Below are 144179 nucleotides of genomic sequence, written 5' to 3' on the forward strand. Positions count from 1 at the left end.
TCCTCACCTTGCTTAAGCAAGCTGCTGCACTTTCCATCAAGCTCCCTGCTTGTGGCTTTGGAAACAAGTAGAGGATGGCCCAAAGCCTTGGGACCCTATTCCTGCAGTGGAGACTTGGAAGAAGCTCCTGGCTTTGGATTGGCTCAGCTTCAACCATTGTGGCTACTTGGGGAGAAAACCAGAGGAAGGAAGATCTTTCTCTGTATCACCTTCCCTCTGTATACCAGCCTTTCCAATAAAAAATAAATATTAAAAAAAGAAATATAGTTTTTATATCAGACCAACTTGATTCTTATATTTGTGATGTACAAACAATTAGTAAGTCAGTGACTGTTCAAACCTCAGCCTCTGCATTCTTGTATGCACTCACAATAGCTAAGACATGGAATAAACCAAGCATCCATTAATGAACAAATGGGTAAAGAAAATGATTTATACATGATCATACATGTTAAAATGCCATTCATTCAAAAAGCTAATGTAGCACAGGAATGGGGGAATCCTAGCATCATAACAACAGAGTGAGTCTGGCAGACAATATGTTAAGCAAACTTTACTTGATCTATATGTTCATAGAATATGAAAAAGTTGAGCTCACAGAAGTAAAGAAAGTAATGTGGTCACCAGGGGTTTTGCCTAGAGGTCAGGGAGGTGAATAGGCAGGAAGAAAGCGAAGAGTTGCAAGTTGTTGACCAAATAATATAAAGCTATAGACAAACAGAAGGAACATGTCTTGATATTTAGTGCACAGCATGATGACAAGAGTTAATGTATGTTTCAAAATCACTACAACAGTAAATTTCAAAATTCCCTTTAAAAATTTCCATTGACCCCCGCCCTCCCTCGCAATGACCATGGGGATCGCTCCGAAAACCCCTCACAGCAAACAAACAATCATACAAACTAAAAAAACCTAAAATAAATAGACAAACAACAGAAAGTAGAGCTTGAAATCTGACAGGAAAGAGCTGGCGTGGATTGGCTCATGCCTCGCTGGGTCGGACACAAAGATTAGTTACTCCTCCCCCCCCAAAAAATGTTCTGCACTTTAATTGTCGACAAATGTCTTGTTAGAGTTACAAGCCAGTCTAGATTATCCTAAAATCTGCCAAGATCAGCAAAATTATACTTCAACACAACAAATGGCTAAATACTAAAATGAAATAGACACGAGACAGCTGAAAGGTACCTTATAGCCATTTTAAGGCATATAGCAGCCGGTCCTGTATATAAACTAAAATTGAAATGTCAATGAGCTAATCATAGGTTGTGGTTAGGACTTGCTTTTTTTTTTTTTAACATACTGGTTACTCAAAACCATGTCAATTCCATAATGTTGCAAATTGCTGTTGATGTTACATTGGGACTCTTAATTGACTGGGATGATATTCTACCAGCTCTAACTTCGGACCAGAAATGGTCTCCCCAAGAAACTGTTCAACCCATCTGGACAATAAGTAGCTGGACTCTATGCTTGGTATACATTTGCAAGGAAAGAATCTTGATTGAATTTGAACTGTAATACTGCATCAAGGTGGAGGAATCCACCAGGGGGGAGGGGTGTGGGGAGGGGTCGGGGGATTCCCAGAGTCTATGAAACTGTCACATAATGCAAAATAATAAAAAAAAAATTTCCACTGACAGGATATATTTCACGTATTCCATGAACATAACCAAAATACATTATAAAAAAAGCAAGTCAGGTGATAGATTTGTAATCAGTGTGATTCCATCATACTGTGCTATGATATTAAAATATTGCATTGTACCCAAGAAATATATACAATTATGTCTCATCAGACACCATGCTAATAATAAACTTAAAAAATAATAGGGAACAGTTAGTTCTACTTCGCAAGTCATGACAGTATTTAGTGATTCTAAAGGCACAAAGTGTCAACAATATGTACCCTAATCTCTCATCCAACTTAATCTCCTTTTTCCTTCTCTCCCTCCCTCCCCACCCTTGTGTCTCTGCCTTTCAATAAAAGTAATGAATAAAAAAAACTACATATGAGTTCTAAGTAAAACTCCAAAGACAGAAAAATAAGGAAGAGCCATGCCATAATTAAATAACAAAACATAAAATTTATGGATGGGCAGAACTAATGACAGCTAGAGTGAATAACATCCAGACTATGTTGCTTTGTTACTGACACCACTGCCTCTGGGGTTGGCCTACACTAAGCTAAAAAAAAAAAAAAAAAAAAAAAAAAGAAAAAAAAAGACCTCTTTTTTGAGGAGCCTCCATGTTTACCAACCTCAAAGGCTTTTCTCACCGCCCTCCAGTTTGAAGACTATCCAGCATTACTGACAGAGAAATTGGTTAGTTAACTTTTAGTGGCATGTTTTATTAGAATTTTCATCTTTGGCTCAAGTTTAGGAATTGAGGCAAGGATTTGATCTCTTTTGTGACACGTATTTAGTTGTCACCCTTTTTGGAGGTGATGGAGGACAGCTGCCTGACAGAGAAGTGGAGGTAAAAGCACTGTTTTAAAACTTTTCACCCCAGTTTGTTTCTTCTTATATTTTGTGTCACATCATTAGAATATAAGGTCCATGAAAGTAGGAACCTTCCTTGTTCATATATCTGAAACAGCCTGATATAGAGAAGACACCCAACATATTAGAAGGAAAAGATAAATACATGACAAAATTAATACAGAATTAGTTATGAAATAAGCTTTTTAGCTATGTAATTTCTTGCAATTCAAAAATAATCTCTTGGGGTGGGCATTTAGCTCAATCATTAGTATGCTCATGGCCATGTCAGTGGCTATGAGTCCTAGCCCCTGACTCCAACTTCCTACTTACGCTGACATAAGGATGAGCAGTGAAGGTGTAAGAGATAGAATCCCAGCCACTCACACTGAGATCTCAACTAAGATTCAACACTTCGTTTGACCCCAGGCAAGTTGCTGCTATTGTGGGCCTCTGGCGAGGGAATCAGTGGATGAGAACATTTTCTCTCTCTCACACTGTCTCACTCTTTCTCTCTCACTCTGTCCTGGTTCTCATTCCCCATGTGTGTGCTTCACATATATAAATACATAAATGAAATCTGTAAAATAAACTACTATAGAAATAGTCATTTGGTCCATTCAGACTAAGCTGTAACAGACCAGAAGGTTTAAGTAAATACAGTTACTTCACCTATTTAGGAAGCGGGTAAGTCCAAGATTCAGGCACAGAAAGGTTATGTCTATCATCATATTGTGCCTTTGCATGTTACAGGGGAAAGGATTCTCTCTTGCATTTCATTTCTAAGAGTACCAAGTAGCTGTGAATTAGATCTCCTTCTCTTCCTCATTTCTTCTTCCTTTTGCTTTGTACAGAAAGAAAAAAAAAAATACTTGAAAGGCAAGGAGACAGAAGAAGAGATAACCCATCTTCGGTTCACTCCCCGAATGCGAGTAACAACTCAGAGTGGGCCACTCCAAAGATAGAAAGCAGGAACTCAATCTAAACCTCTGACTTGGGTGGCTGCCTTTAAATGAACATTAGTAGGCAGCTAAACATTACCAGACCGACTCATGACTGCAACCCAGACACTGATGTGATTTGTTTGCTTCACAAGCAGCATCTTAACAGTCACAATGCCTTCAACTTTATGCTGTGCAAAGGGTTTGTTTTCATATTGAAGCTTTCTGTTCTCTTGCTCTGCTGTTCGCTTCATTTGGCAACAATTTTGTGGTGCTTGTTCTTCCTTCGCATGCTTTTTAAATGTTGTACTGTCCATGTGTCTGCATTAGTATTAAATTCTCTCTAAAGATCATCTTATCCATTTCCTCCAATTCCACCACACATTGAAGATTCACTATTATTGCTGTTGCTTTTTCACTTTTAAATTTTCCCCTTTCTCATTCTCTAGACTGAAAATTTAATGAGTTACTGAAAATTTATCCTTGGGGATCCTGCAAAAAACACATAATTTATTGCTCTAAAAAGCATAGCTCAATATCTTCTCCTAAAGGTTTTTGTTTCTTTTAACGAAACAATGAAAATATTTCCTCTATGCTGTATCTATTAGGTTTCAAAATGTAAGGTTTTCATTCTTTTCAAATTCTACATATTTCTCATTTACTTTATTTCAGCATTGACACAGTATTTTTAAATAAGCAGGTGCAATGCAGTATATTGTGTATCTTGTCTCATTTTGTACTCTTATACTTCTTTATTCAAAAGGTGAACAGAGGAAAGGGAGAAAGAGAGATCTATATTTGTGTTTCACTTTCCTGGCTCCAGCAGCTGGGAACTCCATCCAGACCTCCTGTGTGTGTGGAGGGGCACCAAATCCTGGGCCATCATTCACTGTCGTCCAAGGCACATTAGCAGAAAAACGGATCAGAAGCCATGTAACTGGCACTCTGATACAGGGTGACACCTTCTCAAGTGGTACTTTAACTCTCTGGGTCATGATGTCAACCCCTCCAAATAGTCAAATTTTCTTATTATTAGAAGAATGTGCATATTATTTCTAAATTTTGAAACATGAGAGGCATTTTTAATAGTTTTCTTTAACTACTCTTAACTACCTAGTCAATTATTGGTTTTCTCCCAAGCTTCCTTCTCTTTCATAAACCATAGTTAAGTAAATACTAGGGAGAATTATGATGTGGCATGAAGTAATCAGAGAAGGTGATCTAATATGTGTGCAATGCTTTGTAGATTCTGATGCTCAAAAACGTAGAGATCTGCCCTTTATATCCTTTTCTTTCTCTTTCTTGCTTGCTTGCTTTCTTCTTCCTTTTTTCTTTCCTTTCTTCATTTTTTCTTTTTCTTTTCTTTTCCTCCCTTGTCTGTGGCAGGTGTCTTAAAAAGGGTCTACAGAATTCCTGCAACCATCAAGTTTCAGGAAAGACTATTGGGAATTCTCAAGCTCTCAGAATAAAATGGAGATATTTCCACATTTTAATACCTGTAAAGAAGAATGAATCTCTCACTATGGGAGAGCAGGGAGAATAACATGTGGCTGTTAGAAGCAGGGACTGAAGGAGGATTATGGACATTGGTATCAGATGCAGTAGGGTTGAGGTCACTATGTAAAGCAGATTGAGATAACCAGATGCCAGTGAAGACTCATGAGGTCCAAAGAATGGACACATATGTTCTGTGTTAGGGCAATTCATGAGCTGCCACATTTGCCTCTCTGCTTTCATAATAGGTGTACTAACTTAAAAATGTAGATCATTTCCCTTTTCCTGGACATAAGGGAAGGAGAAGCAACAGCTAGAGAAATCCTTCAGGAGTTGAATCAGTTCCCTAAAGGTAACTGAACTCTTACTGGGTCTGACTGAGTCAGGTTAAAATATCAAGTTTAAATTGTTCCGTTACAACTTCAGTTCACATCTTGGAGTAGAGCTGACTTCAAGAATGGGTAACTAAAACTACTTTCGGCTTATCTGACAGCCTGATGATGTAAAGTATATGCCCACACCACACCTCTGGGTGTGCCATCTACTTTAGAGAAGCATGTGAATATTCTGCTAATCATTTCAAGGCTTTGGGGCAACAGAACTGGTCCCTCCACCCACTTTTTCTAGTCTCTAGTTTTCTGTGGGTCATCAGACTCTCTGTCTCCTTTGCTAGAAAGTCTGAAATTACCCTAGGGCATGTCCTCTCCACATCTAATTTTTTATGAAGTGTTGTTGATTTTATCTCAGAAACACTTCCTTTACTGGACATTTCCCTATTTCCAAGGCCTCTGTAACCCTCATCATGCCTCAAACGATTGCAGCAACTATTCATTATTCTGCATTCCAAAGTTCTTTCTCTTTTCCAGTTTACTTCCAAAAAAATAAATTTAATTTTCTCTTCTGTTTACAACCCAAGCTAGGTTTGCACTGATCCCAGTGTAAAATTTCAATAACCCACAATGACATGCAAGGTCCATTACCCATGCTCTACCACTCGTCTCCTTCTTCATTACTCTCTGATCCTAGAAAGGGAACTTGTCATTTTTTCTTGCTTTCAGTATCCAGTTTCACAACCATAGGAATATATGTGTTCTGATTTTCTACATGGATAACATTCTGCTCTGTTAGATCCATTTGTTTAACAATTAGCCACAGTGAACTAATGTTTTATAGAATTACTCAAATAAATTTAGCAGAAAAATATTCATATGTAATTTGAAACTTAAAACAAAATGTATTAAAAGGTTTGTAGTAAAAACAGAAAACTAAACAGAATCCTTTCAATGCTGTCCACTTTTCTTCCTCCTTTTCAAAGAAGAGTTATTTATTTGAGAGGCAAAAAGAGAGAGATTGATCGTCCATCACCTAGTTCACTTCTCAAATGCTCACAATAGCCAAGGGTGATTGAAGCCAGAGACAGATAGCCAAAGCTCCATCTGGATTTCCCATATATAGATGCCTTTGACCCAAATATCTGGACCATCATCTGTTGCTTCACCAGTTGCATTGGCAGATAGTAGGAACAGAAACAGAATAGCCAGATCTCAAAATAGCACTCTGATATAGGATACCAGCATTACAATTAGTTCACTCCAATGTGCCAAAATACTGCTCCAAGAAAATACTTTTAACTCTCTTTTGTGATTATGGCTATTTACCTACATTTTATACAATTCTTTACAATGACGACCTGTTAAAGAATCATTTTTCTTATCTGATTTAACACAAATAAATACTAAACTGTAATTTTTGTCAGATAAAGATCTAATACACTATTACTAAAACTAGTGATGGGATATACTTGTATACTCTTCATATTTTACTTTTTGTGACTGACATTACTTTGAATATTTTGGTTTAATTTTAGATGTATCTCAAATTAATTTATAAACTAAGTCAACATTCAGTTCAACTTCAAAAAACAGCGCATTTTGTGGTAACTAGCACCGTGACTCAATAGGCAGATCCTCTACCTTGTAGTGCCTTCTGTGCTATGGCACCAGCCCTCAAAATATGACATATTTAAGAGTTATTTGTTTTTATTTGAAAGGCAGATTTACAGAGAGGAGACACAGAGAAGGTCTTCTGTCTGCTGTTTTACTCCCCAAGTGGCTGTAGCGCAGGGCTGAACTGATCAGACTTTCGGAGTCAGGAGGTTTTCGGGTCTCCTGTGTGGGTGCAAGGTCTAGAAAACTTGGGCCAACATGTGCTGCTTTCCCAGGCCATCTGAGAGAGCAGAATTGGAAGTGGAACAACTGGGACACAAATTGGTACGCATATGGGATGCTGGCGTTTGCAGGTGAAGGATTAGCCTATATATCACCAAGATGGTCCTATTCCTATACTGGCTGCTCCACTTCTGATCCAGCTCCCTGCATATGGCTTGGGAAAGCAGTGGAGGAGAACTCAAGTCCTCGAGTCCCAGTACCCACATGGGAGACCAAGCTCTTGGCTCCTGGCTCCTGGCTTTGGATGGGCTCATCTCCTGCCACTGAGCCTACCTAGGCAGTGAACCAGTGAATGGAAGATTGCTTTCCTCTCTTTCTCGCTCTGTAAATCTACCTTTCAAATACAAATAATATAAATGTTTCTACAAATAGCATATTTTGAACAATCTATCCTTCTTTCTCTTCCTTCTTCACTTTCTCCTTATCCTACTTTCTGACTCTTGCCGCACTGAGACCCTTACACTCCCATACCAGTCTGGACAGGTTATAACTGACTTTTAACACCTTTTTAGGAGTTGCATTACTACTCCTTAGAGAAAGAACACTTGTATCCTTAACTTCTTTTGCTTCCTCTTTGCTGTTTTAATACACATTTCACCGACATTTATCCAAAATCTTCCAAAAATGTGCAAGAAAATAATTACCATTTTTTTTTTGCTCCCTGAACATTGTTAAAGCATCTTTATTCTACTATCACACTGGATCCATAGTTGTTAAAATATAGAATATTGGGTTGAAACACATTTACCTCAGACTTTTGAAGAAAACATTTGCCATATTTTTTAGCATTCAATGCAGCTTTTGAGAAGTTTTCCTGGAAGGACCCAAGACCTGATCCTTGTTCTACTGTTCTCAAACTTCCTTATAATTTGCCTTAATTTTGGTCTTTTTGTTGGACATTTATTTGGCCCTTTACCACAGGCTAATGTTCTTCTGTTGTAGGTATTTCCAAAACTATTTCTTCATATTTTCCGCTCATCCATTTTGTTCTTGTTGCTATTCTCTTTCTTGGCACCCTATAGTTATTGTTGGTCTTCTGTACTGATCGTCCAATCAATAAACAGTGATTTATATCCGCTTTTTTCCAACTATCTTTGTTTCTGATTTAGTTTCTCTGTAATATTTTATGCTTTCTCTTCTAAATTTTGTGGATTTATATCATTATAAATTAAATATTCTTACTTCTTAAATGTATTATACACATGTATATGGACCCCTTATCCCTGTATAATCTTACTCTTTTCACATCTTGTTGCTGCTCTACAGAGATATTTTCTCAACTTTGAGGACATGAATTATAAGCTTTTAGTCTTGGTTCTTCTTTCTCTGCTTTTGTTTTATTTTGATTTATTGTTTGAATCTATCTTTCCCATTGGAGTCTTTTCTCAAATGTTTGTTAATTCTGAGCCAATTCTTTCTATTCAAGGTGGAGGTGCTAAGATGATCATGGGAAGATCCATGTCTGAGTGGCTCATTGTGGCTAGTTTTCTCAAGGTATACTGCTTGAGAAACTCAGATCTCATAATGCACAGCACTAAGTGATTCAAAATAGAAGATTCCAAAACCAGTATTCTCTTCTTACATTACCATAATACCTCTCGTAAATGGAAGTATTTCAGTGAACTTTTCCCTAATCAATCATAATCACAACCATTTTTGGAGAGAGGGGGAATAGTAATATGGACAAATGCCAGGAGCAGAGGCTACAGTTTGAGAATTTCTTCTTCCCAACACGATCAGAAAATTTCCCCAGGAATATCATTCAAGGCTACTCAGAATGCAACCTGCAAATCAAGAAGCCTTAATATTCTACAAGTGACTCTCAGCAAGACACCTTCCAGCTTCATAGCGTACTGTTAATCATGATGATCCCACATTATTTTCTATTCTAATACTTGTAATCTTGGTTTTATCTGTGTGTTTCCCAGCAAGTTCAGCTCTGTTGCCACAACTTATGACTATGCCATTACCTAAAATAAAGTTGCTATATTCATGTCTCCTTTGTCTATTTAAATGTTAGTGTAATAGAAACTAGTATTTTAAAATAAATCTCCAAAGGATTACTATTGAAAAAAGCATCTATCTGAAAAAAAAAATTCTTCACTGAGAAACTTAAAATTCTGGTTTCTGTTGCATCAGGATATTACTTGTTCTCTTCTTAGATTTGAAAACAGAAAAAAACACTGGCAAAGAGTGATGATGATTTTCAGATGTTTAAAGAGTGATTGTGTGCTAGCAATGGCACTTGCATTTTCTGTATTACTTTTTTATCTTTATAAGAACATACAAGATGGACAATTTTACCATGGAAATGAAGCTTTGGAATTTAATAACTTGTTTACCTTGATTCCTAGATTCAAATCCAATTTTATATGAGCTCATGATAACTTAAAAAATTGTAATTATATTATTCTGCCTTTCTGGTAGATTCATGTTATTTGGCTGCTTTGAAATGCTCAAAAGGAAAGAGAAAATGCTTTTGATATTAAGCTTTTAGGTTGGTTTTGTGGAATTATTTTCAATTTGAACTTTAAAGAACATACCCATGAAATACTTGTAGGTTGCCGAAAATTTATGCAACACTTATGTAAATAAGAAAAACAGAGACAGCCCATCATATGATTTGAGTGGTGCTTATTTACCTTGAATACATTTTATCTAGGATGGCATACTATGCAATTTATCTAATCAGAGAAATGTAATCTCAGTTATATCAATTTTACTTATTCTTAAAAGATTGAGCAAGAAGAGTCTTCTTTTTCCATCAGAATGCCCTTTTAATATGTGTAAAATGAGAATGTTCACAGAAAAATTCATACCAAATCAAGATAAATTATAAAAATATCCCAATATTTTGATATTAGTCTAAAACCTAGTCAAAGGTGCTCTATTTATAGAAAATTTTAGAGTAGTTGCATAAAGTAAAGCAACCAACTTTTATCTGCTGATACAGTCAGCTCTGTGCACATGCAGGTGGCTTAACAACCACCTGGACGATCACTTACCCCTGTAACGGAGCTGGAAATGGGTACATGGAATATTTACAGACAATTGGTGGCACAAGGCATATATTTCACGGGCACCTCCTTTTATCATTCATTCCATTATCTGTAAGATCACCTCCAAAACAGGGGTTTTACCACTTGTATTTTCAATTTTGGTCTCTACGCATGTCTTCATCTCTTTAATTCCCTGTCTCTGAAGTTCGACACTTTTCTCCTTGCCATGTGATCTAGCCTGCAGTTCTGATTTTCCTTTTGCTTAATTTTTCGTTCCACAGAATATAGCTTCCTTCTTTGCATTTTTTCTGTTTTCTCCTAGTCTTTCCCTTCATTCATACGTGGGAATCTTCAATCCCTTCATTTCCTAACTTGTAACATGTGCTTCTTTTCTTTTTAACACTGAATTATGATACAAGCAATTTACAAACAATTCAAGTATGCTTTCATGTACCAACTCTAATTCATCTCTCCAGATAAACTTTCAAATATTCTCTTCTTATCTGCAGAAGTTGCATTTTCTACATCCCTAAAAATGATGTCTTCTAATCACCAACATCAGAGACTTTTTCCATCCTAGCCTTCCTCCTGCTCATGTTTCCCAAACGCCCTCCTTCTTCCTTATTTATTTCAGTTTTTAACCTTTTACAATGACATTCATTCAGATCACTTCACAAATCACAGGTTTATCCTCCTACTACTCTCACTAAGACCTTTTTTGTGTCCTGAGGTAACTTCAATCACCTTATCATTTTCCAGTAACATTTAATGTGTCTGTTCTCTCATGTTTATAAATGCTGAATGCTACATCATAGGGAGTGAAAACTGTTGGTGAACCTACTGTACTAGAAGGTACAGGAACCCTGTTTTAATTCGGATGAACTCACATCTTAGAAATAACCTCAGAAAAAGACCATTTCTATTCAGATTTCACCTACAGCATGTTTAAGGCATTGTGAGACAAAAAAGGGTTGCTTAAATGCATAACATTGGCACAAGACTTTGGCTTTCAATGTATCTGAGCAGTTAAGATTGCAGACGACCCAAGTTGAGCATTGTGTGAGAGTTGCCTTAGGACAGGAAGGAAATCTGATGTAAGCTTGTACAAAACAGGGTCAGAACGCACTATGCACCTAAGTCCAAATTATGTAAAACATAAAATTTGTTCACCTTATATAACTTAAAATTTTAAAAAAAGAAAAGTTTCTTTTTTGGAGGCTAGTATTGTGGCATAGTGACATTGGTCACCACCTGCCTGTAACGCTGGAATCCAATGTGGGTGCTAGTTTGAATCTTGGATATTCCAGTTCTGATTCAGCTCTATGCCAATAGCCTGGGGAAAAGTAGTACAAGATGGCACAAGCATTTAGGCAACTGACATCCATATGGGAGACCCATACGTAGCTCCTGGCTTCTGATTTCAGTCTGGTCCAGTCCTGGGTATTGAACCAACAGATGGAAAATTCTCTCTCTCTGTCTCTCTCTCTCTCTCTTCCTCTCTTCTTCCTTCCCTCCCTCACTTCCTGTCTCTGTATAACTCTTCAAATTAAATAAAGAAATCTCTTTTTAAACCCCTTTTCCCAGCCTAACAAGGGCTTATAAGGATAAAACCAATAATTAGAAGTACTTGGAATTGCTATTTGGACTTCCCTCTTTAAATCCTCTCTTTGATTTTCACTGACACTCTGATTTTTCAAACTTTACATGTAACACTGCTTTCTAAAGACATACTCTGACATTTTGCTCTTATCACATTTTCCCATTCATTTTGTCACCTTTTATGTTATCTATCCTTAAGTTTGCAACCTAAATATGCTGTTGTCTTCTCTCTCTCTTTCATTGCTTAATCTCCTTTGTATTTGTTTACAGTTCTACAGGTGAAGTGTCTCCACTCTTTACCTCAGTTGTTAAAATTCCTTCTGGTCCTCAAGACTATCCAACTTGCTACATTGATTGGAAAGTTTTCATTATTTTCACCACAATCTGTAGCATCTCTCATCTCAAATTCACCATGGCCTTTTTCCAACTTATATAATAATAATTTTAAACTTAATTTTTTGCCTCCAATGAGATCATAAACTCCAAAGAGTCAAATGATGATCCAACTGAAGTAGCACTCCATACACTGAACTGAAACCAACTTAGCCAAAATAAGAAATGGAGGGGAAATATATTCATTTTCTACATTGGTTTGAAAAGTTAACATAACATAATAATATTTTATCATTCAAAATAATCAAAGTTACAAAATACATATAAGCTTTTTAGATTCAAACAAATTGTCCAGGAAAGGGTTTTTGTGTGTTTTAATCTAGGCAAAGATTTATTAAAAAGTTTATTTGCCCTTCCTCATCAATAGTGATTACTTCTTAACCACTGAAAATCAAAAAGAAAATCTGTCTGGTTTAGATTGAGTGTAATGATTCAATCAGGTATGGCCAAAGAAAAAGACTTTGGTTATTTACAAAAAGTTAGACCAAGATTTTAGTCAAACAGCTTTCACCATGTCTTCAGGTCATATATAGTAGGTATTATGTTTCATGCTTTTTACATGTTAGTTCATTTAATTTTCAGATTTATAGAAGGAATGGGTTTCAGAAAGTAACTCAAAGGCCTCTATCTTTTCTTATTTTTAATTACTTGGCTACCCAAATGTCAGATTAAAATCATACAACATTTAGAGTGACTACATGGGATATTTGGGGAGCATCCTCAGCCAGAATTTGAGTATTTTTGATATTCAAAAACCACAGAGCTTCTAATATCAGCACAAAAGTAAAAAAAAAAAAAATCAAGTAATTAAAGATCTGAGAAACTTAACAGAAATTCTAGAGGGCAAGAAAGTGTTAGATGAGAAAATACAATGGCTTCCATTAGTATTGTAAGATGGAGAGGGCTCTGGTATGCAGTCAAGTTGTGGTTGGGATACCCCACATTCCAAATCGAAGCATTGGAGTTCAAGTCCCAGTTTCTCTTCTGACTGAGCTTCCTGGTAACACATACCCTGTGTGGCAACAGGTGACAATTCAAGTTCTTGTGTCCCTGACACTCACATGGAAGACACAGGGTAAGTTTCAGGCTTCTGGCTTCAAGTTGGTTGAGACTTGAGAGTTGTGAGTGTTTGGGGAGTGAATGAGGAGATGGAAGAGCTAATTCTCAGTGTCTTTCTGTGCCTCTGTCTTTCAAATTAATTACAGAGCCTCACTTCTTAATGTATTTTCCATGTAGGAAAAAAATGTATTTCACAATAAAATGATTCTGGGAGATTCTCCAAATGCTATCGCAACTTGGACTATAAACTTGATATGCTTGAAGCCTCAGAAGCAACACTGGAGATTTATTTAATTTGAAGTTTGTCAGTTTCTCCAGATTTATGAGAAACCATATAAACTCAAACTTTCTAATCATTTGGGAAACACAGGTTAAAGACTAAGTCCAAGCAAGACAAACAGGCCAACATCAAGTGCAGTAAGCGTAAGTAAGGGGGTCAGGGCACATGAAAGGTAGAGAGAAAGTGGAAGAGCATGCATGTTCATTTCAGGTGATTTGAGAGCTGGAAGGGAGCAATCATGGAAAAGGAAAGAAATGCCTTCCACTCCTCCAAGAGCTGAGGCAGCTGAATGGCTGTAACCAGTCTGTAAGAGTGGTGTGTCTGTGTCCTGTAGGTAACCCGAGTAGCTTCTGAGAGATTGCAGCTCTCATCAGCTCAAACTATTTTAGTTGGGCATTCCAATATCCTGGGTTAAATAAGCCAGTATGAGGAGTGAAAGAACCAAAAGTTGCATGACTTTCAAATTATCTCTGGACAGAAACTTGGTGTTCTGTGAGCCAATGATATGGGGGTTTGTTCCATTTTCTATTCTGTTTGTTTAAATTCCCGTGTTCTACAGATTCCCCTAGTAAAATTGTTTTAGAACTATTAGACTGCTTAGTCATAAAAGAAACACGTTTTTAAAAGGAGAAACTGGGCCCAGCACAGTAGCCTAGCAGCTAAAATTCTCACCTAGAACGTGCCGGGGTCCCATATGGGTGCCGGTTCTAATCACGGCAGGCCTGTTTCCCATCCAACTACCTGCTTGTGGCCTGGGAAAGAAGTGAAGCACAGCCCAAAGCCTTGGGAACACGCAGCCATGTGGAAGACCCAGAAGCAGCTCCTAGCTCCTAGCTTCAGACTGGCTCAGCTCCCGCTGCTGTGGTCACTTGGGGAGTGGATGGAAGATCTTCCTCTCTGTCTCTTCTCCTCTCTGGATATCTGACTTGGCAATTAAAATCAATAAATATTTAAAAAGAGGAGAAATTACTATAATGTGCAATGTTAGTACCAAATTTGCCCAGTTGATTTCCCTGAAACTAAGAGAACTCAGATTCCTGCAAGTAAATCCTTTGAGCTTGTATTACCCAGAAGACTTACTTGTCTTCTTTACACAGGAATTGGCTTCTTGTATGCTGTTCTTTAGTTTGAGGGCAATCCACACATTTATGTCCTCAGTTAAAATGTGTTCAGCCGTGGGACATTACTCCACATGCTCTAGAAAGCAATGTCTCTTATTACATTTCTACATGTTATATTCTAAGGAGAACACTTTCTTAACATGGAACATGTATTTTTAGTACTAATCCCACCTTTATGTACCACATGTATTTAAATAAGATTAAAATAGAAAAACAGTTATTTCTCTGTCAATAGACATCATATCCCTTTTTTGTAAGCTCATGTTTTGGGGAAAAGAACCAAGAAAAATGGAACTACTTCTTAAATATAATAACACTTTTGGATAAAACAAAAATTATCCAATATAAGAAGAAGGTAGAAGAAAAGAAACCACACAGGCTCCAATTTAAAATGCACTAGCTTGATTTTCAATATAGAATTTGTGTTCCTATCTTTATTTAGTAGCATTACGGTTGTTGTTTTCCTATTTGCTGTCCTCATAATTTTGTATTTAACCTTCTTGTTTTTTAAAAAGAAATTCTGCCAAAATACGCTGAGCAAGTTGTTTGTTTCTAAAACCTGAAAAATCAAACGTAGTGAGTAAGCTTTATTATGATGACATTTTAATTATGAGTGCATTTATGTAATTTTTTTCTTTTGATCTCTGGAACACTTTATGATTTTGAAGTTTAAATCTGTGAACTTGACAGATAATAATCATTTAAAAGTAATGCTAAAGCAATGTTTTTATATAAATAGTTATATAAATAAATCATCCTCCAGAATTTTCAAAGTAATACTAACAATTTACATTTAGGTTGCATCAGGGTTTTCACATATATAATTTTATCCAATTACCAAGTAGCTTATGACCCTATTAGGTCAAATATTGCTCTTCCCTCAGGTCTGTCCTTCCATTTGGTTTGTTTGCTTGTTTGCTTTTATAAATAAGGAAACTGGGGCTCATAGATGGAAAATCATGCCTCCACAGTCATATAAACAGTATGTGATTGATTCAGATCTAAAGCTAAGATTCTTCCTACTTTCTGTGTCACTAAATTCCCTTTCCTACATAAAGTTTAAGTTAGAGTAGAAACCACTGAAATAAAAATATAATTATTCTTCCCTGAGTCAGCTATTAATCTACAGAATCATTTGAATGGGTTGCTGAAAGATGATGAGTCCTTTGTTAGTATGTAAGTTCTACAACGTCCTACAGGCAACAACAGGGGCAGACAGGATTTTATGGGGCCCGAGTCTCACACTTTGAGATAGATGTTTTATAGGAATGGTGGGACAGGGAGCAATGCATGAAGTGACTTGAAGAAAAACTACAAAGTCTGTAAATATAAAATTGAATGGAGTCTATAGAAGAGAATCCTTGAAGTTTGATGTATATTACCTTCACAGTAACAATCTTGGTATGAGAAAAGACAGAGGTCTGAGCATTCACACTCCACAAAATTTATATGGTCATTATTTTATGAGCTTTTGCTCTCATGAAAGAATTAGCACTTTCCTAAAATTTTCCTGGGGTAGGCATTTTGCAAAGCAATGAAAACACCATTTGGGTCTCCCACATCTCATACTTGAACACACTGCACTCGAACGCCACCTCTGCTTCCGTTTCCAGCTTCCTGTTATCGTACATCATGAAGGGCAGCAGGAGATGGTTAATGCACTTGCATCCCTGTCACCTAAATATTGCATTCTTTCTCCCTCAGCTTCCCACATACTTACTTCCATTTTCTCTACTATTTACTCTAGAGTATCTGTCTATTTTCTTTGTGCAAAAAGCTTTGGATTCTCTTTGCTTTTCTTTTGGCAAATTTTCCTGAGTGTATCTAAAAGTGAAGATAATGTCATGTGGAAGGAAATTATGCATTCCCATCTTTCTTCCTACCTTTGAAATTTATATTTTCCACCCAGCTATATCTACTCCAAGAATCATTATTCAAATTTTACAGAGAAGGAATCTATGCTTGTATAAGTACTTTTCCCCAAGGCTCCACAGTGGGTTCTAAGTTTATCTGTTCCCAAGGTCTTTGCCCTGTGTAAACTCTATCAAGGGAAGCTATAGCCAAGCAAAATGGACAACTTCATTAGACATGATGCTGGTAGAGAATACACTATGTTACTGATGTGTATGTGGAATTTTTTTAGCAGGCCATGGATGGTATAATACAATCTGACTCATATTAGGGCAGTGCTGCTGGAATATGATAATAAAGTACATGAAGCACCTTCATGCTTGTGATAACAGGTTTTATGAATGGAATTCCTCAGGGCTTATAGCAACTCAAACTGCTATAGTTTGTGTTTGATTTTAAGATGTACTAAGGAGTCTTTATTAGCCAAGCATGGCAATGGCTGTAGCAATGGTCCTTTACCATAGGAAACACCAGCAGGTTCTAAGTCACACTTTCCAATTTATTAGCTGCAGGTACCAGGCAACCATTCCTCTGATGATAACAGAAATTAGCAAATAAAAAGTCACAGGGGCAAACCAGTAGTTTTATGGGTCAAGAACACAGGCATTGACTTATCTAGGTTTCTGGTGTTAGGGTTCTTCCTAGGCTGGGGCTGGGTCATTAGCCAGGACTGAATCTCATTTGAAGATCATGTAGAGGTCCCACACGAATTCAGTTCCATGGGCATTACTGAGTGGAGGATTGCAGTTCCTCACTACGAATGGTTGGTTATCACCCTCAGTTCCATGAAGCCTTTCTATATGGCAGCTTCCTTTGCTGAAGTAGCTAACGGCGAGTCTGCTGATAAGCAAATGCTACTACTAGTTTGTAATCCAAGCACAAAAGTGACATTCTGTCATTATTGTGATCAGTTTGTTAAACAAATGGCTAGGTCAGGGATTAAGTATCAAATTCAGCATATCAGAATAATTTGGGTATATCTTAGAGTCTAGTCACTATGAAGATGATTCCAAATAGAACATGCTTCATGGTAATTCAAGAGGAAAAACATTTCATATTCTTTATATATCTACTTTTTGGCAAATTCTAGGTGATGATGAATTTTTCAATATAAGTAAGTTAGTAATTTACTGCAAAAGTAGCAAATACAATTGGACACATAATAGATGTCCAGTAAATGGTGCCTGTCCTTATATATTACAAAATGGTTCCTGATTCATTTGAAATTTCACTAATTTCAGGAAGCCACAATCAAACATGGCCTGAAAACATCAACTGGCAAAAGAAAATAATTCATAGTTTCATATCTCACACCCTTCAGAGTATCATAATGAGAGAATGTTTCATTCTTCTGTCCAGTGTATATACTGTTTTCACTATGAGATTTTTAGTCATTTAGTAGTCTTGCCTTTGTAAGATTTACCATGGTAGTGTCCCCATAGTTGGAGTCCAATATCCCTGATTTTACTTAATGTAGCTCCAAAGTGTACAAGTAGTGATGCTAGCAATTTAGATATGCTATCTAGAAGTTATAAACCGATTCCTTAAAGTATTATCTCACATCACCGAAAGAAAATGGTGATTAGAGCACAGTAAGATATTTTGAGACAGAGTTCACTTCTATAGAACTTTAATCATAAGCTATTGCTATAATAGTTCTATTATACTATTATACTTGTTAGTCTCCTACTGTGCCTAATTTGTGAATTAAACTTTGTTACAAATTTTATACATGTTTATGTATATACATATATTTACATATATATCACAAGTTTTATACATGTTTATATATACATACATACAGAGGATGTGTATGTTTACATATATGTATATGTACATAAGTGTGTATATGTGTATATATATATATATATAGAGAGAGAGAGAGGATGTACATATGTCACCTAAATTTTATTTGGGTATTCCATACGAGCATCAGTTTGTGCCTCATCTACTTCCAATCTAACTTCTAATTATCTGGTAAAAGCAGCAAAAGATGGTCTAAGTGTGAGAGTTCCTGCAATTCATGTGAAAGACCAAAAATGATGCTCCTGGTTTTGATTTGGCCCAAGCACTAGCCATTGTGACTGTTTGGGAAGTAACCCAGTAGATAGAAGATTTTTAACTCTGTTTTATTTTTTCTCTTTATAACTCTGACTTTCAAAAAAAGATCAGATTGTCAAAATAAAGTAATTTCAAAAATAAATAAATAAATAAGGATCAGGGTTGTGACCTAGCAGCCTAGGCAGCTGTCTTTGACACTAGCATCCCATATGGAAACCAATATGAGTCCTAGATCTTTCTCTTCCCATCCAGCTTCTTACTAATGAACCTAGGAAAGCAGAAGATGGCTTAAGTGCTTGGGCCTTTGCACACTCGTGGGAGGAAGCTGCTAGCATTAGCCTGGCTTAGCCTTGGCTGCTGCAGCCATTCGGGTAGTGAACCAGTGGAGGAAAGACCTCTCTCTCTCTCTGTAACTCTGCCTTCCACTAAAAATGAGTATTTTGAAATGTTAAAAATCACACAGCTTAAAAATATATAAATCTTATAAGAATGTAAAGTTTTTAAAGAAGAGGGTATCATTATAATTCTGAGATTCTAGAGGTTATTTAGAAATCTTTATGCAGGGCCCGGAGCGGTGCATAGCGGCTAACATCCTCACCTTGAACATGCCAGGATCCCATATGGGCGCCGGTTCCAACTCCAACAACCCCACTTCCCATCCAGCTCCCTGCTTGTGGCCTGGGAAAGCAGTTGAGGATGGCCCTAAGCCTGGGGACCCTGCATCCATGTGGAAGACCTGGAAGAAGATCTGGGCTCCTGGCTTTGGATTGGCGCAGCACCGGCCGTTGCGGTCACTTGGGGAGTAAATCATCGGATGGAAGATCTTCCTCTCTGTCTCTTCTCCTTTCTGTATGTCTGACTTTACAATAAAAATAAATAAATCTTTAAAACAAGAAATCTTTATGCAAAAACCCATTTGTCTTCATTTAATACTCTGCCTCATTATCTTTTTTGTTTTTACTTGCTTGTATTGCATCGTGCTAAAACTCTTCTGGCAATTCCACCCTTCCTTGCCTAAATTATATTCTCATCTAAATCATTAACAATTCTTTTAAAAACCCCTTTTCTATCTCTAAAGTACATCAAAATGGAAGGCAAGATAAGGGAGGGCATTTGATGCAGCAGTTTAGTTGCCATGTGGGCTACCCACATTCCCTTTCAGAGTACTTTCATTTGGATCTTGGTTCTGCTCTGATTCCAGTTTCCTGCTGATGTAGCAACTGGTGACTGACTTACTTGACTTGCTGCCATTCGTATGATATCAGTATTGAGTTCCATGCTCCTAGTCTTCATTCGATCTAATCCTGTTAATGACATTTTGGGGAGTGAACTAACAGACAAAAGTTCCCTGCCCACAGCTTTCAAACAAAACGGAAATATACAATTAGTAGAATACATTCCTGAGCTGTTGTGCTTACAATGGGTTAAGTTCGCATTTGAGTTCCAACTGTTCCTTGCTAACATGACTAGAAAAGCAGTGAATAATGGTTCCCTGACACTCCCTGACATTCATGCGGCAGAGCTAGATGGAGTTTGTGGTTTCAGCCTTCCTCAACACAGCTATTGTGGCGATTTGAGTTACAAGCCAGCAGGTAAAAGATCTCTCTCTCTCTCCTTCTCCCTCTGTCTTTGTGTGGGTATGTCTCATCTTCTTCCTCTCTTGTGCTCTCTCTCTCTCTCTCAGATACTCTGCCTTTTGAATAAATAAATAACAAGTAAATATTTAAAAATAAGATAAATGATGTGAAATTATTTTAAGCTCAAAAGATTGAGACACTACAAAAATAAAAGTTTTTTAGTTTCTTCTAAAAATCACAGTGTAACTAAATAATCTTGGAATCATTAGAAAGTGTGAGAGTAAGTCTCAGACACAAACTTAGTTCTCTATCCTGATGTCACTTACCTATGTATGGTTTAGTAAACAGTTGTGTGACCTTTAAAAATGATATTTGAGAGGAGGAATACAAATGACCCACTGTTTGCCAGGATGTCCCTGGGATCCCACACCCATGCACTCACCACCACCGCAGGACAAGGCCAGGTTAAAGCTCTTTGTGCTTTGCCTTTGGTCACTCTGGGGACAAGTTCTATTAACAGCTTTGCTTCTGGCACAATGTTGGGTTGTGAGTACTGAAGGCCGATGTTGTCCCTTGTAAGGGGCTTACCGTGTCAACATTCTAATTAGCATCCACAGGGAAGGTGCCTGTTATTGTTGGCTTGTTTTCCTCTGTAATCCGGACAAACCATTCGATTGAAGTGTACTGTTGGTGTAGTGTATGGCAGCCTGTGGCTTTCTTTGAAAGGGTATATTAATGCTGGATCCAGATTACAAATGTTTAACCTGGCAAATAGCACTACGACCTCTAAAACAAATATTGTGTCATTAATATAGCAGTGTCCACAGATGGGATTGGCAACCTAAAATCTGCTGTCTGTAAACATTTGCAAATTATATTTCAGGTCCTTAATTAACCCCATTGGGCATGCAGATTGGAAAAACTACCAATCAATATTTTTTTTAAAATTTAGTAGAGTTGTATATATTATAAATTATCTGCAGTCTGTGGTTTTAAATCAGATTTAATGTTATTTAAAATGTATCTCCCCTGAAAAATGGGGGATCAGATTTTTAACCTGTCATTACAACATGAAATTAAGAGTTATTGAATCAAGGAATAAGTTTAGAATTGGAGGTTACACAAAGAACTGATCCACGCTAATCCCCCCAACTTAAAAAGGACAAAAACCAAGACTCAAAGTGGCTATGTGAGCCAGATAGAAACTAAAGTCAAGAACCACAATTGTAGTAGTGTGCTCAATAAATTATCAGCATATATGCTAAAATTTCTAACATTGACTTTCAAGTTACTGGATTAGGATTTTCTTTCCAGCAATGAATATAAGTTGGTTGGTATTTTAACTCTGTGTTAATATTGACATCTGGGGTTTAATCATTATCTCAGCGCTGGCCAGAAATGTGTTTCTCATTATGTTAAATATCCTTAAGAAAATACTTTGGTCTCCCATGGTAGTGATTTATTTACATAACCTGACATTATTTACCTCACTGACTTTTTAGCTCCCGGGCCATCCAACCCTGGCTTGCACTGTCTCGGGTTCTTTGGTCTCCAGTTGAGGCTCCTTAACAGACATCAACTATGCCCTAAGTTATGACAACCTGCTTTGATGTTCCTTCTCTCTGCCTGCCCATTCTTTGTGTGTGTATATATATATTATAATATATATTATAATATATATAATGTGTGTGTACACACATATATTTGTGTGTATGTATATATATATACATATATATAAAGTTCTGTGTATTATGATTTATTTTTCCCTCAATACTGATATGCCTACATAGAAGATCATTCCTTCCCCCTTCCCTTGATCCCTATCTTACACCCTCCTATTATTATTTATCCCGAAGTTATTACAATGGCACTATTATTCATTTTACCACTATAGGCTTAATTTTCTGATACACATAAATATAAATATATATGAATTTACATATATATATGTTTCATGACACAGCAAATGTAGGAAAAGGAAGAAATAAAGTAACATAACAAAAGCATAATTAAATAATAATGGGAATTGTCTGCAGGAGTAAATATACATGCTACATAAATCCATTATTTCTTATTATGCTATTATCTCTAACAGGGTTTATAGGCTTCTGTGTATGTGTGTGTGTGCTATGCATTACTTGTCGCATAAAAGAGAACATATAATATTTGTATTTTGAGGACTGGCTTATTTCACTAAGCAAAATGGTTTCTAGCTGGGTCCATTTTGTTGCAAATAGGTAAGATTTTACTCTTTTATGCATTCATATTCAATGAAGTAAATGTATCACATTTTCTTTACCCATTCATCCATCAGTAGAAATCTGGGTTGTTTGCATGTCTTAACTATCATGAATTATCCATTTCCCATACACAGCTATCAGAATGTCTACTGACCTCCATTTCTCAAAAGTGTCTCTGTGGATGCAATTTTCTTCCATACTCTTTGCTTTGATGATGTATACTGTAACCCAATTTAAATCTCCCTCACCGCTCATTTACTTTTTAAAAGAATTAGCTAATCATTAAGAACAAAAGAAAATATTCCCAAGGATGGATACATCTCAACTCAAGCCACAACCACATTTGAAAATCACAGAGTAGTAGTGGGAGAGGAAACCACTGCATTGTCTTTTGGAAAACACAGAGAAATGTTCGATCCCTGATTGCTTCTGTTTTCTTTTCTTTTCTTTTCTTTTTTTTTTTTTTTTTAGCTTCTGGATCTCATGCTGCTACAATTGTTTTTGAATCAATCTGATCAATAGTTATATCAACATATTACTTCAAACATTGTTGGACAGATAGCACTTGGGATAAATCATTCCAGTGTGGTAGATACTGATCTAGTTTCCCTCATTATCTGCTTTTGAATACCAGAGTATAGCCAAACACATAGCCAATCCATAACTAAAACAAACAAAAAGCAAAAATGAAAAGAACATCTATGAACACAAAGAGTTGTTCATTTAGAAGGAGAGACTGAACTTGACATACAATTGTACTACTAAGGCATCTAGGAATGCAAAGGTTGTTATCTACAGGTCAAATATTATAAAGAAAAATATCAGTAAAGCACACACATCAAACAGCAGGGGTTAACCAGGTGAAAATATGGAGAAAGAAATTTCATGCATGCATAGCATTACCTAGACAGGAAAGTTATGTGTAAGCGTAACATGAATTATGAGCAGGTCACAGATGAAAAGGGATAGCCAGGGGTGAAGAGGTGCCACCAGAACAATGGTCTGGTGGACGATACAAAGCAGTTTAGATTTCCTGTAAAAGCAAAGGAAAAGTAATCATTGTAAGATTTTTAAGCATTTTTATCCTGATTATAAACCTTTTCTGATTTAGAAAATCTTCAGATATATTGGGAAATATACAAAATTATAAAGAAAAAAATTCAATTTTAAATATTTTAAAAATTAGTTTATTTCTTCTATTTATATTTCATAGAGTATATTAATTTTCTTATAAATTTTGCTTCATGAATGAGTTAGCATTTTACTCTTCATTAAGTATTTGATGAAATAAAAACTTTCAGTAGCTTCCTTTGCATAAAACTATTTCATCATCTAATGATTGTTAGTTCTCTCTTTTGAAAATTTATTTATTTGAAAGAGTTAGAGAGAGAGGTATCCCCCAAATAACTGCAGAAGGCTGGAGCTGGGCACTTCTGAAGCTGGGAGTCAGGTCCTCTTCCAGGTCTCCCATGTGGGTGCAGGGTGTAATGAGGGGGTTGGATTAGAAGTGGAACAGCTGGAACTAGAACAAGCGCTCATATTGGATATCGAAGCTGCAGGCAGACACAGCCCAGTATGCCACAGCATTGGCCCCTGCTTATTTCCGTATTACTGGTTGCCTTGTACTTTAGTGTCATGCAAGTGGTTTATAGGTGACTGCTATTTCTACAGCTTGTAAAAGGTTTTATAATTGTCCACTATATTCTTACTGTTTTTTCTCCCTACTTAAAACAGTAAATCTTCACTTTTTATTGAGTTTGCAATTGCACACTCTTTTCATCTTATTGATAATTACATGTTTTCTCATGATCAATTTCTCACTAATATATGGGGCAGTTTTCCAGGTGCTATATGTCATGCAATGAATTCATTCCTTTGATGACTAAGGAAATGTTTGCTTATATAATTTTAGTTTTTAAATTTTCTTCAATATTAATTTAGAATATAATAGTGGTTAATAGTTACCATCCATGGAAACTAAAGCCCACTAAAATCTCCAACTCTTTTTACATGTGTAATGGATTATAAAATGAACAGGTTTTAGAACATTTGTCTCAGTGAAACAAAGCATTTTTGAAAAGTAAATTAACTCTGTGCCTAAGAGTTAATTTGGTATTAACTCTTACATTAGAAATGTCTTACCTACCCTGCCAATGCATAATGTTTTAATTCTTGACATGAGCAAGTCATGGAGGGTATAACCTGATCATATTTCTGCTTAGAACACTGAAATATAATGAATACACAGGAATTTCAAATAAGAGGTTATTTTGCAAATGAGGGGAAAGCAAATGAAACAGTATCAATATGGTTTCAGTGGAGAGTGCTGTAGGAACAAGGTATAATAATCCTATGCATTGTTACTGTCTTCATTGTGAGGGAAGGAAAACAGGTGAGCAAGGTCACTAATTGGGGGCCAAAGCAGACAGAACTTGAACTCTCTTTTTCTTTTCTTCTAGAGTAAAACTCACCAAGACCTCATTATCCTTGAGAAAATATATCTACTATTGGCAAGAACACTGTGTGTGTGTGTGTGTCTTTTCTTTCACTCATTCATTACTATTACTGCCCAACTAGCAATATTTGGTGATGGTCATGACAGAAGCTCAGTTGTTTGCACAGTGTCATACATTACAAATGATTTTAATATGTCCTTCAGGAATCCATGTGTTTGATATTTGGTTCTCAGTGTGGTGGTATTGGAAATGGTGCTTAATTTGAGAGGAGAAGCATAGTAAGAGGCTCTATGTCACTGGAGGCCCTGGCATCAGAATGGATTCAAGTAGTTCTTACAATAGTGGGTTATGCTAAGTCTGAGACCAACCCCTGAATCACTCTCTGGCTTCCCATATGGGAACATGGTCTCTCCCTACCACGTGTACTCTGCCATGCAGCTTTCACCAGAGCCAAGCTGATGCCAGAATCAGGCCCTTGAGCTTTTAGAGTGTGGGATAAGCAAAACCTCTTTTCTTGAAAAAGTAGCCTCCCTCTGGTACTTCTTTCAAGACATGAAAATTTAACAATCCATATGTATTTCTTAAAGATTTTGTTGAAAGTTTACCATTATTTTGCTTGTAGCTGGAATTACTTCTAAATATAAGCATGACATTTCTTGGCTGGACTGGTACTTTGTACATCACTGTAGCCATTGAGCTTGCTTTGACTTTATCAAGGCAGTAAAAATTATTATCTGATATTCACAGAATACTAAGCAATTTCCACTATCATTGCCCTTTCTGCAAGTATCTCTGCCTCTGGAGTCTTAATTATCAATTCATTTAATTATTTATCACTTATTTTTTCCACTAAATTATTAGCATGAATGGGAAAACTGTCCTTGTTCTCTTTAATAAACTACAGTAAAATTGTTTCCAAAAATATAATGGATTTATATCCATCTTTATTACATTTGTATGTAACAGCACTATTAAAATGGTTTAAATGCTGTGTTTCAATAATTAACCAAATAATATACTTTTAAAAGATCAAAATGTCAAGGAGCAATTACAGATGAGGAGAAACATCTTTACAATTTGTTCTTTCTTGATGTATTTCACTCTTTCCAGGAGGCCTCATGGTGAACATGTATGTGCACTAAACATTTACACATATTTCACAGTATAGACAACTATGAAAAGTACATATCCATCAACACTGGAAACAAGTATATGTTAAACGTTTGCAGAGACAGAATTGAAAATGAAAATAATTTTATGTTATTAAACATTGCTCAAAACATTCTGCTCTACATTATTGGAGAGAATCATGAACAAGAATATACAAGTATTTTTTTTTCCTTCAGGAAAAACTGTATTTAAAAATTCTCATAGTTTTGTCTTCCATGTTAAGAGTCCTTCATATTTTTCTAGAATCACCTTTGAATATATTTCTGTCAATATATCATACCCAGGGGAATATTTTGGGTGTGTAAATGAATATCTTCACTAGCTTCCCAGTAAAATCCCATTTCCCAGGAATGCTGCCTACTGAATTAAAAGGAAAAACCTAAAGCTGCCAGAAATGCGATGGTTTAAAAAAATTGCAAGAGTATCAAGTAAGAGGATATTTCAAAGCTTCACAGAAAATAAAATTAAAAGATAAGTTTTATTTTGGTTCAAATTTCAAAAGTCATACTTAGCTGTTATCTTAATATGAATTTGTTATGAATTTTTTTAAAAAAAAAAACATTAGTATGCATGGATTCAAAAAATTTCGGCACCAAAAAAAAATTCCTATTTTAATTCCATTTATCCCAGAATTTCTGAAGCACCTTTGTTGAGTCAAAGGTATATACAGAATTTGTGGCATTTTTTTCATTTTATTAATCTGAAACCTATATATAAATGCCATATTTACAGATTCTTAAAGTCCTTTAGAATATATTCATTCTGGGCCCAGTGCGGTATCCTAGTAGCTAAAGTCCTCACCTTGTATGAACTGGATCCCATACGGGTGCCAGTTCATGTCCCAGCAGCTCTGCTTCTCATCCAGATTCCTTTTTGTGGCCTAGGAAAGCAGCAGAGGATGGCCCAAAACCTTGGGACCCTGAACCCTCGGGAGACCCTGCAGAAGCTCCTGGCTCCTGGATTTGAATCAGGAAGTGAAAATAGAGTTGGAAGATTTTCCTTTCCGTCGCAGGGTCTCTTCTTCTCTGTATATCTGCCTTTCCAATAAAAATAAATAAATCTTTAAAAAAAATAATATGTTCAACACCCATGATGGAAACAGACAGGGCATTAGAAGATAAATTAGAGATAACTTGAATTCACCTTTTGGTCATAGGCACATAAAGTAATTACAATAATCTCAAAATTTATCATAACTCTTATCAGATTCTGAGATACATTTTAATGTTAAAAGAATTTTTGGAAAAATACGTCTCCCAACTTTGAGTAGGGAAGAGATCCAGAGAGTTTCTGATTAGAGAGCTTGAGTAATATAACATGTGCTGGTTGGTTCTGTGGAGAAAGGGTATATTTATCTATATTGCAAGAAAATGGACCTTGAAAGTAAGCTAAAACATCAGGGGAGTAAGGACACTGGGGAATTTATAGTCTTATTATACTTTTAAACTTCAGACTCAATAGGAACTTTATACATTATTGGAAAAAGTACAACAGTATGTAATTTGGCACAGTCACTGCTTCAAGCAATGAATAATTTTTTATCACTTTAGCTGAGGGCCTTTGCTTCTTTACCTTCTCTTCTATTACTAAAGTTCATTTTTAAAAAGTTTTATTCATTTTTATTGGAAAGGCAGATGTACAGAGAGGAGGAAAGACAGAGGGGAAGATCTGTCCAATGGTTCACTCCCCAAGTGGCCGCAACGGCTGGAGCTGAGCTAATCCAAAGCCAGGAGCCTCTTCCGGGTCTCCCACGTGGGTGCAGGGTCCCAACGCGTTGGGCCGTCCTTGACTGCTTTCCCAGGCCACAAGCAGTGAGCTGGATGGCAAGTTGGGTTGTTGGGGTTAGAACCGGCGCCCAGATGGGATCCTGGCTCGTTCAAGGTGAGGACTTTAACCTCTACGCTACCGCGCCGGGCCTGCTAAAGTTCATTTTAAAAAATCATTAGCATGCTCCTCCAAGTGTAAACTGTAAAGGCAGATTGCAAGCAATAAATAGACTCATTGCAGGTGACAGATCCACCATGCAGATCTGTTACTAGCATATTTTATCTTCTTCATCATAAGAAACACTCATTATTTTCCCCAGAGAAGTTTCTAACTGGTGTCTAGCCCATGTCATTCCTTTGGAAGTATGTGAAGGACAGTATATGTCCTTTTTCACATGTGACATTCCTAGTGCAATCATGGGCAGTGTAGATCTATATCTGTCACAGAGATCCAATGTGAATTTTATTTTCCATGGGTCTTCAGAAGCTTTATAATTTCCTCCTATTATCTCAACCCTTTAAAAATCCCTTTCTCTCCATTTCCCTTTATTCAGATTCTACTGCTTCCTTCCATAGGAACATAAAATTAGTTTTAAGAGGTTTTCTGATAGTGACACTGTAGATCATTTTTCCATAGGGTATTTTCTCCTTTAAATGGTGCTGTTTATGTACATGTGTCCTGAACTACTAGAATCCTTCAGGGGAAGGCAGTCTCTGCATATGCATTGGTAAGTGAGCAACATCATGTCTTCATGGAGTCCAGGTCCTAACGGGAATTTATAATTTGACATATAAGTAAGCAGAAAGAAAGAATTATAACAGATATTGACAAATGCTCCTAAAAGTACTTGTCTGCTTATTTTGTAAAGATTCAAATTTCTGCGAAGAAAATGGATCTGCAAAAAGCAAGCACCAGACCTGGCAGAAGCTGGCACAGGCACCCTTCACTGTATCGACACCACTTCCTGGCACATTAGTAACACTCAGTGCAGTAAAAACATCTAAAGAGTAGGGAAGTAAGATGATCTTGTAGCGCTTCTAACATAACAGAGAATTGCTATTTGTCTTCTTTATACATAACAGGAGTGTTCCGCTAAAACAATCTAAAATTATATGCAGTGTGTCCTATTGTATGCATTCCATAGCAAAAAAGAAAAAAAAAAAGACTTTGTAACTACATAACTACATGGATTTTTTTGTGTCTGCTTAGGTTGCAGCCCAAGAGCATGGAAGAAATTGTGGCACATTGTGGGATGTTCAATGACTTTGTTGTGCGAACCAAAGTATGCATTTTGGCCTTTTGACAACTTCTCTGATTTACCACTTGTGACTAAAGTGCTTGCAGAAGGTGAGTAAATTACTAAGGTATATCTTTGCTTCCTAGCTCATAGCAATGATGAGGGGATTAATCCTCCCGGTTTTTTGTGTGTGTTGTTTGTTTGGTTGGTTTTTGTTTTTCTGTGGGTTTTTTTGCATTTGTGTATGAGCTTCTCAGGTATTCTTGTGTATTAACAGCTCAGGTGCTGAATGAGTTCATCTTCCATAATGTTATTTGTCTGCTTTTATTTCAGTTGCCACTATTTTCTCCTTTCTTCTTTTGTTTTTATTTTAACATGCTTTCCACAAATATCTCTCTCCTAGTCATTTTCTAATATTTTTCTCAAATGTATTTTTCCTTCTCTCCAGTTCAGGCCAATAGCTTCAAAGGGATTTGATTAGCTCCACATTTTTATTCAGAATCCCTTTCCAAAGATAGTGATTACAGAAAACCAAAGCTGTACATTGTTCTGTTTTTTGTTCAGTTTGGATACTTGCTGGAAATGTTTTTTGTATCTGTAATATCCTCATTTTAATCTTGGAAAACTAGCAAATGCAATTGCCTGTAAGATGTCAGTATCAAGCAAATATGGTTACAATGCTAATTAGGGAATTAAATGTTTCAAGAGTTCTGTTTTCAAATCAATTAATCCCAAAAGAGTTTTACTATATTTTAGCAATACTTAAGAGTGTATGTATTGTGGCCATGGTGTTATACTCAAAAAATTATGTGCATATATTTATGAAATTAATTTTAGTATGTGTCTTTTATGATTACCTTTTCTTGTAATTTTTTTCTTTGCTTTCTAATTTCCCAAAATAGAAGACATTCTGACTACTTTAAGGGAATATTTATACAGATAAATGAAACACAGATACACACACATATACATACATACAGACTGACTTAAAAGAAAAGTAAAAATGAGAGCAAAAACTTTTATAGAGATAATAAACAAATATTACTATCTAAAATGTGAGAAACCTTTTGGAGAACTTTTTTAGAATCAAATTTTGGTAATAATCAGTGGATATTAAAGATGAAGCATTCAGCCATTCAAGCTAAATTTATCAGATTCCAACAAGTTAAGAGAAAATTAACAAGAAATTCACTGTGAACAGATTGTCAAGGACAACTGGCAGAAAGTCAATTTCATAGCATGAGGTCCACTGGAAATTCCTGTGAAGGGGAAGGTGAACACAATGTGAAGGAACACAGGAAGTCCCCTGGGAAAAGCATTTCCACAACAGGGAGGAGGTGGATGGCTGTAAAAATCTTTAAGGTTGAGAAATACCTTTGAATCTAACTTCAGCCCATGTTAAAGGTAATTCTTGCGGTCACCAGTCTAAGACAATGTGGTACATGAGGACTTCCTGATCAAGAGTGCGTAGACGACCTGCGCCCTCTTCCTGAATGGACTATTGGACCTGGTTTCAGGGAAAGATGCAAAGGTGCAGAGGCCTGTATGGCTGCTGCTTGGCTACTGATGGATTCAGGGACCAGGCCTACCCCAAATCTCCGGACGTTATAAAGAAACAAAGAACATACTAGGTATGAATCACAGCTGATGCTCTTGATTGCCGTGTGGAACTGAATCCTTGACAATACAAATACCTTCTAGAATAATTAATACAGAAATTGCAGATCATTTCTAGATCCTTTCCAGCAATAATTGTAATTTATTTATTAGCTTGTTTTAAAATTCCCAACTAAAGAATGTCAAAGAGTGAAATTTTAAAATTAAAACATCATTTCAATAGGTCCTTACCCAACCTTCTAAAACAATACAAGTCATTTCTATATTTGCCAAGAACCATCTAACGTAAACTTGACTATTTATAGTGTTAAAGAGTTCACCATTTCAGCTAGTATAACTCCCAACAATTGACCATAATTCTGAAGAATCCTCAGGACTACCTTGGAAAGATAAGGCTTATCTTCATGCATTCCTGCATCTATGTCCTTTGCTTCTCTACTCATCAAGAAGCTGTAACTCTTTCCCTCTCTTTTTAATTTGGGATGGCTATTTTCCTTACTTTGACAAATAGAAAGAACCAGACACAATAGGGCAGAAAATTCTGAGCTTTGGCATCAACAGAATTTCTGTGAGTTGACCAGCTTTCTTGGGAACCCTTTCATACTATGAAGCAGAATCTAAAACCACAATGCTGGAAGACTAGAGACCACCTGGTGTGGAGATGAATCATTTCAGCTCTGCTGTTGTTGATGAGCAAAATGTGAGGAATTGTAATAGCAGCCACAAAATCACAACCACCCATGAGATATCACCCAAAGAGCTAAATAAATAATTTTAAGCCCCTGAATTGCCTGATGCATACACATTAATTTTCTACACGGCAATCTATACTTTTCATATAAAAATCCTAGGGTGGCTTTATTGAGAAGATTACCATTTAATTCAATCTAATATCCCTCCAAATTTAATAATATGAACATCACCATTTGTATCTTCAAATGAAGATGTAATTATCTTCTCTGAGAAAGTCAATATCAACATAAAATGCCACAGCAATAATAGAAGATATAATTCCACAATCAAATCACACATTGAAGACCAATCATACAAAATTATAAGATTATATTTAAAATAAGAACAGAAATGTGTCAATTCACATACAACTCTAAAACGGATTAGTGGGATATTTAAAACTTTTATCATTCAGTTTAAATCTGAAATAACTTAGATTTAAACAGATCAAGTCCTCTATAGAAGTTCATCTAATGAGAGGCCAGGGCACAAATAAATCTTCGAGTCTCTGTGACATCAAAGCTTGTGATTTAAAGTAGGTTCTCAGGTTTGCTTACATATGTGAATCTCTAAAAGGGTCTTTTAAAATATCAATTCTCAGACCACTTCCTTGAAAAATCACAAAATATCCCCGGTATGTGTGTCATCATATGGTATTATTGAAAAGCTGGAATTAAATTCCACATCGCAGTGCTTGTACTTAACAATGAAATTACTAATTCTTGATAGAGCAAAGATGATTCTTCATGGCTTAACTTTTGCCCACCTGTACATTCATCTTGTACTCCTCTGAACCCTTCATGGATTATTAGTGTTATGTAAATACATCTTCAGTCTTTCAGCTGTGACATGTATTTAGAATCCACACAAGTACCATTGAATAATTTTGATTTTACACTTGACTTAACCACAACCTTGCTTATGTAACCTCAAGCAAGTCTTTCATCCCACAAAGCCACAACATCCTCATGGATATAGTAATATTTGGAATTCTTTCTTTCCCAAGCCCTCACAGTATTTTTAAAGTGTAATACGATTCTAAAGAGAGCCTACAACTTGAAAGAAACTTCGAATTGACAACAAACAAGCAGCTTGGCACTGAAAGCATTCAAGTAAGGATATAAGAATCACAAACTTGGTATTTCACTGCCATCTATTGGATTTCAGCAGTCTACAAAACATTTCTGGTTTTCACATCCAGAGCAATTCATATCATACAAGCCTGTATGCTCTGAAGATGAAGAAACATGCTCTTTTGACTAAAATAAGGCTTCTCTCTCTATTGTTAGCTGAAGACTAAGCTTACTGAAATGACATACTCAGGAAAAGCATCTAGGAACATCTACTACTGCCATCTATAGTAGCTAATGTTCACTCATTCCAAAAGACTAATACCAAAATGATAATTATGAAAATGTTCAAAATACCATCCAACAATCTTCTAAGAAAGATACATTAGTACATCTTTAAATATTCAAGTTACTGGCAATGTTGGCTATTTGCTAACATTAACACATTTTTATTTTTAGAGGAAGATGTGGATGAGGGTTAGAGATTAAAGCAGTGATCATTATACTTCTCTCTAAATGCTTCAGCATCAGTATAAACTAGAGATCTGCATTTACTTAGCGTCACTTAACTTTTAAATACACTGAGATATGCTAATACTAAACGCAAACTTGTTATATTTGGTTAAATGAATGTATCTGGTCAAATCTTATCCCTGTGAAGATATGGAATCTTGTGATAATGCCAAAAATCTCCTGTCTTTTCCAGACAATCAAGTGCCATCATTTAGCCCAATGAAAGCCACTGATTTCTTCTTTTCCAACACAAATTACATGTTTCTTTTTAGAAATACATATAGGTATATATGGCATCTATTATTTTATTTTCTACCTTATTTCATTTAGTATTTGGGGGGTAGATTCATTTGTTTGCATTTTGCAGCAGTATTTTGTTCTTTTTCTATTCCTGAGGACCATTCCAGCAGAGGAAATACATCACTGTTTACATGATTTCTTTTTGGTAGATAACTCTGTTTCCAGTTTTGGACTATTTTGGAAAGAGGTACTAAGAACATTCCTTTATAAAACATTTTGTGAAGATGTGGTTTCCTTTTTTCTAAGTAAATATCTAAAAGTGAATTGCTGGAGTTTAAGGGTCATGACAGTGGTTGTATTGGCCTATATTTCTACCAACAATGTATGAGAGTTCCAGTTGCTCTAAAATTTTATAAGCATTTGGCATTGTCAGTCCATTCTGTTTGGTATGCATGGTATTCCATCTTTTAACTTTCACTTCCTTAATAACTAATGATATTGAATACTTTTTTGTTAGTTAACTATATACCTTATTTTCTCTTATGGAGTGTATCTCATTTCTTAACTCACTTGGAATTAAGATATTTGTCTATTATTCAAAGCAGATTTTAAAACTATATATCAATATACAAAACAATACACAGTTCTTCGTCATGTATGTGTGAGATATATATATATATCTTTTTTCTCTCCAAAATGACTTATCTATTGATTTTCTTAATGTTATTTTAACAAATAAATTTTTATTTTTTTTAAGATTTATCTGTTTTACTTAATAGTCAAGAGTTACAGAGAGAGAGGGAGAGGAAGAGACACAGATTACGTTTTTCCTTTTGTTGGATCACTCCCCAATGCTTGCAGCAGCCAGAGGTGAGGTGTTCCAAAGCTGGGAGCCAAGAGCTTCTTTCAGGTCCATAACATGGGCCTTTGGTCACCCTTTGCTGCTTTTCTGGGCCATTAGCAGGGAGCAGGATTGGAAGTAGAGCAGCTAAGACTTAAACCAGTATCCAAAGGGACACTGGAGCCACAGGCAGAGGATTAGTATGATACAGTACTGCGCTAGCACCAACAATGCTATTTTTTAAAAGATGTATTTATTTATTTATTTTGAAATGCAGAGTTACAAGGACAGAGAGGTAGGAGCACACATACATACATACACACACAAACAAAGAGAGAGAGAGACAGAGAGATGGAGATAGATAGAAAATCTCCTGCCTGCTGTTTCATTTACCAAATGCCGCAAAAACCAATATGAGCCATGAGCCAGGAGCTTCATCTAAGTTTGCCATGTGGGTGGTATGGACCTAAGCACTTGGGCCATATTCAGCTGCTTTTTCCCAGGTCATCAACCGGGATCTGGCAAGCAGCAGCTTTCTTTGCTATGCTACACCAACATTATTTTAAATGTTTCTACTAAGCTGAATTTAAAATTAAGGAAGTGGAAAATCACCAGCAGAACAGATGAAAGCTAGATCTGTAAGTTATTTATATTATAGGGTCTAGTATCCAGAATACATTCTTAAAAACTTGAGAGGAGGGCCCAGCTTTGTGGTATAGCAAGTTATGTGCTGCTGGCAATGCTGGCATCCTATGTGAGTGATGTTTCTGGTTCTAACTGCTCCATGTCCAACCAAACCTCATGCTTTTTTTTTTAGATTTCTTTTTATTTTACTACAAAGTCAGATATACAGAGAGGAGGAGAGACAGAGAGGAAGATCTTCTGTCTACTTGTTCACTCCCCAAGTGACCACAATGGCCGGTGCTGCGCTGATCCGAAGCCGGGAACCTGGAACCTCTTCCGGGTCTCCCATACGGGTGCAGGGTCCCAAGGCTTTGGGCCATCCTCGACTGCTTTCCCAGGCCACAAGCAGGGAGCTGGATGGGAAGTGGAGCTGCCGGGATTAGAACCTGCGCCCACATGGGATCCCGGTGCGTCCAACGCGAGGACTTCAGCAGCTAGGCCACGCCGCCGGGCCCAAACCTCATGTTAATGTACCTGAGAAAGCAGCAGAAGATGCCCAAGAGTTTGTCATCCACATGGGAAACCCAGATGAATATTTAGTCTCCTAGCTACGTGCATTATAGCCATTTAGCAAGTAAAACAGCAGATGGAATCTCTCTCTCTAAATCTGTGTGCATGTTACAAAAGAGGAATTGAAAAGAATGAGGTATGACCATTTATCCACACTATATCATGGTAAAACTTGAAAACGTACAAAGTGAAATAATCAGACACAAAGGCCACATGGTAACGTTCAACTTTGATGTCTAAAATTGGCAAGTCCATAGAAATGAAAAGTATATTAGTAATTTTCAGGGAAGGAAGATGTTGGGAATGAATGCTAGCATGTACATATCTGACAGAAATTCTCTGAAATTAAATAGTTTAAATAAGTCTGATGATCACTCTACCTAGCACATTAAATCAAAACCACTGATTTGCACAATTTAAAGTGGCAAATGTTATCCTACATGAATTTTGCCTCAATTTTTTAAAAATCCAAAATATAAAGAGCAAGAAAATGCAAACTACAACAATAACGCATACAATAATGCAGCAATTCGTAAGAACAATCTATTATGCGTGGGTTATAGTGAAAAACTGCTGGCAATGATTCCAGCAACGTCTCTATCTTTCTGGTAGATGTGTACATCTCTTCAAATCTTATCATGTCTACTGAAAAACTACAGTAATACTTTTGAAAAGTTCAGAAGCTAAAATATAAGCTTAGTTTGATAAAAATAATTGCAAATCCATGCCGGGTCATTATATAATATACATTTCCTTGTGATATTTTTTTAAAAGTATGCATGCATAAGCATGCTTGTGTATGTTGTAACATGAAGAGTCAGCACAGAGAGATGAGCATACTAAGTGAACAAAGCTGGCTGAAGAAGTGTGCAGAGAGTGCCACATATACAAATGTAATAAAACAATTTTATGTATGTATATTTAGGTAAATACCTAAGTGGATAAAAGACACAAAAATCATACATTCAAGGTCCTGTATGTTAATATCCCTAAGAAATTAATACTCCTAAGAAATGAAAGAAACAAAGTTGGTGAGGCTTGAAATAAAAGTTTGTGAAAACATTGTGTAATTCTTTTTCAAAGTAAAAACACAGAAAAGCAGACATAGGTAGGTAATTAAGAAGGAAGGAAGGAAAGAAGGGTGGGAAGGAGGAAAAGGGGGAAGAGAAGGAGGCAAGAAGGAAGAAAAAGAGGAGGAACAAAATATTTTTTAAGATTTATTTGTTTTGTAAAGATCTATTTATTTTTATTGCAAAGACAGATATACAGAGAGAAGGAGATGCAGAGAAGATCTTCCATCCACTGATTTACTCCCCAAGCAGCTGCAACAGTCAGAGTTGAGCCAATCCAAAGCCAGGAGTCCGGAGCCTCTTCTAGGTCTCCGGCATGGGTTCAGGGTCCCAAGGCTTTGAGCCGTCCTCGACTGCTTTCCCAGGCCACAAGCAAGGAGCAAGATGAGAAGCAGGGTCACCGGGCTTAGAACCGGCACCCATATGGGATCCTGCCACATGCAAGGTGAGGACTTCAGCTGCTTGGGCTACCTCACCAAGTCTTGTTTTAATAAAAATCTGTTTCATTGGCTCAGTGAAGTGGTGTTATTTTATTTTTCACTTAAACAGAATAAGTAAACCGACGGGGAAAGCACATGCTCACGGCTGGGACGCCTCACAAGGCAAACTAAGGTCAGGTCTTTGAATAACCTGAACAACACAAGCAGATGAATAGAGCAGCTGTGACTAAGGCAGAGGAAAGCAGCTGGCAGATGTAAGAAATGAAAAGGACTATAAAAAACACTTCCATGGAATGAATATACAAGATAACTCCTAAATAAGCCTTTGCAATGGAGGTAGCAACAGTCATAAAATGCCCCCTTCATTTTTTTTTTTTACAGTTAGTTTACTTAGAAAATGCGTCTACTTGCTAATCCCATAACTCTGAATTTATTTGTCAGAACAGGCCCTTTAACCGTCTAGTTCCAATTTTCCCTGTCTGCTGGCCTTGTGTCTTGTACTGAAGGCACTGTAACAGATGATTCATGTGTCTAAAAGCACACTGCCCTTCTTGACCAGCTCCCTGCGACACGGAAAACTCCCTAAAGAACCATTCAGTCACATGACTACAGTAGACACATTTCTGTGAAGGTGAGCGGGGAACCACCAAAAGCTAGAGGATTTGCCTGGATTTTGCTAGCAATGGGAGATCTTAGGGCAGTATTCCAATTCATTTTCTCTTCTCTCTCTCTCATAATGCCTTTGAAATTCTAAAATATTTATACATATAACTCTGCTTCCTTAGACTTCAGTCATCACTAAGAAAAGCTAAAATCTCTCATATAAGACAATTATTAGTAAGTGAAGTTGAGAAATGCTGGCAAACATCAAGAGTCATGTAGACTCCCCTGCTCTTTCAGGTTGAAATGAGAACTTAACATTCCTGCCAAAAAAAATAGCATTGGCATAAATGACGCTTTCACACCAATGGTGCCTCATGAATGTCCTTCTATAATTTTCAGATTATAAAATCTTCTCAAGAGACTTGGGAACTCAGTGAATTCATAAATGTTTGCAGTAAGACAAAACAAATTGGTTTACCACCTCAGTAGCAATGTTAAGACTTACTTGGGAATTATCTTCATTGGAGTCCATCAGTGAATCAGATCATCCTTATTCTCAGTTCAGGCTTCACTCAGAGCAAAGGGACACAGGGTCTTGGTGACCTGGCCTCTCAGGACTTCTCTTACTCAGCTGTTGCTCTTTCCTCCTAATGTTTCCCTGAGCATGCTCTGGGAACTTGCTATTTGCTATGTCCAATATCTGGAGTCCCCTTTCCACAAATGTTCATTAGATTCATCTTTCACCTCCTTACAGTCTTTGCTCAAATCTCAACCTCTTAATGTCACAACTTGTTGAACCTTTTTTTCATATTTGCATACTGGAAGAATGAATATCATCAAAATGTCCATACTACCCAAAGCAATCTACATATTCAAAGTTATCCCAATCAAGACATCAAAGACATTCTTCAGAGATCTAAATAAAAACAATCTTACAATTAATACAAAATCACAAAAGATCCCAAATAGCTAAAGACATTTTAAACAACAACAACAAAGCCAAGAGCTATCAAAATACCAGATTTCAAGACATCCTACAGGACTATCATAATCAAAACTGCCTGATAGTGGCACAAAAATAGACAGCTAGATCCATGGAACAGAATAGAAACCCAATAACACTTCTATAATCAAGAAATATTTGACAAATGAACTAAAATAACTTCCAATCAATCTCCTTGACAAATGGTTTTGGGGAAACTGAACATGGAGTTTACAGTGCACTTTTCAAGGGATAGTTCTTTTACCTGTCTAGTAGTCCCACTCATGACCTGGAGCTTTCTTCACCCTGAAAATTTGCTCAAACTGGCAGATAGCCTGTGACTCATCCGGTGTACACTACCTGCCTGACCACTGCTCTAGCATCAAGTGCTGGACCCTGTCTTAGGTTGATTTCTCAGTACAGCCCCTGGTTTTTCAAGTATAAGGCGCAAACTCAGTATATTACCACATTAAGATAGCAGATTGAAGAGTGTTACTTACAGTTTCTGGGTGGAAGGAATGGACAGTCCTTTGCCCCAGTTCAGTAAGGCTGCAGGGGAGGAAGGCACAGTGTGTCTGGCAGTCACAATACATATACCTGCAAGCAAGAAGGGTGTGGTCACTGTTAACTACCCAGGAAATGCTAGAGTGGCAGGTGTAAACGAAGTACCAGGCAACTGCCTGCAAGGAGTGAGAGACACTGCCAAATCCTTTGGTATGAATAAATGTAATTTGTGTTAAAAACTGATAAGCAGGGGCTGGTGTGATGGTTCAATGGCTAAATACTTGCCTTACAACAACCAGGATACTATGTGGATGCTGGCTTGTGTACCAGCTGCTCCACTTCCTATTCAACTACCTATTTATGGCTGGGGAAAGCAGTAGAGGATGGATCAAAACCTTGGGACCCTGCTCCCATGTGGAAAACCTGGAAGAAACTCCTAGCTCCTGTTTTGGATAAGCTCTTGCCATTGTGGCTACTTTGGTAGTGAACCAGCAGATGAAAGATTTTTCTGTCTTTCCTTCTCTCTGTAAATCTGCCTTTCCAAAAAAAACCAAAAATCAATCTCTTAAAAATTGATAAGCAGGCCACATAACATCATACAAAGTGTTGCACCTTGCAATTATGGATTCCATTCACTCAAGGCGTAGAAAGTTATTAAGAAACAGGAATGTACACAGAACAAATTAAATACCTGCTTACCTCATCAAAAGTATTATTACCTTATACATATATTGGGATATGGCCTAGGAAGAGAAATGGTAATGGTGAAGCTGACTGGAAAGTTTTTTTTCTCTTTTAAAACCTGATTTTTTAAAATCTTATTTTGGAGTATACAAAGCGTCCATGTGAAAATCAGTACCAGAATTTTAAATTTCTTGACTCATGGCCCATTTTAGGACTTTTAAATGGTAAAAATAAACAAGCAAATAAACAAAAACTCAAAAAATCCTCTGCCTTGAGTCATAACTCTCATTCCTTCTCCTTTTCCATGCAAATTGTGGATACTTCCCCTATACTGTTTAAATTCTTTATCTTTAAACAATGTCATCTATTCCTGAAATTAGTTTTGCCTATATGTTCCTATGATGGGGAATCAATCTTGGTGAGGCTATTTTCAGTGCAGATCTTGTTGTCTGACACCATCTTAGGACATTTAGTTAGAAAACTCACAGGCATTACTAATTCAAATATTTGAACTTCAACTGTTGACTTTCCTTTAACTTCAAGAAATTCCTTCTCCAGTGTATTCTGTTTCAGGAAATAGGACATGAAGTCACATACTGCTTCTTTCTGAAGTCTTTCCGTCATCAAATGCAGGGTTTCCTACGAAACCCAGCCCCTACTTTTAGTTTAATCCTAAATTTCTGTGTCCTACTCTGATGATTACAAATCAACTTCTTACTAAGGTGAACTAATTGGAATTGAGAAACCTAACATTAGGTCCAACCAGCCCCCCAGAGTGTCTAAGATCACAACACTCATAAGTTTACTTATCTTCTCCATATATAAAATTATACTACCAAAACATTAAGTCCTTTCTTAAGGGTGCTTTTTTTTCAATTTATAAATGTATGAACAGAAATAAAAACAACTACAATGACAGGTCTGAAATTTTTCTAGAAGCCAGCACATACACAAGCTTAACTAGATGATTAAACTTGTGCCTCCTAAATGAGATAGTCATAAACAGCATTCATTTAGACATGCTCAGTGAGAACCTGACTCTTCCTCCTCCTCCATTCTCTCATCGCTGCCTCAGGTCATAATAAACAGAACTTGGAAAATTTTCCTAATCACTGTTGGAACAGGAAACAACTAAGTTACTTTTCCCATGAATATGAGTGAATTGATGTCCACAGAGTATCAAAGCTAAAATTGAGGAACATCCATACTATTTTCCACAACGGATGTAGAAATCTATGTTCTCATCAACCATGCGCAAGTATTTTTTTTCCTTCAGTGCTGTGGAAGTGTGATCCTACTTCCCCCTAGCCTCTAAGTTTCCTTTGAGAAGTTGGCAGTCAAATGAATTTGAATCCTTTTTTTTTTTTAATATTGCTGCTTTTTTTGGTTGCTTCTTTTTTACATGTTGCTTTGAAAATCATCCCTTCATCAATAATTTTGCAAAGCTGGACTGTCTTGAGATGGACTTCACTGAGTTGAACCTGGTTGACTTTTGACCTTCTTAATCCTAGACAGTTTCTCCTTTCTGTAGGTTTGGGAGGCATACTGTCACTACCCCTTTGAACATGCTCCCCAGCTCTTTGGCATTCTCAAGTCCATGTTTGATTTCTTTTTTTTTTTTTTGTCCATGTTTAATTTCAGTAACTTGAATATTTGCTCTTTTAAGGCTATCCCGTTTCCCATAAGCTTTTTTTTCTTTTTGATTTTTACAGTTTTCTCCTATAACCTGTGCGTTTTCAAACAACCTATCTTCAAACCCATTAATGCTTTATTCTGCTATTGATGCCTTCTATTATATTTTTAATTTCACCCAGGGTACTTGAAGGATTTCTACTTAATTTTTGTTTAACCACTTATGTCTCTACAGAACTAGTCTGAATACTGATTTTTTATTTTTTTATTTTCTTTTGAATTTCATTGAGTTTTTTGGAAATTTTTATCAAAGCATCTGATAATTTTAACTCCTAAAATAACTGATTTCTGATATTTTTACTCCTCAGTGAAATATGGTTTCCATGAGGTTGTTTCTTTAAAAAAAAAATGCTTTATTTGAAATACAGAATTACAGAAAGGGGGAGGGAGTTAGAGCTCTATTTCCTGGTTTACTCTCTGAATGGCTGCACCAGCTGGGGCTGGCCCAGGCCAATCTAAGAGTCCAGTCCCAAAACACAATCAAGCAGCTCCTTGTTTTCTGCCTAATATTTGAGGAAGGGTTTAGCCCTCCTCTGGCTACTCAGACTGCCGTAGGCTGCACATGTAGGTCCCACAGTACTTAGATTCCACCAAGTCCAGGAGAGAGGCGAGGGGCTCTAGTCCACAGGAGATTAAAAGTTACACCTGCCAAAATGAATCTGACCCAGCAGAACACGCAGCAGCCTAATGCTGGGCAAATTTAGAGGCTCAGTGGGCTGACACCAGCTGCCAGTGAGAGAGAGCCCAGGGCCTCCTCAGGTGCGGGGCATGTTGCCTCGGGCCCAGCCCCGAGCTCCACCTCCGCCTTCCCACCAGACTGGAGGCAGGAGGCGTCTCTTGCCGCCTGCAAGGCCCAGAATATTCACTCGATGGGGAAGGGGTGGAGCAGCGCCTTGGGGTACACATTCTGACTGGATTTTTCCTCAGTGGGCCCAGCTCTGAGGTTTAGTTTGTTCTCTTTGTCAGGCAGGAGGCGTCTCTTGCCGCCAGGTTTCAAGCTAGGGAAAGGTGACTCGGGCCACGCTTTCCTTCTTGTTTTCATGTATGCCTCTTTCCCCTGATTATGACCAAAAAAAAAAAAGCACTGTGAACTCTCACCTCGCTTCCACGGTTGTTTGAAGGTGACTTGGTGACTCGGTGTGTTCTTAGCTGTTCACACGGATAGCGACGCGGTCAGCGACGCGGTCACCACGGCGGCTTTCCCCGCGGCCATCTTGACTCCTCTCCGGCCCCGTCGGTGAGAAACATACACTCCACGCATGTCCTCCTGGGACCCTTTTCCTCTGAAAGGTAAAGTATCACTCTAGTGACTACATTTTTTTTTCAAAAATTTTTTCCTAAATGCACATCTTGTGAGAAATTTAGAAAACAAATATGTTTCTGGAATGTGGATATTTAAACATTCTATCAATTAACCTAAGTGCGAATGTTATGTGCATTTTGCTAAATTGCATTTAGTGGGTGTGTTACTTCATTCTCTTATGCGGCAGTTTGGTTTTTAACATTTTCCTTATAAATAGTTAATTAAGAGGCGGAAAGGCTTCATATGTAGCTATTTTATTTTCCTCAATTCAATCTAGCTTTGGACAGAAAAATATAAAACATTTTCATAAAATTCTAGTAACTAACTACATATTCCTTCCGAATTTGTTTTCTTAAGGCAATTATTGTTAGTTTTGTGTATGTTTTGAAGCCAGAACTTGTAGTAAATACAATAAATGTATTTCTAGAATTAACAACATTACACAGCATCTTGCTAACCTGTAAGGTCTAGCTTATTCATCTGTTATTTTTTAGACATGTTCAGTTTCATTCAGTTGTGTCATGCATATTTTAAAGTTAGCCGTGAAAAAGAAAATACTTTCAGATGTTACAGCTTTCTTTTGTATAAAACCAAGCTCTTGGAGGTGTCATATCAACATTATTTGTTAATATTTTTGTATTTTAGCTTTGAAATTTGTAAATTTTATAAATTTCTGTGCTGATTATCTAAGTTTTAAATTTAAGCAGTAAAATAATTTTAAAAGGTGAAAAAATTGACAAAATGAAGCAGTTCACCATGCCAATTTGTAGAACTGCCTTGCACAGTGAATTTTTGCACATCATGTATACCTATGTGTCTCCACATAGGTATAGAATCTGTTTAATATTGTGTAACCTAAAACTCTTTTTACCAAAAAACAAAGGATTTATAGTTTTAGCATATACTTAATATTCCAGAGATGCAAATATGGCATAAAATGCAGTATGATTTTGGCCACAAGTTAACAAAATTCTTTACTTTTTAAATCCTATTTCTCTGTGAATTGAAGCTTATTTCTTTTCATTGCTGATTGATAACCTGTATCACTGAAGTGTGACTTCAGCTCTTATTAATTTAAAAGTTCCTGTGCAAAATGTTGCATGATTGTAACATGCAGTATTGTTATTTATAATCATCTGACTTGACTTAACTGGAGGACAAAAATGGAGTGTATTGATGATTGTTAAGCAGATTTATAATAAAATTTGGGGATGAAAAGAAAATCAGGAAAAAATAAGCTTGTAGCACAAATCATAACAAACCAAAGTTTTTCTATGTAGTAAGTGGAAAATAGAAATAATTAAAATTGCAAAAAAATGTTCTGACAGCAATATCTAATTGTTGGCATGTAAAAGAAGAGAAATTATATCCTTGAGAACAAACGAATTGATTTTTCAGAACTCAAAACTATGCCAATTCCTGTTGTCATACTGTGTTGCAGGCTTTCAATAGGTAAATGGCAATCTTTTTGTACAAAAAAAAATCAAACTATGACAGGATTAACCAATTAAATACAGTGCAAACATTCTAGTTTCAATATCTACTAGGTAATAAATATTAGGTTGTAACAGACACACTCCTAAGGGTCTGTACTCAAGTGATGTTGCAAAACCTAGGGCATCTATAAGAGAAGGTTTAGAAAGCATTAACTAGGGGACAGTGCCATAGCTCAACAGGTTAGTCTTCAGCCTGCTAGCGCCAGCATCTCATATGGGTGCTGGTTCTAATCCTGTTTCACTTCCAGTCCAGCTCCTTACTTATGGCCTGTGACAGCACCCGAGAATGGCTCAAGTGCCTGTACTCCTGCTCTGGTGAAGAAGCCCCTGGCTGCTGCCTTCAGATCAGCTAGGTTCCAACCATCCCAGCCATCTGGTGAGTGAACCAGCAGATGGAAAACTGCTCCCTCTGTCTCTCTGTAAATCTGCTTTCCGAATAAAAATAAAGTAAATAATAAATAATACAAAAATAAATTGATTTCTAAACTGTGAAATGTTGACCAGGTAGATTAGTTATCATTTTGTCATTTAAAAACTTAATTTGGTAATGATATGAAATTGTCATTTATTAACTTCATCAATAAAATTGCATGAGATGCCTTCTTTTCACGTACTTCCAATAATTTGATACTTTATTCATATGGAGGACGGAGTCTTACATCATCACCATTATAATATTTGGCAGTTGTACCAGCTGTGTGAAAAACTTTCACCTACTTTATAATTAAACATGTTATAGTAATTACTATTTTTTCAGGAATGTGCATACAAAAACCTTCATTGGATGCAAAGCTTGGGGATTTAACTTTGTACTGCATTTTAAAAAAATCAACTCCATTGATTGATTTGAAAATCAGAGATCTTAATCCGCTGATGCATTTACCAGAGAACTATAGCAGTCAGGGATGGGGCAGGATGAAGCCAGAGTGCAGCAACTCCATCCAGCCTGTTAAGTGGCTGAGTAGGACCCTGGCACCTTTGTCATCTTCTGGGGCCTCCCAGGATGTTACCAGGAAGCTGGATAGGAAATGGAGTAGCTGCCACCGGACCTGGCACTATAGTGTTGAATGTGGAGGCAGTCTTAAGCAGTGTCTTAAGCCACTATGCCATGACAGTAGTCATAGTTGTCTTGTGTTCAGGTAACTGCTTCTGCAAAAGCTGAGTGGCTTATTCCATCTCAATTCCAGATTAGCCAATATGCCAGACTGCTATTTCATGTCCAATGAGTTTTTCAAATCCAAACATTGTGTCTTTTGAGTAGCCTGTAAATAAGAACGAACTGTATAACAGTCTTTAGAAATTATACCTGATTTTCTAAATCATCTGAAATCCTAGATCAACACGGCAAAATTTTTACCCTAACATACTGTATGACAAAATAGTGATAATTCCTTGAATTTTAATGAATTATATTGTAATCATTACAAACAGGAGAAACTAAACATTTCAAATCTGTAAGTTTTTCACTCCATGTCATGTTTAAGTTTTTGTTTTTATTGAATCAGAAGCTCACAGCTTCAAATACCGGACAAAATAGTAGAAGTTATATATATCATATCACTATATTATTTCCATCATTGTGGTAATAACCCTTCCCAGATTTTAATAATTAATTTTTCTACTATTATGAGAGCTACTCCAGATTTGCTATAACCTGTGCAGATTGAAAATGTCGCCACCACTTTATTCTTTTATTGAGAATTTGGATGAATACTCCAATTACTCTGTTTACCATTTCCAGTATTTCTTTAAAACCTCAGAAACATGATTTGTTTTGCCAGATTTAAGATGCTGTGTCTTTGAAGAATGTTTATTTAGTCTTGATAATTTATCTGATTCAACAGAAAAAATCAGAGGCATCACACTGTGATTTTGATTTTGTGAGTTAAATGTTAAAATCAACTCAAATTCAACTGAGTGCTTTTATTAGTCACATTTCATTAAAAAAATTTATTCAAAAGGCAAAGAAACAAGGGATGGAAGGACAGAGCTCTTCCATCTGCTGGTTCATTTTCTAATGCAGTAGTCAGGGCTATGTAACACAGTCTAGGCCTCCACATAGATAGCAGGAAACCAAGGCACGCAGGTTACCCTCTGCTGTCTGCCAGGGTGTGGATCAGCAGGAACTTGGAATTGGAAGCAGAACCAAATGTCAAGTCCAGGCAATCCAGAATGGGATGTGGGTATTCCAAAGTACATTTTAACCACAGTTACAAACACTTGTACTATTTATCACATATTTTCATTTGAGAATAATTGATAAACAGATTTTTATACACATACACACGTACAAATATATAGAATTTTAGTTTCTTGTTTCTTTTTTTTAAAGATTTATTTATTTTTATTACAAAGTCAGATATACAGAGAGGAGGAGAGACACAGAGAGAAGAACTTCCGTCTGATGATTCACTCCCCAAGTGACCACAACGGCCAGTGCTGCGCCGATCCGAAGCCTGGAACCAGGAACCTCTTCCGGGTCTCCCACGTGGATACAGGGTCCCAAAGCATTGGGCCGTCCTAGACTGCTTTCCCAGGCCACAAGCAGAGAGCTGGATGGGAAGTGGAGCTGCCAGGATTAGAACCGGCGCCCATATGATATCCTGGGCGCATTCAAGGCGAGGACTTTAGCCACTAGGCCATGCCGCCGGGCCCATGTTTCTTTTTTTAATCTTGTTTTTGAGAAACAAGTTCATCAATCATGGTAAGATTTTAAAACCAGATTTAAAAGAGTAATTGACATGTAGTTATAGTAAATGTAAACTCACTGAAGAAATTATTATTTTCATAGCTAGAATGCTGACTTGGTTCACTCTGAATAAGAAAGTCTGTTGTCTGTTCTTGACCAGTGGCCCCACCAGACCAAGAGTGTCATCTCATTTCCCCAACCAAACCATGAAACTACATTAATTCCCCCACCCCAAATCCTAACAAATTTCTGAAATGGTCCCCTAGAGGGCACCAACTTTTTCATCATTTTAGAGCAAGAAGACAAAGAGGCTTTACAAAGCAAGAATCTGTTCTTTCAAGTTCTGTATTCATTCACCTGTCCCTGAGGGGATCCCTGCCTCAACACATTTACCTCCAGGGTTCTGCTGTTTTATGGTGAGCTTTTCCTCTTACCCACCCCCAAGTTTCTCACTGTTAGCCAGCCCCACCCTTCTGACTGGTGCCTGGTGATTTTTCCAGACTAATTCCTTAGAGCTACACCATTCTCCCCCAAAGCACCCTGAATGACTGCACCTGCAGATAAGCGAAGCGATCATTGCTCTTCTGTTCGTGTTCATTGGACTTTTAAGAAATGAACCGTCATTACAGCCTCCATCCCATGAAAAAAATATGTAAATTGGAAGTCAGAAGTTAAAATTCTCTTTAGACACAATTCATTCATAATTCACCCACAGAAACTTTCAAAAAGGTTAAGGCAGAGGAGGAAAGAGTAATAATTTGTTTTCAGCATTTCTTAAGTGCCTTTTTTTTGAGGATCATATGGTAAATAGGTTTATCCCCATTCTTAATCTGCCTTGCAAGAGGTAAAATTGAATAAACAAACTTCAAAGGAGAGTGAGTTTTGCTAAGGTCTTCCTTTGAACTACTTTATGAACAATCTGAAAAGCATGTTTTTGCTTCAGTATATTTCTCTCCTTGATTACAATATAGAGCTTTCCCAGCTATTTTGAATTTTAATTTGAATCATAATTTTATGTTACAACAGTGATCAAAGAAATACTTCAAATGTGTTGGGATAGAAAATTTTTATTACTTGCTAAGGTCAGGAAAGCTTAACTATAGCCCTCAATGAGGCCATTGTTAAAGTTTCCATCTAAGGTCTCAGGTTTTAGCTGTATCAATTAACTTAGATCTGTTTAAGTAATTTATGCTAACATTTATTCTTTTAAATGATTAGAACTGCTACATACCTAATTCTTCTATATATTTTTATGTACTTTATCAATTTGCCAGAAGAGGGAGCAATGTATCTAGTCTTGGCCTAAATACACACTAACCTTCATAAATTGGTCTGTTCCTGTGCAAACATAAAAGCTCTGAAACCTTGGGGTAGATTATTTGGCTTGGCAGTTGAGACACTGCTAGTGATGCTGGCATCCTGTATCACGGTGCCTGGATTGGAGTTCCTGCTATGTTGCCCTCTTCATGCTGGGACGCAGCAGGTGGAGGCCCAAGGAGTTGGTTCCCATTCTCCCATATGGGAGACCTGGATGAAATTCTGGTCTTAGGCTTTGTTTTCATTCAGTACAGCTGTTAAGGGCATTGGGGGAATGAATCAGTATATGGGGACTCTTAATCTTTTAAACAAAATAAATAAAGTTTTGAAAGCTTTTGAAAACTAGCTAGTTTTATGTGAGTGTGTTTTTCTAAGTATTTTGGGTGCTGAAGTGTGATATAAATGCACTAAGTCACAGCCTGCAGTGATGACGTTGCATACGAACACTGGATTGTTTCCTGACTACCCCGAGCCTGGGAAGGCAGCAGAATGGTACAAGTGCTTGGGCACCTGCCACCCATTTAGGAGATCTGAATAAAGCTACTGGTCCCTGGCCTCAGCCTGATTGTAGCCATTTGGGAAGTGAAGCAGCAGATGGAGAATCTCTCCCTATCTGTCTGTGCTTTCTCTGTGCTCTTTCAAATAAATAAATAAGTAAATAAATAAATAAATAATTTTGAAGTGTTATTTTGTGTTTAAATAAGAGAAACTATTAATTCTAGATTGAATTTAGTAAGGGTGATATTTAACATTTCTTTAAAGGTTAATTTATTTTTATTTGAAAGGCACATTACAGAGAGAAATAAGGAGAGACAGAGATCTTCCATCCATTGTTTCCTCAAAAGGCTACAGTGGATTAATCCAGGCCAGTTCGAAGCCAGGAGCCTGGAGCTTCTTCTGGGTCTCCCATGGGGGTGCAGAGACCTAAGAACTTGGACTGTTTTCACCACTTTGCCAGACACAGTAGCAAGGAGCTGGATTGGAAGAGGATCAGTCAGTGCTGGCACCAGCAGTGGAGACTTAACTTAGCATACCGGGCACCAGCCACCAATACGTTAAAGACATCAAATGAGCTCTTACTCTTGTTAGAATGGGATCTTGAAGAAAGATAATGTTAACTAAGCAGTTTGATGACTGAAATAGTTTATTATTCCTAAATGTATGTTTTCTGTTGTCTGAGACCATTTTAACATTCAAGTGTTTTGTGATGATTTTGACTCTTATCTCTTGTTTTTACAGTATCTTAACAAAGATAATAGATGTAGATTGGCTAATGACCACTGTCAATATATTTTGGAGTAGTTACCTTTAGATGATAGGAAAAGGGTAATATGATATGTAAATTGTCATTGTTTTATTCCAAATTATGATCTATAGTATGCTGTCTTTGGCTGACCTTGTCCAGAAATATATGAGTGATTACATGTAACTTGAACAATGAGGAATCTGTGGCACCCAGGTTTGTTTAATCATTGTCGTTAGCTTACTGAGACTGTTGTATTTCTAGGTGTATGTCCTTTAAATAACTAATTTGATATTTTACATATCAGTAGTATGGAAATTATTTGAACTATAAAATTATGAATGTACAGGTGTAGAATCAAACGCATCTGTTATAGTCAATTATGTAACTGATTTTCCCACAGGTTCCATTGAGGAAAGATGAACTTTGATGACTTAGTAGAATGTATACACTGTCATCCTGAGGCAAATGAAGCAGAAAGAACTATTTGCTCTTTATAACTGTTCGTCTGGTTCATCTGCCTTCAACCATCATATTACTGAGTACTCTGACACTGCTGAATGTTTTTCTACAGTGTCTCTTTTGAGCAAAAAGGCACTTCTCAGCTCTCTCAGTCTTGGGAGAGAGCCTTGGGAAGAGTGGATGCAATCCAAGGGTGTTACTGGAATTAGGGCTCCACAGGGCCAGGCTGGTGTGAGGATGGTTGTGGTGTGGTTTTAGTTTTTTTTTTTTTTTTTTCTTATTTTTTTAAGTTGCCTTCTCTGTGAAGCTGTCCCTAGTTGAACTTCCAGTTGCCTCTTCCGTGTGACCTAAATGGAAAGGCAGAAGAGAGCTGGATATTACATTTGAGCCATATTTTCTTGTGTGTCAAATGTTCTCTCGTTATAATATTGTATATGTTACATCACTCTACAATAGTAACGTGAATAGGTAGAGTTCTTTTCAGCCACCAGAGTTCTGTGCAGCAATATAAAGAAGTCTGTTATTGTTCCCTCGCTAAACAGTCTAATTTGCACACATTGCATTCACAATTCCCTTCAATTTACACTTCAGTAGCAGTTTTCATAGTTCGATTCAGACTTTTGCAGCCTCTGAGTGTTGAACCATCTCCCCAAATATTTAATACAGTATCATGAAGTACGGCAATTTCATTAAAAGCTTTAAAAGACACCATTTTGGCCAGGCTAAGTTACTTGAAACATGAATGAAATAGCATTTTGATTTTAATTTCTTTAGCAGAAAAAGAACATGGGTTTTGGCAGAAAGGTGGAGTCCTCCTCTACAGTTTCCACTGGAGAAAAAAATCTCAAATTGGAGCAGTTTTTAGGCAAATTTGGTAACTAACATTACTACAGGGCAATTAAGAAGTAGCAGGACACAAAAAGATACCTCTCTTTCCCTAGCTCTTTATGACCACCTGCCGTACTTATCTCTGCCTTGCCTTAGCTTGACAGGTAGAGCACACAGTGAATAGAGAGCTATACTAAGAGGACCAAGAGATGTAAGTGAACCCCAAAACACAAAGATCAAGCTTCAGGATCTATCCCTTGTCTGGATCCTTTTCCGGAGCAGCAGTGTCAATGGGAGCCTGATGCTTTTGGGAAATTTGCAAAATACGGCATGTAATGCTCTTCAAGAAATTCCTGGTAGCTGGTCTTGTGAATACAGAAAATTATACTACTTTCTAGGATGCCCATATCCCATATCTGAATTCCTAGGATCAAGTCCCATTTCTGATTAACCCAATAGAGTTTCATGTTAATTTACATCCTTTGAGGCATTAGATGCTCCATACAGTTCCACTCTCTCTTCCCCAGCCTTGCATTGATGCATTTCTTTTTAAAATGTTTATGTATTTATTTATTTATTTATTTATTTATTTATTTATTTATATGAAAGGCAGAGAGAGAGAATGTGTTGTAGCTGCTGATTCACTCAAATGGCTTCAATGTCCAGGTCTGGGTCAGGGTGAAGATTTTGGTCTAGAACACATCATCCTGGTCTCCCACCTGCATGACAGGGACCCAAGCAAGTCTGCCATTTTTCACTGCCTTCCCAGGTACATTAACAGGAAGTTGGATAGAAGTAGAGTAGCCACAACTCAAAATGGCCCTTTGATGTGGGATTCAAGTGTCACAAGTGGCAATACCTTCTGTGCCATAAGGCCTGTCTCCACACTTTTCCTCTTGTCCAGTGCGTTAAAGCAGCCAGGGACTGTTGGTTAAAGGAGGTAAGTTAGGGACTTACTCAGTTTAGAATAGAGAACTATGTTTAAAAAGCTTATTTTTCAGATATATTTAAGTTATTGATAATTGTGTGCACTAGAAATGGCTTCATTGATCAGCTGTGGTTTAGGAGAAAATATGTATCATTCCTTTATCTCTTAGGAAAGATCACAAAATTGTTGTCTTCTAAAGCACCCATTAAAGACTACTCATCCAAACACTAAAATGTTGGATATTACAGATACTTTTCATGTAATAATACATACAGATTATGTTTTCTATATCAGCCCCCAATATTTTGTTCCTACATAGGATGATGTGCTTGCAGGGAACTTTGGTAGAGAGCTGCCAATTCTGGTTGATTTCTAGGTTCTTGTAAGGGTGAATTGTATTACCATCAGCAAGTATTTATTGAATGCTTATTAGGTAGAATTATGTGCTAGGAAATGAAGAGTCAGGATTGCTAGTTGCTAATCAGAATTGCTGTGAGCATTTATAGAGATGCTAAGAACATTAATTCTGGGCAGAGATTTAAACAGACACAATCTTCAGATATTTGTTCAGTCCTAATCTAGTTTTTGAAAGATTTGTTAATTTACTAATTTTTAATGAAAGGCAAATTACCGAGAGAAGGGGAGGGAGACAGAGACAGATAGATCTTTACCTACTAGATCACTCCCCAAGATGGCTGCAATGGACTGGGCTGCGCCAAGATGAAACTAGGAGCCCCAAACTCCATCCAGGTCTCCCACAGCAGTGGCAGGGGCCCAAGTTCATGGACCATCTTCCACTGGTTTCCCAGGTGCATTGCCAGGGAGTTGAGTTGAAAATATAGTAGCTAGGACTCAAGTTGGCACTCACATGGGATGCTGCCACCACAGGCAGTGGCATAATTCACTGGGTCACAACACCAGCCTCTTAGTTTCTCAATTTAAAGAGTAACAGATGCAGACAAAATTTCTTTGTACTTGTCTTCCATGATTGCATTGTCTATAGCTCTGTCATTCTTCCTAAAGTTTACATCCTTTAATGTAAACTTGTATGTTCCTGGCCTAAGTAAACTTTATGATTTATTTGCTTATATATTATGAATGTATTCATTATATAAATATCTATATATCTGTATAAATATTTGTCACTAAAGGTATATGCTTAGACAAGTTCCTAGTATGTAATAGGGCCAAATAATGTCAGTATAAGAGTCCATCTTTCTTTATAATATGATTTTTTAAAAAATTGATCTTGCTTGTGATTGATTCAGAATAATATTCAGGTCAGGTATTTGGCCTGTCAATTAAAATGTTGGAAGAGAAGCCTGAGTGCTGGGCTCATGTCCCAACTCCAGCTCTTGTTTCTAGCTTCTTTAATCATGGCTAATGTATCACCTTAAATTAGGATTTTTTTTTCTAGCTTGTTTTAAAAAATTCTTTTTCTTTCTTTAGTTTCTTTCTTCCTTCCTTCTTTCCTTCCTCCTTCCCCTTTTCCCTCCTTTTTTCTTTCCTTCCTTCGTTAGGCTCTGGGGTTTCCTTTATGCTCCTCCCCCCACACTGATTTCCCCTACATATTATTACAATAGTATTAACCTTCGTAAGTAGTCCTAAGTTCATCATTCTGCTATGTAAGTGTATCTTGACATTGTAGGTATGGACGGTGGCAGAGAGTGCAGCATCCCATTGTCAAGCTATGTTTAACAACTGTATTGACAGTGCATCTTTGATTTGGAGGTAGAGATGCATGCTGCATTGGATCTTCACATTTAGCTACGTTATATTAAAATATTCATCTTCAGTTTTTTCTCCTATTTTTTTATTCATTTTTATTGGAAAGGCAGATTCACAGACAGGAGAGACAGAAAGAAAGATCTTACAAGCACTGGTTTACTCCCCAAGTGGCCACAACAGCTGGAGCTGAGATGATCTGAAGCCAGGTACCAGGAGCTTGCTAGAGGTCTCTGATGTGGGTTCAGGGTCCCAATGTCTTGGACCATCCTCTACTGCTTTCCCAATCCACAAGCAGGGAGCAGCTGGGAAATAAACTGGTGCCCATATGGGATCCTGGGCATACAAGGTGAGGATTTAGCCATTGAGTTATCATGCCAGGCCCTTTCCTGCTGGTTTTAACTAGCCCCCCACAAAGATTAATTTTTATTGTGGTGTGCGATAAGTTATGTAAGTTTATTTTCCACAATGAAGATAATAGTTTACAGCATCATTTGCTGAGTGATCCAATTTACATTGTTATCTAGAATTCAATACTTATGACATACCAGGGTTCCAAATATATGTGGGCTTATTGTGTTGTGGCCTATGAGTCAAATAGTCAGTTAAATCAGCAATTAATCAATTGTTGATCCAGGAAATATTTTTAATGACACAGGGGAGTTTGTTAATGGAATATAACAAGAGGTCCTGTAGCGAAACTCATGGACAGTCCTGCCTTTTTTTCTACCAAGCTTATATTTACATGTTTTTGGCAATCTCCTTTTTATTGTGTGGAGGTAATTATAGAACACTACCACAAAGTGTGACTCTTCGTCAATTTGATTCTGTCTTCTTGACTTACCGAATACTTTAGTAGGCACTGCAATTTTTTATTTTAAACTTTTATTTATAAAAATGAATAAATGTCATATATTTCACAATATACATTTCGAAACATAGTCATTGTTCCCCTCCCTTTCCTCTTGCCCACATTCTCTACCTACCCATCTCCTTCTCTTTGTCTATTTTTTTTAAGTTTTCGCAATGGCATGCTTTCGTTTCACTTTACAATCACAGTCTTAGCACTCCATTAAGATTTATGTATTTGGTTAATTCACAGCAAGTAGAAAAAAGCTTGCCATTCCTCAAGAGTATACACCAAGGCTACAACCAATAATCACATCTCAGAATTTCAACCTCATTCATATAGATCACATTTTTTGAAAAAAGAAAGCCAAGAATGACCTGGAAGAGCTATCATATCACTGGTTGTGATGCTCAGTTATAGATGAAACCTTTGGGGGTGGAAAGGACAATATTGAGTTACTGGGGTGCCTTACTAAACTTTGCCAGTCGTGGTTCTCTAGTTGTGATGGGAAGCACTATTTTCCCTCCTGTTCAGTCTTTTTTGTCTTGATAAGAAAGGAAATCTCCATTTATGTTATCTACCTTGTCAATTCATAATTGGAGTAGTTTTCAACTTTTTTCAAAATCCCTAATTTGAAGATTTTCTGAAATTGTAGAAACAATTTTTTACTTTCCTCATGGTTTGTCCTGGCCAGGCACGGATTGGTAATGAGTTTGTGTGTCCATTTAAGCATTGTCTCATTTTGGTCTGAGAAATTTAAAAGAATATGGTATTGATGCATGGATAGAATTGATATCTTTTTATGTGTTAGAACATTCTGTTCTCCTAAAGCTGGTTTAATAAAAACAATCAAATTATGATCTTTTCTATTTAGAAAGGAATAGTTTGATTATGTAAACTAAGTAGAGGTCATAGAAAATCTCGTATTCTAAGTCATCCATTCTTTTTTAATTCATTAAATATATTAGAGTAGTGGGATGAAACTTGTTGGGTTACATGATCCACTTCTTAATCTCATCAAAAGCTGCATTGCTCTGATAATTTTTTCTTCGTTTCTCCCTATGCTGCGTGTATCTGCGGTAGTTGGTAAACATGGTCTTGACAATAGTGAAAAGAGCATCACTCAGTTCATGCTTAAATAATACCTTCATTTGATACAGGCTGCAGCAATAATATTCAGATTTTACCTTATTTAGTGTAACAATTCCATTAGCAGCCTAATCAAGTGGAAGATTATTTGAGTTGAGTTGCAAGTATTCAACTTTTACACCAGTAAACGCAAAGTTCAGTGTCTGTATTTTATTTATAAACTTCTTCTATTTGAAAAAGGACTAGTTTGTCTTTAAATCAAAGCAAAAAGCATGGAAAAAATTATATGCTGAGTTTTCCATTCTTCCAAATTCACTAAGTTAAAATGGTCAAATTATAATTCTGTCAAATTTGAATTGAAAAGCAAAGGTTATTCCTTGTACAGGAAATCTGTAACTAGCAATGGATTAGAAAGAAAATGGTTTTCAGCAAAGGTGTAAAAGTGGTGGAAACATTTCCTCAGAATATGAAACTGCTATTGTTGGTTGTCCTCAGTGAACATGATTAGATGCAAGCAGTAATACAATTGATATCTTGAACATGTGCTGTGTGTTGAGATATTATCTCTAGTGGTTAAATCTCAAGACCAGATAGGCCATCGGCTTTCACTATTCTCTTACAGCGATGAAAGACAAGACTCAAGTTTGAGAACAAACCTATTCAAACCAAATTTTGGCGGTTTCCTGGCAGGAAACTCTTGAAATTGGTGCAGTTTTAATTTTTAAAAGGTCATCGTGCTTTGCCAATAATTTGGATTAGCAAATGTATAAGCATAAATACAATAATAAATGTTTATTTTATTTAAGTGAGTTTACTTTAAGGATGAATAGAGAAAATTTCTTTTAATACACCTTTTAAGTCTTCCATTTTGCCAATAATAATTTGAAGTTGCCCATGTTTATAATCATCCAAAGGTATTTACCATGTTATTATAAAATGAATGAGTAAGTGAAAATTGAACTGGTGAATAAAATACATTTCCAGAGGTTTGTTTAAACTCTCTGTAGGTATTTTCATGGTGTTGATTACCAATGGAAACTGACCAGAGTCATACAGACCGTAAATCAGTAAGTCATAATTACTGAGTATTCCTGAATTGCCAAGACAGAGCTATTTCTGTCCAACGATATAATATTCTTCCATAGACAGCCACAGTAGTATGGTGGCTCCAGGGTTATAACACAAATAAAGATCAATTACAACGTATATCTTACCAAATTAAAAAGCTATCTTTTTCAGAAAACAATTCCTAGTTAAATGAATGCTTCCGATAAAAATCACATGAATATTGAAAACAAGATGGAACATCAAAAATAAGAAATTGCCTTTTAAAAGAAATACTAAAAAGAGGGAATTGTGGATAGTATAGTTGAAAGAGAAGCAAGAAGAGAAAGTACTTTGTGCGAATTATTTTCTTCAAGCTGGTATTCCCTTAATTATTTTCCTATCCTTTGGCTTAACAAAGTGTGCCAAGGGCAGACTTTAAATAAATCGGAGAAAGAAGAAGTGGAACAAAAAACTTACTTTGATAATATAAAGGCAATTTTTTCAACCCGTGGGACCAGTGTTTCCTCTTGTGAATAGATTGTCTGTGAGCCGAATTGTTAGTGACAGATGAGCTATTAATTTAAAACAGAAATTGAATACATCTTATGGGATTTTTAGAAGTAATGGTTTTTCTTATAGTTTTTCCCTTCCAGATGTTCTTTTTAGAACAGGCAATTTTAATTTTCAAATATCCCAATGTATAATTAAAGTTGCAGCTTCACTCAATTTAAAGTATTAAATCTTGAATAAACTTGGATAGGCTGCTGCTTTGGCAAACTGAGAAACATGTCTAGAATTCTTCTGATTCTTCCTCCATTTGTTCTGTCTGGCACCTGCACTCTACTTTTCAGAACATAACTTCCTTTATATAATGTTGTTGTGGGCAGAAAGCCTTTGTGTCTCATTTTCCTTTTTCCAGTATCAAAAAATAATGTCTTATTTTGGATCTGGGCCTTTGTGTTTCCTGTTGCTCTTTCTTTAGTCACCTGAATATGCCTTTTTGCATGACCAGATAGTTTTGAACCCGAGAATCATGCTCATATTAAACTTTTCTTCAAGTTTATTTAAATCATGAGCTCCATTTCTTAAAAATATAATTGTAACTTGGGATTCACTGACACAAACATGTATTTATATTTTCAAGTCAAGAAAGTTCTAGGGGATAAGGCACTTTGCCTATCAGTTGAGAAATCCGTGTCTCACATGAGAGAACTTGGCTTGTCACTGCCCTGGCTCCTGACTCCAGTTTTCCACTAATTTGTTCTGGGAGGCAACAGATCATGGCTCAAGTAGTTGGATTCCTTCTACCTGGTGGAAGATCTGGACTGAGTGGTTCACTCCTGACTGCCCCTGGCTCATTTCTGGTTACTGAGAGCATCTGTAGAGAAACCAGATGGGAAGATACACTCTCTCTCACTTTCTGATTCTCAAATAAATAAAATAAAAATATTTTTAAAACATTCTTTAGGTAAGTAATAATTCTCAAAATGGGAACAATTTCTAATTCTAGATGAGTATACAGTAGCATAATACAGCTTTCCATTTACCATGTTCCTATTTCCCTTGTAAGTGTAATCACCTACACTTTATTACTTGAATTTGTGTTTTGTTTTTAGGAGATTTCAATCAGCAGATTGCCAAGACTCATTCTCGAACTCTAGGTCATTAATGAGGGTACTTAGCCATAAGTAAGATTTGAAAGCTTTAAAAGTAAAATGCTTGATGACATGCTCTCTGTTAATTTGCTCCTTCTTAACAATTGTTTCCTATTTCCAATGCCATTTTTGTGTTTTTAAAAGTTTCTTTCATTACTCTGAAAAGAGCAAAAGCAATGGGGTGAGGCAGGTGTGGTAGCAGGAGGGGGAGGTTCTGTTCAGGTTACTTTATCTCTCTGAACTTCAAAAATACATATTTTGCAAACTTGTTATAAATTAGGTACACAAAGTGGAAAATATTTTATTTATCAGCCTTCTGCTGTGATAATTTTGTGCAACAGACTACATTAAAATATGAAGGGTTTATAGAAACACTCATTGGATACTCATGGATCTGGCTGTGGTCTAGGCTGACATTAGGCTGCATAGGCTGGAGTCCAGAGTATGGGATAATTCATAACTGTTCCAATGAATGGCATAACAGCCAACTACTCATGTTCTTCTCAGGGGAGAAGATAAAAGCTCCTAGATGGCAGGAGGAAATTGCTATATTCCCAAGGGCTAAGTTTAACACAGACACTCTGATACTTCTTTTCACATTCTATTGAGCAAAGCTAGTCACACAGTCAATCTCAAAACCATTGGCAAGATGAAATTTGTAGGCAAATAATCTAATTTGTCATATGAAATATACTTAATTTACAATGAATACTTAAAAAGGATACTCCCTTACATATGATTCTAGCAAGTATATATTGCATTTAACCTTGCTTATTATGAGTGTAGATTGCTCAGTATTTATTCTAAATAGTTTAGATTTTAAGCTACACAATACCTGAGTCACTAGTGTAATAATCCTTTTATTTAAAGAACGGGATCTTCTTAAATTTGAAAAATGTGGTTTTATTTTTATCCTTGGTTTTCCTTGAATGTTTGGTATATATTGATATAGATATGATATTCTATACAAGTACAATTGGGAAGATTTCTCTGAATTGTTAGGATTTGAAGTGTAATGTGGAAAGAGAAGATAGAAAAGGAGCAATTCAGAGAGATGTTAAAATAAGAACTTGAGTGAGTAACTCAGTAGCAGGACTATTTAGGAGGCAGCAGATGCCAACATGGGTACCAGAGTTAAAGACTCAGCAAAGAGCAAGACAAAAGCCAAAGCAAAAGACGCCTTGTATGAATAGGGCAGCTCCACAATATTGAGTCTGTGAATGTTTCATATCCATTTGTGAAAGTCAGTATATATAAGCAACACATCTACTTACAAATCTGTTTGCTTCTATAAAATTCCTCTTTGCCACATTTTAAATCTTGATAATATTGTACCTTATTGGATCAAAAGCATTTTGAAATCTGTATTCATTCTTGGGCTTATTCTCAGGAGAAGAGTTTACCTCCTCTCTTATGTCCAGGATTTTCCCCACAATTTCTTAAAATTGTCTAATCAAAATTAGTCTCTTAATCTCTCCCTTGTGAGGTAGTACACATATATTTGGACTATATAGACTTTTTAAACAGGAAATGCTAATTATTTCCTGAAAACTATGGATTTGATTTGTTTCACTTTTGTTAAGTGGATCCTTAAAAATTACCATTAAAAGTAGAATGCAGGGTTTTTTTGCCAACTATTTTTCATGAACTAGTTAGCTGATGACAGTTGAGAAAGCTTTCATCCTCCTCATATTAAATGAAAAGCTCGTCTGTCTGTGACATTAATTCAGTAGATGAAAGGGTGGATACTTTACTTTTTACAATGCTTGCCTTTCAGCAACCCTTCCTAGCAAACCTGAAAGGCAACCTCTAACCCAGGCTCATTGTGAAGCACTTTTTACAGCTCTAGAAAGAAAAAGGGTCATCTAAAGATGAAGCAGCAGCCAGATTTCTCATGCCACCCTGAATGTACTTCAGACTTACTTTTTCAGTTTTGGAAGTTATTAGCATTACTGATTGATCTCAGTGTTATGAATTAAAGAAAATGAACTACAGTGAGTGTTTGAACCTGAATGGACAGTTTTATAAACAGCTGTGTTCAGTTTACATGTATAGTATCTGTGGTGCCTGCTGTGACTTGTAATCACAGAAATGCCAACACTGTGCGTGCACTGGGTCTTCATATTTATGGAAGTCTACACTGCTGATAGAATACATACACAGTAACACACCCAGGAAGCAGAACATCGTTCTCAGAACAGTTCTTCGTAACTAGTTGCATCCTTTCTTTACATTTTTCTATGGATGTTTCAGACACATTTTTTAAACAGAATGAAGCTTAGAATTGAATTATGTTTCTTTTGCTTAAAAATGTATTCATATACAAATTTTAATTCAGCAACCTAAAACAGTACTCCTAAAACTACATAAACACTTAAAAACTGTTCATGGTAGTGGGTCTGCAGATATGTACACCAGGCCTGATTTTAGTTTTAATTAAATAACAGTCTGAATTGCCTTAATTTTCTACAGCACAATTATTGTATCAATGTTTTAGTATGTTTTCCCTCAAAAGAAAAAACATGATATCCTCTGTTTATTTCACGGATTCCAGTTTTCCTGTCCACAGGACTGTACATCCATGGACATAAGAGTACTTTTCTGGGAAGTACACAGTATTTCAAAATTCCAGCATTGTAAAATATAGACTACATAAGCACAAATTCTCTAGGAAATGTTTGCATTGTTGATGAAAAATATAGAAATGACTAAAATTTACAATCCAGAAAATGATGAGGTTTAGAGAAGTAATGGTGAAAGAATTTGGTTAAATCAGTGAAAAATCTCTGTGGAAGAGAGTGATGGGGCTGTAGATACTCACAGCCAGACAGTGGGAGAGTACAGCCGATGGAAACACCGTCAGCCACAGCACAGGAGCATTCATGGGAATGAAGGAAAATATTTTCCCAAATGTGAATAGGGACACATGGCTGGTAAAAAACAATGACTTGGAAATGAATCATTGTACTTAGTCATTTAAATCAGTCAAATTTAAAATCAATGGTGAAAATATATCTAACAATAAGATTAAATTAATTTTACACATATCAAGAGATAAGGAGTTTCCAAGTTATGATAGCCATATGGGTCACAGCGTTTGCATTTTTACATAATTTAAGATTCTAGATTTAAAGAATTACATTTTAGTTTTTAATTCTGAAATTTCAATTTTTTCCCAGAACAAATTAGTGAACTATTTTATAAATATAACTGAAGAAATGAAGTTGTTTTAGAATACCATTGAAATTTTAAATTAATCCTAAGTAAGGGAGTTAGGGGGATGAGATAATTTAAGTGTATTCAGTGTTAGAAGAAAGAATGTCTAATACTCCACCACATTGTAATATGACTACAGATCAAAATAACATATACTTAAAAAAAAACAAGAGTTAAAGATTTTGAATGTTTTGCACCTAAAAAAATGTATAGTATATGTCTTCTATTAGCGATATTAATTTTTGGAGTTTAAATTGCAAACAATTTAATTGGAAATAGTTGTCATATTCAACAATAGAATGTTCATCACAAGAAAAGAAAATTGTTATTATTCTTAAGGTCTTCAAAAAATTCTTTGAAATTATGAATTATAAAAAATACATGTCTAAATTCATGCTTTTAGCCGAATGAATTTATAGTTCAATTCTGTATTTCTGTACACTTTTAAAATATTTATTTTTTTATTGGAAAGTCAGATATACAGAGAGGAGGAATAACAGAGAGAAAGATCTTCTGTCTGCTAACTCACTTCCCAAGTGGCTGCAGTGGCTGGAACTGAGCCCATCCAGAGCCAGGAGCCAGGATCTTCTGGGTCTCTCCCGTGGGTGTGGGGTCGAAGGCTTTGGGCCGTCTTGGACTGCTTTTGCAGAACACAAGCAGGGAGCTGGATGGGAAACAGGGCTGCAGAGATTAGAACCGGTACCCAATGGGGATCCTGGCACTTGCAAGGTGAGGACTTCAGATGCTAGGCTACTGCACTGGGCCCTGTGTAAACTTTTTGAGGCCTCCATCATATACCACATGGATAAATCTCACAAAAATTAAATGGAAAACAACAAATATAAAAGGTCAGGTAATGGAATAAGCTACTTATGATTCCATTTGTAGAAGAATGAGAAAAAACTGGAAACAACAACTGTTAGAGAAGAAATCAGAGTATGGGGTTAACATTGGGATTGGCTGTATTGTGAAGGGTGTACCAAGGAGGTTTTTAGAGGAATGGTTCTGATGTTTATCTTAACTTACATAATTTCACATAGACATTTTTTAAAAAGATTTATTTATTTTTCTAGGAAAATCAGATTTGCAGAGAGGAGAGACCAAAAGATCTTCCATAGACTGGTTCACTCCCAAGTGGCCACAATGGCTAGAGCTAAGTCAATCTGAAGCCAGGAACCAGGATCTTCTTCAGGTCTCCTACATGAGTGCAGGGACCAAAGGCTTTGGGCCATCCTCTAGTTCTTTCCTAGAGCACAAGTAGGGAGCTGGAGGGGAAGTTGTGTCAGGACACCAACACAGTGCCCATATGGGATCCTGGTGCATGCAAGGCGAAGACCCCAGCTATTAGGCTACTGTGCAGGCCCTCACATATATATTTAACTTTGAAAAATTTCATTGAAATTTCTGCTTCAGTTTTTTGCACCTTAATACATGTGTGCTAATTATAATAATCAAGATTTAACGATCACATTCTTATAATTCAAGAATATTATTTATTAGAATGTTGTCAAATATGCATCCTAAATCACATTGAGAACAGAACATTGCTTAAGTACTCATACATATTCATGTATTTCAGAACTTGAGGCAGAGAGAAATGTCTACTTTGGATAAGAAGAAAAATTGCATCTTATGGTGAGAAAGAGTGAAAACTGTTCAACTGTGGGAAGAAATGTACAACACATTGCCAAAAATATTAGATAATATTTATCATGTGTATAGCCAATTATTTCTATCTGCCAGTTGAATTTTTAAACTGAGTGATACTTTCATTAGAGCCCATTACATTTACAAAAGCACATATAATATCTTTAATTCGGTTCATATAAATTAATAATGTTTGAACTTCCTCGAGTACTTTCTACTTGCCTGTTTCAAGTGAGTTCCTGTATTAACTGATCCTAATTCACAAAGCGATTGGATGGGACAGCCACTGCTCTTTGCCTTTAAAGAAGAAGGCTTCCAGATGCACAGAGGCCACATTGTAATCCAAGTTCAATTACTAGTGATGCTTCATGAGATTAAGTCAGATAAATAAAAATGTCATGTTTAAAACCATTGTATTCTATTTATTTCACCTCCCAGAACTTAACGGGAGTTTTATTCTGACTCCTCCAGCGTGGAGCATGGACTTATATTTAGCATGGTGGTGGTACATCAGCCATGTGATAAGCTCTACACTGAAGGAGATGCCTTGAGATGAATACATACCTATTTTATAGGCATTCAAGGATAGAAAAGACACATATGAATATTTTGAAGAGGACTGATAACTGCACACAAGCAGAAAATAATAGCATAGAGAAAATGACCTTGACAGAAGAAGGTTAGGAAGGTTTCTTAATTGTGAAAATGTACTGATTGAATATTTAGGTCTCTGTGATTAGTATGTCTCTAATGTTTTATAGAGAAAAATGGAAGGTAGGTGTGTGCCCATGATTGTTCAATGGCAGGGAGATTCAAACTCCAGCTCTACTTTGGCAACTCCAAGATGCTCTGTGTCTGCCCTCAGTCTTATCTTGACACACAGTGAGTTGCATCTTGAAACTTCACAAAATCACACATTTGTACCAGAAGAGACATTTTCTTTATATCTCCTTTTATCACAAAAGAAAATCCTTACCCCTGCTGCTTTTTTTTTCTTAAAGATTCATTTATTTTTATTGGAAAGTCAGATGTACAGAGAGGAGAGAGGAAGATCTTTCATAGGCTATTTTACTCCCCAAGTGGCCACAATTGCCGGAGCTGAGCTGATGTGCTGCCAGGAACCAGGAGCTTCTTCTGGGTCTCGCACTGGGTGCAGGGTCTCACTTAGGGCCGTCATTGGCTGCTTTCCCAGGCCACAAGCAGGGAGCTGGATGGGAAACAGGGCAACCAGGACACAAACAGGTGCCCATATGGAATCCTGAGTGCAGGCAAGGAGAGGACTTCAGGCGTTAGGCTACCCTACTGGGCCCACACCTGCTCCTTCTTAAGCTCAAGTTAACATCTTCTGTCTTTTCAAAAGCCAGAGTTGTGTAACATGTCCATGCAGAATCTGCCACTGTCGTGCAGAATGGTGTGTGAAGACTGGCTTTGCCTCATGAACATGTACCTCTTGAGGATGCTACATAGACAACATGTGAGAATGTGATCAACCTGGTAAACCTGAGGCTAGCAGATTGGTAGGAAATAAGAAGTAGAAATCTGGTTATTGGTTAGGCAAGCTATGGCATATGCCACAGGAAAGTAATAGTGCTAATCATGATCATGCTCAGCTCTGGTCATTGTGGCCATTTGGAGAGTGAACCAGTGGATGGAGAATCTTTCTGTAAATCTGATCTGCCTTTCCAATAAAATTCTTTTAAAGAGCAAATAATAAGCATAAAGTGGCATTTTTGTATGAGTTTTGAGTGAAAACATTTTCCCTATGTTCACCCAGAGATTTCTCAACATTTAAAAATGGAAACAATATCTGAATGCTCAAGAATATTGTGTTTGATCTTTACACTTCAGAATATTTGCAGCATGGTGATTGTGTTGAAACTAACAAACACTACGTTCAATGATACATATTTCTTTGTCCATTTTTTTTTTTGCTTAGGAAAAAATGGTTGGCGATTAACACCTTAACAACAAATTTTGTTTTCTTGTAATCTTTATGTGGTCCTATCTGTTCATTGTATAGAAAGGTTTATAAACAAACCATTCAAATGTTTCTGAGTGCGCTTCATTCCCTCATCAACTTAAATCCCTTTTCACAATCTCAATTTAAATTCTCTTTGAGATGTTTCAAGTACTGTATTCCTTTCAGTAGTTATTAGTTTCTCAGTATGCTTTTCAGGTTTACAGGAAAACTGATCAGAATTACATCCACCCAGTGTAAAGGATGATATAGTAACACTTGCTGTGAATGTGGAGTCTTTCTTCAGTCTTTCATGGAGAAAGCCTGTTTTCCAAACCTTATGCGTGGGAATTCTGAATAATTACTTGAAAAAAAATATGTAATGATTTTTGTGTGTGTGCTTAAAATGCCAAAGAGTTATAAATGACACGCCTATACTTCCTGTGAATGTTATTTGCACCAAACCCTTTCATTTGTACATTTCTGGCAGGTTGCTTTTCTTTGCTGGGAGAGAGGAAACAAGCGTTAATGGTCACCTGAGGCTTAGGGCTGAGATTTTTTTAAGCGTGATAACTAAAAAGAAGTGTTGTGGGATGATGGAAAGAGACAGCTAACAGTTGGAGTGATGTGACTGTTAGTAAAAATATTTGGGCCCATGCTACTGTTTATATGGGCATTTTGAAATAAAGAAAATCACGATTACGAGCAGGTTAAGGAGAGAAGCAAAACCAAATAAATTTTTGACGAATACTTTTGAAATGAAAAATGTGCATGGGTGCAGTATTATACTGAGGATAAGTCTTTATTAGTTTAAAATTAGTGATTTCCCTTTTCCAGGTAGCAGCTTAGGCATGGGGAAACTGAACTAAGAAGTTGAGGGTATCCTATGTATTTACTCCATAAGTCATTAGACAACAACAAAAAATGTTGCAGACACTTTGGGAAGACAGTGTCGCCTAATTATGTCTCAAGGCGGGAAACTCAATTGTCAGGCGCTGCGGGGTCACAAACTGTCTATCATTCAGTCTATGGAACTGGTGGTTCCCATCTGGTCCTCATCAAGGCTTATGGGAGCCAAACAGCACAACTTCTCCATTCTAACTACTAGGTCCTGGAAACAGATGTGCAGCCCTGGAGAAAACAAAAGGAAGACTCTTTCTGTCTGCCCCCTTCCCGCAGTTCTGTGTCTCCAAGACTGCAGGTGTTCAGCCCATCCACACCCACCCGGTGCTTTCCAGAACACCACCTCCTTTTTCCGTAAGCGCTGTTAGAGGCCATCTCCGCATCTCACCAAGCAGAACTAGGGGGAGGACCTTTGCAAGCAAGAGTAGCTGGGAAGGGAGCCCTGCTTGCATACACCCCCTACGGCAGGGTCCACAACTTCCCCGCCCCCTTTTCTGAGGCCCAAGACACGCCCACAAGGACCCAGCGCCCAGCCTACCCTGCGCCAGGGCAGAAGCAGGGCGGGCAGCTGGTCGTGTTGCCCGCGGGCTCCTGGCCAGCACTGGTGGGGGTGGGGTGCGGGTGGGCAAGGAGGGGCGCTCACGTCACGTGTGCGCTCAAGGACCACAATAAATGCCTGCGAGCTCTCCGGAGGGTGGAAGCCCTGGGCTCCTGGCTCTGCAAGCCGCTGCTGCCTTCTGAAACAGAATAGCAAGGTCCCCGCTGAGTTCCTTCTCGAATTCCCGCCCCTGACCCTGCGGATAATGCTTAGAGAGGCACTGGAGTCCACTTCGGCAAGCTGAACAGGCAGCCTGCTCTCCGTCAGAGCTCCAGCTGCTACCTTTGAAGTGCTCTGTGTGCCCTCCTTTCTTCCCCGGTTGAAAAGGAATCCCAGACTCAGAGACTGGCGTCCTTGCTGTAGCCTGCACCCTTGTCGCCTCTGGACACGCAGTTCCTTGCTCCTTCCTGACCTGGACCCTGTGTGCAGTGGTGGGTGGAGGCTTGGGCGGCTGCGGAGGTTCCCGGCTCTCTAGGGAGCTTTGCGCTGGAGAGGTAAGGACTTTTCTCAGATGGTGCCGAGTGCTCTAGCTGCCACCTTTCTCTGGCTCCCATCACGAAAAAATGTGGGTGTATGTTGAGTTGTGGGGGCAGCTTGTAGTAAATAAGCCCGGAAGGTGTCTGGGCCGCTTGGAATGTGCAGGGATTTGCTCTTAGAAGTGGCTGTGGCTTTCACCACCTCGCTTTGCCACGCATTTCTCATTTGAGTTAGGCTAGCATTGTGCACCTAGCCGCCAACTGTGCTACTTGAATAGTATGTGCGCCGCAGGTAGAAGTAGAAGTTGCCAGGAACTAAAAGTTCCTCTGCATATTCTTGCCTGCGCTGTGGACTGCAGACCACAGGTTTACTCGAACTTTGCCAAAAATGGTGGGGGTCTTTCCTTGCGCTGAAGAAAAGAAGAGTTTTCCCTGACCTCAGTTATTTTTTGGCAGTATTTGATTGGGCCCACTACAGCCGTCCCTGTGGATACAAAGGCTGGGTAGCATTCTGTAGTTGTTTTAGAGTATTCCCCTTTAGTTGTAGAATGCTGTGAACATTGTGAATGTGAACCAGAGATGCACACTGGAATAAAATAGTGCTTGAAATACAAAATGATACCTTAAATTTCTCTAAGAAAAAAGAGGGACCTGTATATGGAAATTTATCATGCCAGATAGGTAATACCACATGTAGACTACAGATAATGTATAGAGATTTAAATTCTTGTAATTTAGAAGTTATTTTTAAGTTTTGGCCCTTCTGGGCTACTTTAGCAATTTATTTCATCCTCTTGGATAGTATGTTGGTGAAAACAGTGTACTATAAAAAATCGTCTGGAGGAAAAATGGGTCGGAGACAAGTCCCTTCAAAAAGTGGATGCCAGTTTTATGGCGTGCGGCTCTCCTTGTAATTGCTTTTGTTGGGAAATACCTGCCGGTAGTTTCACCATGCCCCTGTGACATGTCGTTATAGCTCAAAGAAGTGGAAGAGCGTTTCTTGGAGATCTTCCCCGGGAAGTCCCGAGGCGATTCACTATGAAGTGTAGCGCGCGGGAGTGGCTCCGAGTAACCACAGTGCTATTCATGGCTAGAGCAGTGCCAGCCATGGTGGTTCCTAATGGCACCTTATTTGAGAAGCTGTTGGAAAAGTACACGAATGAGGACGGGGAGTGGTGGACGGCCAAGCAAAGAGGGAAGAGGGCCATCACGGACGATGACATGCAAAGTATCTTGGACCTTCATAATAAATTACGAAGTCAGGTGTATCCGACGGCTTCTAATATGGAGTATATGGTAAGGAAGTTCATTATGTGCTATGCGGGAAAGAATTGCTTACTGATATTTTCAGCAGCCCCTATGGTTAAATTCCTTCATGTTGTCTTCCCTGTTTAACCAGTTGGCCTCCATGAACTTTGAAGAAAAGGTTTACTCTGACAGAATTTTCCTCTGCATATTCTTTTGTTACTTGGTATTCTTGTTATTTCTAAGAGCTCTGTGGAAAGCAAACAAAAAACTCTGAACTTTACAGTGAAACTCAGTGCCCATAGATGCAGTATGCCTACTGGGTGCTCAAAATCGGCTGAACTACTGACCCTTCTGAGCAGCTCTTACATTTACTTTGACATGACTTGGAACAGTTGCTTTCTCAGTCCTCATGGGACATTCTTGTGCAAGGTGGATGTGGAAGATTCAGAACGAATTTAAAGAAGCTTTCTCGAGTTCTGGTATAGATAGTTTCCGGTGGTCCCCGTTTCCTGCAGACATGTTAAGTGACTGTAAAGGAGCATGCGCCTGTAGCCCTGGGACTTGGGCACTTAGTCTTCTCCCTTTCCTGTACAGGGTACACTTCTGTGCTCACTTTATCTTAGAGAACTTTAACAATTTTTTTTTCTGGATCCCTAATTTGTAAACTCTGAAGGATGAAAATAAGCCTGGGTAAAGGGTTAATTGAAAATGCACAATTTATCCTTAATCAACTTAAACTTACCCTTAGAGTAAATTAGAAAATTTGAGTAACAAAATTACTTCTTTAAGACTATCAGCATTTGACTCATTAGCATATTACATCATAACCTCTATGTTTATGAAACTTCTGAAAGCATATTATGCCAGTGAATGGAGAATGAGCTAGTAAGGCCTTAAATTAAGTAGTGGCTGGAGACAGTGTTGAATTAGCATTGGAAATGATAGTTATCTTTTGAGTATCTTGCCAGACAAGAATTACTTCTTAAATATTCAGTTGAGAGGTAGAGAGAGATTGAGAAAGAGACAGGGAGCTCTCATTGGCCAGATCGCTCCTTGGATTTCCACAAGCTGACCTAGCAGGAGCCAGGAGCTGGGGACTCAATCCAAGGCTCCCATTCGAGTGGGAGGGGCATGACTCTGCGCCATCATGTGCCTCCCAGGGTCTATATTGCTGCCTTGTTTGAATTTGGAGCCTGAGCTGAGAGCAGAACCCAGGTTCTTTTGTATGTGATGTAGGTGTCTTAACCACTAAGCCAAAAACCTGCACAAAGCATATGGTAACTTTTAATGCATTTTAAGTTTTCTTGTTTTTTGGCCTGTATTTCTGTACTTTTAATGAGTAGTTCTTGTTAAGTACATTAACTCCAGTTGTCCATAACCCATCAGAAAATATGGAAACGTATTAACTTTTATGTGAAAAAAAATTTACTCCTCAGAGACCTTGCAGATGAAGTACTGGGCTGTGGGAATCAGTCAGTGAGGCTTTAAGTTCTAGCATGGAGCCATACTGGCTGTGTGAATTTTGAGTTTCCTTGTGTTTACCACATGCCCTTGCCTCAAATGTTTGCTGTGAAGATTAAATGAGATAACGTGAATGAATCGTATCTCATTTTTAGGCATATTTGCTGTGCTTAGGACTATTATTACATCATATGAGGGTACTTCTAAAAATTTGTTAAAAATGAAAAGACAAGCTTATTTTGATACAGAAGTTAAGAAATCTGTTCATCTGAGGGGTCGTCCAAACATTCATGTAAATGCATATTGTGAAGAAAAAACTATCCATGGATTTTGAAATTTTTGTACCAAAATAAACTTTTTTTTCAGGCCTATTTTTTCAAGACATATTTGAAGTCTTCTTATAAAAAACTAGATCTGTTTCTGTGCAATGTTTATTACAACCTCTGAGGAAATGAGTAGTTTTTCCCCAAATTATGTGCAGGATATGATATCTGTAATGTTTTCCACTTCTGATTTTGAGTGTTTTCAGCTGTTTTTGCCAGGTGAGAAAACCCTATGGCTCCTTTACATGTGACCCTTTCAACAGAAAGTGCCAGGTGGGGAAGCTTTCCAGGAAGACCTCTGGAACCATGTGGATAGAGACTTACTTGCTCTCTATTTACAACAAAGAAGTACTTGGGAGTTCAAACCCACAGAAAGAAACCTGAGCATATTTGTATTTTAAGTAATCTGGAAATCATGAAAGAACAGTTCAGTGATTCGTGCTCATGACTGCCTACAGAAATAATAACTGTCTATTATATGATGTCTGGTCTGGGATGTTTACATGAGTTTCTTTTTAGCTTCATTGGCTTCATTCTAACCTTGAAATGCAGATTCAAAATCCAGCCAGGGTTTATGTTGTGTTGCCATTAGATACTATTAACCCTGGAGCCGTGTCTTGGCTATTCCACACTGCAGAGAAGCGTGTTCACTGGCCAACAGTTTACAGTGGAATACCTTTCTAGAATACACATTTATGAGGAGGTCTAAAAGATAATACTATTTTTTGATTAATGTGTTTTGAAGCAGTAAAAGAAAAGATATTGATGAATTATTTAAAATTATAGTTCATTCAAATAGTTACTTAAAATGGATTCTAAGAAAACAAAATTAGAACTGGCCAAAGAATTGTTGCCTGGAAAATCTGCAGCAGTCTATGAAAAATGCTACCACTTTTGGCCACTTAAAAACTATATAATATGCCATACTGTGTGTTTGGACATCCAGTTACTTTGTGTGTGCTTATTACTTAATCTCCCTCCTTTTCGTCGAATCCCTGGTAGCCAAACCAGATTCATGCTTATTCATATTACATCCCTACTTTTCTCTTACCATCATTGAACTTGTAAGATTAAAGATAGAAAGGCATATTTTCCTTTGAGGAGTTTGTAGGTTGACAAGAAGGAATAGACACATTTGAAACATTGCTGGTAAGCAATGACACAAAATTATTTGTTCCTATCAATAATGTCAGGGGGCCACGAAATGGTGGACTCTTCCTGATTGTGGGAGCAAATCAATGAAGAAGATCCAGCAGATGCTAATTTATGAAAGTAATTGAAACCATGGATTGTAGAGAAGAGTCAAGAGCACATTAGAGGAAGGGGAGTTGATAAACACATTGGGGCAGGCATTGGCTGGATAGTTAGTTGTAGGAAACTAGAAGCATGTTGGGTTGATTTAACCACAGGCCACTGGCAGAATCAGGAAGAGGAGGAATGCATTGTAGTGATAGGAATTAGTCATTTCAAATTTGGAGATAAACTACATTATTTTTGGGTAAATTGATAACCCGGAGATGTTAGATCTTCCAATGAGGCTGTTGCAGAAGAGGTAATGTGCTTATGGGTGATGGGGAATTCTGGGTTTGGACTTAGGGAGCATCATGTTTTGTCTTTGCTGCTGCTTACTGAGCATGTGGCCTGTGACAGCAACTATTCTAGGTATTGTTTCTCTCACTTGTGAAATTGGTGGGAAAATATCTGCAGAAGCTATGTGAGACAAGACATTTGATGCTGTTGAACAGCATCATTTGCTTTGGGATTTTCCTTCCATGAATTTCAAGACCACTCAGTTGGTTCTTTCATTCCCATGTCATTGTTTCCTGCTCCTTTCTTAGGAGTGAATGTCACAGCTTTGGATTTTTACAGTTCTCCCTTTCTACAGTCTTTTCTACAACTTTGACTTTAAATATTGTTGTGTATTGCCTGATAAACATTTTATATCTGTGTCCCACAACTCTCTCAACTTCATTTTCATATTTCCTGTATCTATATCTATATCTGTCTCTATCCTGTATCTTTGGTTATTTCAAGATGAATATATCCAAAAGACAGCCAACTGCATTATCCATTTCCTGTACCTAACTAGACAATCTATTTTCCTTCATTTATTTTTTCTCAGGGAATATAATGAACATCTGTCAAGGTCCCTCTAAGAAGAAAAAAAATAAGGAGAAAATGGGGGACATACTCAACTTCTGCTACCCATTATTAGGCTTGCAAACACAATTATTTTTAAAATCCTAGAGAGTCCTTAGGAATGTTTTTGAATCTGCTCTGTCTTATCCCTAGTCTTTGCTCATTACCTCACATCATGTTGGTACCACAGCTTTGCAGCCAGCAGCCTAGTTTCCAGTCTCTTCCTGCTTTATTTCTTAGTTAGTCTACCCAGTTTGCTATTACTAAAGCTGAATTTCCCCTCAAATTAATCTGTGTTGGTCATACAGCTGCACAAAAGTTCAGCTTGGCTGCTCACAAGTCTAAGCCACCTTGGTTAGCTTGTAAAAGAAACAACTGTAGTCTAATTGGCACGGTTGCCTTCAACTTTGTGTGTCTATGAACTTGGGCTGCCAGTATCCTATTCCCTCTTCTGATGATGGATGTGCCCCTCAGATTCCTGAACACCCTTGAGTATTCAGTGCCTTTGCATCCTATTTCTTCTTAAGAAACTCATCCTCAAGACTAAACTCATACATCGTCTCCCGGTAAGACTTTCATGGGCATATCCATTCTGCCGTCTCGTGCCTGGAGTACTTTATTGTAGTTGATATATAATATCAGAATTTTGTTGCAGTGAAAAGTTACTTCTGCTTTTCATTCCATGTCTTTCAGCTGCTGGAAGGATGGGGAGCACACTTTACATATTTTTTAAGCCATTGCCCAGTAAATAGAAGAGGTACTTAAGAAATGTTTGTTGATTGAATATTGCGAAATGTTCAATAAATAGGCATTGAATAAAGAGATGGATGGGGGAATAGGAAAAGTATATATGAAACAAATATGGAGGTTGGACAAGAAAGATAATTAAAATGGTATACATTCTGGAAGATAGGATGTTAGCAACGTAAGAGATTGGAACTAAGAAACAAATGAAAGGAAGACATGAATGCTTCATGTATTCAGCTTTTTCCCTATTTTGTCAAATATTATAGGATGCTAAGGATATTCTATAGTGTAGATTTATGGAGCTTATAGGGAATATTTTCAAATGTTTTACAATTTTATTAATAAAATTATTGGGTGATTACCATTTGTCATAAAATTTAACTGGGCCTGTAAAGATATTGTAAGTTGATTAAAATTTAAGATAGTTTACTCTTAAAGTATATTTAAACCCAGCATGTACCTTAGCAACCAGGACATTTGGGCAAATTATACAAAACCACCATTTTCCACTGTTAAGTACTCTTTCCATGTTTGGCAGATATTCTGCGAGGAGTGTTGGTTGGCCACGCATGCTTATTCTCACCTCACATCTGGGTCAGGATATGGGCAGAGTCTTTGCACAACAGTTTTCCACACGTAAAGCAAAATACATCTGAGTACACATTCTTTTGCTAGGCAACCAGTAGCTGTGAGCCAAACACCTGGTGGTACTCTCAGCCTTTGAGGCATATTGCTGGGAAGAGTGGTTTCATTTCAGTTTGTCACTTAGATTCTACAAAGCCATGGTGAAAATTGAAAATCAGGTTCTGTTGTTGTTGTTTTATTTGTTGTGTTTCAGAACAGGTAACTCCAGACAGTGGATATTGGCGGCTAGTTGATTGGTTAGATGCATGTTGCTCTGGGATGTAAAAACGTCAGTTTGTTACTCTGCTTATTCCCATTCAGTTATATTTCCTGACACTGCCATCAATAGCATGAATGCAGAATAGCTGCAGATTAAGAGATGATGACCCCATTGGTCATTTATTTAGAGTTCAGTGTTCACATTATTTTTTAATCTCACTATAAGTTGCAGAATTAGCTTCCATTAATATATTGTTGCAACTCTTGATTCCTAGAACAGTGATTTTATATGTCTGTCAAGCAGCACTTCTCTGAAGACTTTCAAAAAATGAATGTTTTATCTTTTATTAATGTACCATATCTATATTCCAGTAAAGCAACAGGAAATCTCTCTGTTGGTTCAGACTATTGTCATTAGCAAAGGTAACAGGATTTCTTTATTCCAAATTTAGAATTGTTTCTTTAATTTTTTAGTATTCTTTAATAATGTTGTTTAGCTACAATAAAGTTGTTCATTATCTTTTTACACAAAATTTTGATGTTTACTGAACATTTTGAAATATTTGTTTTCCTTAGTCGTTGACATTTGCTTTGTTTTTTTTTGTTTTGGAAATTGCACTGTAGGTAGCAACTCCCAAGAGTTACAACCTAAATTCTTTTGAACTTGGCAGTTACCCTGGAGTTCTGGGAGAGTGATTCCCTGTAAATGTAAACTGCATAAACATGCTTAAGCTTAAGGAAGATATGAGAAAGGATGCAGTTTCTATAGGGAAATGGAACATCCAGAGCCAGGGAAAGTATGTTTATTCATTTCTTCATTTGGCAGATGTTAAAGTTAATCATAAGCCAGTTACTGCAATTGGAGCAATTGTGAAGGCCCCAAACCTACTCAGCAAGGGGTCCCTGTTACTGACAGAGACTGAGCAAGGGAGGAATTGTGGGGATTGAAGTCAGAGATTTAATCTTCAGAGACAGATACAGGTCATGGTAAAGACTCTCATTACTTAGTGATTAAAGTGGAATGTAGGTGTATGAATAAAGGAAGGTATGATTTTATCTTCTTCCAGGATCATTTTTGTTTGACTGAGAATGTATGTTAAACATTAAGATGAGGAGCAAGAGTCTAAGCAGAGAGTGAAGTAATCTTTGCTGTAATCTTACAGTGGACACTGACTAGGAGGGGGTAGTGGCTATTAATAGCAAGAAATAGTAAGCATATAAGTATAAAGCATTATAATTAGTACAGTCATCTTGAAACACTCAAGGAAACTTGGTATAATATTAATGAAATTGAATTGGCCACCCAAGCAACAATAGGTTGGGATTTCCTGCATCTGTGCAATGTCCAAACTCATCCAAGCCTTGGTTGTAGTTTTTAAAGACTGTTGGGCAACTCCGCTCTTGTTTATATGTCAGTGGGAAAGATTCCAGATCCCTTTAACATGCAGGGGCTTCCAGAGTGGTTATAGATATTCCAGAAATCACTCCTTTCCTCTTGCTAATTTATCAACACTCTCGCTAGAGATTAGAAGAGGCAAAGCTTCTAGCTGCTAATTCTCAGAACAAAGATGCTTCCTGTTTTCCAAATACTATCCCCTTCCTTTCCAAAACCCAATCTTCTTCCTCACTCTCCGTCAAAAAAGATGATGAAAGCTTAAGTCTGAGAAGCAAAATAGAACAATAGTCTAGTGGATAGGTTTTTGAATGTGGAATGTTGTGTATAGCTGTTGCCTGGGGCACTGTGGCACCTGTCGAGTTCTCACTTTCTAAGAAAAGGAGGAATGTAGATAGAATAGCTTTTGGTGAATACTCTAGCTCAGTTTTAGGTATACTAACTCCAAGATTTAACTTACATATTCAAGTGCACTTGTCAACTATGCAGTCAGATACATGTAGTCTAATGTTGAACATAAAGCTATAAATGATCAGCATTAATACAGCACTTTCCATCATGAAGAGACATGAGATTATCTAGGGAGTAAATGCACAGATGTTTAAAAATAAGTGCCAAATGCCTTTTCAAGGGTAGAGAAGTGAGGAGGGTGACTTATCTAGTTATCAGTTAAAAAGAAAGCCAGGAAAGCATGATGGCCTGGAAACTAAATGAATGCAGAAAGGCTGACCAGTTGTTATGTGCTGCATATAAAGAAAGCTTAAATAAAATAATTGCATTTTTGATAATTTTATGACATGTAAAACAATATGGAGGCTACAAGAGAACTGATAATATGGTTTGGGTGGCCGTGTATGGATCCAGCAGTTGTTCAAGAGTGGGATGGATGGTGGGCATTTGGCACAGTGTTTGAGATGCTAATTGGGATTCTGGCATTTCAAACCATATGTCTGAATTTAAATCTTAACTCTATTTCTGACTGTAGCTTCCTGCCAATGTGTGCCCTGGTAGACAGCAGCTAATAACTCAAAAGACTTGAGCCTTTGCCAACCAAGTGAGAGAAGTGGTTTGAGTTCTGGGCTCTTAGAGATTTCAGCCTGACTCATCCATGACAATTGCTGGCATTTGGGTTGTTGAAGCATTTGTTAAGACAGGAAGAGATAAAGGACAAAGTGAGAATGAAATCAGGAGTTTTACTTTTTTGGCTAATAGTAGTTTGAAATGTCATAGCTCAGTTACTACTAATAGTGGGAAATGAGATTCACTATAAAAACATGGATATCCTGTAAATGTTATTAGAAGCTACCTGTCCCAAACTGACTGGGAAATATCCTCCAAGGGGAAAATGGACAGAGGTTGTAGCCTGGACTAAAACACTGTGGGTTGGGGGAGGGTTGAACAGAAAGAAGATGAGAAGATGCAAAGAAGCAAAAAGGAAAAGAACAAATGGTCAGTAAGTTTGGAGGAGAAGATGGGATACACTCATGTCTCAGAAGCCAAAAGAATGTTCAGCAGGGAGAAGGAAACTTTTTTCAATGTCATTGAAAAACTACATTACATGAAGATTCAACAATGGACTTATCAATACAGAGATCATCGGTGGTGACCATGTTGAGAGTAATCTCAGTGGCTTTGAAGACTCTGAACTCATGAAGACCTTATGAAGAAGTAAAAAAAGAAAGGGATGTTAGGGAGTGGAAAAGTTAACTAACCCCTAAATATGATAATCACAGAAATGGGGTAGTTACAAAGGAGAAGATGGGAAACTTTGCTTTTTGTTATCGTTTTGTTCTTGTGCTTGAGAGAGTGTGTTTATAGGTTGATTTGAAGGGAAAAGATGAGAAAGCACTTAGCATAGGAGGTAGGAAGTAGTACTACTAAAGCAGTTCATTCATTGTAATAAAGAACTCAAAGCAGGAGATTCAGGCTTTTGAAAATTGACAGAAGTTTTCAAGTGGATGCCTTTGTTTTTCCAGTTAACTGTAAAATTCCATCAGCTGAAATTGAGTGACCAAGAAAGGAGGGAGTCCGAAAAAAAAGTGCTAGTGAGAATGGGGAAGAAAAGTGCCTGAGTCCTCTCTTGATGGCAATGTAACTGATGCAACCATTATGGAAGACAGTGTTTAGATAGCTCAAATCTCTAAAAGTAGGCCCACTATATGACTCAGCCATCACAGTCCTGGTAATTTTTCCAAACTAAATGGCATCAGTATATGAGAGAGTTACTTGTACTCACATATTTATTGCAGCTCAATTCATGATAGTGAAATCAATTCAAATGTCCATAAACTAATCACTGGAGAAGGAATACTACTCAGTCATGAAAAGAATAAAATCTTGCTTCTTTGCGACAGAATGGATCTGACTGGAAATCATTATGCTTGGTGAAATATGCCAGTCCCAAAAAGACAAAGGTCATATATTTTTCCTGAACTGTGATAACTGATACACAGAGTACAAAAAAGTAAACTATAGGAGTGAGATTGACATTTTGGGATTTGATTATTTTGTATAGCCTATGTGTATACTCCTGAGGAATACTAAGTTTTTTTTGTTTGTGTGTCTGTTTGTTTACTACTTATGTTGTGTTATTATCTTTACCTAATGGGGAGATTGTGAAGTGAAATTGTGAAAGTCAGGAAGAATAAATAAGGAGTAAGGAGCATGAACGGATGCGGGCAGGAGGGAGCATAGAGTGGGAAGTAGCCCCATACTCCTAAAGCTGTACTGTGCAATGCATGACATTTATTCACTTTATATAAATAGTTTAAAAAAGGTAGTACTTTGAAAGATAATGTAAATAAATATTTCTTGTCAGATATATGGAAGGTTTTGAACAGTTTAAGGTTGCTTGTTTCAAGGCTGTATAATTACGTAAGTGTTTTCAGAGGAGGAGGAAGTTTACTGTCATGTGTCTAGTTTCTGCCAAAAGTCAGGTTTAAAGTAGCATTGTCTCCTCTGGTTTGCCTTTGGTCACACAGCTCCATCAATACACTTCTCATGGTTGCGCCTTTTCGATTTTTAGTGCAACTACTTAGCTGGGAAGTCTGTAGAAAAAGACACAGATGGTAAACACATGTTAGTTTATGGATTGATTTTTAAATGATTCAGATACTAGATAACGAGCCCAGTAAGATACAGAAACATGCCAAACAGTGTGCTTGAGCTTCATATTGTATACACAGTATTAAATATATGTGATTTTATAGTAGCTATAAAATTTCATTATGGAAATGCCAAAGATAACTGGAACTATGATCAATGAATCTCACTTTTGTTCTTTTTTATTTTTTTGAAGATTTACTTTTTATTTTGATGAGTTACTGGGGGGAGGGACATAGAGAGACAGAGAGCGAGATCTTCCATCCACTGGTTCACTTCCCAAATGGTTGCAAAAGTCAAAAGTGCGTTGGTCTGAATCCAGGAGCAGGAGCTAGGAGCTTCTTCTGTGTCTTCCACATGAGTACACGGGCCCAAGGCCTTGGGCCAACCTCTGTGCTTTAGTGGGCCATTAGCAGATAGCTGGGTTGACCATCAAGCAGCTGAGAATATAATTGACACCATATAGTATGACAGTGTTTCAGGAAGGTTAGCTTGTTCCCTCACCATGCCAGCCCCATCACTTTTGTTCTTGTTTTGATTAGGTAGCAATCAGTAAGTGTGATTAAGTCAACTTTTGAGGAAAAGATGGAAACAGAATTTCTTTACTAGTAGGTCATCCGCTCAAAGACAAAATGTTAGTATGGATGCAATTCATTTATTAGGCCATGCACAGTTTTTTTTTAATGATTTTGACAAAAGAGCAGAAAGTGTTTATTATAGAAAAGCAACTAGATATGACTTGGGTGTTAGAAATAAGTAGTCAAACAGCACTCAGATTTGACTGTGTATGAGAATCCTCATGCAGATTTTAATTCAGTGGGTCTGAGTGGATGTAATTGTTGTGCATGCTTGAAAAAGCTGCCAGGAAATGTGGCAGTCATGTCCCCTCACTTTAAGGAGAAACCAGGCTTTGAGTTTTTTTGAAGGAAGCAAGGTTTTAATCAGAATGTGAATAGATGACTCTAGAAGGCAGATAAGTTGATTTTCCCCTCCTCAGCTATCACACTCCACTCCTTTTTTATAAAGCAGCAACTTATAACTGAAATTTCCAGAAAAACAGAAGCTCCTTCTCACTCACTTTTATGAAATATTTAAAATATAAAATCATGAGAAAGTTTGCACAGTAAGACTCCCAAGGCTTGCCACTGTCTAAAGCAGGAGGTGCGGAAAATGAAATCTCCAGATTAGTGACACAGTTTAGTTGTGTAATGAGCAGTTGAAGTGCAGCCATGCCAAGGATAAACTTTAAAGCCTCTGTGAGCGGTAAAGGAGGTAGTAGAATTTAAGAGTTGGAAAGTACTGGGGAGGGATGACAACTAGATAATAAGGTAATGGCTATTTGGAAAGGGTAGGGATAGCCATGGGCATTTCTGTTTATGGATAGTCCCCTGTATGTGATTGCAGCTTGATGTAAGTAACCAAACAATCGGTAATCCAGTAAAAGTACTGATTCTAAAACATAAACTTGTGTCGTAGTACTTGTTCAGGACTAAGACACTGAATGACTGTTTGAGATCAGATGTTGTCTAGAGAGGGGAGACCAAAATCATCAAAAGTTTTGGGGGAGGAGTGGCTCTGAATGAAGATAGAATAAGAACATCAGAATTCCTGCCTGTAAAGAAGAAGCCAAGATTAGGGTAAATCAAGAGTGCTGTGGATAAAGCGAGTGTCACCTGAACAAACAAAGGCAGCAGTGCTGTTCCACATGATGGTCTGTGACATAATCCCATATGCCTTTGGCTTGTTCATACTGAATCTTGGCAAGCCTGCTTGCCCTTGAAGATGGGAGTGCTTGTGCCCTCCATGTTTTCTCATGAGTTTCCACACTTCCTCCAACCCTCACTTAAACCATGACGTACCTGTGTAAACTCCCCACCCAGAGCTGGCTGCTGCCCTCAACCCAAGTTCCTGGCTTTCACAACCTTTTGTACATGCCTCTGCCTCTGCTGTTAACATTCCTGCCACTTTCTCTAGCCTTACATTCCTTTGTGGAAAGGTATTGTGCAAAAGTGATCTTTGCATTCCTGGGCTAATGCTGGTTAGACAGAAAAACAATGGAATGAATGAATGAGTGAAAAAATGAAAAAAAACTGGATTTTCAACAAGCTCAAGCAGATGGAAAGAGAAAGGATATAATTCTGCCTTGACAAGTTAGGGATATTAAAAAACTTTGAAAGCATTTTTTCCAGTGAAGTTTTATATTCATGTTTCACTTGATTTCATATTACCAGATATAGCTACACTTTGGTTAGGACAAAATCATTCTTGAATAATGATGATAGATTGCTAAGTTATCATTAAGTGTCCTTCAGGGTGACATTCGGTTTCTGATATGTCTGTTTTATTTTTAACATGGTGACTATACCCCCTCAGGAGAGAGGGACAAAATCTTCCAAGACTTAGAATGGTTAGGGCAACTGCCTTTAAGGTGTTAATCCTAATGTAGTAAGAAATATTGAATAATATGTTTTGGACTACATATGAATAATAACTTCACAATAAAAAGCAACAACCAGAGAAGGCTTCTTAGGTATTGTTGTAATAGTGATAGGGGGAGATTGTGTGGTAGGGACTGTCCCAATAAGCATTCGGATGACAAGATCTTTATCACTTAATTGTTAATCAGGAATGATGTGTGCAGTGATTTCTGAGGGGAGGACATGGCAGTCATGATCTCGTTAAGCTTCTGTTGTGAAGAAGCTTAAAGCATTGTTCTAACTAGCAAAAAGAACCTTGTGCATGTCAATCAAGGCAGTCAGTGTGCAGGACACTTTTTCTTTCTCTTCTGCACACCTGCGAAGACACACCTTATTTAGGGTCAGTTGGTACTTACCTAACATTTAATACACATCTTTTTATTTGAAAGGCAGGAGAAGCATTGATGGCTTTCTTCGGCTTCACTCCCCAAAAATCTGTAGCAACCAGGGCTGGATCAAGCCAGTATTTGAAACCTACTACCTGTCTGGGTGCACATTAGCAGGTAACTAATCAGGAGTGGAAACAGGATGTAGACTAGGCAGTCCAATATGGAGTCCAGGTGTCCCAAACTACAACAGACACTTATCCATAGTTTGACTTTTCATGTGAAACAATGATTACTAATTATTTCTGAACTTTAGGTTTATTAATGTGTTTAAAATATTCCTGTATTTCTCTCTCACGCGCACACACACACACACACACACACACACACACACTATCTGTCTGCATGTCTTAAACTCAAGGATAGAGGCTCCAATAGAAATATAATCTTGAACATTTAATGCTAAAAATATTTAATGATATTGAGTGTTAAGAAATTCTAAGCAAAACTAGAAACAACTTCTTCTAATCTCACTGTATAGTTAATATTGTTTAAAATATGAATTTCAAAATGATGGTTTACTCTTTCATTAGAATTTTTGATGGCAGTGATTATCTTAAATTTTCAAAAGTTTCCCACTTATTTTCCATTTCATCAGAGAGACACAGGTACAGAGGTCTTCCACATGCTGGCTGGCTTGGGCATAGCTGGGGCTAGACCAGGCCAAAGCTAGGGACCAATAATTCAATTCATGCCTTCTACATGGATGGGAGTACTTAGGACATCATCTGCTGCCTTCCCTGGGTGCAGATTTGCAGGAAGCTTAATCAGAAGAGGGAGGAATCAGGATTAGAACCAGGCATTGAAATGTGGGATGCAGCTGTCCTGAGCAGGAACTTAATAACTGAGCTAAAAACCCACCTCTACTTTGCTTTTTTAATCATTGAAAATTTTGAATGTGAATTCCCAGTTTATGAATACCAGAAGTGATCCAGATGCAATAATGTGGTATAGAGTGCATTTATTGAGGTCAGTGTGTCCCAGGTAATATGTTTTTACTAGTAAATATGCCAAGATGCTTTTCTGCTCTGGTGTTTGTTTCTCAATGGAAATGCCAGAGATGAAGACACAATTGTGTGTGTGTGTGTGTGTGTGTGTGTGTTGGTGCTCACTTGAAATGCAAATGTTGACGTGAAGACAAAATTGTGTGTGTGTTTGTTGGTATGTGTGTGTATGAGAATGGATTTGTGGGCGCAGATGAAAGATTTAATACAGTGTTCTTCTAACGTATTCAGATAAGGATCTTGAAAATCGTGTTGTGTGTGTGTGTGTGTGTGTCTGTATGTGTGTGTGTGTGTGATTGTTCTCAAAGCCATTGTTTAAATGTTGTAGGAGATTTTATTGTTACCATATTTCTGGATAATGTCTGAAAATCCAGTTGGGAATGCTGCAGTTGTTAAAGGAGCTTTGAGTTTCCTAGCAGTCAGAAAACGACAAGAAACTGTGGTGTTTTAATAGTTGTTAATGAATGCGTGTAAGTGCATCAATTTATCATTCTTGAGAAAATTCTAAGTGAAAACTTAACAGAAAGTGTGAATACAATGTCATAGGAACACTGAGTGATGTGCAGTAGTATAGCAGTTTCATTAAAGTATGGAAGCATCCATGGGAATGTTTCTTATTTTAATCTGTCTTTAGTTTAAATGGAATTTCTGTTAAGAGATTTCAGTTTCTATGGTTCCATAAGCATCTATTTGAATTTGCACTAGAAACTTTTCATTTGTTGATCTATCTGTTTTGTTTTTTGAAAATTAGATTTCTACAAGTATAATAAATAACAGCAGTTATTTTGTGCTTACTTTGATATTTCGGTATAAAGTACTAGCTAATGCATAAAAAGTATTCTAATTGATTTTGAGATTTGTTTTTCCTTGTACATTTTTTTAGAGCTTATTTTCAAATCAGCCTTGCTGTAAATAAACACAGGGGTTCATTCTTATAAATTGACCCAATATCCATAGAGACTTAAAGAACTGAAAAATTAGATGATGACTTTTTCCTACTAACAAAGGATTTTCCTAAATTCTGAGGTTGGCCTTCTTATAAGACAATAAAAATGATGTCAGACTCTTAGCCTTAAAGTTATAAGAAAATCAGCAAAACCATGAAATTGACAAATAGAATTCAAACTAAATTTTCCAGGCTTGGCCTTTATCTGACGTGGCTACATAGTGGATTTCTTCCACCTGAATTCATATCAACCATGTATGTTTGAAGCTGGGAATTTAGTTGTCTCTGATCTAAGTTGTTGCTTACATTTAGGCTGTAGGACAGGAAATAATTAGTGAGTAATATTGCTGATCTGTTGTAAGCCAAGTTTTATATTAGGCTCAACAAGTATGCCACGGCTTTTACTTAGAGTAGTGGTTTCGGAGAATGCGTGTTTGGCAGAGTTGGTGACGCTGCTTGGGACATAGTGGAATGCCCTGGCTTCCAGGACTGGCTCAGCTGCTAATCACAGCTTTGTGCACATGCGCACTTTGAGTGACAGCAGGAGATATAAGGGTGCCTCCTAACTGTGTGGGTAACACAGATTTTTTTTTTAAACAAAGATTGATTTATTATTACTTGAAAGGTAGTTTTTACAGACAGAAGGAGAGATAACTCTCATAGCTACTGCTCCAGCACTAACCCAGATGTTCTGGGCTGCCGGATTCTACCTCACCCGACCCCTGCTGTTGAGAGTATTGGAGGAGTGAACCTGTGTCTGGAAGATCTCTGTGATGTCTCTTTTTCCTTTCTACAATTCAATAATTTTTAAAAAATAAATAAATAAATAAATTTTGATTTAGCCATATCCATAGCGATATGGTAAGGTAATATATGGCAATGAATTACGTGTTTTAAAAGGTTCAGAGAAAGTTCAAGTAAGACTTGCATTGGGAATGACTTCCCAAAGGAGTGTGCACATTCCATGGAGGAAGGATAAAGGTTAATATTTCCAAGTTAAATTCCTCTCAAGTAAATATGTTTTCAAAGGACAATTCAAAAACATGGTGTAAACAGTATAATCCTTTCTATTGCAATAAATGTGACTTCCAAATTATCACAATAACATGTTATGCTATGGAAGGAATACATTGTATTATTTAATAGATCTTGGATTAAGATTCCAAGTACAATGCCTCACCGTAAAAATCTCAAGCCACTTTCCTTCCTCTAAAGCAGGTATCAGCAGAACAAAGGCGTAAATAAATCTCTATGAAAGAGTGTCCCATGTTTTTCAAAGTCTGCTAGTATAAAAAGCACTGCAGAAAAGTTGTGGAACACATTCCTCAGGATTCAGAGATTACCTCTGGTATTTAACAACTGGACCTCACCTGCTCAGAAAAGACTTTGTAGTCACAGGAAAAAGGCACAGGGATCGTATTTCAAAGACAATGCTGTTAGCAGGCACTGAGGCCCTGGCAGTCACTGAGAAAGCAGCATTACCCCCAGACAAAGCACATATCAGGGTATCCTGGAGATTAGAGAGGTGGGAGGCAGGTGAAGGGTGCTTTGTTTAAAATGTATGTTGAAACAAACACTCTGAACAAAAAGTAGCACCCTAATCATGAAGACTAGAAATGCCTCTTCGTGCTGAAATAGAGATTTACTATGCAGAAAAACTCCCAAGATTTTTTCAATTAAGAAAATTGTTTCAGTAGCATATAAGATGATTTTAATTAAAGCTACATTTTCAATATCATACAAACATGCAGTATTGTAACAGATGCATGTGACAGACCTAACTCCTCATGGGACAGCAGAACCATCCAATTTTCACAATCCTTACATTTTCCAGCAAATTTCTACTGATTCACTGCATTTCACTGTCAGGGTTCACCTTCAACACAGGCTTTCTACAGCTGAATCTAGCAGACCTTAAGATACTTATAAACTGCCAAGGGATCTCATTAAGTACATTTTGATTAGTAGGTCAGAAGACAAATTCAAGCTATGATATTTCCAGCTGGAACCTCGAGTGATGTTCCAGCTAGCACCTGAGCAGTCACAGTTCTCAGCCACCAAATCCTTTGGAGATGATCACCCCAGGACTTGGAAATAAGATAATTTACAAGCCAGTGTTTACTGAATGGCAGCATAGCAGGAATAATCTTGCAAAGGTGATATTTAGGAAAAGATAAATCTCTGTGTTGAACTTTTCCCACCACTTACACATTCTTGGGTTGTCTGAAAAAATTCAACGCAGAAAAAAATGAGATGTCGAAGTCTCTATCATCATCATCTTCAGGACAAAGCAAAGAGCTGGGTTAAGTTTTTAATAATATTTTATTTCTTAGTTAATATTTTTTATTTATAACATTTATTTCTTAGTTAACATTTCTTATGTAACTGTGAAAGTTTTCAGTGTATGTTTTGAGCCAATTCAGAAACATCACAGCTCCAGCACTTGGACTCATAATTAAAAAATCTGAAGCTGACTTAATTATGTGATCTTTCAAATAACAAAGTATCATAACCCAAAGTATTGTTATACAATTGATACATTCTTATGGATTCTACAAGCGATGTAGGGTGTTTTCTAACAAAAGTTAGAATAATAGGATTTTAAAGCTAAAATTAAAAAGACTCAGTTCTGTGATGTTATAAATAAGGGAATTGGTACAAACTTGACATAATCAAAAGGATAAATTTATAATTCAGGTGTTTTACGTCATTTATAATAGCTTGAGTCATTTGGGCTAATGGAAGCTTATGTTTCACTGTAAGAGGAGAGGAAGGTATGTCACTGATGTGCTCGCATGCCCAGCAGTGCCTAACAGCAGTGAAGGGATATTTTCCTCACTGTTGAAAGCCTTTGCCATTAGTTTTTGCAGCATCTTGTAATGGAGCGGGGAGTCTGGGATGGCATTCTGCGGTAAATACACGTGTGTATAGCTCTGAAAAGAAGGGTGCTTGCGGAAGATATTTTTTTCAAAATTCATCTCAAATGCATAGATGATTAAAACTGCAATTTTGTAGGTTTTGCTTTTGCTTTTATTTGTGTGTGTGTGTGTGTGTGTGTGTGTTTGTTGTGGTTTACTTGTGCAATTTTAGTGTTGAGGAAGTAGGACCAGACCTTGTAGCCCACTGTCCGACTTCAAGCTGCCTTCTCAGTGCCTCCGTGCTTTCAGTAGATGCTTACTTTCCCATGGACAATGGCATATTTTAAAAGTCCAGATTAATTTGTAAATATCATGGGCTAATGTTTATCTGTTGCTTTATAAGCTACCTATTATTATTATTATTATTATCATCAGACTAATTATTACCTTCTTTAAGACATCAATTGTGAAAAAGATGTTCATGTTTAAGATATGTCCAGGAGATGGAGTTGAAACTACTTAATCCTTTTTGAGTGACAAAACTGCTCTCCATATTAGTGGAGCGAAAAATATATTTTTGAAGTATTTTTACCTAATGCTTTTAGATGCAAGTTTGTAGTTTTAAGTGTGCTAAAGCAACATGCTGTCCTTGACTATTTTAGGAGTACTAGAGTAGAAGAGCAGATATTCCACTAAGAATATGATTGTATTTGCTCTTTCATGTTTCACAAAGGCTAGAAATCAGTTCAATCTCCATGTGTCTGGAGAATTATGTGATTTCCAGTTTCTACAAGTGCAGCTGTATATTTTGAGGTTTGCTATTCAGTGTCTTTTGTCAAGTTTTAAAACTTCACACGCACACAAACACATGCTCTGGTAGCTTTAAAATGAACGTAAGAATGTCTGTACTATTTTAAAAGTTTCTTTTAGTAATAAAACTTAATTAAAACTTTACTATGCTCTAAGAAGGAACAACATATAGATGTAGTTGGAAAAATAAACTTGTTTTTGTTTCTTTGCTCTTGAAGTACCATTTTATAAAGAAATGGTAATTTTACTGTGGTTTGACTTTAAATTAGTATTTGGTGAATAAAATTAGTGCTGCGTGAATAGTTCAGAGAGAAAAAAAGCAGCCAATAAGTGCTATAGGCCATCTTGATTTAATTTTCAAACTGGAATTTAAATAGAAATGTGTAGAAGGAAACCTATATTTAAATGGGATGGGTATGCGTTGTTGGTGTTCTTAAAGCCTGAAGAATGTTGTTGAATAAAAATATACCTACCATGCTGCTGTAACATCATGATAATATTTCTTGAACAACAGCTGTATTTTCAGCACTTTTTCCAAAATGGGATTTCCTTTATTTTCGTTAGTGAACTAGACCTAATATTCCAAGATTGATTTTAATAGGATAATCCCTAATATTTTTTTGAATATTAAGGTGTAACTAAATTTTACTTACATGCCTCTCTGCCTAGTTCTTATGTTAAAATATAGTTTAGCAGTATCATGTTTATTGCATTTTCTTCCCCATATTTTAATGGACTAAATGAAAAGCCTAAGGCATACCTTACGAATAGCTCATATCCAGTAATCAGTAAATGGATTTGAATCTTCTAAGTGATTGCTCTGTACTTTTTATTTTAACTAACTAATTTTACAAATAAGAAAACAAAGGCCTTGAATGGTCTATTTTAAATTGTACTTCAGTTTCAGTAGAACAGATGTAAACTTTGGAATGCACGCATGTGTGAATTTGGAACTAGATGTATATTCTCTCTACACAGGATCCTATCCAGTTTCATGAGAAAAACTGACATCTTAGATTGTAGAATCACATATCCAAGGAGAGTAAATTGACCTTGAGTCAGAGGCAAGAAGCCCGAGGATTCAGCCGGGTGGGTGGTCCTCACTCAAGGTCCCCAGGGTGTTTGCTGTGCTTGGCATGACTTGGACTATCATTGTCTGAGGGTTGACAGACTCTCATGTTTTGTGACTAGGCTGGGAAAATTCACACAGCTGAGGCTCTGTTTCTGTGTGGTCTCCCATTGTCTTTCCTGCTGCCTTTTCACGCAGTGGCCATACACTTAATTTGTTGGTTCAGCACATTCATGATTTATCTCAAAAGAAAGAAAGGAATAGATAGAAGTTTTTCCAACCTAATCTCAGAAGTAACACAGTCTCATTTTGTTTATTAGAAGTGAGTTGCTGCCCAGCTCAAACTGGAGGGGAGAAGAGGAAATTCAACTACTGTTGGAAGGGTATTTTAAAACTATCACAATGGTGTCTAGACATTTCATTCAAGCCATCTAAGAACATCATCATTTCATTTGGTTGCTAATTACGGTTTGAACATGAGCTTGCTGCATTAGAAACCAAGGGATAAATGTGGTTTTCATGTACATCTTTAGCTATGGAAAATTATGATTTCTAGTACTGAAGAAATGAGTTTTTTTAACTTCTAAATAAAAGCTACTTCTCAGGGTGTTCTGTCTTGCTTTTGGGAGATTTTCATTTCTCCAACATTCTGGATACAAAAGGATTGCATTTTCCCCAATTATGGGGGGGATAGTAGTTGAATGCATTGTTTGCTACCTAATTGTTTACACACACAATAACAGCTTGAGTCTTTTCATCATAGACAAAATATGTAAATATGAGTCAAATAATAGCATTAATCATAGTATACTTATAATTGAAAAATTGCCTGATTGCCTGATTTGTAGCATGCATTTCTGATGTCTGTCATAAAACCAATCATCTTGAATATTTGAAATTATTCCAATGCAAATTAAACTTTTATGAAAATCAACAACTCTGGTCACTCCTAGTGTTAGTTATTTAAAACAATGATAGAGTTCTAGTTCATAGGATATTACGATATTATTACGTGCAGTTAATTCCCGTAACCTGGTTCTTTACTGTGAGTCGAAAACACCAGACGCTAGGAGGTATCATAGGAGGTTTATTCCAACGGGGCAGGAACAGGGTAGAGGTGGTGAAGATCAGGAAAGAAGGGAGGAGGAGAGCAAAGAAGAGCGGGCAAAGGAGAGAGAAGAGAGAGAGCGGCACCTGGGGGGGGGGGGCAGAGATTGGGAGGGATTGAGGGCAGGCCCCAGGGGGTTGCCGCCTGCAGGTGGATGCCTAGGGATGATTGGTGAGTGGGTGGGGTTGGGGAAGGGGCTGGAAGATTGGGGGGTGGGATTCAGGTGGAATGCCAGGTTACATCCAATTGGTGGATAGGTAGGCCGGCGCGAATTTCGTGAGCTGTGAGGAAGAAGGAATGGCGCCGGGTCGAGGGAGGGATATTCGAATAACTCCTTACACCTAATATTTCCTTGTAAGTTATATTACCATTTCTTGTACTTTTGCTAGATAATGAAATGCATTGTAATACTTTGTATAAATTTCGCTTTGTAACTTTTGATTTTTCCATGTTTCATATCTCCAGTCAAATGGGGAATATTCACCTATGGCAAATATGTACATGGATTTAATTTCACTTCCTTACAAATACAGTGAGGAGAAGTATGGACTCACATCTTTCTCTCTGGCTTGTTTTCCTGTCAACAAATAAATCTTTAAAAAAATAAATAAAAATTTAAAAAATATTTATTTATTTTTATTGGAAAGGCGGATATACGGAGAGGAGGAGAGACAGAGAAGAAGATCTTTCATCCGACGGTTCACTCCCCAAGCGGCTGCAACGGCTGGAGCTGAGCCAATCTGAAGCCAGGAGCCAGGAACTCTTCTGGGTCTCCCACACGGGTGCAGAGTCCCAAAGCTTTGGTCTATCCTTGACTGCTTTCCCAGGCCACAAGCAGGGAGCTAGATGGGAAGTGGGACTGCCAGGATTAGAACTGGCGCCCATATGGGATGGGATCCCAGTGCGTACAAAGCAAGGACTTTAACCTCTATGCTATAGTGCCAGGCCCTCAATTTCATGATTTTTATAATTACGGTTTTCTCAACTTCAATTGTAATAATCCTAGAATTATTTTTTAAAAGTTCTCTTCCTGTATCTTTTTCCTGAAGAAATTAATCTCTTTGAAAATGACTTAATTTGTATCTTCAGTACATACTGTGTTTCTCCAGAACTCTAATCATGCCTTTCCACTTTCCACTCGATGCATACCCCTTTCCTAGTTCCCCTCTGACTTGTGCATAGAAGTAACAAAAAAGATACCTTTATTGCAATCTATTTCTCCTCCTTTCTTCCTTACTTCCAGTTTGATAACCTTGTCAATCTTGTTATTTTGCCTGACCTTTTTACCTGTGGCTTCTCACCAGCTCCTAGGAATTTAAATCTAAACATCATTTCTGTTTATTGTTGCTTTGTAACTGCTTGCCGTCCTTTTGAGTTGTTCCCCTCTTTTGTTGGCAGGACCCTTTTTCAGTCCTCTTAACACGACCAGAGTGCTAGCATTAGAGCCCCAATATTGAACTCAGTTCAGCTGGACCTGTTTTTACCTCCCTACTTACCAAGTCACATATTTGAATTAAAAACAAGTTGAGTTGGGGGACTGGCATCATGGCATAGTGAATGTACCACTGCCTATGATACTAACATCTCACATGGGCACCAAATTTTGTCGCAGCTGCTCCACTTCTGATCCAGCTTCCTGCTAATATCCTTGGAAAAGAAGTTGAGGATGGCCCAAGTACTTGAACACCTGCCACAGTGTAAGACCTGCAAGAAGCACCTGACTCCTGGCTCCTGGCATCATTTTGGCTCAGTGGTGACCACTGGAGCGATCTGAAGAGTGAATCAGCAGATGGAAGATATCTCGGTCTCTTCTCTCTCTGTAGCCCTTTCAAAGAATAAATCTTTAAAAAAAAAACTGGATTAATATGCCCAAAATTTGAAAGTTAATTCAGTAGTCATTTTCTAATTTTAATTACTGCCTTATAAATTATTTCAAAAGCATGGATTAGCCACCCTTGTTGAATTTTGTATAAAGAAACACATTTAATAGGATTCAAAGATATTAATCTTTCACATACTCAGCAAATATTTTTTAATCAGCTTGTCCATGTGACAAACAGAAAATCATCCACAAATGCCATCACAGGTAGCTACCCCCCAGGCTGTTACACCCCCCCACCCGCTGCATGTAATAGAACCGTGCAGTAATGCTACCACTGCAGTGGAGTAGGTGTTAAACAGAGGACCATAACAAAGCTTTAAGAACCCTAATGAAGAAAGTGCTTGCACATTAAAAAAACCTGAAAATAGATTTGAATTTTATAATTACAAGTGAAAATTACATTACAGTTATAATTGTAAATTAAGAATAGAGTGTGCCTGAAACAGGGATGGTTGGACAGAGTAAATAATGCCAGAAAATGAAGGTTATGATGGGAAATAAGGATGTGGGCTTCATGTATGTGAGAACTTTTTGGGACAGTTTAAGCAAAGGAATTGTGTGAATTTGAGATAATCTTAGTAGTTTTTTTTTTTCTAAGATGTATTTATTTTTATTGGAAAGGCAGATTTACATAGAGGAGATACAGAGACATCCGCCTGCTAGTTCACTACCTAAGTGGCCACACAGCTGGAGCTGAGCTGATCCAAAGCTAAGAGCCAGGAACTTTCTCTGGGTTTCTCACATGGGTTCTAATAACTTATGTAACAAATAGGAAGAGGAAAAGATGCAGTCTAGGAGAATAATCAGGCAAAAATTTAGTAGAGAAGTGATGAGAAACCTTGATTAGGTGTTGATTTTGCAAAGAACGGAGAAGACATAACTCAGTAACTCAGTAACTCTAGTGCAAAAATTGCTCATCAGAGTTTGCATTATTTGAATTTATTTCTATTTGCGTTTGTTTTAAACTATAGACATGGGATGTAGAACTGGAAAGATCTGCAGAAGCCTGGGCTGAAACTTGTTTGTGGGAACATGGACCTGCCAATTTATTGCCATCCATTGGGCAGAACCTGGGAGCACATTGGGGCAGGTAGGTACAGTGCAATGTTTTGTTTCTGGAAACGTGTTTAAAATGAAACGCTAATTATTATTATATGCACTCAGAGGCTTGCTGCCTAGCAGAAAACAATTACAAGACAACAAAAGTCAAGTGTCATGTCATAACACCTGCAGTTTTGTAAATGAATTTTTGCCTTTACCAATCCATTTTTCAATATTGGATTCATATTTTGTCAACTTTTCTTATTAATTTTCTTTCTAATAGATATAGACCTCCAACTTTTCACGTACAAGCCTGGTATGATGAAGTGCGAGACTTCAGCTACCCATATGAACATGAATGCAACCCATATTGTCCGTTTAAATGTTCTGGTCCTGTGTGCACTCATTACACCCAGGTATGTTTGAGGTGTATTATGTCCCTTTCCTGTGACTGGATTAGGATAACTGGGAAAATTAGGCTGCTCACTATGCATCTTCCTTACGCTGCTTTGTATGGTCACTGTATCAGCTTTTTATTACTATGATGAAATATCTGAGAGAGCCAAGTTCAAAAAAGGCAAAAGTGCTCCTTAGCTTATGATTTTGGAGGTTGACAGTCCAGGATTGGGCACTCTAGTGGATTTTGCAGCTGGTGGTGATGCTCTTGCTGGCATAGTCCTGAGTCAACACACAGCATCCCATGGCAAGAAAGGGATATACCATCTACATCTCCTTGTTTGATCATGTAGCTCTCCACTAACAACTCAGCAAATCTAATCTTGTCCTAATCTGCTATTGAGCACCGTAACTCCATTAAATTCCATCCTCTTCCTACCCATCAACATGGGAGTTTGGGTACCAGTTTAACACATATGACTTTAGGAGACATTCAACATCCAAATTCATATCCAAACAATAGCAGACATTATGTTAAAATGTGCTTTTGATAGATAAAATAAGCTGATAAATTTCTACAAATATTATAAGTAATTACCTTGCCAAAATGTCCAGATGTGTATGTAAAAGGCAGTGTTTCAGTGAAGGCTTTTAGTAAGGCCCAAGGACATGTACATTTGGAGATCTTTACACTTAAAAGTCAATTTTTTTTCCTCCAAGAATGGAAAGTCTACTATCATTTACCAGTGACAATCAATATTTACTTAATGTTATTGGAAACTCAAAAAGTTCATGAAAATGTAATGAAAAGGTAGCATATTTTATGTGAAATGTTTCAAGATTGTTCATTTTTGATATTGGATATATTCTAAAGGAAAAACTCACCACTGGTTGGAGTTTCTAGCATTTCTAGGATTTGTTGTCAGTAAACATATGGCAGATTGGTGTTCTGTGTGCTTTTGCACATGACAAGATTAAAGTATCTTCAAACCACCTTACTGCTAGTGACAACAGTGAGAAGATCATGTTGCATAAGAAATGTGAACAGCTAAATTTTTGCCTGAGTACTTTCGAAGATGCAAAATTTTGTTCCTTGGGTAGTTATGTTTCTGCATTGAAGCATTATTAGACATATGGCTTTGTGTAGCTACAACTCTGGAATTATGTAGTAAATTTACATTTTGGAAATGCTTGTATTTTATATTTTATATTTTATAGCCAGATAGAGCCCTTTAACTGTAGTTATCTGTTTAAATCTGAGTTAGCAACTCCCTCAAGTCTCTGAGAAAATTCCCCCTTGCCCTCATTACAGCTGCTTCCTTTTGCTCATTTTTTTCTGATTGAGTGAGTTGTTACCTTTTTTTTTAACCTGAGCCTTTTTTTTCTCTAATGTAGGTGGTATGGGCAACAAGTAGTAGAATTGGCTGTGCCATTAATTTGTGCCACAATATGAACATCTGGGGACAAATTTGGCCCAAAGCTGTCTACTTGGTGTGCAATTATTCCCCAAAGTAAGTGGATAAAACGTAACTTTCACATGTAAATATTTCTCAGCAATGAGAAACTAACTCATACTTGAGTTTTTCTTCTCTCATCTGGAACATTGAGTAAAGCTTATTGTTTTCAGTTTATTTAATGTAGCAAAAAGTTGAGATTTCAACAGAGTTTGAAACTTGAGAGTAGAATCTTGTGAAGATATAAATTGTATACTTATGTCTTCATTTTAATAAGATTTATTAATGTTTACTTATTGATACCTAGCAACTGTAGGTTGAGAAGTGTAGTTTGATCTTTGTGAATACTATTCAAACATTCTCATGATCAGTTGAGTTTAAGGTGCATTTTTATTAAAACATGAATAGTGGTGTATATCCTATGAAAGAATTTATTTTAGGCAATAATTGTATTTATAAAATATTTTCATCCCAATTTTAGTATATGTGCTGCTGAACTGAGCACAGATTTATAAAATATTTTAATGTTATATTGTAGCAATATTTTAACATAACCAATGCCTTAGAGAATTTTCAAAAGAATGTAGCAGTAATTTGCACTTAAACCTAGTAACCAAAAGGGCACTAGTACAGAACAAAATTTTAGTACAAAATCTGTAAATGTCTGAAATCTGACACATCAAAATCATTACTTAAAACAATCTTATATAAGTCATATTTTGTAACATCTTGAAACTTATGCTATCAGACTGCCAGTTAATAGAGTGCATCGTCTCTTTAGGGGAAACTGGTGGGGCCACGCTCCTTACAAACATGGACGGCCGTGTTCCGCTTGCCCGCCTAGTTTTGGAGGGGGCTGTAGAGAAAACCTGTGCTACAAAGGTCAGTGCTGTCTCCTTGCAGTATTCATCTTGATTTCTATATTAGTCCAGCTCTGCATTAACCTATATTAGAAAAGCAGAGTTTAATTATTATACGAAATGTTTACAAAGCTCTTTCAAATATTCTGAATAATTCATTTGAATATTTATAATATAAGTAATTGAAGTAATTATAATTGTGCCTTTAAAGGGAAGTCTCATGATTACTTCAGATAATCACTTCTAGTTCTACTTTAAAATTACCCTACAGTGACAAACGTATTTGTATTCTTGAAAGCAATTGTGTTGTTGACTAGTTATTTCTATAATTGTTACTGTTTCTGAAATATGTAATAAAATTTATTTTTAGCATGTAAAAGTTTTTATGAAAGAATGAACTCATGGATCCAATTGGACCTTGCTCTACAAATTCTCAAGTAAAAAAAAAACATAAAAATACAGTCCTGCAAAACTGTGAGAGAAGTAGTGTTCTGTAATATATTTGTCATCTTAAAAAATAAAGACAGATACAGTATTGTATTTGTGAGCTGTCAAAGACAAAATTTATGTGACAAAGCTACGTGAAAAGTAATGCACTCAGGCATTGACCTAGATGTTTTTATTGCCTTATAGATGAATGTTAATGTAGAGCATGTATGTAAACACATTTGAGTAAATCCATCCCTTTATCTATGCTCATAGAGATGGATCTTTTTTCTTCTTTCTTTCTGTAATGAGCTAGAAGAAGCATCCATAAATGTCAGTCTGTCTTGCAAGTCAGTTTTTAATTCCTGGAAACATTTGGAGCATCTTTTCACTGTGTGCATATTTTCCATTATCTGTTCCACTTAACTGCATCCTCCCTGGCCCTGCACCCATGACTTAGGTAGTTTCTTTAAAACCTTCCTTCCTCTGAATTCATATTTCCATTTTTCTGGATTCTCAGTTCTTGGACACACATGAAAATAATTCACATTCACAAAGTGTCACTCTTTAACCCGTGAATATAAGCCAATTTGTGGGGAAACTTTAATTCAAGTCTGAAATTATTTTCTTCCATGAAGTTGAATTTCCTCCTCAAAGAAAACCCTTTCCATGGAAATGGATGCCATAATAAGTTACCAAGTGCGTTTGTCCTTGATTAGCTAATTCCTGTTTGGGAGAATTCTAAATGTGATTTTCCTGAAAGTCGTACCAACACGGTTTCTGGGGCCGGGTTGGGGCACAGCTGCTTGAGCTGCTGCTGGCAACACTGTCAGTGGTTTGAGTCCAGGCTACTCTGCTTCTGATCTAGCTCTCTCCCAGTCTGAGTCGTAGGTAGTAAATAGTGACTCAAGCACTTGGGCCCCTGCCACCCACCTGGGAGACCTGGATGGAACCCCTTCCTCCTGATTTTGGTTTGGCACAGCCCTGGCTGTTTGGCACCCCTAGGGAATGTACTGACACATGGAAGATCTTTTGCTCTGTTTCTCTCTATCTCTCCATGTCTCTGTCATATTGCCTTTCAAATACATACATACATATGTACATACGTCTCTAAGGAAAAAAATAAGGCTGCATTTAGGAAAATAAATTCAAATACTGAGGCTTAACTTTTACTGGATTACTATACAGATTTCATGGTGTTGTGAAGAGTACCCATGTAAATGAATCAAGAGCTCAAAATCTGTGTGTCTGTTTCATTGATCCCGATGTAGTTCATGAAATTCCTATTTTAAGCTAAAACCAGTGACAAATCCAGTACAAAGATTTCTAAAGTGTTAAACAGTTATGTAGAGGTAAATTACCATTTGATCATGTGCGCCAAGTGCAGTGGGATTCATATCTCTTACATCCATTCTCCCTTGCAGAAGGCCCCAACAGATATTACCCTGCAAGGGAAGAAGAAACAAATGAAATCGAACGGCAGCAGTCCCAAATCCATGACAGCCATGTTCGGGCAAGATCAGATGACAACGATAGAAACGAAGTCATAAGCACACAGCAAATGTGTAAGATCACTGCATGACCATCCACATTTTATTGTTTAACATTCGTAAAGAAAATATTTGCTGTGAAATTTCGTATGGTGAATTATAACTACTTTTATGTGACCTATTTTTTTTTTTTTCTTTTCAGCCCAAATTGTTTCTTGTGAAGTCAGATTAAGAGATCAGTGCAAAGGGACAACCTGCAACAGGTAAAACACGTTATGACTCTCAAAATTAACTGACAAAATATAGGAGATATTTTATGTAATACTAAACTCAGAGATAATAAATTTTGATCTCAATTACTTTCTCTAGATACGAATGCCCTGCTGGCTGTTTGGATAGTAAAGCTAAAGTTATTGGGAGTGTACATTATGAAATGGTAAGAATTGCAAGTAGAATTATTTGGGAGAGCCGTCCTTCCACATCAGAGTTCACTTTGTAGTGTGATAAGTCACTCCTATGCGTACTTCTGCTCAGAAATGTTTATTTAAAGTAGTATAAGTAGTAAATATTTGTGTCTTCTTTAGAGTTTTAATGTTATGATATCGTTTTAACTTCTTTTTATCCTCAAGCAATCCAGCATCTGTAGAGCTGCAATTCATTATGGTATAATAGACAATGATGGTGGTTGGGTGGATGTCACTAGACAAGGAAGAAAACATTATTTCATCAAGTCCAATAGAAACGGTGTTCAGACAATTGGGTAAGTGCCCAAATGACCTTTTGACTATCTGATGTTAACATGCAACAAGAAACTAGCATAGTCTTCTTCAGCAAACTGCACACTAATTTTATTTATGAGAAGTTGATAATTTTCAAGATTCAATGTAGTGACTTTTTCAGTTTTGATATAAAATGCTCTGTAAAAGATCAGTTTGCATATTTCCCTTCCATGTTTAGAGAAGATTGCTTATTTCACACAGTTGTAATTTTATTACTAAGTTAATAGGAATAGATCAGTTGAAAAATTCTCTAAATATATAATTACTGTCATCATTCACCAATTTAGATGTTATTTAATACAACATAAAAAACATTGATTCACTTTTAAATATATTTTTAAGATTTATTGTACTGATGCACAAAGAGTTACAGATAGAGGAGAGACACAGTAGCTGGAGTTAGACTGGTCAAAACCATGAGCGAGGAGCTTCTTTCATGTCTCCCATGTGAGTTCAGGGACTTAGGGACTTGGGCCATCCTTTACTGCTCTTCTCGGGCCGTGAGCAAGGAGGGAACTGAATTGGAAGTATAGTGTCCAGAGCTCAAACCAACGCCCATATGGCATGCCCACACTGCAGGCAGTTAGAGTGTTTCACCAGCAGGCTGACCCAAAAATATTTCCTACATTAAGCATAGTAATTTTCCAAGCCTTTTTCCAAAGCACTGCATTTTGAAATTTGTGGGGAAAATTGGAGTTAAAAGATTATGTGAAGATTCCCTGAACTTTTTTTAAGGATGTTTATTTATTTAATAGAATGATAGAGAGCTTTCATTCCCTAATTGACACCACAGATGTTGCAATAGCAAGGGAAGAACAGGGCAAAGCCAAGACACAGCAACTCCATCTGCAGAAATGCAGAAGTGGGGCTGTCATCTACTAACAGGAAGCTGAATCAGAAGCAGAGGAGCTTTTATAGGCGCTGTGACATGGTGTGCAGTTACCACCAGCGGTGGTTTGTTCTGATGTCCCACAACCCATAACCCATCTGTGGGCTTTTTGAAGAGCCCTCTTATGCAATAAGAAATAGAATGTGGACTTTTGAAATACGTGGAAATTTGCTTTTTCTGCTAAGTCCATATACCAAGTGTCTTTCACAAGGGTACCATTTAAGAAAAAATTATACATTGTATGAAACTTAACTGAAAAATTAAGCTAGTATTCATAATTATTAAAAAGGAATTTGTACACTATTTGAAATGTAATGGTATCCTGCATATACAGTTTATTTAAAAAGTTGATGTGTGGTTTTAGTAATTAGCAGTAACTATCTTTAGTAAAGCCTGCTTATGGTAATATTTATTGGTCAACTTATTCACCAAACATTTATTAATTTCTTTAATAAATAGAAAATTAGTTATCTTTAGTAAGTCTACTCATTAATATACATTGAAGAACATTTCTTTTAATATTTACTACTTTCATCTAAATTTAAGTTTTTATATTAGTGAATTTTTTTTGCAACGTGGAATGCATTAGTTTAGTAGGTTCTATATTTGTACCTCAAACAGTGGTATTTCTTTTGAGCGCATTACAGATGATGAGCATTAAACTTTGAATTAAAAACTAACAGAAATAAAAGAATTCTTGATATTTTACCATTTTAGTTATGAGCTAATGTAAGAAAAGGTGTGCCTTTTTAAAGTACAAATTCAAAGAAGACTTAGCTTTTACAGACGTTTTAATGAGAATCAGATATATACAACAAGCAATTAGAATTTTGGTATGTGATCGTGTAGTTAATCTTATATGCTTGTTAGGATGTATTTAGTGAGAAAGGGGCTTCTTTATTCAGTGTGCACATTACTAGATACTAAGGGAAATAGAAAATGAATGAAATGCAATCCCTTAAGGTAGTTATTATTAGTAGTCTTTTCACAACAGTGTTTGTATTACCTTACTGTTGTGAAAGATGCAACATTTTAGCTAAATGGAGATGAGGGATTAGTATTTGAGAATTAATTTTGATAGGAAATAAATATACAGACATAATACATATTGACAATGAAAAGGTGCCTGTCTCTAATGGTAAAAATGATATTAATTTTTATATGCATAAATGTAATATCGATTTAGTGTAATATGCATGTGTGTTCTTATATTGATACTTATTTACCTATTTTAATATTAGATGTTAAAAAGAATTTTCATAGACAAATAGTAAGAATTATAATGATAATGATTTATGCAAAAGCTTTTGAGCATTTATCTTTTTATTTTCAGCAAATACCAGTCTGCTAATTCCTTCACAGTTTCTAAAGTAACAGGTTAGCACCTTTTTTTTCATTTATTTTTTTACTGCTTTATCGTATGCTGTTGCTTCTAATGGGCTGATTTGTTGTTGTTGCTTTGTGTTTTAATTATGCAGTTCAAGCTGTGACTTGTGAAACAACTGTAGAACAGCTATGTCCATTTCATAAGCCTTCCTCACATTGTCCAAGGTAAAGTTTTCCACATTTTCTCATTAAAAATAATAATGATAGGGCCCAGTGCGATAGCCTAGCGGCCAGTCTCCTTGCCTTGGGCACACTGGAATCCCATATGGGCGCCATTTCTAATCCTAGCAGTCCTGTTGCTCATTTAGCTCCCTGCTGTGGCATGGGAAAGCAGTAGAGGACCACCTGGGGCTTGGGACCCTGCACCTGTGTGGGAGACCCTGAAAAAGCTCCTGGCTCCTGCCTTTGGATCAATGTAGCTCCGGCTGCTGCAGCTGCTTGGGGAGTGAATCATTGGATGGAGGATCTTTCTGTCTCTCCTTCTCTCTGTGTATCTTTCTAATAAAAAAATAAAAAAAAATAATGATAATAATAGTAAAAGTCACTCGACGGAGCTTTGCATCTGAGATAACCGTTTTTACCTGAAATTTACCTGAAATTCTGTTCTTTCCTAAAATTTTGTTTCTCTTGAACTGCTTAAACAGGAGGAACAATGAGACATTACAAAGTATGTGTGTTCCACAGTAAAAGGGCTTGTGCATATAATTTGTGTATGCATAAGAATTCTGTATTGGTCCTTTTGAGGTGCTTTGACACGGTGCCACAGGCTGTGTAGTATAAACCAGATGCACTCACTTTGGACAGCTGGAGAGATTGGGAAGTCCGTTACCAGAGTGCCAGCTGATATTGTCGTTGGTGAGGACACTCTTCCAGGCTTGCAAATGGCCACCTTCTCTCTGTCACCTCACATGGTACATGGAGAAAGTGTTTACTCCTTTGTGTGTCTTCTGAGGATGCTAATCCAGTTGGATAAGGGCCCTTCTCTTTGGGTCTTGTTCAACCTGAATTACACTGAACACTTTGTCTCAGTTACACTGAGACACTGAGACTTCATGGAGAGGTACAAGCATTCAATCCATAACAAGTTTATGCTGCAAAAACTAAAATGATGTAACTCGTGTATTTTTTTAACATTGTTATTCAGTTGTTAAGGTGGATTGATTTAGTTTCCATTAGTAACTCAAAAAAAAAAAAACCATCTCTGCCTTTGTTTTGTTTTTGCGTACTCTTTTTCTGAAGGTGTAGTAGAGTTTCTAAAATAATGAAAATGTTTCATTTAGCTTGGCCAGTCAAAGATGATAGTTTTTACTAATATTATGGTTACAGTCGTAATGAGTATATACGCAAAGTGAAGTACATCTCTTTTTAAAGATTTATTTATTTGTTTGAAAAACAGAGTGACAGATCTTCCATCTGCTGATTCATTTCCCAAATGCTGCTAGCAGCTAGGCTAACCCCAAGCCAGGAACTTCATCTGGGTCTCCCATGTGGGTGGCAGGAAAGCAGGGCCTTGAGCTGTCATCCACTGCTGCTCCCAGGTGCATCATCAGTGAGCTGGATCGGAAGCCTGGGGCCGATGACGCCGTGATGTGGGATGAGGGATGTCCCCAGTGGCAGCTGCACCAGCTGTACCACAAAGCCCGCCTCTCAACTATGTCTGTGGAGAGCCAGCCTTCCTTCTATTCAAGCTACTTCCAAAAATCAGTAATGCGATTTAAAGATATAATTGTAGTTTGGCACACTGTATTTGCTAAAAAAAAAAAAAAAAATGTAAGGAGCTTAATTTTTATGCCAGAGTTTGCTTTCTTTGGAAAAGCTTCGTTACTCAACCTTCTAAGTCTATTTTCATGTTTTGACTTGAAGAATGAGATTAGTTGCTCACGAGTCAGTGGTAGTTGATATAAGTGTAGGTTCTTCATTTTCTGTTTGGGGGATGAATAGGGACTTTCTCAATTAAAGATGTGACATAAAACATCCATTCTTTTATGTGAATATCTTCTTCTTTATAATTTTTTTTCTGTTTCTACTCTTATGGGGGACTATTGTGATGTTTTGGGTTTGCTAGCTTGGTGAATGCTAATGTAAGAATTAAAATTTTTTTTACCTTATCTGTTTAGTGAAATCAACACATTTCAAATTTTAGGATAATATGAAGGTCTTTTAACTGTGTGAAATGCATGATAGACTTTTTGCCATTTAACCCAGATATTAGAACTTAACTAATCATATTGCTCTAAGGCTTAAAGATCTGATTAGATTATGCTTTGTTTTGCAGTGTTGAAGTATTTTTCTTAGATTTAGATACCCATAAGCTCACAGATTCTGCATTTATTGGAAGAAACAGATTGCTAGATGAAATTGGCATATTATAGTGGCATGATATGGGAAAATGCAAAAATTTTTCTATTATACATTATACAAGTATAGGGGGACTTATTAAAAATCAACTTAAAAGGTATTTTGTTATAAAAATTTCAAAATTCATACTTAGTTATTTTTTTGGTACACATTCTCTGTGAACTATTTTGAAGATGTCATATTATTCCAGGCCCTATATGAGCCATAGGATTAGGGTTATGAGGATCAAATGAAAAGAACATTTTCTGGAATATTCTACCATAAAGTTTCAATCCAATAAGTGCTCTGTAATGGTAATTTTATGTTATTGTGCCAGGATTGTTTCAGAAGATAGAGATCATTCAAATAAAATTGAAACAAATTTCCTATTGCTTTTTATTTTTAAAATGTTTATTTGTTAGTAGATTTCTTTATTAAAAGGCAAAGTAATACAGAGAGGGATAAAGAGAGAGAGAGAGAGAGAGAAAGAGAGAGAGAGAGAGATGTATCAACTGATTCATTCCCCATCTGGCTGTAACAGCCAGGTTTGGGCCATGCCAAAACTAGGAGCCAAGAACTTCATCTTGGTCTCCCATGTGGGTTGTGCCAACACGAAGGAAGAGACCGTACATGTACAGCTGCTTTCCCAGCCATGTTAGCAGTAGCTGGCTTGGAAGGGGAATGACCAGGACTCCTATCTGTGCCTATCTAGGAGTTCTAGACCATGTTCTTACCTCCTCTTGGCTTCTTGCCTGGCCCACCTCCATCTGGTGGTAGGCGTTTGGGAAATGAAACAATGATGCAAGATCTCTGTCTCTGCCTTCAAAATAGGGCTTTAAAAATATGGGCGCCAGTGCTGCGTTACAGTGAGTAAACACATCACCTGCAGTACCAGTGTCCCATTTGAGTGCTAGTGGAAGTCCCAACTACTCCACTTCTTATCCAGGCTTTTACTAATGACCTGGACAAGGGTTGAAACATGGCCAAAGTACTTGGACTCCTGTACCGCTATAGGACAACCAGATGACCTTCTTAGTTTTTACTGGCCTACCCCTGCTTTTTGTAGCCGTTTAGGGAGTGAACCAGTGGCTTGCAAATCTCTCTCTCTCTGTCTCTCTCTCTCTCTCCTGCCCTCAACATTCTCATCTCTTGTAACTCTGCCTTCCAAATAAACAAACAACTCTATACTATATATAAAACAAAAATTCAGATTATTTGATAAAACAGTGTGAATGTGATCAAACAAAAGGAGCCTCCCAGGTTTTTATTTATTTTTTAAATTAACCTGCAACTAACTCAACTTGAACAGCTGATGTTGCCATTTTATGATCCAAGAACTAAATAGGAACAAGGTGGAGTTTTCACAACATGATCATAGCTAGAGCAGTAGCTTTACAACCATTGGGTATACACAGTTGATGCCCAGCAACTGTTGAACACAGTGAGATAATTTTCCAGTCACTTCCAAAACATTTCCAACTATGCCATGATGCTCTCTCCCAGTTAATTATTTTAAATGCCACTTAACAGTTTTCTGAATTATTAGAATGGATTTTTAATGTCATGTGACTGATTTATTACTGGAATTTGGGATCTACATCTAAATAAAAAAAATTTGAGGAATTCCTTTTAAATCACTTCAGCCAATCAGATATGAATAAAGCAATAGGCCACCTGGAGAAAGAGCATGCTGTGTGAAGGGCCTGAATTTGGAACACATCATATTTGTCTGGGGAATTACCATTTGGCCAGTATGACTGGAGCAGGGGTTGTGGAAGTACCAGGGGGAATAGGAGATAAAACAATGAGGTAATGGAGATACAGGATGGGCAGACCAGATTGGCCATTCTAAACATCTGGTCACTTATTCCGAATGTAATGGATGACCAGCAGAGCATTTGGAGCAGATGAGTAGCATGATTAGGTTTCCCAATGTTTGCAAAATAGATTAAGAAAGGCCAGATTGGAAACAAGCAGGTCATGGTGAGGCCTATTCCAGTAAGTTAAACAGCACATAATAAAACCAGACTTATTGTGATTGAAGTGCTTAGAGCTCCTCTGATCTTGGGTATGTTTTAAGGTATAACTGATGCATGAATTACTGATGGGTTAATGTAAGATATGAGATGGAAATCAAAGGTCTAATGAAGATTTCAACTTACAGAAAGACCAGATTTGGGAACTTGAGGCTAAAAATCTGTTTTGATATCAAGTGAGTGTGAGATATTCACTAGCTCCAAGTGGAGATATTGAGGAAGCAGTGGAATATATAAATTTAGGATTAAGAGCAGTCCCAAAATGAGACATAAATCTGGATTTCAATAGTTTGTAGATGATGGTATAAAACCAGAAATTCAGATGAGATCTCAGTGAATGTAGAAAAGGAAAAACCATGAGATACCATGAAGGATACAGTGATTCATTCTTTCCACATTACCCAGTTCCTAAATTCTAAAGTACCACCTTCTCAGATGCATACAGTGAATGCTTTCTGACACTGCTTTTCTAAATTTTCAAATTGGAAGATGTTCTCCTAAAATAAAACAAAATTTAAGAAATCAATCTAGTTTTTGTACCAAAAGCTGCAGGGAGATAAAGTGAACAGAAGTAATTGTGTCTGTTTGTCTAGTTCCCTGTCTTAATTCAGAATCAGCAAGGTTTAGAATTTTGAGTTTATGTGTATGTGTGTGTGTGTCAGTGGTTTACTAATGAGAAACACTGAAGAAACCAGCCTGCTTAACATAGAAATGTGTATTTGTTTGTTTTTCAGAGTATACTGTCCTCGTAATTGTATGCAAGCCAATCCACATTATGCTCGTGTAATTGGAACTCGAGTTTATTCTGATGTAAGTGTTCTACTTATACGACTTGCAGTGTTTAGTATACATAAAAACATGTACTACCAGTAAGGAACATCATGTCTGCAGAGCCATATAAAGCTGACAAAATTTTATGTGGCCCTGCCAAGCCAACCACAGGCGGGACTCAAATTCAACACTTCTGTAGCAGGTTAATTTTTAAGGTGATGATTTTGTGTGCCTCACAAAAAATGTTACGGATATCCAAGTGACTGCTGGCAGAAAAAGGTTTCTTAGCCCTGACTCATACACATCTTTAAGAGTATCTGTGTGCTTTGAAATGCAGAATGAGAGAATAGTTTCTGTAATAATACATGTATTCTCAAGAGAGATACTATCACAGAAAATATGCAAATATGAGTGCACAATGATTTGATTATAAGTTTTATCTTATCATGTGTTATATCACATACTGAACAAATAGTCTGACATTAATCTTGAGAAGGAAGATGTATTTTTCTTCCTTTTGGTTCTTCCAAATTTGAATTGTAAACTAGACAATTAAGCAGTTGTCTAATGTATAAAGAATATCCTCACTGCCCAAAGGACACTGAAAAATTGGTATAGAATTAACAGCAGATAATATCTTGAAATACACACAAAAGGGGTATAGTTGGGAGTGAGGTAATGCATGACCTTTGTGTGGTTGGACCAGAAATACCCACTGTGATGGCTTCAGTATGGGTAAATACCTTTTGTGCCAGGATGGAGTGTTCTTTGGAAAAGAGCTTATGGAGCACATTATGGATTGGGTGAATGGTGTATATGAACACATGGAAGTGAGAACAGTTGTGCTACCCACCGTTACAGCCATGGATTTGCTTGTTGAGAAGCTGATGAGAACTTTAACTGAAATAGGCTGCAGCCACTTGGAAGTGACCAATGGAAGAATCCTATCCTGGAAACAGTTTTACAGAAAGTCTGAAAGTACATGCTGATTGGTTTAGGTTTATGTAAGCCAGAGAATTAAAAAATCAAGTTAAGAAAATATCTCCTAAATGTACATTGTCAACAGAATACTATGAGGATTTAGTTTGCGTGACGAGGCCTGGAATATGTGTATCACTGTCTTGTTTTTTGATGAATATATTTACTTCTAAGTAATTTTTCTTTTTTTAGATTTTAAAAAATGCGTTTTAATTTTATTTTATTAGGTTATTTTTCAATGCCATTTCATCTTTAAAGTTATTCGTGAATTCTCTCTTAAGCTCCAGGTTCATTCCCAGCCACATTAGCAGGTAGCTGGATTGGAAGTGTGTTACCCATGAGCTTAACTTCTGTGTTCATTAAAAGTTCCTTTTTCACAGATCAATTATTTCTTTTCATGCTATATTAGTTCTTAGAGTGTGGTATGAAAAGAGAATGCCTTTTGGCCTCTGAACTCAAACATGAATGCCTGCTGACTGCATAGTTGTAGGTGAAAACAATGGTCTCAAAACATATTTGGTGGTTGGGTTTAGTGAATGTTACATCTGTGCACTTTTGTTGCCTCGGAGAAAAAAAATGCTGATAGCACCCTTTATGCAGAACCAGGCTAAATGCTGAAGTGTGTACAGAATTGTTTTAATACCATCTATTATTAACCCTATCAAATGGAAGTATTAATTCAGTGTGGGTCTCTTAGTGGAGAATAAAATGCCTCTTCCTCAGAATATGGATGTGAGATTTTCATTCTGTGGTGTTTTGTGATACTGCAAAAGCATGTGAAGGATTAAGCAGCATGGCATTGAGGCTTTCTGAGCTAATAAATACTGACTGAGGCCTCAGAGTTCAGAGCACAGGAATAAAGCAAGGTCATGTAAGAGACACACACTTTTGTTAAGTTAGAAAAGCATATTAGGTCACCCACGTGTGCATAGAGATAAGAAAGTTGCACAGCATTGGGATTTAGGGATAGCAGGTGGACTGCTCTACCTGAAGCAGTTCAAGTAGTTCCTGTTATGAGACTTCCTCGGGTTACTCTCAGCTATTAATTGTTTAGATGAAAGAAAATGTGGAAATCTAGAAAAGATGTGTTGGGCCAAAAAAAATGATTTGGTAATTTGAAAAATCTGAAAGCACTGGACCTGAAACAATAACTTTCTTCACCGCAGAAATCGCATTCAATACAGATTATATAACTGGTACAGTATAAACAGAACGTTTTAACACTTCATGTCAGGGCATTCATACCAGGGTGATAGGCACTGCAATTTTTTTTTTGAGTCAGCCATTAGAATGACTTTGTTTTCCTTGAGGTTATTCTCTAAGGCAGAATTTCTCTACATAGATTATATTATTTAATAAGAAAAGACTCATTTCAAGTATTCCTGTGTTTTGGAAAAGGAACCATAAACATATACAGAATTATAGCTTGGTTGCATATAAACCAAAAATGGATGTCTGTATACAGTTTGTAGAGTGACCCCAGTACAAACTAGTAAAAGCTGACATGTAATAATGGCAAATCGGTTCTATAAGGAAGAAAAGGAGCATGCAAACTTTGTCTTGCTTTGCCGGACAATTGAACTGGGCCGGCATTTGCAGATTAAATGGAGGAGAGATCTTCCCATGGCAGCCATCCTGAAGGTCTGCCTTCAGATGTACTCAAAGTTAACTGTGCCTTATGACTTTTGAAATGTTTCTTAATGCACAGAACATCATTATGAGGTTGCCTCGTTCTATATAGAGCTAGAGTTCCCTGTCATCAGGCCAGTAAAAGTAGAATTGGCGGCTCCACAGGAATTTCCTAACCATGGGATTTTGCTCTTGCTTTCTCAGCTGTCTAGTATCTGCAGAGCAGCAGTGCATGCTGGAGTGGTTCGAAATCACGGTGGTTATGTTGATGTAATGCCTGTGGACAAAAGAAAGACTTACATTGCTTCCTTTCAGAATGGAATCTTCTCCGAAAGGTAAAAACAGACCGACATATGCACACAAACTGTTTTCATCTTTGGGATTGCTCTCCAGTGGACCATTTTAGAGTGGTCTGAAGAAAAGTGGCCGAGCCAGTGGTTGTTCCCTTGTGTCACAACTGGTCCTGCAGGAGTGGAGAAGCTGCAGTACCAGAGGTGCTTGTCTCCTACAGGCTTTGAAAAATCAGCATGAAAATCGGATTACAAGTCAGAAATGCTCTTTTGTTAATTGATCTTATAATTAGGAAATTTCTTTCATCCTCTTTGGATTTCACAGATTAGTTTTTATACTGTTTCTGGGTGATCAAGGCACAGAATTATTTATCTAATCCAGTTTTCTAGCAAAGTATTTGACCAAAACAGTAAGTCTGATTTTCCCCAGGACCAAATTTTACTTTTGATTGGCAATTGGATACCTAGAATGAGAGAAGTGAACTCTTTCAGGTTATATCATGTTATTGATTTTGCTAGTATACGTATTTTAATTATATAGGGAAATTTATGGGTCTTCCCTTGTGAAATATTATAAATAATTATTAATTCATTATTAAGACATTAAGAGAAATGAACCTACAATGAAAGTATTTTTCAAATCATTAGTACTTAGGTAAGTAATATGAATTACATTTGTTTGTTAAAATAGAGAAAACCCTTAACATTTAGATTCTATGGATTCCCAAAAGTTGCCGATAGAGAATTCAGATGCTCAGTGGTTTTTGTACAGCAGGGGTGAGGAACCTTTTTTTCGTGCCAATGACTGCTTGGATATTTATCACATCATTTGTTGGCCATACAGAAATATTATTTAAGAATTCTTATGCTATCAATTCATTGGATTTCAAGTCTCACCTATGATTGCCTTGGCAGGGCCAGACCAAATGATTTTTCATGGAAATGGTCCATGGACCAAACCTTCTTGTACCTGCTCTATAGTATGCCAAATGATGTGCCCTGCAGGATTTTGAGATTGCTTTCTCCTAACCATGTACTATCATCTCATAGAAAGATAGATGTGTGTTTAGTCTGTATTCATAGACTTCTCTGCAACCTAGCTCATGATCTACTTTGGCCAATAATGATCTGTTCATGGAGTCTTGAATTGTAGAATGCAGTCTTCAATTTTATAAGTTGGGTGATATTGTTCCACTTGCCTGACATATTTCTTATATTTATTTTAGGAGCAGAAAATGATAGATGATAGTTTAGTAAAACTAGGAATTATCTTGAGAATCAACTCTGGGAATATTCTAGAAGGTTGATGACACTAGATTCTTTTTTTATGTTAGTTCCACCAGCAGCCCTATCATGTTGATTCTGTGAATTCTAATTTTATATGTATGTTAACCAAGGCTCATATTGATTCAAAATACCCTGCTGACTTGTAAATTGCAGAGCTCAGACTCAGCATTCAGTCTTTCGGCCCAGGAATATACCTTTTTTCCAGGATGGCAATGCGTATAAACAATAAACTCACTGAAAGTATCTACTTCCAAAACAGTGAATCTTTTCTTATTCTACATTTCTCTCTGTTTTTCTTATACATAAATAAACATATTAAAGGAATTACATACTTAGTATTTATTGCAATGATTGGTGTCCTTATCATTTTAACTCTCAGACATTTAAAGAATATATACCCTGATTAATATTACCAAGTAAAATATAAATAATTCACTAAAGAATAAAATTTATGATTTTGGGCTACTTTTAGTGTCTGTTTTTAAAAGTACCTGCCTACCAGGCTTAGCATTTACTGCAGCAGTGAAGACCATTTGGGGCACCTGGATTCAAGTCCTATTCCTGCTTCTTTTTTGATTTATCTGTTTTTTTTTTTACTTTTAAGATAACGTTTTTAATTCATGTTGCAATCACAGGTTTAGTGTTTTACTAACTAAAGGGCTTAACAAGTAAAAAGACTAAGTCAGCAGGAATATAGGCAAGGGCTTTAAACAGTGATCACATGAAAAGATAGCAGTGTCACTCATAAGCAGTAAATTTTGAGATAATAACAGATCAACAATAACAGATCATTCAGACTATAGTAGTAATTTTTATAAGTACTTATGAAATAAAATTAAGTAATTATGATTTTATATTTGAGTATTTTTGGTATTTTGGGGGAAAAATCTTTGGTTGTTTTAAAGTTAACCATTAATTCTCCATACATTTTTCTTAAAACTGTGGATATTAAGAATATTAATCTGTACATTGTCAATATAATTTTTTAACTTTGTTGTACGTAGGAAGTGGTCATAAGCACGTACTCTAGAATACTGTGGAATACTATCAACCATCAACCATGCAAAATAGTTGTAAATCTTGTCTTAATATACACCCATAAAGTGAAATATTAGCTGCCTAACTCTGCTTTATTACAAAGGCAGAAGTTACCATCTGAAAGCATGACCTAGAGTCTGTGAAGTTCTATAGAAGCTAATACCATTAGTATTTAGAATCTTTAGGTTCTCTTTAATAAATCTTAGTTCAGCATGCAACCAGTATTAAAGAATCTTTTTATCTTGACTCAAGTTTTCAATAACTATAAATTATAACAGCCTAAGCAAGTTGGCCATCTGGATTCATGAAGCTGCCTTTTTGGTTGGTAGAAGAAAGCCTGATTTATTAGAAGGATTATATGTGGAAATGACATCAATATATTTTTGTGTGCTTCTTTTTCAGTTTACAGAACCCTCCAGGAGGAAAAGCATTCCGAGTATTTGCTGTTGTGTGAAACCACATGTGGAAGGGATTGCGAAGACTATTCCAAATGTCATATAGCTGAAATTTGTATAAAACTGTAACATTACTGTACAGAAGAAATCAATTATTTTTAGCCCAAAACAGTGCCAAATGCATATAAATCTTGTTAGACAAAGTCTATAAAATAATACATGGGACTTATGCTTTGGAAAAAGTAAAGAATATGTAATGGTTTCAGAAATCCTGTGTTGAATATTGCTATATTTTCTTAGCAGTTGTTTCTACAGTTAATTACCTGTTCATGATTGTTCAACATTTCATTATATGGTGCTTTGTACATGCCACTAATAAAATGAATCTAATATTGAATGTGAATGGTCCTCAGAAAAATCATCTGGTACAATAAAATAATCAAGTGTAAAACTGAAATTAGTCTTAGCATAATTTCTCCCATCCAATCCTATAATATTTGCTACTCTAAATAATCTCAAATTCTTTTCCTCTTAGTAGCCTGTACAACTTTTTTCTTATGTTAGATTTAGGTATAGAGAATATTAAGTTCTGATATTGCACTTGTTATTGTGTATATGTTAATCGTTTAATATCCCCATGAATCTGTTAGAGTGTTTAGTTTTTTGTGGGGGATGGACTTATTAGTAAGTGGGACAAATCAGATTAGTAGTGTAGCAACAATCCTAGTAATCATATAGTGAATATAATATTAAAATGGGCACGGAGAGCTTTCTATGTATTGTTGAATTCTTTTGTATCCTGGCAAATACTCCTGCAGGCCAGGAAGTATAATAGCAGAAAGTTAAACAAAGATGAACTAATGTATTGCATTTCCATTGCCACTGATTTTCTTAATGGTCAACTATCATGTGTAAATGCTGCCAGATCATGGTACCTATCATAGTGATAAATTTGTTTCTATGAAAAATGTATCATGCTTTGAGAGTTAAAAGAAAAGAACCCTGTAAAATGTTACTTTTGGTAATTATCTTTTTTTGCTGGTGAATTTACTCATTTCCTGTAAACATTAAAAGTAAACATGTTTCAAATTATTTTTGATTCCCTTTGCATGCTTATTTTGATCTAGACGTAATTCTAGCAGAAAGCAAATTATTGTTGAAATCTTTATTTTGTTTATTAAATAACATACCTAACACTAGATTGTACAAAATCAACCTAATTATGTGTGTGTAAACATACAATTTTATATTTAATAGCATTCTAGCAAGGGAAATTTTGAATAAAATTAGGGAGAGTAATTAATAAGGCAAAAATGAATGAATCTGAAACATACAAAGTGATTATAAAAGGAGTATAGGCAAAATAGTAGAAATATTTCTAAGAAGTAAATCAGGAAGAGCTTAGGTGCTGGTATGAGTTTTCCCCCTTTTATGGAAACCAAACATGTTTCCACATCCACTGAAGGACCCACACTGTTGCCTCTATGTTCTTCATCCCCTCAGCACAATGGTTAATGGTAAGACCCAAGTGATGTTAATTTAAATGTCTGATTGGATAACCTCACCTCTAAAATGGGACATATAACATCTCATAGTACTTACTGTAAAAATCAAGAAACATTATGCATTACATATTTTTAGGAACATTATATAATATCATCCACCATTGTTAATTTTTGGTATTCTAATCATCAGTGTTGCTATTATTTACCTCGTGGAATCCAAATATTTCCTCTGCTATGGTAGTGCTTAATCATATGTGGGATTCGCTAGGTACTTTTTTGCAAAAATTAAGTACAAATGCCTTTTAGTTTTACCACATCAGTGATATAATTTATTCTGTATTTTTATTTAATTGAAGAATAGCCTCTGTGAGAGTGATAATACTCTTGTCATCTTTCTACTGATGATCTTCTCTGTGATTTTTATATTCTTATATTCTATAAATTATGGGTCAGTACTGCTGATTGACTATTTCAATGATCTCTAATTTTTTTCCTGATACAGCTGAATGTTTGTTACACATAGTGGAAGGTAAACACTAAGATAAAATAGTATAGTTAATGGAAATAGCTTGCTGATAAGCATTCTATATGTAGGTTTCAGAGCAATGCTTATAGCTTTTAAAGTTAGCCAGGTAGTTTAAAAATTATTTTAATGGCCATATATTGTTAAGAATAATCTCTTTCTCTGAGTTTTGGATTTTCCTCCTTTCTTTGATTGCCTGTTTGGGAATTAGTGGAATCCTTGACCTGCAAGGCAGGGGCACTCTGTTCCACAGCTGTGGTTCTCACGGGCCAGCGGGGCAGACTGGGAGCCCCTCTGAGTCTTGGCTGGAATTTGCCTGTGCTGATTTGGGCTCAGAACTGAGCTGGAGCAAGGCTGCTCTCCAGTTCCCAGGGGGTTTGTAATCAGCATGAGATTATGCTTCACAGACACCATCCGTTCCGCTGGGTTGTTCCAAAGAGCCACACACCGGAAGCCTTTGTGGACCCACATTTAAGAATGTCTTCTAGAGGGAGCCCAGTTTAGCTGTGCTTCAGGGGTGACTGTGGGAACAGTGACATGCTGCTGGGAACCATGGCTCCCACTTGGTCCATAGTATTGCAGAAGAACCATAGAAAGAGGGGTCACTATTGCGTTGGTCCTAAGGAATGGCCCAGAGGAAGCTTTTTGGTACCCAGTCCCCCTTGTAAAAACAATTTACACTAACAATCAAAAGAACTAGGTGATGGATGTTAAGAGATTTCATAATTTTGTTGAAAGAAATAAAACCCAAATTTATCCAAAAGCTAAATGAAAATTAGTATTTTCTCATTTTAAAAAGCCAATTGTGCAAGAATATTTCTAAAAGTTCATGGAAAATGAAATTAAAAGATACACTTTTGTGGTGCAAAGATGTTATAAAATTGTATAGATGAAGGGGCTTTTAAGAAATTAGAGGAGAATGAGTTATGAAAAAAGCATGCTTGGATTTCAAATTTATGCTGTGCCAAAATGATATCTTTTTTCAAAAGTTATTTATTTATTTATTTATTTATTTATTGAAAGAGTTATAGAGAAATTATAGTTATAGAGAAATTAATTTTTCAGTGACCACAGGAAGCATTTTCTAGGTAAATTGTTAGCAACGGTTATGATTAGGTTGATGAAAATGAGAGGACCCACATAACATTATATCTGATAAGCTCCAATTGTAAAAATAAACATGTGCCAAAGATATATTAAAAATCGAAAACAAGGTTTCAAAGGCAATATTTGGCTTAAAGTGTTTTTAGAAACAATAAACCTGGAAGCTGGTATTGAAAAACAGTGAGTTAAACCACATTTGTGTCATTGGTATATCTCATACTGTAGTGCTGGTTCAAGTCACAAAACACCTGTGTAAGCAGCAGAAGATGGCCCACGTGCCTGAGCTCTGCTATCCATGTGGGAGACCAGGACAGAGTTCCTGACCTCTTATTTTGACTTGGTCCATATCTGGTTGCCTCAGCCATATGGGAAATGAACTAGCATATGGAAGATTATCTACCCAAACACATCCCCATTGCTATGCATTTAGTGAAATAAATCTAAATGGAAAAGAAGCATGAGCTGAAATTGGGGGTGCTGGTACCAGCCAGGCTTCAACACCCACTGGCGAATACCGAGGTGAGGTAGACCATGCCAGACTGGGCCGCAGCACCAAACCTGCACATGTGAGACCCAAGGGGCAGGAGAGGTGAACCTGGTATGAGGGGGTGCATGGGACCTCCTGCTGGAACACCGCTCCCACTATCAAGCGTGAGACCTGGGATGGGGCAGATCAGGCCAGGCAGGGCTACAGTGCTTGTTGGTCTCATATAACTGGATCAGGGGAAAGCCAGGCTAGGTTGACTGTTTGTTTGTTTTTTAAGATTTATTTATTTTTTTGGAAAGGCAGATGCACAGAGAGGAGGAGAGACAAAGAGGAAGATCTTCCATTGGATGATTCACACCCCAAGTGGCCGCAACGGCCAGTGCTGCACCAATCTGAAGCCAGGAGCCAGGAACTTCTTTCCAGGTCTCCCACGTTGGTGCAGGGTTGCAATGTTTTGGTCCGTCCTAGACTGCTCTCCCAGGCCACAAGCAGGGAGCTGGATGGGAGGTCGAGCTGCCAGGATTAGAACCGGCGCCCATATGGGATCCCGGCACATTCAAGGCAAGGACCTTAACCTTTACGCTGTTGCACCGGGCCCAGGGTTGACTGTTTTTATTAGTGCAGGCATAAGCCAGAGTGGGTGTGGGTTGGTTGGGCTTTGGCGCAGCATCAGCTGGCAGATGCCAGCACAGATGACTCTATCAAGTTAAATTGCAGAATCACCTAGAGAGTACAAGATACAGGAATGGGAGTGGGCCCATAGGGAAACAGTAAGCATCTTTCTTATGGGTTGCCACTCCAATTAGTGAGCATGAGAACTGGGACTTGGGCAGGCATGGCTAGACAAAGAGTGTCACCAGCTGGCATGTGTGTGGGCTGGATAGTGGGGCTGGTTGGGTTGAACTAGGCTTCAATGCCCATTGGCAAATTTGAGAGCTGAAGGGGATGTGGGACATACTGGACCAGTCTGCTTTGCGTATTGGCAGGCATGGAAACCAGGACAGGGGGCAGGCTTTGTGGAGGTTATTGTGAGTCGTTCCGACTAGGCTGCAGCTCCCACTGTTTTATCTGAGGGCCAAGGATGTGATGGGCAGGACCAGGCTGAGCTGCAACACCCATTGGTTTGGGTAGAAGACAGGGCTGGAGACAATTGAAGTTGCAACCACCAGCAAGTGCATAAGCTGATTGGGGTGCCAGACTGTGCCAGACTCTGTATTGGCAAACATACACAAGATTTTTTTAAGAGATCACCTCAGATGAAGTTTCTTTGTGGATCCCTCCAACTGAATTGCTGGACTCAGAACCCCAACCGTGAAGAGAATTGCAGGTTCCATGGTCTGACCATGGAGTGCAAGTGTCAGAGCTGGGCCTCTTCAGTGGCTTGGACAGAGCAGTGAACAGCACATCCAGGTGTGCATGGAAGATATGGTAGTACATTGGAGTCTGTAGATGATACTTGGTACCATAACAGAGGTTGGAGGAGAGAACAAATTGATCAACTGCCCCAGCCAATGGCTGGTGATGAATACCTGGGAAAATGGAGACTCTGAGGTGGACTATATCAACCAGCAAATTCTGAGAAGATTTCATCATGATTGGAGTGGTGAGACTGGCAATCATTCAAAACTGATGAACTATTAAATCATTTTGAGCATGCCCTCAGAGCATGTCCCACGTTGGGAACCCTGGAATGACATCAGGTGGCCATCCCCCATTCCAGGTTGCGGATGGTTGAGAGGCTGAGTGTGGCTCCTCCTCTTATCTCATCCCTTTCCCCCAGATACAGCAAGGAAAAGAAAAGAGATTGTGGAAATAATTGCGACACTCATCTCCCTGCAGCCCTTGACCCTTTGTACCCTAATCACCAATGTAAAAATCATCAAAATTGTATTTTGATAACTGTAATGTAGAGAATAAAGTCATTAAAAGAAGAATTGTTAAACTCTCTTGGATTGATTTCTAAACCTATGCTAAAACAAATGCAAAGACTTAAAAATTATTTGAGAACAGCACAGATAAGAACAACCCACAGAAAAACATAAATATATAAATAATAGCTCTTTCTGAAGCTTTCTGCTTTACTCCTTCATTCAGCTAAAAAAATCACTATAATTTGCTATGCAGTATGACAATAACTTCAGATATGTTTCAAAGCAAAAGTGCTCACAAGGATTTAGTTTATTGGGAAACAATAATTAGATAATCACATAAGAAAATACATGATTATTAACCATGAAGATTATACAACTGCATAACTACAAATAAAATATTTCCAGTATTTGAAAAGTGGAACTGAACTGAGATGGGAAATTAAAGGTAATTTTCCTTGGACTTGAAATTGAAGCTTAGATCTTAAGATTGAATAGGAGTAACTATGGAGTGAAGATTCCTTTGCTTAAACAGAATGAGCAAATATCTGCTTGCAGAAATGTAATATTGGTTCAAGGCATACTAGAAGAGGATAAAGTTGTGTTTAATTTTTGTAAATTAATGGGCAATTTTAAAGGCCATAGAAAAAGAATGACACCAATATTATTGATTTAATTATATAAAAAAGAAAAATAAAAGGAAAAACATTATGCTTCTAAGAGCAAAGCAATATTGAAAATGAATGACAATTGAAACCGTGTTGATTACAGTGTAGTCTCAGCCCAGAGCCAGCATAGGAGAGTGTTACAGTTGAAGACAAAACTTTTCTTGATGATAGAGGCACAAGCCAATGTAACCCAAGACTCTGCTTCTTTATTTAAAGTAGCCTTTTTTGCTTCACTTTCCAACCCAACTCTGTTTTGGTACCCTCAGATGAGTGCAGATAATCAACATAGACCACACACAGAACATTAAGTAAGACCTCTGTTCCATGTGAGGGGTGGACATAAAGAGATATTTGTGTTCGCCAGTCCAGTTCTTCGGATGCAACTGCAACCACAAAAATGTGATCATCAGACACAAGGGCAGATGAGCACATATTGCTTCTGTTAACTGACACCCTAATAGAACATTTTCAGGGAGAGAAAAGTGTCTCAAATATATCACCGTTACTATCCTGAATACCCATAAATACATTAACTTTAGAAAAACTTCATTTATCCAACAATGGGCCAATAAGGAAAAATGATCAGAAAACAAGAAAAGTACCAAATTAAGGATAAATTATAGTAGATAAGATTCAGTCATTGAACCCCAGGAAGTGAGAATGAAGTCAGGCTTGAACATAAGAATGTAGACTAACAGAATTTCAACAGTTGCAGAACAATTTTCCTTTTAGAGATAAACTACGTCTATGTCTAAAAATACATGGCAACATTAGATACTCTGAATAGTCATGTAAAATTAGGCAAAGTATGATAGAACACAAAATTTCTAGCGAGAAAGTATGTATTCCTATGCCAGCTTTGCCTTTTTCTGGCTGAATGATGCTCAAAGTTTTGTTATATTTCTCTCAGAGGTGGTTGGCTCATTTGGAACAGTGCAATTATAAAGACATCCTCATAGGGTTGAAATGAGAATAAATAATATACATAGTTGAAACTGTAGCAACTTACTACATTATAACAATACAAATTGTTTAGGTGCAAATATATGTACTTTTATGTGGACACCTAAATATTGAATCCCCTTAAAGGCTTAAGGATTTCATTTTAGATTTGTATGAACTAGATTAAATAATTTGAGTCACATTTATTGAGGGATAATTTGTATACAAAATGTAGGCATTCAACTACAATTTGGATGAGTTCTATCAATTTCTTAAGGCTGTTGTAATGAAGTAACACAGGCTGAATGTTTTAAACCACAGGAACTGATAGCATTACAGTCCTGGAGAAGAGAAGTTTGAGATGAAAATAATCACAGGACAATACCCCCTCCAGGGGTCCTAGAGAAAGGGTCCTTCCATGTCTCTGGCTTAGCTTTTGACTGTGGGAAGTTCTGTGCATTTCTTGACTTGTGGCACAAAGCCAAACTTCACATGGCATTCTCTCTTTCTGTATGTGTCTTTGTCCGAGTTTTCCATTTTAATAAGGACACCAGTCATATTAAATTAGAGGCCCATCCTACTCCAATATGACCTCATTTTAACCAATTACACCAACAATGACCTTGTTTCCAAGTGAGGGCACATTCTGAGATGCAGTGTGTTAGAACTTCAATGTAAAAGAAAGATATGGGGAGCACAACTCAAATGTAGTTTAAGTATTAACAAATATGTTGGTATATAGCACCACAATAATCAAAATATAAAATCTTTCTATAACCCCTGCTTCGAATTCTCTGCCACTTACTTCCAGCATATTTTCAAAATGCCTTCTCAGGCCCTATTAATCAATAGTTTATAGGATTTCATGTAAATATGAAAATATGTCTGGCTGATTTTGCTCAGAATGATTTTGAAATTGCTTTGTGCTTTTTTTTTTTGCATTTATCAATCATTTTATGTTTTTTTTATCCTTGACTACTACTTCATTGCTTATATGTCCATTCAAATTTCTCACAACTTTTAATGGAATCAGTTCTCATTTATTAATAAATTATAAGATTAAAGTATCTTTGTATATCTTAAAATATTTTAACAACTGAAAGTTAATTTTTTGCATATCGTAGTAAGGTCTTTATAGATACAAAAGGGTCAAATGTTTCCTTCCAGTTAGTAGTTCAATGCTTTGGGTTTTATTTTATTTTTGATGAGACACAAAGAGACAAGAAGAGAGTAATGATAGGAGTGAGGGGATGATCTCATCTGCGGCTTCACTACCCAGCTGCCCACAATGGTCAGGACTGGATACAGCAGAAAGTGGGGGCCAGCAATGCAGTAAAGGTTTTCCAAGTGAGCAGCAGGAAGCCAACTGTTTATCACCACTGTTCCCCACTGTGTGCATTGGCAGGAAGCAGAGAGAGGAGGCAGAGCTAAGAAGCCACTCAGGCATCCCATAAATGGGGTGCAAACAGTCACTTCTGGATTTATTTTAATAAAGTCTTTTGAAGAGCATAATTTTGAAATTTTGATGAAGTCAAAAGCATTTTGCTGTAATGGTTAAGATGGTGCTTGAGTTGGTGGTTTCCAATGTGGATTGGATGTGGATAGCCTGGATTGCAGTCATGGCTGTACTACACATTGCAGTTTTCAGTTATGTGCCTCCTGAGAGGTACCTGTCATGTACATGGGACCCCAAACTACTGCTGGCTCATGGTTTTAGCCTTGCTAATGAGTACTGGCTCTTGCCAGCCTTTGGAGAGAGAACAAATGGAAAATCGATGTCTCTCCCTTTCTCTCTCTCTTTTCCTTTTTTTCTCTCTCTCTCACACACACATAAATGCATATACACACAATATTTCCACCTTTTTCAAATAATACAATAAGGAAAAATTAGAAAAATATTGAAAAAAATTTAAATACAAAATAAAAAGGGAAATCAATAATACAAAATTAATGAAGTCTAATTCATATTTTTGTGAGGGCTTTTTGGCATGTGTAATAGCTAAAATGTGTTTGCCTACATCTATTTACATGATTTTTCTTGTACATTTTTCCTGAGAGTTAGAACCTATGATTTATTTGCACTGGTTTTCTTCATTGCATGAAGTGAAACTGGAAGGTTTTTTTTTTTCCAAATGAAACTGAATATATTGGGACTATTTTGTAAATACCACCATCTGATAGAAATTTAATGTAAGGTACATGAATATATGTATTACATTTTAATAACTAAATTAATAAGAGTAGATAAAGATCAATTTTATTTTAATAATATTTTTTATTTATCCAATAATATTTTGATTTATTCAATTATTGCTGAACATGTAATTTGTACAGAAAATGTTAGGCAATAAGTTTTTCTTACAGACTATTTTTTTAAATTATTTATTATTTAACTTCATTAATTACATTGTATTATGTGACACAGTTACATAGACTATTTTTTTTATGTGTTGCCACTGTAAGACTTTATGATAGTGACTGAATAATGTTTCTACACACCTTGCTGTTGGAATTGAATCAATGCATGTCAATGTGTACATTACGCAATTTTTAGCCATACTTTTGGCAAATGTACACGGTCATCCAACAGATACAGAAGTAGAGACAGGTTTATCAGCCTAGGAGATTATTTGGTGCCCCTTTATAGTCAGTTCCATCCTCAATTTTCAGTCCCAACAGTTCTGTTTTTCTATCACTGTAACCCCAATTTTTTCTGGAATCTGTTCCCCCCACCCACACAAACACACTGGATCCAGAAGTCTAGGTTGACAATTGCTTGCTGTTAGCATTTTAAAGATGCTATTTTACTGATTTCTGGCATTTGTATTTGCTAGAGACAGCTGCAATCATCCCAATACGTATTCATCTGTAGAAAACGTCTTGGGCAGCTTTTAGCACCATGCTTTCATCATTATGTAGAAATAGTTTGATCTTTTGTAAAGGTCTAGGCCATCTGAGGTCTATATTAACGGCTCCAAGTGATAAGCAAAAATATTCTAACCTCATTGATTAGCTCATGATCGTCTCCTGATCTGAATTGAGCTCTGAAAAGGATTCCTCCATTCACACATTGCTATTTGTTAGTTCTTGGGGTTTTGTTAGGCATGAGCAACTTTGCATTCAACACAAACTCAAGGTGACCACAAAAATAGTTCCTGCATCTCTTTGCTCGTGTGGCCCCATCTTTCCAGACCTCGGTTTTGCAACTCCAAAGAGCTTGGCCACCTTCAGCTTCATTGGGACAACAGAGTTCTGGTAGAGAAATTCCTCGCTGGATAAGACATGAGACCTTCTGGAGGTAGAGAGTTAGATGGTGAGATGGGCAGAGTATCATGGGAGTCAGTTTATTTGCTTCTCTCCTCTAGAACACCATACTAATTGCCTGATAACAAGTGTCTGTAAATAGTTTCATATATTTTCCTATTTTCTACAAACCTATTGATAGGAAAAAAAAGAAGTATTTTCTTGTTATTCCAACAGATGAATCATAGCAGTGTCTTAACTATTGCACCAAACAACCCATTCTAAATTGTTTTTTAAAGATAAGTAGTGGAAGAGAAAGCTCTCTTCTAGTAGTTTTTACTCCAATTTGCCTAAGGATATTTAAATAATGGTAATGAGGTCACCCTTAAAAAGTAGCATGACTTGAGAAAACTTTTGCGATTATTTCAAATATGTAGATTTTCAACTTCATTGAAATATTGGTGGCTTCTCACAGAAATAATGTTTACCGGATCAAAAAAAAAAATGATGAGAAAGGCAGAAATTCTGGTGACTTACTGGAGCTTGGAAGTAAAAAGAAAATACATTCAACATAATAATTTGATCTCTAAATAACCAGAGCTGTTACCTTACAAATAAGCTAAAAGCATAAACTGAGAACCACAAATGTTTCAAAAACATAGTTTTCAATGGAAAAAGTGAGGCTAAAACCAAGAAAAGCTAAGAAATACTAGATACAGTTGTTAAAAGAGTTTGGGAGTTGGACTAATTTCTTCAATAGGTTTTGGACATTTATGCTATGTTTTTATTCCTCTAAAACAGACTGTCTTGAAACTTTGTAGCACAGCTAAAACAAGAATGTCTTATCCAAGTAATTTTTATAATACAGCAATTTGTCATATAAACTTACCTTAATTTTAGGTTAGTAATTTTTTCTTTATAAATAGAATCAGGATGAGTAAACTTATTATCTAATACCTAAGCTAATGGCAAAGCAATTTAATAAATGACTGAGGGATTTACTCTTATGAAATGGAAAAGATCAAGTCATGCATTTCTCTGCTTACTGTGAATTGCTTGTGGAGTACTGGATAAGTTCTTGAAATGCTTGGTAGAATCCAGCAGTAAAGCCCTCTGATACTGGGCTTTTCTTTCTTGGGAAGGATTTAATTGCTGACTCAATCTTAATCCTAGCTATAGGGCTACTTGGATTATTAATTACTTCATGATTAAGTTTTGGTAAATTGTATGTGTACAGAAATCTATTCATTTCCTCTAGATTTTCCAATTTATTGATATATTTTTGCTTGTAATAATGTCTGATGATTGTTTGTACGTGTGAGCCTGAAGGAGCAAGAAAAACAACAATAAAATAATCCCAACACTAATAGAAAGAAATAATCAAAGTAAGTAGGAAAAAAGCAGGTGGGTCTCAGGAAGGGCATCTCATTCCTGGATCCCACACGCCAGCCACCATGTGCACTTGGTGAGCTGTCTGTCCCCAGGCGGCCAGTGCGGGAGACATTTGGCGCCAGGCTCTGCCTGCTGGCCGCCCAGAAGGGGAGCTCTGGGGTTTGGTTCTTTGAATCACTGCTTAGGTAGTTCCAGTTTGAACCCATAGTGCTTCTGGGATGTGAGTCAGTCCTAAAGATTCTCAATGACAGTTACTCATCCTTTGAAGAACTTGTAATCACTTAACAATGCTGAGCACTGAACACCAGTTCATGCAACAGCTAAGGCTCAGGACTTGTCTAGCAGGATATCCTATTACTAGAACTCGAGAACCATATCCGGGGGTAGATTCTGTGGGGGATGTGTGAGCCACAACCTGTGGAAATTCTAGCCCCACTGGTTAGCTCAAGAGTTTGGGTGGTGATGGACTAGGCTAGGTGTGACCAAGCAGCTTGCCATCAACCACAGGTAAAGGAACCCGCAACAGTCTAGACTGGTCAAGGCAGCATCACCCAAATGTGCATCCTGAATAGGGTGTGGGGTGGGCTGGACTGCAACATTGATCAGTTCATATACGTCCAAATGGAAGGCCAGACTGAGCCGGGCACTGGTAAAACCCATTGACATGTATGAGAACTGGTTCGGGGAGTGGATCAAGTAGAGGAACTTGGGAAACTCCCTTGGCGAGTCATAGCTCCTGCTGGTGAACATGTGGTCCAGACCTGGGGGTCAGACAAGCTGGGCAAAGTAGCTCCAACAGCTGGCTAATGTGTCAACTGGTAATGGAACAGGGTGGCCCGGGCAGGGCTGAGCAAACCTTAGCCCACAAGAGAAACTAGAAACCAGCATGGAGCACAGGTCATGCCGAGCTAGGCTTTTGCACCTACGGGTCTGCGTGAGCCAGGAACGCTAAACCACAGTGTCTAAGGCAGAGGCCGGGACAGGTGAGGGGCTGAGCTAAGTTGAGTCAGAGCAACCACTGGTATGCGCGTGATCTATGGCTTGAAACAGGCCCAGTTGGGGAGGTAAGGGGACACCCTAACTGGGTTGAGGTTCCCACCAAGGGGTGCATGGGCTGGAATGGGGGCTGTGTTCTGATCAGGAAATGGTTGTAATCTCCCTTGGCACAAGTGTGGACTGGGACTGGATGCACGAGACCAGATCAGACCCCAACACTGTCTGGTGTCCTGGAAGACCAAGGGAGATGTGGGACGGACCAGGCTAGGTCTCAACCCCTACTGAGCCATATGTGAGCCATATGTGGGTGTGGACGGGCCATGACTGGGCTTAAACATCCAGCAGCAAGAACCAGATTGGGTTGAAGACCAGTCAAGAAAAGCCACTATTCCTGCTAGGAAAGGAGGTGTACTGAGTAGGGCTGGCTCATAGACCCCCTGGTATGTGCAAAATCTGGCATTGGGAAGGGTTCTGATGGAGGAGCCTGGGCAACTCCTCTGGCAGGACACAGTCCCTGCAGGTTAGTGCAAGAAGCAGGATAGGAAACAGCCCAGAATAGGCCATGGAAAGTTTCCCACTGGCATACATTTGGCATGGGTCAGGGGCAGACCAGGCTGAATCAGTTCACATCATCCACTGGCAAATCCAAGCACCAGAACAGAGTGTGAGTCGAGCCAGGTTTGGTCACGACAAAGACCAGTGCACAATATGGAATGTCAGGGTGAGGTTGCCTGTACCGGATGTGACCACAGCACATAACCAGTACACGTGTGAAAACCAGGAAGGGAGGGGGCAGAGCCGGCAGGGAGAATAAGGGGCGGGTCCCCTTCGCCGGACAGCTACTCCCACTGAAGAGCGTGGGCTGGGATGGGGGCAGACCAGACTAAGCAGGGCTACAACACCAGTGGGCCTCATGTGGACTAGATCAAGGAAAAGCCAGACTGGGCTGATTGTTCCTACTGGTGCAAACAAAAATTAGAGTGGGTGAGAGTTGTTTGGGCTTAGCCACAGCATCAGCTGGCAGAAGCTGGCACTGGGGGCTAATTTTGTCAAATTAAACCACAGAACCACCTGGAGAGTGCAAAATCTGAGAGTGAGAGAGGCCTGGTAGGGAAATACTGGGGTCCTCCCTCTTGGGTTACCACTCCCACCAGAGGGCATGAAAACTAGGATGGGGGGCTGGGGTGGCTAGACAGAGAGGCATTCAACAACAGCCATTAGGGCTGGATAGTTGAGCTGGTTAGATAGAACTAAGCTTCAATACCCATCGACATGTACGAGAGCCAAATGGGATGTGGGACGGACTGGACTAGTCTGCCACACACATACTGGCAAACCAGGGTAGACAGTGGGCCTGGTGGGGGTTATTGTGGGTCGCTCCGACTAGGCTGCAGCTCCCACTGGTTGATGTGAGGGCCGAGTATGTGCTGGGCAGAACGAGGCTGGACTGCAATACCCATTGGTTCCAGTGGAAGTCGGGGCTGAAAACAGAACCAACCCAGCAATTGCAACCACCAGCTGACTGGGGCAATGGACTGTGCCAGACCCTGTGCTTGCTAGAAACAAAAGAATCTGGTCTGAGAATACCTCAAAGTTTCTTTAGAGATCTCCCCAATTGACATGCTGGACTCAGAACCCTAACCAAGAAAAGACAGAAGGCAGAACAAGTCAATCAACCACCTCAGCTATATGTTGGCAGTGAAATACTGGGCAAACGGAGACTCTGTGATGGACTGTGTCAATCAGTGGGTTCTTCAACGACCTCATTGCACTTGGAGTGGCAAGATTGGCAGCAATTCATAACTGGTGAGCTAACAAAACCACTTGAGGAAGTACCTCAGAGCATGCCCCACATCTGGGACTTGGGGTGGGTGGGAGTCTGGGTGGGGCTTCTCCCTCAATATCCCCCTTTACCTCAGCTACCTGAAGAAAACAATATGGAAATCATAGTCTTACCCCTTCCCTATAGCCCTTGAGCCTTTTTCCCCCTAATTAACTATGTAAAGATTGTCAAAAATATAATAAAAAAATCAAATTAGAAATAAAAAAAACCAAAGTAGGAAAAAAAACAAAATACAGACAGAAAGAACAATACATTAGATCAAAGAGCTGCTTCTTGAGAAAATCAACAAAATAGATTCCCACTAGCCCAACTAATCAAGAAAATAAGGAAGAAGACAGAATATGAGGTAAAACAGGATTTGTATCAATGGATTCCTCCATAATCGACTTTCAAAATAAATAAATAAATCTTTTAAAAGATAAAGACATAAACAATGCTTCACTAAATCTTCGGGTTTTTCATTACTTTGACTAGGTTTTTTGATTTGCAACATATGTGTCAAAATCCATGATAGTTATTGAACATATGTTGTAAATTCAATGTATAAAGCATATGATAAACATATCAATTGTAAGCTTAATGTATTATAAATTCATTGGAAGAAGCCTTCGATAAACATCTCAATTGTAAAATTATTGAAAATTTCTGTTTTAACAATCATTTACAATATGTACTAGTATGTCAGGTAAAACATAAAACAATGCACAGTTTGAAACCTGAAGAGTTGATTGAAGAGTTTTAATGTAAGATTGAACTGATTGAATTACATAAATAAAGTTTTTCTTCACTAGCTAGGGGAATCAGGTCCAATAATTCAAAAAAGGGTACATGTCGAAATCAAAATAAGCTTAACTCTGTGTTTATAATTAGCTGAGAGATAAGCATTCATTTGTACCAATTAAAATCCAATGAATTCATCTTCCTTGAAAGTTAAGAAATTCCACCAAATTCTTGAAGAAAAGTGCTTCATATATCATGCATTAGAGGATAAAAATATTAGAAACCTTATGTAACTGCTTAATAATAGGATTTTTACACCTACTTCGCTTAGTGTTTTGGTACTGCTATGATGTTCAGCGGAAGAAAATAATTATAATGTTATTCAGAACAGATGTGTTGGAAATTGCCCATGAATTTGATATGCTTTTCTTTTTTTCTTTTAAGATTTATTTATTTTATTGGAAAGGCGGATGTACTGAGAGCAGGAGAGTCAGAGAGGAAGCTCTTTGGTCCGATAATTCACTCCCCAAGTGACCACAATGACTGGTACTGCGCCGATGAAGCCAGGAGCCAGGAACTTCTTTCTGGGTCTCCCACGCAGGTGCAGGGTACCAAGGCCTTGGGAGTCCTCAACTGCTTTCTCAGGCCACAAACAGGGAGCTGGATGGGAAGTGGAGCTGCTGGGATTAGAACCGGCGCCCATATGGGATCCTGGCGTGTTCATGATGAGGACCTTAATCATTACACGATTGTGCCGGGCTCCGAATTTGATATGTTTTTAAAGGCTAACACAAAACCAAAGTTTTAGGATGTTCTTAGAGTTGGATACCTTCTTTACTATTGTGTGCGAATGTGTGTCTATCAACAGATATTTTTCACAGACTAATAGTTTGTTAGATAATACCTCAGTGTTGCTCTAAACTGCCATTCGTTTCCTGAGTTGAAGATGTGAAACATGGAAATTGCTCTGATTTTACCAAAAGCACATAGATTTGTAAATAATCTGAAATATATTATCCAGATCTGAAATCATATTTTCTTTATTTTCCTGAGGTAAAAAAAAGAAGTAAAAAGTACTAAAACCAAGTTTAAAGTCTTCATATCTGAATGTTTTAAATCCATCATCAAATTTTTCAAGAAAAGGACAGAAATTTCATGATTGCATAATCAGTTTACATATGATGAAGTTCTCAGTTTAAAAACATATTTGTTGCATCACTGGCTGTTTTTTAAAGGGCAAAAACATTTTGTGCAACACGTACAACTGCTAACAAAATACTCAAGAGTCTGAAAGGGTAACAAATAATCCTGTTTTTAACTATTTTCATGGAGTTCTTAGTATGTGCTGGCATTATCTTAAGCATTATATGCATGAACTCACACAATTTACATCATAACCAAGGCAGGAGAATGTTTTCTTTGTTTTTATTTTAACAATGAAAAGAGCAATTGAACTAACTTTTCCAAAGCATTTAGAAAACTATATTTGAGTCAGGATACAAAAATCCAAATATTCTCTTATCTAATTTATCCCTTGCCACAGATAGCACCCTTCTTATTAGGTATTTGCTTATTTTAAATAAATGAGTTTCTTCAGTTGTTTATTTTTAAAACTTTAAAATATGGATTTTATTTAATAATACCCCAACTAAGCCAGTTATCAAAAATTTAACATTAGCCTTACTACTTTTCAAGCACTTTTTTCACATCAGTGATAAAACCTTTCAATAATCTTTTTGTGAAAGAGTTTCATGCATTGAAAGCATCTATCTTACAGCTGAACCGACCTGGAATTCAGAAACTTAATACTACAGTGGGTGCAAGCTTAAACATGGACTGATGAACAACTTCTTAATAAAACAGTAGAGGTTGGGATATAGTTTAATTAAAAGGGCAAGGAACATCATCTGAAGAGATTAAGAGCTATGAAATTTAGATTTTATTTCTATCACAGCCAGTCTTTCCTTTTAACTTTTTCTTCCTAAGAGATGATTCCATAGGAACAAGAATTCCCCCTTCCATCCACCAATTCTTCCCACTATCACATTGTCCCCCCATTATTACAGTAGTATATAGTCCTTCAGCAACAGTAACAAGTCCAGTATCTTGCTGTTTAAAAGTGTATCATGGCTTTGTACGTGTAAACAATAGTATAGAGTCTAGTATCCTATCATCAAGATATGATTAAAAGCTTCTTTGGGAGTTCTCCTATTATTCAAGAGTTGAAATGTATACTGCAATGTATCTTCACTTCCTGATATGCTTGTCTTTGTTATACAGTTCATACCTAGTTTTGCTGGGTATGCTATTTTGGGCTGGCATTTTTTTTCTTCTTTTTAGAATCTGGAATATGTCACTTCATTCTGTTTTTGTCCACTGAGTTTTCTCTGAGAAATCAGCCGTGAGTCTGATTGAGATTCCTCTATAAGTTATGTGACTTTTCTCCTGTGCACATTTAAGAACCTTTTATTTATGTTTAATTGAAGAGAGCTTGATTACAATGTATTGTGGTGGGGATCACTATTGGTCAACTCTATTCAGAGATATGTGCCCCGTCTGTATTTTGTTTCCGAATTCTTTCTCCATATTAGAGGAGTTCTTAATTATTTTTCATTGAAAACACCTTTTAACACAGCTTTTCTTTCTATGTCTTCAAAAACTTCCATATTGCTTATCTTTGGCCTTTTAATGATCACTTACTTTTTAGATGTTCTCTTTGCCTCACTCAGTTCCTCCTTTAGTTTTTTGACTGTTTCAACTTTCTTGCGGGAGGTATCTTCCAATTCTGAGATTCTTTCTTCTGTCTCATTCTGTTATTGAGGCTTTCCACTGAATTTTTAATTTGCTGTATGATGTTCTTCATTTCTAGTAATTTAGCCTGAAGTTATTTCAATGTTAACATTTCCTGTGTAATTAATTCCTTACATTCCTTGAACTTTTGTAGGTGCTTCTCATTGTTTTTAAGGAGCCTCACACTTTTTAAAAGTTATTTGTCTCCCATTTCCTTCATGTCTTACTCAGTTATTTCTAAGTTTGACAGTCTTTTGTTTCTTTGTGCGGGAGGTGTCATTAACCTCATTCATTTTTTCCTGTGATTCTTTTGTACTTGGCCATTGCAACTGATTAGCAATTTATTTTTGTTGCAGTGATTATTAACTTGTGTCATCCACAGGTCTATAGGTAGACTGCATTAATTCCATTAGGTTCCCAGTACAGTTCATTTGCCATTGCTCCAGCATATTTTAGAAAAGGGGTCCCATGCTACACTTAGGTCATGTCCTCCACAACCTCAGTTCATGGGCCACCCCTTCTGTCACCTATGATCTAATTTTTGTGGCCACACCATTGTCTGCATAGCCTTTCCCCCACTGAAAGTTACAGCAGTGCCCAGGATTAGGTGGACACCAGCTGTGACTTTAACCCAGATCAAAGGGCTATAAGTAGTACCCATTGCATTGATTGTTTTTTCCTTTCCTTACAGTAACCTGCTGGCAGTTACGTCTTGGGGCAATCCAGACATATTTCGGATGGATTTTTTGGAATGCCAAGTCAGTGTTTTTTCCCAGTGGTATCAATGCAATACATTAAGCCAGAAGTGTAAGCAATACATTAAGCCACGGCTTAGTTATCCATAGCTCACCGTTGTCCCCTTCCACCCATTAAATTTTTGCTGCAGAAGTCTAAATGGTGCCTCATGTGTCACTAGTGAAGGTCTGGGTCCTGAAATACACCCTGTTCCCACACCTGACCGCTAAAAGCTCTGGTACACTACCTCTGTTTGTGTTCAGACTAGAAAAAAAAATGTAGGACTTTCATTTCAATGATTGGGTTCACTCAGTGATTTCCCCCTTCCAACCTGGCCACTGGAGGAGCTCCAATATGACTGTAGTATCTGTTCACTCCAGCAGTATGCCACCGTCTGCTACTTTCCCATGTATATGTCTACAGGTGTCCCTATGCCACAGGCCTGTCCTTTCCTATTTCCTGAGACTATGCCCTTGCTGCTTCTCCTAAGCTAGTCCTTCTTTGTCCATTTTAACATGTCCTCACTCTATTCTGTCATCTAGTATTCTAAAAGATTTAAACAGACCAATCTAAGCTACATCAATTCTGTGTCCCCATATGTTATAAAGAATGGACCAGATATGAATTTCTTCTTTTAAAAATTATTACTTTATTTGAAAGGGAAGGTAACATAAGAGAGAGAGAGAGAGAGAGAGAGAGAGAGAGAGAGAATGCTCTTTTATCTTTTTATCTGTTCTCTTTCAAATGATTGAAAAGATTGAGACTTGTGCCCATGATGAATCTGGAATCCCAGTTTCATCTAGGTCTCATATCTGAGTGGTGAGGGCAAATACTTGGTCATTCCTTTACTGCTTCATTGTTACTGCTTTCCACAGTGAAATGAACAAGTTTCAGGAGGGAGGCAATATGCAATGGGGTAATTAAAAAATTAGACATAAGGCAAAAACTACAAAACCAACGCAAATTTTCTATGTCAACCTCCTTTCTCAGAGGTTGACCTAGGAAGCGCTTTGCATCAATCATTTGTTGAACTTGAGGAATCAAGTTACAGGAATTGATGTGGCACAGACTTTGATGTTTATCAGCCAATGCTTAATGACGATGAAGCAACAGTGGGTCCAAATATAGACTCAGTAGGTGACTATATTAATTGTATACTTAAAGGAAGCAGTTCTGTGGCCTGTACCATTGCCCAACTTCAGACCCTTTATTGCAAGTCTTGACCTCGGGCTTGGACGTTTGCCCATTCTTGGATGGTTGGCCACAGAACTCAACCACTGTCCAGCATCAGCAGTCTATGATCTGAAGATTCCAGGCTAGTGTGCCCTACTCTTCCTTATCCAGTCATGCTTTTTTTTATTACATATGTATAATATATATAATATGTATGTATATATTGTTATATATATTGTATATATACATACATATACATATATATTTATATACACACATATATGTATAATAAAAAACAAACTTCCTGTAGTTCGTTGGTACAATAACATAGAATGATATAGGAAACTGAGCAGCTTGGACTGCTACTAGAGCTCCTGATATGGCATGCTACAAGTTGGTCTGCTGCACCACAATGCTAACCCCAATGTTTTTGTCTTAATGTGCTGATGTAGTCATATACCTCAGAAGAGCTCAGTTCACCAATGCTCAGATGTACAACTCCACATTAGGCTGCTAAGAGACATTTCCTGAAGGGCCTGCACCGTGACATGGTAGATCAAACCTTCACTTGAAAAGTCAGCATTGCATATGGGCATTGATTCCAGCTACTCCACTTCCAAAACAGTTCCCTTCTTAGAGCCTAAGAAAGCAAAAAAAAAAAAAAAAAAAAAAGATAATCCAACTTCTTGAGCCTCTGTACCCATGTGGGAGACCTGGAAGAAGTTCTTGGTTTCTAGCTGTGGAATGGATTATATCTGATCCCTGCTTCCAAACAAAAGATGGACTCCCAAAGAAACTGTTGGAAATGTGTAGACAATGAGATGTTGGACTGTCTGAGATTGTCTGGACCAGCAATGTCAGGGCACACTTAAATAAGGGACTGATGGAATTATGACATCTTATGAAGGACTATATTATTATAGCAACTTGGGAAAATCTGTTGTGGGTGGGAGTTTAGAGGGGAATCCCAGTCTGTACAAAATTGTACCACAAAATTCAAAATCCAAAATAAAAATAACATAAAAATAAATTAAAATAAAATAGAATGGATTAGCTCTGGCTGTTGCTGCCTTTTGAAGAGTAAACCAGCAGAAAGAAGATCTCTCTGTCTCTCCTTTCTGTAATTCTGCCTTTTAGAAGAAAATAAATCTTTAAAAATAAAGATTAGCATCATCAAAATCTAAGCCCCTTAATCAACAATTCTCTCCCTTGGAAATCCACTTTTCCTTCCTCTCTTCTGGATGGTGGCTGCATGTCAGTCTGTGGACAATCTCATGGTGTGGGAACTCCGGCATGCAGATCTGTGACAGTGTTGCCCAATAAAGCAGGTGCCGACAGTGTGACCAAGTGTCCCGAGGACAACCGGCCTGGAGCTCTCAAGGTGTTTTGTGGCAAGTGTGGCCACCGGCTCGGCCACGAGTTCCTCAATGATGGCCTGAAGCCAGTGCACAGCTGTCTCAGGCCCCTCCTGGACCTGCCCAGTGGGGTCCACTCCCCTCACCACCACTGCCCCTGTCCTGGTCACTGCATGATCTGCTCTGGCCAAACGCTTCTAGGCCAGCCAGAGTGGTGATGTTTGTGACCTGTTGGGGGCAGCCCTCAGACCCTCGGTCTTTCATCAGCCGTGAGGGCTCCGTGAGCGCTCGGTGAAGCAGCTGTGACTCTGTGTCCAAGCCTGGCACAGCTCGTGCCCACACACCTGTCCCTCCCCAGCACCCAGCCATACGCTCGCTAGCCCTCGCTGCCCAGGACGCGTGTGTGTCCCTGGGTAGAGAGAGTAAAGCAGGTGCAGCTGAGCCAAAAAAAAAAAAAAAAAAAAAAAAAATCCTGACTCCTTAGGATTGCTCATTGTTCCTTTATCAGCTGTTAAATGCATGGAACCCTGCCTTTAGTATACATTTTCTAATTCCCATGCATGTATACAGTAATTATTCCATATTTGTCCTTCTCCATTAAACTATAAATTCTGTGCACTCTTATCTTCTTGTGCTGCTAATTGCTGTGGTCTTTAATACACATTTTTAACATATTAGTCATTCTTAAATTAACATAGCCATCATTTCTCAGTGCAAGTGCCTTCATGGAGTTCAGTTGCATTAATTTCACTTTTGTCTTTCATGCTCTGTTCCATCCATCAATTCTCTTTTAAAAATTGTGATATGCTTTAGAAGGCATTACCAACATTGCTTTTGAAGTAATCGATATTCATTTGTATTCACTTTTTCCAATTCTGTGTTTTATCTAAAGGTCTGTGTTTCCACATAGTAGCATATTTACATGATGATAGGACTTCACATAATTGCTTTCAGTGCAGGCATTCTGAAGCTATGTTTACCCAGATTTTATTTATCTAAGGCATCTCCTGTTTAGTTTTAAGTTAGAAAATTGCAGGTGAGCTTCTTTTTGTTTTTTAGTCTCTAGATTTTTATTTTATAGATAGCTATTTCATTGCCTTCTGCTTTCCATAGTAATTGGTACTACTCAGCTGTAAATCCTATTCTTTTTTCTTTGAAAACCAATTCTCTCTCTCTCTCTCCTTGGCTGCTCTTGGTATTCTCTTTAGCATTAATTTTTTGGCAAGCTGACTGTTAATAATAAGCTGGTAACTAACTCATATATAACTCTACAACAGATTGGTTCATATTGTATTTTTGTTTTCATATTATCATTTCTTTTTGTATGTCTTTTACGTTAGACATTGCAGAAGTTCTGAATGATATTTTCCTCCAGATTGGTTAAATTTTCAGCTACAAAATAGCATTAATGTATCACTTGAGTCCTGTCAAGGACTGAATTTGGTCTTTATCAGGGGTCATTATTTTATTTTTTTCATAAATCTTGAGGTGTACCGCTTAACAATAGAATATAGTGTTCGTGGGTTATCAAAGTCAGGCCTTTAGATGTTATCAATATCTCCCACCTTTGTAGGATCTTAATTTCAACTTTCTAGTATCTGTTGCCATCTCTTGATTTTAGTAGCTTAACATTTCAGGTGTTAATTCTGCTAAATGTCTCTTGCTTGTTTGCTTTGTTTTATCCTGTGAATGCCCAGGTTAGAAGTCAGCAATCATCCCCGGGGACATGTTGATGCATTCTTTTGGACTGTCCTTGTGGTTCTTCCCTCCCTATTACTGGTCCTCTAAATCTTCTTGAGTGGAGCAGCCCCTGCTCTGACCTTAGTCTCCCCAACACAGCAAGACTAGTGCTTCCTGCTTGGGCTCTAGCCTCTTGTTTTGAAATTTGGAAAATGATTTCAGTGAAAAGGCCAGAAAGAATGGCAGCTCACATTAGCCACTTCCTTTCTCTCAAGGGTTAGATTTGCCAACATTGCTTGATTTCCAAAAACTTCAAATACATTTAAAAAATTTTCCAGCTTTTATAGTTGTTTTGTACTGGAGACTTAGTCCAAATCAAGCTATTCCATTATGTTTGGAATCAGCAGGTTACAAATGTTTGTTTTTGCACAGAAAAGGCAATGTAACCCATGACAAAAACTTTTTTACAGTCAAAACACTTAGAAAATTTCTAAGTAAAAGTGTTATTATTACCCTCAAATCCCATTTTCCTTCATAATTTACAAGAGCATGTATGCATTTACAATTAAAGGTATGTGTATTTCACTATATGTTTAGTAATATGTGGATAAATGCATGTGAATTTTATACCTTGTACTATTTTAAGAAATTTGGGTGTGCTTTGTGGCATAGCGGGTTAAGACTACTGTGTGGGAAGCCAGCATCATATATGAACTCTGGTTTGAGTCCAGGCTGTACCTCTTCCTGTATAACTGTCTGCTAGCGACCCGGAAAAAGCATGATGTGATGGCCTGAGTGGTTGGAGCCTGCCATCACATGGGAGACCCAAAGGAAGCTTCTTACTTCTGCCTTTGCTCTGGCTGGGAAGTGAGAAAGCGTGTCGCAGATCTCTTTCTCTGTCACACTCTCTCCTCTCTGTAGAAACTTAATTTTTAAATAAAGAAATAAATCTTAAAAATTAGCACTCCCTTATTAATTTAAAACACAATCTCCAGTCATTTTTCAGTTCGTTTTTAAAGTTTTATACTTGTGAGCTATTTATCAAATCTTTTCCTTAAGGACTTTTTTTTTTAAAAATAGTGTGTTTTGCTTAGAACCATACTTACTTCATTTCATTTTTTACAACATTTTTAATATTGTCATCCAGCACTTTCAAGTTTACATTTGTTACGTTCAAATGTCGGATCCATCTAAAATTTATTTTGGTTTAAGAACAAGAGAAAGAGAAATCCAGCTATGTTTTTCAAAATGACTATCCATTTTCCCTTGCACTGTGTTTTGGATAATCCACCTTTTCCACATAAATTGGAAAATGCTGCCTTATTTGAACAATTTCCATTAAAATTGCTATAATCATTGAGCTTACTTTCTGATCCATTTACCCTAAATACCAACCAGTACTAACGTGTGTAGTATGGCTAATTATTCTTATTTAAATGTAATTTCAGTCTCATATGTTCATTTGTCCACAGAAGATGTAAAGTCTGCTTAGATGTGTTAATAGGTGCCTATGCTTTCACCTTGGGTTAGAGTTATTGTTTGTTCTCCCTTGATTTCTGTACTTTTCATTGTAGCAGATCATTCATATTCCTAGAGTATCTTACTATGGATTCCAAAACAGAATGACCAGGAACACTTCGCAGCATGACTCAGAGGCACTGACGTAACGATGCCACACACGTCTATTCTCCGAAATGTCCCTGAACATTTGCTTATAGTTCAGACAAAAATCTCAAACCTCTAGACTCTGGCCCTTTGAGGGAGAGTAAGCTTATTGCAGTAGGGTGTGTGTCAAGAAGAATATTGGAGTAGGATCTGTTGCTTTTGCTCTGTCAGCCTTCCCTCGTTTTTTTTTTTTTCCAGGTAAGAACATGCAGTTTTGATTTAGGCAGGGGCAATGATATTTTCTATACATTTAGTGCTCTTGGTTAATTTGGAAAAGATCTTATCCACAGAATCCTAGAGAGAGCCGTGAGTCAGGACTGGAAGAAAGTATTTTCAAATTCTCTGGCCAAAATAAATATTTTGTACTGGAAGCATGAGAAAAATTCTACACTTTTGTTTTTAACTAGTTTGAAAAAGCAGAAATGGTTTCAAAAACTATTTCAAAGCAGTATTTTCTTCTTCTTCCTGTAAAGATGAACTAAGGACAATCACCTAGATCTGCTTGTTACCACTGTGTCCTGTGGCCCTGCCTGGAAACAGAGATGACCCAGGCACAGAGACACCCAGGGTCTGTGTCAGTATTTGAGCCACTAGGCCCAGCCAATCGCTCCTTTGACTACATTTTGATCATTTAAAAGGATTTTGTGCTTAGGATATTTTTCAACACTGTGCAAGTTTATGTGCAAGAATATCTACAGATAAAATATGCTGCACATATTTAAACCATTTATGTGTTGTTGTGAGGTAAATGATTTATTTGTGTGCATTATTTTTATCTGCATATACTTTGTTCATTCATAATACCATGGCTGGTAAAATATTATAACAGCATTTGACAGATAAAATAATAAATGTGACAATTTATCAACTCTTAAACTCAGGAATAGAAATTGAGAAATCCTTTTAAATGCCCTTTACTAGCAGATATTATTAAATATGAAGCCTGTTGCATGTTGAACTGTTTTTCCTTTTTTAGATGCTGTGTTTAAATCATTTAAGCATTTTCCTTGTGCCAATCGCAGCAATATCCAATCCTGAGAGAAAAGAAGGAATATTCCTTCATAGTGAAAAAAATAGGGCTTCCCACAGATAATTTCCGCTGGTTCTAATGGCTCTTTCCCAGCTCTTTTGGTCAATACGATGTTCTGCTTGACAGTAGCCTTCAGTGTAGCACTGCCAGAGAAAGCTAAGCCAGGCAGGCACCAGCCAAACACTTCTCCAGGTCTTCACACACTAAGTAAATCTTTGCTTACTGGCAGGCTTGCCCACTGGTTGGAGCACTTGACTGGAAAGGAGAAACAGATATAGATGTGAAAACCTGAGCTTAAGAGCAGGAAGGGCAATGGAAAAATTCAGGAAAAACACAAGAGGGAACAGTTTGAGAATTTTTGTTCTTAAAAATTAAAATACATACGAACTTTCAGAGTGAAGACTTAAAGTAAGAAATGTTTGCATACCAATTATAGTCTCTACAATTACTCTTATGGGATTTTAAAACAAAGCAACATAAGGAAAAAAGTGTTCCTAGGATAATTTTTTTTTAAAATACAAGATCAGGATAAAGGCTTATTCCCAGGGAGAAAAAAGATGATAGCATAACAGACCAGAAAGTACTGTCATTTTTCTCATTAGTTTACTTTTTCAAACTAAATTTGAGAGGAGGAAAAAGAAAAGAAGAGATGAACAGAACAAGTGTGTTTCCCTACCCCAAATGTCTGAGGAGCAAAGACTGAATGAGGCAAAAGAGTGAATCAAGGCCTCAATGTATGCGTCCTGGGATGTGGGATGTGGACACCTTGGGAGGCATCTTGCTGCCTGTCTACACACCCAGCAAAGGTGGGTTTTGCAGATATTTTCTTGTCCTTCCGAGTTTCTTCCTAGGTGTCTACAGATGAATAGGTTAGCATGTCAATATACCTCTATACAATAATGAAAGCCTTCATTTAGCTTTGCTGAAAAGTGTCAGAAAGAGAAGATTTCGTATGTTGGAGGATAGGTTCTCTCTATTTCCCAGCCCCTACACTTATGAGATGAAATGTTCATGTATTTAAAAATTAGAATTTAAATTTGTATTGAAAATGTTGGCTTACAGTCATAACCTAAAAAAGCAAAATTAAATTCCAACACAATAATTGATGTAACACAAAATCCTAATAATAAACAGAAAAGTTTGAGTGTTCATTATGGTTTATATGCATGTAATTTATCATATACTCTGTAAAATTGGTAAAAGTTAAGTACTGCAGTGTTAATTCAGGGGAAAAGAGTTGGAACTGAAAATGTGGAGGGAGAAGAGAATGGGGAGAGAAGAACCCCTTTACCCTCAAAACTGTAGAGCGGCAAATAATAACTATTGTTGAATTTCAAAAATAAGTGGAAAGGCATAGAAATATATAGTTAAATCCGTATAAGAAAAAAGAATTTTCAAGAGTACAGTTCAAAAAAACTGTAAATGATTGTTGAAATATTTAAGAGAATGCCGTTATTCTCTCATCTATAGTTATTTTTAAGCAAATCCTTTCTATAATTAGAAGGTGTATAGATAATTGGTTTTGTGTGAGTATAGACCACAATTCACTGTGTCTTGCACAGTGACACCAGATAGACATTCATGAATGAGAAAAAGACCAATAACATGCTGACAGAAAATTCTTCTGCCAGATTTTTCTATAAAGATATTAAATAGGAAATGAAGGTTACATAACTTTACATAAGCTGTTCAAGGAGAGTATAGACATTTGAAAATGTGAAATACTAAACAAGGTATGACCTAACAGAAAAAAAATTAATATTAATGGAACAATAAATATAGAACTAATGATGCTCACAATGAGGTGAGTTATGATGGGGTAAGCAAGACAAGAATCATTGATGATAAGATAAATATAGCTAGAGAATATACGAGTTGAGAGATTCAATGAGAGTTTTCCTAGAAACAAGGAAAACAGTTTGTAGCTATAGAAAATATAAATGAATGCCGAGAGATAGTGAAATCAGAAATATTAAAAATCATTTACTCTTAATTTTTTATATTCTGCAATGTTTTATATGATGTTTGGTACTCACGTAATAATTGAAAGATTTATGAGGTATAGTGTCATATTGTGTGACCTGTGGAGGCATACATGGTTCGTAGGTGGTGGGCTAATCTACCACAATGCTGGTCCCATATTTTTCCATTTTTTGAGCAGTATTTGTACTGTCTACATTTGCATTTCTCTGATGGATCATAATGTTGCAGATTTTTTTCATATAATTGTTCATTTATATTTTTTCTTTGAGAAATTTCTGAATCATTTGCCCCCAAAATTTATTTTTAAGATTTAGTAATTTGTAAATTCATATATAAATACTATATGCATATACAACGTAATTTTTTCTTAAAAGAAGAGACATTAATGTCAGGTAACGAGATTCTAAGCTGCTGTGAGTTGAGTGCCAATGGAAATCGGAATGCATTATCTCTTTCATATGCGGACCTCATCCCCGTTGAATAGCTTCTCAGAGTTTTAAATAGATGTATCAAATGGTAGCTCCATTTTTCATTTTGTTTTTGAGCAATCTCCATACTGTTTTCCAGAATGAATGCATTAATTACATTCTCAGCAACAGTATAACAGGCTAGGGTTTTTTTTTTTCACAATCACATTAGTATTTTTGCTTTCCTTTGAATGATAGGCAATATAACCTGAATAAAAGAAACCTCATATTGCTCTTCATTTGGGTTTCTTTCATTGCTAGTGATTTTTTTTTCTTGTATCTTTTGGTCTTCTTTTGAAAAGCTCCTGGCTCATATACTTTTCCTATGTTTTAATTGTATTGTTTGTTCGCTTTTGAATTTCTTGAACTCATTAGGTATTTTGGATATAAATTCTTTATCATTTACAGTTCACAAACATTTTCTAGAGTTCTATTGGCAGTCTATTCATTTTCCTGTTTCATTTGCTATGACATATGCCTTTTCTAAAATTGAGTAATTTGGTTGTTACTGTTGTTAAATTTTTGAAGTTCCTTATATATTTTCATGTCAAAATTTTGCCAGATGAATAGTTTGAACATACTTATTCCCATTATATGTTGTTTTTTCAATCTGTTGAATGTTTTCTGTGTAGAAACTTCTTGGTTTTTTGTGATCATATTTGCCTATTTTTGCTTTAGTTTCCTATGCTTTTGGAATCTTAGACCAAAACTTCCAGTACTCCTGAATAAGAGCTATGAAAATAGACATCCACATCTTGTTTCAAACCTTGGTGGTAATATTTTCTAAGTTTTATTATTATAAAAAAAACCAGATTTCATATATTTTGAACATAATTTTTTAAGGTTTATTTTATTGAAATGCAGATCAGATTTATGGAGAGGAGAGACAGAGTAGAAAGATCTTTCATCTGCTGATTCACTGCCCAAGTGGCCACAAAGGCTGGAGCTGAGCTGATCTGAAGCCAGGAGCCAGGAGCTTCTTCCGAATCTCCAACACAGGCGCAGGTCTCAAGGCTTTGGGCCATCTTCTACTGCTTTTCCAGGCCACAAGAGGGAGCTGGATTCGAAGTGGAGCAGCCAGGATGCAAACCAGTGCCCAGATAGTATCCCAGGGAGTGCAAGGCGAGAATTTAGCTGTTGAACCATCACACCAGGCCCTTTTACATAAATATCTTCCTTGCTCCTGCTTTCTTTCTTCTACCTTAAATTTTTGCAAGAAAACCTTTTTCCAGATACCTTTATAATTGCATGCTTAATACTTCTGCAGTTATGGTGTTTAACAAGTGAAAAGTACATGGACCTCTGTTCCACAGGAATATGGCCAAAGACAATAAATAATAGACAAATCATAAGATGTATGTTACATTCTTACACATTCATGATTTTTGTACTCTATATTAACTGCCAGAACCAAAGAAAACAGAATGTTTATGCCTTTCAATCTGGATTATTTTACTAAAAGTAACAGGAGGCATTTCTAATCCTGGCGGCCCCACTTCCCACCCAGCTCCCTGCCAGTGGCTTGGGAAAGCAATTGAGAATGGCCTTGGGACCCTGCACCCATGTGGGAGACCTGGAGGAGGCTTGTGGCTCCTCGCTTTGGATCGGCACAGCACTTGCCGTTACAGTCACTTGGGGAATGAATCAGTGGATGGAAGATTTTCCTCTGTCTCTCCTCCCCTCTGTATTTCTGCCTTTCCAGTAAAAATAAACAAATCTTTAAAAAACATAATGGTCTCCAGTTTCATCCAATTGTGTTTTTTTCAACACACAGTTTCATTTTGGGTGGAGAGCTATGAAATTTATTGTATTTTCATTATTAATTCATCACTTAATAGGACTCTTGGTTGATACCATTTCTTAGCTATTGTGGATTAATAAATACAGGAGTACAGATAATTTTTTCAAATGCCAATTTTGTTTCCTTTGGCTATATTTCCAGGAGTGATATGGCAGGATCATATAACAGATTTTTTTTCAGATTTTGAATAATATTTATTTTGTCTTGCATAATGGTTGTCCTAATTACATTCCCATCAATAGGATATGTTTCTCTGAACATTATTTCCAGCATTTGGTATATTTTGGAATGGTTGTTATTTGTTGATTTTGCGGGTAAGGTGAGCTTCATGGTGGTTTTCATTTGCATTGTCCTGCTGGGTAGTGACCATGAGCATTTTTTTTCAAATGTTTGTTCATCATTTTTTTTTCATCTTTTAAAAAATGCCTGTTTATGTTCATAGCCTTTTTCTCTCTTTCCTTTTTTTTATTACCCTTTTCTTAACTGGATTTTTTGCTGACTGTTTGGTTTGTTAAACTCTTCATGGTCTAGATATGAAGTCAAGTTTGCAAATATTTTATCCTATTCTGTCAGTTGCCTTCTCCCTTTGGTGAATGTTACCTTTGATGTACAGAAACTTCTTGGCTTGACGTAATCCTGTCTGTCTTTTTGTACTTTTGTTTCTTTATTTATGGGATCTTCTTCAAGAAATCTTCATTCATTCCAATGTCTTGTCGTGTTTGTTCTGTATTTTCCTCTAGTAACTTGAAGCTCTCAGGTTTTAGGTTTAGATCTTTAAATACTTGTGTGTTGATTTTTGTATAGGGTGTAAGGTAGATATTTAGTTTCATATTTTGCATAAAGAAATTCAATTTTTGCTCAAGGTTTATTGAAGAGATTTTCCTTTCTTCAGAGAGAGGTTTTTAACTCATTTGTCAAATATTAGTTGGATGTACATGTGTGGATTGTTTCCTGGGATTTCTAGTCTGTTCCATTGGTCCACATGTGTACTCCTTAGTAGTACCAGGTGATTTTGATTATAACTTGCATGTAATGTGACTTGAAATTTGGTATTCTTATGGGTATGGCTTTGTTTTTGCTGCTTAATATTGCTTTAGTTATTTCAATGTCACTTATGCTTCCTTGTAAGTTTTAGTGACATTTGTCCTAGACTTAACAAGAATGTCCTCGGTGTTCTGATTGGCGACTGCAGTGAATCTGTAAATTGTATTGCGTAGTATGGAAATTTTGATATTCTTTAACAATGGAAGACTTTACTATTCTTAGTGGGTTTTCTGTTAATCTTTTTTTTTTCTTAATGTATTGTCATTTTTATTGTATAGATTTCATATCCTTGGTTAAATTTATCCCAAGCTATTTAGAGCTTTGGATCTATTTTGAATGAGACTAATATTCTTTCTTAGTCATAGAATCACTCATGCATATAAATGTTATTGATTTTTATTTCATTCACTTATTTATTTAGTGAGTTATTTTTGATGATGCTTACAGAGTTGAGAAGAATGCACACCCATGTGGACCACTGGTTATGGTAGGAAAGGTTAAGGAATAGGAGGAAGTGGATGAGATCAATGTTTCCAATTTTCCTTTTCTTTTTTTTTTGTCCTGTATTTCTGGATCGGAGGAAGAGAAAGGGAGAAGGCTTCCCTAGCAGCCTAACCATCTCAGTACCTGGGGAAGCATACATGCATGTCAATATGGAGTCTACTCAGTCCATCACACACATACTGCCGGTTGTAATTGCTGGGACAGTTCTGTCTCCAGCTCCATCTCTTATGTAAACCAGTGGATGCTGCAGCCCAGACTAACTCTACCCACCAACACTCTCATGAACTCCAGTGGGAACTGCAGCCCAGTCAGAGTAACTCCAAGAACCCCTATCAGATCCAACCTAACCCTGATTTCTGCTCATGATGGTAGGTGCAGCAGACTGGTCCATTCTGTTCTGCATCCCATTTTTAAAAAGACTTTTGCTTGTTTTTATTGGAAAGGTAGATACACAGAAAGAAGCAGAGACAGAGAGAAAGATTTTGCATCCGCTGATTCTCTCCCCGAGTGGCTGCAATGGGCAGAGCTAAGCCCATCATAAGTCAGGATTCCAAGGCTTTGGGCCACCCTCTGCTGCTTTCCCAAACAACAAGCAGGGAACTGGACGGGAAGTACTACCGCAGGTGCATAAATCAGCACCTATGTGGGAATCCTGGTGCATGTAAAGCAAGGACTTCAGCTAGTAGGCCATTGTGTTGGGTCCCCCATTTAGCTTTTGTACACACCAATGGGTGTTACAGCCTAGCTCAGCCTAATGGACCACTGTCCAGCTTTCATTTATATTGTGGATGTTACTGCCTATCCAGCCAGGTCCACCCCCAGCCCTGGTTCTCATGCTCACCATTGGGAGCTGAACCTCATCAGAGGGGTGTCCACAATTTCCTTAACAGGCCCACTCCCAATCCCAGATCTTGCACATTTTAGGTGGTTCTGTAGTCTTGCTTGACAGAACGTGCCCCCTTTCCTAGCACTTGCCAGATGATGCTGCAGCAAAGCCTGACCAACTTGCACTTTGGTTCATGCATGCACCAGTGGATACAATTGTTTAGCACAGCCTGGCTCTCCCCCTAAACCAGTTCACATGTTAGGCCAACAGCTGTTGTTGCCTTGCCTAGCCTGATCTAGCCCACTTCCCGGTACCTGTGCTAAGCAGTGGATACAGTGGCCCATTAGGGGAGTCCTCGCTGCTCCCTTACCAGGCTCACCACCCACCCGGGTCTTACATGTACTGGTGGATGTTGCAGCCCACTCTGGCATGGTCCACCTCACCTCAGCATTTACCATTTGCTGGCAGGTTCTGTAGCCTGGCCCAACCTGACCTGACTCTAGTTTTAGTTTATGCTGGTGGCTGCTGCAGGGTAATCCAGCAGGGACTGCCCACCAGTCCCAGCCCTAACGTGAACTGGCCCAACCTGGTCTGTTGTGTGTTCTGTTCTGGTACTTACACCTTCCAGTAGGTGCTACGAACTGGCCCAGCCTGACCCGCTGTCAGACCTGACCTGACTCCCAGTCTTGATTCTTGTGCTCATCTGCAGGATCTGCATCCAAAAAAAGGAGTATCCTTAGCTACTCCCTCAGGGCACCTGCCACTGGCAGATCTCATTCACACCAGTGTGTCCTTTGCCCAGCTTGACTTGACCCACCTCATGTCCAGGCAGGAACAGCCCGACTGGCCCACACCCACTCCAGCTTTTACTTTTGAGTGCTACACTTAGTGTATCCCCAGATCAAGTGCTCATGTGGTTCAGCTGTTGAGACATAACCTAGCTCATCCTACACCCACCCTGACTCTTGTGAGTACCAGCGGGTCCTGGAGTCTAGCCTAGTTTGTCACACTCCTATTCCAGTCCATACCATGCTGAGGTATACTATAGTCATGTCCAGTCCAGTATGGTGTCCCAATTCTCACTCTTGGATTCACCAGTGGGAACTACAACCCAGCCGAAGCAACCCCTTAGCTGCCTGACTAGGCCTGCTCCTAGCCACAGATCTTGGGTGTGTCAGTGGTTGCCCTGATCCAGCCTGAGATAAACCCATCTCTTGTCTTGGCTCTTGCCATCGGATTCTGCAGCCTGGCCTGGCCTGGCCCACCTCCGTTTTTGATTCTTGTTGGTGGGTGTCAGGGGTTGCTAGGCCCACACCAAGCATAGTCTGTCCACTTTGTCTCATTCTTTGTGGGAGGTGGTGGATGTTGTGACTTGGCCCAGGTAGCTTCAGTCTGGAGCATCTCAGCCTATTCCCAACTCCAGTACCCATGAGGGTTGGAAGCTCCCATGGTTATGCCTAGATTGGCCTATCATTACCCCTAGCTCTTGAGCAAACCAGTGGAAATTGCAGTTCCACAGGGTGAGCCCAGTAATCCCCCACAGAATCTGCCCCAAGACCTGGTTCTCTCAACATGCTGGTTAGTGTCATGGCCCAGCCTAATGTTACCCATTCCCTATTTTGACACTTATTGGCAGGTACTGTGACCTAGCCCCACCAGATAGGCCCCAGCCCTAACTTTAATGTACACTGGTGCATTGTAGTAAGTGGTAGTTGATGCTAACCATCCCAACCCAGGTATTCCATGTGGGCAAGTATATTGGTCTGATCCAGAAAGGTCCTCTGGTTTTTCCCCTCCAAACCATCCAGTCTCACCCTCCTTGCTTATCTGCAAGTATGGTGGGATTGTTGTTGAAAATCCCCCAGAAGTCATTCCTCACCTAGAACATACTCCTTCTGATGTACTCTCTCATACACACTTCCCTATACCCAC

At 37.4% G+C, this 144179-nt stretch overlaps 1 protein-coding gene across 1 annotated transcript; it reads left to right on the forward strand.

Moving 5' to 3' along the window:
- Positions 1-66307: 66307 nt before the first annotated feature.
- On the forward strand, positions 66308-110502 carry CRISPLD1 (cysteine rich secretory protein LCCL domain containing 1). Its single transcript, XM_004588060.2, has 15 exons — positions 66308-66643; positions 67602-67921; positions 91393-91511; positions 91746-91878; positions 93254-93369; positions 94094-94194; positions 96023-96163; positions 96291-96351; positions 96458-96524; positions 96718-96848; positions 99090-99133; positions 99235-99307; positions 104250-104325; positions 107098-107228; positions 109911-110502. Exons 2-15 carry the CDS (start codon positions 67664-67666, stop codon positions 109960-109962), a joined length of 1503 nt encoding a protein of 500 aa, XP_004588117.2. The 5' UTR covers positions 66308-66643; positions 67602-67663; the 3' UTR covers positions 109963-110502.
- Positions 110503-144179: the final 33677 nt, after the last annotated feature.

The sequence above is a fragment of the Ochotona princeps genome, chromosome 9, assembly GCF_030435755.1.
Source record: "Ochotona princeps isolate mOchPri1 chromosome 9, mOchPri1.hap1, whole genome shotgun sequence".
Lineage (NCBI taxonomy): Eukaryota > Metazoa > Chordata > Mammalia > Lagomorpha > Ochotonidae > Ochotona > Ochotona princeps.

Excerpts from the sequence above, each read along its gene's own strand:
- CRISPLD1 (XM_004588060.2), top strand. The coding sequence starts at position 67,664 with ATGAAGTGTAGCGCGCGGGAGTGGCTCCGAGTAACCACAGTGCTATTC. Across the intron at positions 96,849-99,089 it reads AACGGTGTTCAGACAATTGG|CAAATACCAGTCTGCTAATT; the intron begins GTAAGTGCCCAA and ends TTTTATTTTCAG. Across the intron at positions 104,326-107,097 it reads GAACTCGAGTTTATTCTGAT|CTGTCTAGTATCTGCAGAGC; the intron begins GTAAGTGTTCTA and ends TTGCTTTCTCAG.